General features: G+C 41.6%; 1 protein-coding gene across 1 annotated transcript; it reads left to right on the top strand.

Annotated features, from left to right (window-relative positions):
• Positions 1 to 74,003: 74,003 nt before the first annotated feature.
• Positions 74,004 to 119,226, top strand: KCTD1 (potassium channel tetramerization domain containing 1; the record flags this gene model as incomplete). Its single annotated transcript, XM_084252797.1, has 4 exons — positions 74,004 to 74,167; positions 100,770 to 100,914; positions 114,773 to 115,078; positions 119,068 to 119,226. 4 exons carry the CDS (start codon positions 74,004 to 74,006, stop codon positions 119,224 to 119,226), a joined length of 774 nt encoding a protein of 257 aa, XP_084108923.1.
• Between the last annotated feature and the right edge of the window lie 24,953 nt (positions 119,227 to 144,179).

Below are 144,179 nucleotides of genomic sequence, written 5' to 3'. Positions count from 1 at the left end.
AGAGGGAAATAGTATCTCATTTAGTTTAATTTGTTTTTCTTTTGTAAGTAGATTGATCATGTTTTTATAGCTTTTAGAGCCATTTTGCAGTTACCTTTTCTGGAAATTGTTTATTGATATTCTTTGCTCTCTTTGTTGTTGGCCTTTTTATTAGTTTGTAAGAGCTCATTAAGGTAAGGAACAGACACTTGGTGTTTCTTTGGAGTTTTGTCATTATTTGGTTGACTTTGCTCCTCGTACTTACCGTGCAAAAATATTCTTTCATTTTTTAAGTATTCATATAGCCAAATTTATAAATCTTTCTTTCATGTTCTCTAGATGTTGTGTTATATTCATTCACTTATTCATCTAACAAATATTTATTGAGAGTGTGCCTTGACTCCAAAGGTTCTAGATACAGTTATGTCATTTAACAATGGGGAAACCAGGCCTCCCTGGTGGTGTAAGGGTTAAAAGACAGCATTGTCAAGCTTTTCCCAGCCACTGTGGCAGGCAGGCATGAGTTCAGTCCCCAGCTGGGGGCCTCCCTGGTGGCGCAGCGGTTGAGCGCTGGGTTGCGAAGAAGCTGCCCACGGCCTCTGCGGCGCTGGTTCGATCCCCGGCTGCTCCCCGGCCACCTGAGGAGGGTCCCACATGGCACGCAGGCCTCTCCTGCCGCCCGCTGCTCCCCTCAGCAGTGTACTTCAGTCCTTCTGCCTGCTCTGCTCCCCGCTCTGGCGCTGGTGAATTCTTTCACCCTCCCGCGCTTCTGACTGTACCCAGTGCATGTATAAACAAAAACAATAAATAAATAAATAAAACATGCCTCTATTTAAAAAAAAAAAAACAATCTCCAGCTGGCCAGGGAGCTACCCACATGGAGCAGCAGACCTCTCCTGCTTCACCCGCTACTCCCCTCAGCAGTGTGTTTCAGTAGATCTGCCTGTTCTGCTCCCCACGCTCTCTAGTGTGTCCTCTCACCACCACCCCAACCCCTGCAACTCTGGCCTCTATCCCAGTTATTGTATGCAAAATAAATAAATTTTAAAGAAAACAATGGGGAAAGCTTCTGACAAATGACATATAAGGTAATTTTATTGGTGTGTGAATGTCAAGGAATGTACTTTACACAAGCCTACATGGTATATATAACCTACCACACACCTTGTCAATGTGATACTGTCTATTGGAAACACCATTCTCCAGGTGGTTCATTATTCACCAAGACACCATTAAGCAATGCATGACTGTACTGCGGATACAACATATCTATACTCATAGAGCATATTTCCTAGTGGAATATTTGGAGAAGTCAAATGTATTGTACTCAAGCTGTTTTTGTTGGTTTTACTTCACATATCATAGACATCTTCAATATAGAGAGAACTATCTAATTTTTTATCATGGTTGTAGTATTGTCTTTTCAGCACATAAAAATTGTAGTCGGTTCCTTGATGATTCCATGCCAAAGGTCAGCAGACTCTGATAGGCCCAAATTATAAATATTTTGGGCTTTGTGGGTCATACAGTCTTATCACTGTTATTCAATTCTGCTGTTGTAGCACAAAAATAGTTATAGAAAATATCTTAAAATAAGCATGGCTTTGTTCCAATAAAACATCATTTATGAACACTGAAATTTGAATTTCACATAAATTGCATATGTCTTAATTTTTTCCACAATGGCTTAAAAATGCACAAAAAGAACACAATCACTACCACCACTATTCTTAGCCCATGGGTGCATAAAATAAACAAGGGCTGGGTTTGGCATCTAGGCTATAGTTCTCTGATTTCTACTCTAACCCTGTCTGCTGCATTGCCTCCCAAATGTCCTCTGAGCTATGAGTTTCAGTGACTTCTTTTAGACTCAGATTAGGAAATAACAGGAATTTCATTGCCAAGACCAACAGCAGTACTAGTAATCCTTATAGTAATGACAATAGTAATGAATTACATTCTCAACTGCAGAAAACAAAGACCTGTTCCCAGGTGCTGTTTGTCCTGTGTGCTGGTTGTCACAGTGTGTCCTAATTTGTGGGTCTGGTTGAATAGTTAAGGCTCCAGGTACACAGGGAAACATACTAACTGAGCTCTACTCACAGGCCTTTTGGGCTCCTCCTTAAGAGCAGTAAACCCTGCCCACCCACCACTCCTACCTTTTTTTTCACTTATCCTGCATTCCTTTTTTCTTTTCTTTTTTTTAAGATTTATTTATTTATACAAGAACTGGGGTACAGTCAGAGGTGCGGGAGGGTAAGAGAATTCACCAGAGACAGAGCAGGGAGCAGAACAGGCAGATGGACCGAAGACACTGGTGAGGGGAGCAGCAGGTGAGGCAGGAGAGGTCTGCCGTGCCATGTGGGTTTCTCCCTGGCCAGCCGGGAATCAAAACCGTGCTGCAGAGGCTGCGCACAGCTTCATAGCACGGCACTCAACCCGCTGCGCCACCAGGGAGGCCCTCTTTTTTTCTTGATAGTGAAAAAAATTATATGTAGAATTAGCCAGCTGGACTCAGTTTAGATATTCCCCATTTTGTTGGCAACATCCAAAGCCTCATAGTCAGGAGCCTTCTTTCCATCAGGTCTGATCAAGGTGTTGACCATTGTCACGTCATTGTCGTAGATTCTTTACAGCCTGTGTGATCTGGTGCTTGTTGGCCTTGACGTACACAATGAACACAAATGTGTTGATGTTTTCTGTCTTCTTCATGGCAGACTCAGTGGTCAGAGGGAACTTGATGGTGTAGTGGTCAAGCTTGTTTCTCCAGGGGTGCTGTTCCAGGCATATTTGGGTTGTCTTCCAAGTCACAGTGTCTTGGGCCTCTGAAAGGTGGGTAACCTATGGATATACTTTTTCTTGTGGCTGTGGTTACCTTTCAGTACTACTTTTTTGGCCTTCAATGCTTTTGTTTTGGCTTATGCTTTGGGAGGGTCAGGGGCTTCCTTCTTTACTTTTGGTGCCATCTTAGTGAAAAGGTATCCTGTATTCCTAACTTAGTATACATATATTTTGTCTCTTCAGCTGGAATGAGGGCAGGAACTTTTCTGCCTTCCTGGCTGATTATCCCCAGAGTCTAGAACAGGGCTTGGCATATGGTGGGAGATCAATAGATATTTGTTGACTGATGAATCATCTCTCTTTGCACCTCACCCACTTGGTATTGGGCAGGTAGAGCCTGAACACTCATAAACATGGAAATTCTTACTACAAATGGAACTTATCTGCTTCAAAGAGATCAGTGAAGATCAAGTTATTATTGACCAACTTCTCCATATAACTGGATCAATAAAGAAGAGGCAGTATTGGGGCAAATCAACTTTTTGCCATTGATCTAGACTTCCTTCATGACTTAAAGGATAAACAAGGCCCCTTCGGACTACAGGAGACTAACACCAAGACAGGGCACTCAACCAGAGAAACTGCTTTGTTTCTCTCCTTCCAATTTAAAAATGGAAAACAAAGATGCCTACCTCTTGTTCTCAGACCCTGATTTGACTATTTCTGGACTGTGTCATTACTGAATGTTTCTGCGTGCTAGGAAAGAATGGGAATATAAAATTTTGATTGTGGAAAAAATAACTTCTGGATTTTGCATGTAATTTATGGAAAATTTGACATTTTTATAAAATGGTTCTATATAATATTTATATTTTAAGTAGAATACAACTAAATTTTTTGAAGAAAATTAAGCCTCCTGGAGAGAGTACAGAAAACCCTAAGTAAGTCAGGGATGAATACTCCAGCCCAGAATTACTAAAAATGTACACTTTTGCCTTCTCTATAGCACTAATAGTTGTTTAATTTAATTAGTTCCTAAAATCATACAAAATAAAACAATTACCACTCACTGGAGTGTGAAAGACAGCACTTTTGGACCTAACTGGGGGTGGGTAAAAATGGGTGAGGTACAAGGGGAGCGTTTGACAAGGTCTTTGCCTCCAGGGTCATTATGGCCAATGGAGGCACCCAGGATAGGGGCTTTTGAACTTCATAGTCACATTGTCACACTGAGCTTTAGTTATACCCACTGTGAAAGTGGTGGGAGTGTGGTGGAGGGGGGTTGTTAATCATTAAAGTAATTTCCAGTTCTAAAACTTTTTATAAATTTAAATGCCACCTTGGCAATTCAGGTCTTTGAATGCTTTTTCTGTGATGGTTAAGAAAAAAGCCCACACTGTAAAAAGTTAACTTCCTTTTTACTCTAGGTATTAAAAAGATCTAATAAGTATGTTTAGATCACCTAGGGTGCACACAGCTAGGTGCTGGAGATATAATGGAATAAGACAAATGAAGAGCTTGCGGTCTAGCGTGTTTCCTACTCTTAAGTGTCTTCCCCATGTATTCAGTATTTGGTGGAGTAAGAACGCAGGTAAGAACAGATGCTGTGGGAGCTATATGGGACACATAAAATAAAACCTGGCTTTGTTGAAAAGCATTCTTATTTCCTATGCAATTGGCATGTGGTAATTATATTTGCTTTCTAATTCCTAATGAGCACTTCTTAAGTAATTGGCACCCTACTCATATTCCCCAATACTAAGAATTATACTGGATAACCTCCACGGAAGTGGTGTGTTTGTAATTTGGTGAACTGAAAGGGTAAAGCATCCATTGTAATTGAAATCAGTTTCCCTATTGCATTTAATAATGACAAACAGAGAAGGGGACGAGAAGTCATGTATAATTATGATTGAAAGGGAGTTTCTCAGGCATTTCAAGGGTTTCTTCATACAGTGACCTAAAGAAGAAATGGTTAGTCATGCTACTACCACGATGTAGCACTCCCAGGTCTTGAGTGGAGAACAAACTGGAACCGGTCAGTTAATTTTACCAAACCTAATCAAACCCCAACTACACTCTTTACCAGAGGCAAATTGTAAGAAAAAAAGCAAAAAGTAGCCTGACAAGTTCAGTTTACTGTCTACTGGGAAAACAGTTTGTGGTACAATACATTTCATTTCCTTGATACAGTTTTCATCTTACTATACATATATTTTCATTACACTCAGCTCAGGACTTTGATAAACATCACCCTACCTAAGTTTGTAAACATGATTTATTAGAGAGCAAAAATGCACCATTTTTTATAGAAGAACTTTGTTATTAGTGCTTTTGGGAAGCAGAGATGGGTAAATGCAGAAAACTGTGGTGATGTATGTAGACATGGAAATAGTAATCATGATTTACATCTCTAAATCCTCAAATTCAGTTCAACTCAAGTCACAGACACAATTTTATTTATGGGTGACCAGAATTAAGAAATGCTAATGAACTTATCTGAAAGCCACAATCACTTTCCAAAGAAGCAGGAGAGACTAGTTCAGGACAGCAGGCTAAGTTTTGATCTCTACTACTTCCAAAACTCCTCGAGATAATAAAAAATATTATCTAAATAATTGATTTCTAACAACAAGGTGGTGTTATGAATAGACAAGAAATCTCATTGAATTTCTGATTGCCAAAAGCTGTCACTGCAGAGGAGAAAGGGAAACTTACAGCCCAAATGTACTGTCATAATCCTTGAGAGTGTTAGTGTAGCTGAGAGAAGCTTGACAGAGTGGAGGGAGGGGGGACTGGAGGACGCCTAACACCCCCTCCCTCCCAAAGCACACAGCAGCTGTCCAGTAGTTGCTGGCTAGGATGCAAGGGGCAAGATAGAATTTTAAGAACTTTTTAAGGTTATCAATGTAGCTCCTAGAGATAACTAAACATAACAATAGAGAGAAAAGCAGGCGGTAGAAGGAGAAAGAGGTGGAGGAAGAGCATTAAATTCTTCATTTTTCTTATCAAGGAGTTGATAGATATTATCTAATGTTGAAAAAAATTCATTGTTGGGATAAGCACCAAAAGTACTAATACTAGACTCCTTTACAAGGCTCTGCCTCTGGGGTTTGGAATGACCATGAGGAGCAAGGACATTTTTACATTTTACTTTCTGCGCTTGTTGATATTTTCAAACAAATATATCGAATATTTTTATAATGAATAAAGAAGATGAATACCTAAACAAATTAATACTCTCAACCTTATAAATAAGCAAACAAACAGGAATGAATTATTTTATGTATGAGGTCAGAAAAACAGAGAAGACACAGAATACCTAAACTATAAGCCTGTCATTTTTTTTAATTTGTTGACATATTTAAATTTATTTTTGTAAATACAAAGGTAAGGCTTTAATGGTGATTTCCTTTGAGGGAAGAGAGTGGGGATAATGAAGATAGATGAAAGGCAACTTATTTTTTCCTTTTTGTGTATATCTGAATGATTTGACATGGTTATCAAGAGCCACTATAGAATTCTTGAATGCTTAAAAACAATTATTTTATAATTATTAATTTTATAAGCTAATAAATCAAGAGAATGACAAAAATACATTGAAATCTTAATATAAGTCTACACTCACATGTATGCATTCATCCATACAACAAATAGCAAATTTCCTACTATCACAGCTCTGCATTATAGTAATCACAGGTGAGAGGGCATTGAAACAATACAGTTTCTACATTCCAGGAGGTCATAGTCAAATGGTCAAAAACACAATCCCAACTCTTGGTGATAAGTGAGTATTCTTCTGATAGCTGTAAGATACAGGCATAGAATGTGCTTACATCTAGACCCACAGAAGGGTCTAGAAGGGACACCTACTCCATCTTATCCCTTACAGAGGTATAGTGGGAGGTGCCTTCTGGAAGGAAGGAAAGAAGAAAGGGAGGGAGGGAAGGACAGATGTCCAAATGGAGGACAGTAATAGGAGTGTCAAAGTCCCCACCTGAGCATATACTTGGTAAGTATTTGTGTCAGTGTTTGTAGGATGTAAAAGCAAGTAAACCATGCTAATAACAAAGTGAAACCAAATGTGGCTGACATTAGAGCCTCAATAGAGTCTGTTTCAGGAGCCCAAACAAGCCAAAGAAAGGTTGTGTTCCAGGAGGCTTTAGAGAGGAGAAGAGAAGGAGCACATTCTCAAGTGTCTTGAGTGTTCCACACTCCCTGAGAAATTTAGGGAGCATAATGGAGTAGAACCAGAGCAGCCTAAAAGATGTACAAATATTTGAACAATGATTAGAGCCTTCCCTTTGAAGATCCTCAAGCACTTCTGCAAATAAAGACTCTCCTTTTACAGGTGGTGAGCCTGAGGCTAAGAAAGCCATTTCTCCAAGTCACACAGACTGGGACTTGCAGAAACAAAACAGACCGCATCGTTTCTGGCTTGTCTCTTTGTTCTGGTGTGGAGATCAGGCCCTTCCCTCCACCACTGAAAAGTCTGAAAGGAAAGTTGAAAACGGTTCTGTTCAGGGGGTCGCAGGATTTGGTGTTCATCAGCTTTGTTTCTCGTGGTCACACAAACACCAGGGTCTTCTGACAGGCTGCCTGTGGTTTCTGAGGAAGGCGGGCTATGGCGCGGCGCTCAGCACGGCAAGTCCACACGTGTATCGAAGTTGCCAGTGCTTTTCTGGCAGGTTAGCTATGCCCCGCAGTACTTTCAGTTGGTTTTTATGGTCTTTAAAGCCACCGTGAAAGTCAGTGGGCCTGGAATTCAAACTTCTGAAATATCCTACGCTGTTGCTGAGATTTTGGTGTTCAAACCTGTTTCTTTTTGCAACAGGAGTCTCAGCAGTTAAGACAAGATAAACGTGATAAGACAATGGCAGAGGAAATTGTGGGTTTATGTCTCCAGGTGGGCTAATTTCCAAATTACACTAGAGAAAATTGCTCAGGATAATTTCACAGGTTTCCTCCATGGTTCGTGGTGGCAGGATTGTTGCACCTGCAAGATTTAATTACACGTTTATTTTTTTTCCACAGCAAAGATATCACTGTAATTGGGGGTTGCTTGCCTTAGCCAAACTTGTTTCTCGTAGAGCCCAGGAGAAACAGTTTTACCCTGGGAATGAATAAATGATGACGTGAAGCTATCTGACATAATTACTCTGCAGATTTCAGGTTTACTTCATTTTATCTAAATGAAATCACTGGAAGAATAACCTATGTGAAGAGTTTTGATCTTCACTATGACTGACTCACTTTGTCTCCATTGATTGTGAGATGATGACATACTTGAAAGCAAAATATAATGTATTTAAATCCCATCTCTCTGAAGGGATTGAAGCTAGGGTGTTTTGATCAAGTAATATTGGCAGTTATGATAAATATCTTACATGGCAAATTTAAATCATTTCAACTGAAATTCATTGAATGCAAAGGCAACATGGTGAAAAGCTATTTTATTATTTATTAGTTATGATTGATAAAAGGCCATCAAACTATGAACTCTGAGGGGGAGAAAATCAGTGAAATGAGAAAGCTGAGACAATATCACTGAGACAGTGACAGGTCCTGGGACACAAATGTTAGCATTCATCAATGGCTCTCAAGAAAAGGGCATGATGAAATTCAGGGGGACTTTCAGTTTTCAGAATGGATCTAGTATTGGTGGACAGGGACCAATGACAGGAGATGTTCTGCAGTGCTAGGAACATTCTGGAACAACAAAGACTTATCCTGTATTGTTCACAGTTTTTAAATACAACCCAACCTGTAGGTCGAAATAACTGCTCAGAATTATCTAAGAATCCAACTTGTTTTATGTATAAACACAATATATCTTTTGTACCATTTTAAATACATGGAATTTTCCCAAAACCCTACTGCCATAAGCACTAAGACATAAGTCTGGCTTGGTTCGTGCAGAACTTCCCAGGAGTCGTCCATCATTTGGTAAATGCCACCCTCAACAGCATTGCTCTGGAAACAGACTTGTAGACCACATTTATAACACTCACATTCTCAGTAATTCCATAGATGGCCAATTTCTCATCAATTTATTATGCCTTCCAGCATACTTGTGACTGAGCAGTAACACTATGTTGTCCATATTACCTCAAATAAATCACTTTGCCCTTACTTCTTTTTTATATTACAAGTAGGTCAATACAATGATTTTTTTAATTGTAATAAAGTGCACAACATAATATTTACTATCATAACCATTTTTAAGTGCCCGGCTCAATGGTATTAGGTACAATCACATTGTTTTGCTACAATCATCACCATCCATCCACTGAAGTCTTCATCTTGCACAACTGAAACTCAGTACCCATTAAGCAATAGCTCCCCAGCCCCCAGCCTCCAGCCCCTCCAGCCCTCCTCCAGTCTCTGTATTTGACTACTTTAGTACCCACAATGTAATGACTTCTAAGATTGTGTGTGTTTGTGTATGTGGGTATATAGGTAGTTTATATATCTGTGGATTTTATTTTAGGAAGGGAAGGAGAAGTTGCAGATATTTAAGAAAAAAAAACTGAATCCGACAGAGTTAGAACTACTGGTATCTATGAATCAGCAAATAGTCTACTTGCATGATTTGTATCTTAGAAAATCAATCCTTAACTTAAGCAATATTTTTAAGATAAAATAAAATCAATGCCTTCACACTGACGCAGTTTTGAGGAGGACCTTTGTTTACTTGAGTTTTTCTAGTATTGTTTCTGCTCCTACACTAATTTGACCTGATCTAAGAAACATGACAACAGTGTTGAAATTGCATTTACTCTAGTCAACAAGGTATCTCCTCACCTTGACTGTGGTCTAATTTATTTATTGTCTCAGACTAAATATTCCTGAATAAGAAATGGTTGATTGAAAGACCTTCTAAAGGGAAGAAATTGAAATGTTTGGCAGTCCCACCATATTCCACTTCACAGTTCCTGCCTCCAGAAGCATCCAAGCACCTCACCCAGTGTCATGAGCTCATGCACTGGTCACTGGTAATAGGAGTAACAAACCATCACAGTCGTCCTGATGTGACATTCATTAGCACTTCTGATAACTCCAGCCCTAATAAAATACACCCAACCAGGATTCCCTTGTGGCCTAAGGGTTAGGTCTGAGTGCTCTCACTGCTGTGGCCTTCCACACCCAGCCAGGGAACTAACTCATATATGGCGCAGCAGACCTCTCCTGTCTCTTCTGCTGCTCCCCTTAGCAGTGTGTTTTAGTAAATCTGCCTGCTCTGCTCCACATTCTATCTCTGGGGAACCCTTTCACTCCCTGTACCTCTAGACTAGAACTGCACCCCAGTTCTACTAAATAAATAAACAAACAAACAAACAAACAAATAAATAAAATACACCCCATCAATAAGAACTTGGTGTGATCTAATTATGCACTGGTTTGTACCATGCCTGTGACATCACTTTCTTTGAATTACCTGAAGTAATTTCCTCACACCAAGAAGGATCTCATTTATCATTCTGTAACAGTTCCAGCTAAGAATAAAAAACATTATCACTAGTGTGAAGTTAAATTTTTTAAATGGTTATAGAATTAAGTACCATCTACTGTTTCTTATTCAAACACAGTAAACTCAGCTCACTCAGTGGGTTAATTTGTTCTTGGCTACCACTCCAAACACTTCATGTCCTTAATTAAAGAGGCAATATGGAACATTATATATGTAGATACAATTGCTTACACTTACTACTCTGTGATTTTTTTAAGGAATGTCTGTTTGAAATGGTTTGACATTAATATGTACCATCAGCATACATGATTGCAAAATAACTATATATAGCATTAACTTTTTAAAAATATTTTATTTTATATAATTCTTACATCATTTTTCATTTTTGCACAATGTATGCATTTTCATTATGGTTATATTCCCCATACAATTGACCCTAATCCTTCCTCTCCTCTCACCCCCACCCCCGTAATATAGCACTAACTTTTTATCCTTGAAGCAGTCACTCAGCTGTGGGCAGTGTTGAAACTGCAATGTGGAGCTTCTTACTATTTCTTCTCTTTGGTAAAGGTTATGGCAGTTTTCTCAAAGTTTGGAGGATTAGAACTCTCTCACTCATTTAATCACTCATTCATTCATTCATTCAGCATGTACTGTATTTACTGGCCTAGTATATGCAAGGGATAACACTGGTTTCTGTTAACATATAAATGAATGAGACTCAGTCCTCCACCTGCCCTCCAGCTAGTAAAAGAAGAATTTTTTCATAGTGATTATCTAGAAATTTACTGTTGAGTCTTTTCATGCTATAAAAAACAAAATTGAGGAATTTTAGATGTATTGGATATTTGCCAGTAAAAATATTTTGTAACTAGTAGCAATGAAAGCAAAGAACTTAAAAGTTTTATCTGGCAAAAATATCCTTAGGCTCATGCAAGTCCTAGGAGTATACTCAGAGAGCAATGAAGCTATATCCAGCATATGACTAGGCCTCTCAGTGTATTCCAGGGCATCCTCAGAAAGTACTATCATAACCAGGTGATCCCAGGGAAAGGGGAGGTTCCAGGTTCCCTGCTCCACCCAAAGAAGGGTGGAGCTGAGGGAGGAGAAGTTAGAAAGGAGACTAGAGAAAGAAGGGAGAAGGATGGAGAGCCAGAAGGAGACCTGGAGGAGGCACATAGAGCAGAGAGACATGGGAAGAAGCTGTGCTTGCTTTTGGTCTTGGATTGGTTGAAACAGATGTAGGTGAGAGACCCATGGGAAGGTTATCAATGGCAGCTTTTATCTTGATTTTAATTTTGCTCTTTTCCTTCCAGACTTGTCTGGACCCTTCTGTCCCTTTTCTATGGGTACCACCAGAAAGTGCCTTAGACATGTAGCAGGCTTTCAGGCCTCAGCAGTCCTGCTTTCAGCCAACCCTGTTTGGCTGGGCGTTTACCCATGAGGGGATGGGTAACTTTGGGTGTTAGACTTGGAAACTATATTCTTTGTCTTTTCTGTGTTGTACTCTAATTGTATTAGAGTTCTTTCCCATTAAAGGTCCTCTATGTTTTGTCTTGATGCGGCAGATGGCAGAACCTATTTAGAATAGGCAGGTTGGGGGTTCTGGTGTACCCCTCACCCTGTCCTCCAACACTATGAATTATAATTATGGTAAGACAGAGGCGTCCTCACACAGAATGGTATGCTACAATCTCCCTGATAAGTCTTTTCCCAACTTTCCTCTTTTAGTCAACTGAAGCACCATTTTCCCTTCCCCAAAGTACATATTAATGTTTCTCTTTTTTTTTTTTTTTTTAATTTTTTTTTTTTATAGAGGCATGTTTTATTTATTTGTTTGTTTGTTTTGTTTATACATGCACTGGGTACAGTCAGAAGCGCAGGAGGGTGAGAGAATTCACCAGAGCCAGAGCGGGGAGCAGAGCAGGCAGGAGGACCGAAGTACACTGCTGAGGGGAGCAGTGGGCGGCAGGAGAGGTCTGCACGCCATGTGGGACCCTCCTCCGGTGGCCGGGGAGCAGCCGGGGATCGAACCGGCGCCGCAGAGGCCGCGGGCAGCTTCGCAACCCAGCGCTCAACCGCTGCACCACCAGGGAGGCCCCCAAAGTACATATTAATGGAACCATAAGCTTCTTCCATGTTAGAGAAAGAATAAAATTTAGTCATTTTCAGCTGAATGAACTTAAGTCTAGAAATGATGATTTGCCTAAAGCCAGAGGTCTCGTAATAAATTAGAAGAAACACACAGCCTGATTCCCCTGGTGAGGATGGTCTCATTGGACTCTTCATCAGTCCTTCACTCTAGCAGTGCATTTCAGTCCTTCATTCTAGAAGTCACTCCTTGCTGCGTTGCTCAGATTCGGCCCTTTCTTATCTCTGGTCCTCCAAGCATCTTTCTCCTCCAAATTTCTCTGCTCACTCAAACAAAATTAATGATCCTAGAACACAGCTTTCTTTGTGTTTCTCCCCAGTATGAGATCTACAGTGGGCTAAGCAAACATTTCCCAAAGGGTAATGATGTTGTTGTTTCGATGAGATGTTGGGTTCAGTGAGTGGGGTTCACTGGGTTACCTCTGAGAAAAGTTTTGGCAGATTTTCCCATTCAGCAGCACATGGTGAATCTACCCAGGACATGAAAATCTTTGCACAGATATAGACAGGCAAAGGTGACATTTTTTTTTAAGCTTTATTTATGCATACAAGAGCTGTGTGCAGTCCAGAGGTGCAGGGGGTGAGAGGATTCACCAGAGACAGAGTGGGGAACAGAACAGGCAGACTAACTGCTGAGGCTCGCAGCAGGCGAGACAGGAGAGGTCTGAGGGATATTTTCTATAGCTGTCTGGGCCTAGAGAGTTTTCATTTCTATATCCGGTTTGACAACTGTGTTAATCATTTCTACACCCACCTTCAGTTCCTGACCTTGTGAAGCCTCCATTCCAAATTTTCCCCTCCTAATCCTCCATCCGTAACACAAAGGCTCCCCCTGCCTCCATGAAGCCCTCTTAAATTGCTTTAAAGTGTATTTAACTCTCCATATTGGTCTTAGTTGCTTTACCACCTAGCATGTAAATCAGAGGGGGCGGGGGGCTTTGCCATGATTCTCCTGGCAATGACAACTAACCTAGCGTGTAAGTTGATCCTGGTTAGCATTGTCAGGCAATTATTTTACTAGTATATCTCTTTTCTCAGTATTGTAATCAAGGACATTTGATTGCAGAGAAGTTAAGTTCTTACTGCATACAGATTGCCTGTACTTACTCAAGGGCCTTTGGCTTCCCCCATAACTTTGGCTTGCACTTGACTTTGACACCAAATCCACATGATCTTTTAGTTAATTGACTGTTGATATCTAATGAATTCAATTTCTCAAACTATATTACTCTTAATTATCTGGGATTGAAAAACTTTATAAGCTATGTGTCTTTCTGTCTAAAGCTAAGTCCCAATTGGTGATTTCAGGTCTGAGCCAGGAGCGGGTTAAGATCAAGTTAGAGGAGGTATTTCATAACCAGAGGTGAGTGGGGAATTATCTGTTCTTCATGAATAATCTGTGCCCCTACTTCCCCCTCAACAATTAATGTAACAGTTAGTTGTCATTGCCAGGAGAATCAAGGCAAAGGGCCCCCTCCCTGATTTGAGTCCCAAACGCTTTGCAGGAAGATCTGACAGCCTGAATAGAAGAGTGTTGTCGGGGGCGGGAGAAAGGCAAGAGAGGTAGGAAGTGTTTCTTTTCTATGACATTTGAGCTATGAGTTGTCAGGAAGGGAGAGAGATCTGAGTGGGTTTTTATCAGTCACTGAGTGAAACTCTCCTCAAAGCACTAAGCTTATTTCTCAGAGCCCCCTGTGGTTCTACAGTTTTTAGGTGTGAGCTGTAGTGTACAGCAAGAATACAAGATTTGGGATCAAAATATTGAGTTCAATTTTTGACCCTGCACCTTAATACTTGAGTTAAATAATTTAGGGACCAGTTACTTAAATGCTTTCTGCCTCAGTTTTCTTATCTGTCAAGTGGAGAATAAGAACAGTACTTCTTCATTCTTTGTAGTGAAATTTAGATAATTCATATGAAGCTACTTACAAAGGTCAATTACATTTTCTTACAGGTACCAGCAGCTCAGTCTATATGCTAAAATGCTGCTTAAGCAGTGGAGGGAGGATCAATTAACAGACTAATAGCCTTTTAAAAATGTTAAATAGCAATTTTTCTCCTTCCCCAAAACCAACCTCCCCACCTTTTTTTTTTTTTTTTTTGAGAAAAGAGGAGAGAGAGAGCTAAGGAAGGAAGGGAGGGAGGAAGAAATAATACTACTTTCTCAAAGAAGATATATTTGGAATGCACCTCTATATGTTTCAAACAACCTCAACAAAAGTCATTTTAGCACAAGAAGATATTTATGCTATTTGTTGGTCTTCCAAATTTCCTCTTCCATTCTCTAGTCTCAAAAGGTATCAATGGCAGCAAATTAATTACAAATTAATAGGGAGCAGAATGTTGGCCTTGATTAAGCTCTCAATGGATCAAGTTAATTACTCTATTTTTTTACTTGTATTATTCTATGGTGTAATGATTATATAAATGATGCAATGATTATATAAATGACTGCTTTTATACCCTACCCACCTCATTGTGTTTTTTTTTATGTTGAAGAAAAAAGTCATTTAAAAATGCATTTATATTTATTAACTACTCCACTCTTTCCCACCCCTTTATAATTCCACTTAACATTACTTTTGCTATATTTGGGGTTGCATTTAAAATCACCTTATGGAGTCACCTTATGCAGAGAGGAAACAGGTAAAGAATGAAGAAGATCTAAAATGTTTTAACTTAAAATGTTATGAATGTTTAAGAAAGTTGACTTTGATTATCTTGAATTTGACTTCACAAAATGTATTTTTCTGAAAATATTCCGATGGTTTTCTTCAAATGAGATCTCTCTCTCTCTCTTTTCTCACACACACACACACAAAGAGAGAGAGAACTATTTTTGTACATAGATTAGAAGAAATACCAATAGTTTCTTCAAAGTATGTATTTTATTCCTATTTGCTGTGGTGGATGCTTTAAGAAGAAAAATACTAGACCCCTGTCTCTGGAACAAAAGCAGCTCCCTCTCATTCCCACATGGCATCTATCTTCCTTTGGAGTTAAAACAATTACTATGCCCCTTACTCTCAAGAAAGCACGTGGGAATTGCAAATAGAGTCCAGGGTGGATGTTATATAATTTGTATGTCAATAATTTTCCAAATGCAACACTTCAGAATTAGTAACACATCTCTTAAAACAGTGAGAAATATCTGGAGGTTCTTATTCCTAACAGAGATTAGTAAAACCATCCAAGTCCCTGTCCTGGGAGATACTAAAAGATAGAGACATTGGGCCTCCCTTGGTGGCGCAGGCAGTTGAGCGCTGCGCTGTGAAGCTGTCTACAGCCTCTGCAGTGCTGGTTTGATCCCTGGCCAGCCGGGGAGGGTCCCACATGGCACACAGACCTCTCCTGTCTTGTCCGCTGCTCCCCTCAGCAGTGTACCTAGTCTGTCTGCCTGTTCTGTTCCCCGCTCTGTCCCCCGCTCTGTCTCTGGTGAATCTCTCACCCTCCCATTCATCTGGCCTGTGCCCCGATTCTTGTATATATAAATTAAAAAAATCTTTAAAAATAATAAAAATAAAAAAATAAAAGCTAGAGACATTGATGTTCCGGTATGTCTCTTTAAACACCAGTCTGTGGAATACTAGGCAACTGGCTGTATCAAGGGAAGCTGGTCAGCATTTGAATTCCACTCGGAGAGAGGGTGATCTTCAAAGTCACTTCCCTTATTTCCTAGCTCCTAGAGAGCCTCCTATAGCATAGAAATCCTTTCCCTTGTTCTTTTGTCTCAGGAAGCAGTCCTTTGTGACACCAACCTCAGAGCTGATGCCTGAACCAGCCAGAGGACATAGTGGCACAGATTCCTGGGTGGAAAGGAACAGATGGCTTCCTCACAACTCGCCCTCTCTCCTTCAAGATCTTGCCTCCAAAACCGAGCTTGGGGATTATTGTCTAGGGTTCTCCAAGCCACCAGGGAAAATGCCAGTTGTGTGGGCTGTGACTTTGGGATGAGACCCTAGAGCCTGTAGAGTCAAGTTGAACCTCCAAGTGCCAGCCTTCTGGATTTCAGCACACAGTCTGCTCCAAAGGAATGTTCGTGCAGACACTCCCCGAAGGAGCTCCCACCCCAAACTGCAAATTCAGACCTCCCAAACAGATTTGTCAAGTTGGAAATCTCTATATATACCCACCCTCACCCTCCGTGGGCAGACGCAATTTCAGAGCTGTGTTCTCAGTGAATTGTTAACCAGCTCAGAGGCTGGCAGCACACCTGGAGTGGCAAGCTTTTGTTGGTTTGTTTCAGGACAGCCAGAAGGAGCTCGGTGGAACTGGTCTGGTGCCTCTGCGGTGCAGGTGTGGACCTGGCAGGGTAGGAAGTGCAGCCAGGGAAAACATGGGCAGGAGTCTGGGCAGACTGGGCTGTCCTTAGAGAATATGACTTCCTCTTTCCCTACGCAGGCACTGGAACCGTGGACAGACCGTGTCACCTTGCAAAATGAGTTTCAGGAAGAAAATTGCTTAAAAATGCCCAAAAATCCTGCATTGACTTAATTAAAGAGGAGATGATATTTCCTTACAGATTTTTTTTAGTACATTTCAAAATGGCAAGTCATTAGATTCAATTCAGTTCAGTCAACAGGGATTCATACCTACTATGTGTCTGTGTTTGTGCTAGGCTGTTGGTATAAGGAACACTCTTTCCCATAGGGATCAGACTCTACTAATTTATCTTGGGTGATAAATGTAAAGAATATTGTGATACATTTCTCCTAAATAAAACTTAAGAATCCACAAATCCAGAGAGAAAATTATTCAGGAAGAAAATATTCTTCGAATGGCAAATTCCCACAATACTAACAAAAACAGCAACTGAGTTTGTATACCAAGTACAGATCTATTTTTGCCTTTCATCTAGTGATTTCAAAGAGTTTAGCAACCACTGCTGAGCTAATCCTTGGTACTAAACCTGACTCTTCCATCTCCTTCAGAAAAAAAAAAAAAAATTGGCACTAACACTTCAACATCCCACAGGGAAGAAGTTCTAGAAACAATGCATGTTCACCCCCACAGGAGAATCAAGCAGCAAATGAAAGACAGGCTAATTTATTCAAAAAAGTAAGTTGGGACTCAAAAAAAATCAAATCAATGCACAATAAAAATGAATGTCACTAAAAAAGTGCAAAGTTATTTCATGCAGATGGACCTGAAAAACTCTTTAATGTGCCTTCAGGTATCTTTGGTGAACCTTGTCTATCAGAGCCCTAAACTCCAAAGTACATTTCTGGGGATACTTGCTTCATTTTCCTCCAGAGAATTGCTTCCTCCTGTTTTAAAAACAGAAAGGAAGATAAACATTTCATTTCCATCACATAATCTATAAAGACAAACTGATTCAGCTGATGATCTCCAAGTGCTTTGATGGGTCCCCTCAGAGCCATACTCATTTGAAGGGAAAGGTTATGAATGAAAGAATTCAATTGTTGCAAAAATAAATTGAGAGTGTGCCAGAGATGAAGGTGATCTGGAACAGACCTGATCCCTAATTACATAGTAATCTGATACTTAGCACTCTCACCTGCCAGTCTTCATCTTCAAAGGACCTTACCAATACTAATGAATTCTTCACTTCCTTTTCTCTCCTCTCCTCCCATAATAGCTACTCTTGAAAGAAAAGTCGAGCTAACTCTTTAGAAAACTTGACTCACATGATCATATTCTAGAGGAGAGTCATGAGTATCTCTTTCCTTTTGATGTTTGGTGATGTTTCCTTTTGCTTTGTTTTGAATAGATATCACTGATTCTGTGGCCCTGCGAAATTGTTCTTGAAAATAGCACACACAAATAAAGGCACATTAGAGCCATTCTGTAGAGATGGTGTTGTAATAAAATGACCCAGAATATTAGCAGGGACAAGCAGTGGTGGCTTCATGAAAGCCTCCACGACATGTGAGCTAAATCCTAACAGATAAGGATTTAGTGTCAAGTGTATAAGAGGGGAAGGCAAACTCGGCAGAAGGGACCTGTGTGGACAAAGATCCAGGACTTGAATGGGCATTGATGGTGCAGACAAAAGGCACAGTGCAGAGTGAGCTGGAGCCCAGGCTGGAGGTGAGAAAGGTTGATTGGAAAGAGACTGACAAAGTGACTTTCTCAAGGTCCCACAGCTGGAAAGTGGCACTGCGGTGATTTAAGTCAGGCTGTCTGCTCTGAGTCCCTGCTCTGCCGAACTCCTCACCTCCCTACCCTTCCTATACAAAAAGCAACATAAAAGGAACTCACCACCCGATGGGTGAGAAAGGCAAGTAAGTTCACACTACAACATATGCCAAGGATAGTTATCCAGTACCTTCCCTGTGTCCGTAACTATGCTAGGCAAAGTGAATGCATATTTTTTAATCAGAAGCCAAAGGAGCTCTCTTTTAATGAATGTCAAGGAGTCTGGTTAAGGAGAATAACAACTATAACGTGTAACCTCTAACAGGTCTGTCCAAAATGCTGGGAATCTTCGGGAAGACTGACAGTAGAGAGTCATGAGAAATGGCATCTGAGGATTTGAGAAAAGACTGGAAGACTCACCAGGTCTACATTGTAGGTACTACACAGAATCATGATCATTGCCAGCAATTATTATGCACCTACAGTGTGCCAGGCACTGTTCTAACCACTCTCCTGTCATAACTCATTTAATCCTCCCAATAATCTATCGTGCTACAAAATACTAACATAGAGAGTGGAGGAATTTTGCCCAAAATCACACAACACATAAGTGGCAGAGCCCAAAATTTGAATCTAAGTTATTTGGCACCAGAACCCAAGCACTTAATCACTACACCATACTCTCTTACTACAGAGAAAGGAACACCAGCCTCTTGAAGTTAGGGAAGGCTTCCAAGTAGAGGCAACATGTGAGGTCATTCCAAAAAGATCTCTAGGAGTTCAGCCACTGAACAAGGTGATCAAGAGGATGTCGGGCCAAGGGACTACAAGCTTAGGTATGCAGGAGGGGAAGCAAGTATTTTCAAGGAAAAGTAATTGTTTCCTGGTAGCGGGAGGGAATAGGTGGATGTTATGGAATGGTGGGTATCACTGAATAAGTAAGAAGGGAGTAGCTTTTACTCTGGATTTGTTGCTTTTCAAAGATGAGATGCTCACACAAATAGGCCAAGTGAAAGAGAGCCTCAGAAACTCATTCAGCCTGGACACATGTGGTGGCAGCTCCCTCTTCTACTTCAGCGTATATTCAAAGTCACAGAGGGGCGGGATGCCTGAGTTAGGGTGATGCCACTGAAACTGCAGAGCATGAGCTGGAGAGCACTGATTTTAGGGGTTCTTATAGCATGGATGCATCACAGAGACAGGAAGAAAGAGGAGAGGTTTCGACTGAATTGTGTCCCCTCCAAAATTTCAATGTTGCAGCCCTAACTTCTAGTATGACTGTTTTGGGGCACAGGGTATTCAAGGAGATGATTAGGTTAAATGAGATGATGAGGGTGGGGCCCTAATCTTATAGGACTACAGTGCTTCTAAGAAGATGGAGACTTGTGCTTTCTCTTTCTCCAAACACATTCAGAGAAGTCCTGTGAGGACACAGAGAGAAGGCACCATTTACAAGCCAGGAAGAGAGGTCTCACTAGAGACCAGTCCTGATGGCACTTTTATCCCAAACTTCTAGCTTCCACAACTGTGAAAAGATAAATGTCAGTTTAATCCACCCAGTCTGTGGTATTTTGTTATGGCAGCTAAGGCTGACTAATACAGAAAGACAATCCATATTTGGATGAATACACAGCAGATGGCTTTAAAGCAAATGGTGAGTTGACTAGGCAGGGTTTGGCACTGCAGTGTAAGTTGACAGTGCAATGGGGCAGGCCTCTGCCCCATCCCACGACACTGGTTGGGGGGGCTCCACTTGAAGAGCAGAATCTGACTGCCCCCAAATTTCTACCCCCTTTCTTCTCACTCTTGGTTGCCTTCCATCCTAATTTCTAGAGAAAGAGACTGGCTTGGGAGTTCCATCCTGGTTTCTAGTGGGTTCCATCTAGGTTTCTAGTTAGTCTAGGGACTAGTCCAGCAACTCGTTCTTGTTCCAATCAGGTAGGGCTGGTGGTCATGTGATAGAATACTTGGCTTGACCAATCTGCCCGTTCAACAGTGACTGTGAGCAAGGTGGCATTCTCTAGAAAGGCCTGGAATGTGTCAGGCAGTATGACTGAAACATCTACAATGGAAGAGGGGGTGGTATGAAGATCATTATTATGGCTTTAGGTTTCTTAGGTACATCACTTATAAAATACACATATATCCTTTTAGTTCAGTTTTTTCAACAAATTACATCATATTTTACATCAATACTCTTTACTCATTTAATAAAATGCCTTGGAGATCATTCCATTCAGCACTTACAAATCTATGTTATTCTTTGTATCTACAGCTAGTACTCCATTAGGCAGATGAGGCATTATTTATTCACCACCCACCTCTAGTTAGATTGTATCTGATGATGCTTTATTACAAATAATGTTTCAAGAAAATTCTTGTACATTTTTCTTTGTGTACAGCCTAGATTCCTAGAAATGAATTGCTGGGTTGAAAGGAATGTGCATTTTGTGTGCTTATAGCTTACTGCCAGATTGTCCTCTAAAAACACTGTACCAATTTATACTTCTAGCAGTAATGCATGTGCTTATTACGCCACATCCATATGAATGTTTTCTAAACTATTTTGAGTCACAGCCCCTTTATATACTGCTGAAAGCTATGAATCCTTGTTCTAGGAAAATAAGTCAATGTACATACACTGAATACTTTCTGCATACAATATCTGCTGATCCACAGACACCTGAAGAGGACCCAGGAAACCCAAAACATTATAGTAAGCACCCTTGAGTAGATATATATGGTAGTCTCCCAGTCTAGGACAGCAGGTCTCAATCTTAGCTGCAAATCACCTAGAAAGCTGAAAATTCCCCATGTTCAGGCCACTTCCCAAACCAAACAGCTTCTCCGGGGAAAGGATCTAGGCGTCAGTAATTTTTGGCAAATTTTCTGAGCTATTCTAACAGGCAGTCAATGGCAAGAAACACTGCGGCCTAGGAGAGGCCTAATTTGAAGACAATCAGTGTACCAGGAGGCTTTCAGAGCCTCAGACCTGGCTGCGAGAGCTTTTATTTTAAGAGAGGCAGGTGGGGAGGACCTGGCATTGATTATGTGTGTTTCATTGGGAAAATGTTCAGCATACACAAAAGTAGACAGAATGAATGCCCATGTGACCTAGATTCAACACTTTTTAAATTTTGCCATCTTTGCTCTGTTTCTTTGGGGGTGGTGCGAGCTGACTGACATTTCTCCCTTAAGTTACTCAGCAGGGCTGGTATTTTTAAAAAGTTCCTCCTGATGATCTAGGTGCTACCAATGGTAAGTACGCATGTGCAATGTAAAGCCTCCCAAACAGGAAGAAACCCCACATAGTGACAGTAGAAGGAGGAAATACCAAATGCAACTCTGGAGAACTTGCAGCCAAAGGGCAGAGGGCGGTGCAAGCTCTGGTGGGCCTGGGTCTACCCACAAGGGTCGCCAGCCTTGCCAGTGTGCTGGAAGCTGCAATGGTTGGAGAAGGTTTCAGGGAGAGGTACGATGTGGAGTTACACCTTAGAGAATCAGGACAATCTAGATCAGCAGAGGGGAGGAGCGGAAGAATTTCCCGGTCAGAAGGAAGCTGGTATTTCCAGCAGGTACAGGCCCCTCCCTTCAGCCATGGGAGTCTTATGGAAGACACCTTCCCCTGTCCTGCTAAATTGACTCTGGAAGGCTCACTGAGCTTCGCAATCTCAACCCCGAGTGCCATCTTTCCTCATTTTCTGAGCTGAATTGGATATGTTTATCTGCCTGATCTCCTAGTCGGTGGTTCTCAAAATGGGATCCAGGAACCAGCAGCAGCAGCAGTGTTGGCCTGGTGCTTGCACATTCACAGCCCCACCTTGGACCTGCTACTTGCTGGGACACCCTAGGGGTGGGTCCTGAGCTCTGTGTCTTGACAGATGGATTCAGCAGATGGATTCAGATGCAATCCCAAATTTGAGGATCAGTAGCCAAGTCCTCCACTTTTTCAAGCACTGTTCTCTCTGGAGTGAGTCCTCTCTCTCTGAAGGCTGGACTCATCTTGGGGAGATACAATGAAGAATGTTGGGATATTAGACTTGGAAAGATTATGGGGAACTTGAACCTAAGGTAGGAAAGGAACATGAAGACTTCTTGAACATGGGAGAGATGTATTGAAATGGTGTTGGATACTGTGTTTTCAGAATGCAGTTTGAGCCCAACCCCCCCTGAAATGATAGGCAAAATTGGTTATGCATGTGTATCTTCTGAAGAAGAGGTTTCATAATTTTCTTTCAATTTTTAAATGAGTTCATGGCCCCAAAGTGATTTCGTAATCACTGCTAGAGAGGAAATAATTTGATTACTTGCTAAATTACATTAGCTTTTGAGACAGTGTTTCTCAAAGTGTGGTCAGATTCATATTAGAATTGTCTGAGCTGTGTGTTTAAAAAATGTACATTCTTGGGTTGTACCCTAGACCTGCAAAATCAGAACCTCCGGAGTTGGCACCTAAGAATCTACATTTGAAAAGAAGTTCCCTAGGTGATTCTGATGCTCTTCTAAGATTCACAAACTGTCTCAGGTTTTAAATCTACATAAGTCAATAGTTCTAGAAAAAAATTAATAATGAATTTAGAAAGCATATGAAGCACTAATCCTTGATCCAAGGGTAGAAAAAGCCTTACAATGCCTACAATGCCCCAGATCAGTAGCCAAAGAGCTTTCCTGGGCATTTCAGTGATCATCCATTTAAAGTTATATAGCAGTCCTCGCTTATGCATAGTTGCAGGTACCCCTGGCTCACTGTGGTCCTAAAATATTATGTACAATATGGCATTCTGAAAGAGAGAGAGAGAGAACGGCCACATTCACATAACTTTTATTACAGTATAGTCTTACTATACTTAATTTATGTTAAATTTTATCACAGTTGTGTACATATAGGGAAAAATATAGTGTGTGTGTATGTTTCAGTACTATCTGAAGTCACAGGCATCCACAAGGGTCTTGGATTGTATCCCACTCAGATAAGAGGGATCTCTATTACATACGTTATCATATAGACAGCAAAAAAGGACCTGAAGCGAAGTTGTTTCTCAAACTCTTAGCTAGATGGAAATAAGATAACTATGAGAAAGGCAGAAGGAAAACTATTGACCACATGTGCCTGCTGCAGGTTCACCCCTCCCTGGAGTCAGGCCAGGCATGTTCCTAGAGAGAATCTTCTGCATTCATGCCTCACAGCGCGCGCTTGGCAGAGTTTGCCAAAAATCCACTGATCACAAATATTGAATTATGGATTTTGAAATATGTAGTACTTAAATAGTACACCATGTGGGATTGAATGTATGGAAATACACTCAAATTTTTTTCCTGGGTAGTGGGAACAGAACTGAAGGGTGCAGTGTGGAAAAGTAGTAAAGAAAGTCTGTGTGCTGTAGAGTCATTAGCTATATGATGTTGGGCAAGTTATTAAGCTCTCTGGGTTTCTATGCACCTGGAAAATATGATCTCCCTATGTACTCAAGAAAACAACTTGAGAGGTTAGATACAAGATATCACATCCAGCACCCGCTAAGTGTTAACAAGAAATATAGCATCTGTATACTTTTCAGAATTTCTGTACTCTGAATCTTCCCCCATGAAGACCGACTGCTTTTATAATCAGAAAAAGGTGATAGACCATAGTCTTTTTAATTTAAGAAAATGAACCACAAAGAGAAAAAAGATAGTAAAATAAACAGATGCAATCACCACCATGGATGTTTTTATTTGCAGTAATGAAAATACATGACCCCTGGGGGTATCCTCATCAAATCACAGATTGTCGGAAGAGTAAACATGAAGAATTATGAGTCCTGTACTGGTGTTCACTGTGCTCTGCCTCTGCAAACTAATCCCGAAAACAGAGGGGTTATACCACAATGTTTCTCTGCCTCTCCAATATCAGGTACAAAGCCTGGATCTCCAGCATCAAATTATTAAAGAAATAGAACACACTCATCCGAGGGCTTCTTTAAATATTCAGATAAATCCATATGCCCCTATCAGTTAAATTAAGCTTTCCTAAGAAAAAGTAAGTCAATTAGTTCAAAATGTGGGTTAGTGCTTCTGGGTATTTAAAAGGGGATTCTTTTTCTTTTTTAGTTCATTTAGAAACATAGCCACAGGGCAGGTACATATCCACTCCACACACGTCCTGTGAATTGCCTCTATATACCTAGATACTAATTTCTGATATCTAGAGCTTTAAAATTTGGTCCTTAAACTTTCTCAAAGTCATGAACATATTGAAATGGGAGCTTTAAAAAATTATCTTGCTTTGACCTTCTACTTATATCAGTTATTTTCACCATCATTATCCATATTCAGCCAAGGGCTTGAAGCTGCTATAGAAAACAAGAAGACATGATTTCTAGCGTAACTGAGCTGCTTCTTTCAACACTCTCTAAACTTTTGAGAACAAAGTTAGGTCTCCAAGACATTATGACTTGTAGCTCTACGGCACACTTTGTGACATGTCCTGCAAAATTCATTTGTCCAAGTGATCTTGAGGCAATAAACTAAATTTTACCAAAATACAAATTAAAAACAAATATTTATTAAGATTAATTTGCAGGATCAACTTCTGGGTTATAGAATATGAACATTTTCATTACTTTTGAGAGGTTGAGGTTGCTAAATTGCTCTCTTAAAAGGTTAGCTTAATTGGCTCTGATAATGAAAATATGAGCACAACATTTTTATACCAACATTTGGGTTTACAGTGGTTTTTAACCTTTTGTTGTTTGTTTCATTTTGTTTTTACTAATAAGCTACTTTTTTGAAGTGTAGCAAATAGTTTCAGGAATATTTTATAAGCGATAATAGATAATAGCCCCTCTACTATTCAAAATATATGTATTTGTTATACAACATTAATATGTAACGTTATCTCCTTTCCTATCTTAATTAGTATTCCAATGGTATTGAAATAAATGTCACTTAATAATAGGACTAAAATCCACTTCAATCCCACATACCATTTAAAGATATATGACAGGAGATAAAGAAATGACTGTCATTATTAATTTAGTCTGATTTAACTTTGACAGTCTTTGCATTTGACTTTATTAACTAAATGAAGTTTCATTATCAGAATATTATAACAGATAGTTCATGTTTAGACTCCCCTCCCCCCAAAAAAATCCCTTACTTAGGGAAAACCACACTTCTTTCAAACATTATTGGTTCTTAACACAAACCTAGGAGACTGGTAGGTGATTATTAGGTGGAAAGATCAAGAATTGTAGTTGCCAGGTGGCAATTAGAAATTAAAATCTCTACTCCTGTCAATCATTGTGTTAAGTTCACTCTGACCTGTTTTTGGACAAAACAACAAAGAGGAAAAATAGGTCATACCCTCCTCCAGATAGATGTAGACTAGCCCAGGATTTCAACAGAAAACACCTCACTTTAGTCTGGCTGGGTTTGTTGGCTTTCCTTTTGCCTCAAACTTCTTCACTGTCATTTCTTTTAAAACACCAATGAGTCCCTACTTTCAATAGCCCAGGAATAGTTTAGATGCCAAGTAACAAAACTGCATTTTCAGGCCATTTCAACTGTACTCAGTCTAAGACCTTGGCTTAGTACTTACTATTCTGGCTTTCCAAGATTCCCAAATCAAATGATACACAGAAGTATTTTAATAGTAGGGAACTGTTAACTAGAAAATTTTTAGTTTTTCGGTTCCAAGAACCTAAATGTGGTGAAATGACTCAAGTGTGGATTAGGGAGCCAAACTTCCCTGCCATATGGAGGACTGGGAGACCTTGGGCAAGTGGCTTAACCTTTGTTAAGGTCTTAATTTTCTTCAAGCATGGGAAATATCAGAGACTTCATAAATAAGAATGAAAAGTGAATGTTTACTAATGTTCCAGGCACTGTATTAAGTGCTTTGTTCATATTAACTCATTTAATTCTCCCAACAATCCTATGAGGTAGCGGCGGCTATTATTATTATTTTCTTCCAGATAATAACATAATGGGAGGAAAAAGACAGCTGGTAAGGCCAAACAAAGATTTAAACCCGATGGTCTGGTTTCAAAGCTTTTAACCACTATGCTATCCAACCAGTTCTTATGGTTAGAGTTCTCTGTAGGCATCAATATTTGTATGTTTATTGACTGTCAACTCTGCCAGTCATTCTACTAAAATATGTTAAGATACTGCCTTGGAAATGAATCAGAGAAGCAGTAATAAATAAGACATAGTTTCTGCTCTTGTGGAGTCATTTTCATTTTGTTTTAGTTTGTAGAGTTAAATTACATGGGTTCTATTTTCATCTGAGTTCAAACAACACAATTCAAGATGACCTTCAATTAAATTCAACAGAATTTAATAACGAAATTATGAAACACATGTCCAAAGAGCTTCAATTTGAATTCATATTTAACCTACTAAGTACTTTGTACTTAGTAATCAAATCAAGAAAGAATGAATTAAATGATGAATTAAAAGGTGACTTAATTAAATGCCTTTTCTGGTCACTCCTCCCAAAAGGCCACAAAATTTCTTGAACTTACCAATTTAAATTCTCCCAACCTACCTCTCTTAATACATAGATACTTCCATTCCTCTACCCCTGATTCTACTACTGCAATAACTCTTAACATGTTCCACTAGAGAATTAATTAATTGCAGGGAAATATTAAACCAAAGCAGTTATTACATTCATCTTAATTTGCAAACAGTAATTTTGCCTGGTAGTTACCTTTTGTCATGAATTTTAATATAGAAATTCAGATTCATGATATTTCATATTTTCCAAGAAAAGTTTCTTGTTAAATATAGAATTTAACTAAACACAGATCCATCCATCTATCCAAAGTACAGGAGTGCTCACCATATCCCAGGCAACAGCTCAAACTACAAAGGTATATTGGGGTAGTAGAGGAAACAGGCAGATAAAAAAGCAATTACATCAATTACATAACAGATGATGATGAGAAGATTAGAAGCAAAGAGGAGGGATTTCTGAATGTTTTTATGTGGCAGAACCTTCATAAGATGTGAACCTGAAATGTAGAGTTATAAAATGAGAAGGCAACTTAGGGTTTGTTCTTTCAAAATAACCATGTCACTACTTTTTAATTAACCTAAGAAACGGAGAAGCACAAATATATATATGATACTTTACAGTGATGAACAACAAACTTCTTGTTGAAGTTGTAAACATTTTAATGTAACATATAGCAAAGAGTCTGACAAATAATGCAATAAATATTCCGTATAGAGCTGGAAGAGTTTTTTAGATGAAGAAGCCATGCATTCTGCACGGGGAGTCGAGATTTCTTTCAAAGGAGTGATTGCTGTCAGTGGTAAGCAGGGACACGAAGGGACCTCACCACAGGAGCGGTGGAAGGCTGGGCTGATAAGCAGAAGACAAGGGATACTGCCTCTCTATCAAAACAATAGGAAGCTTTTTTGATTCTCTCAATTTGGAATTGAGTTGCATAGAACCACAGGATGCTTATAAGGAATCATTTTTTTAATGGAATTGAACTCCTTTATGAACTGAACTATAATTTTGTGTTACTGGGTATAAAAAAATAAGCAATGTGGGTTTGGGGGGGGGGAAGGGGTTTTGGGAGGGCTAATAACTGCTTGATTTTTCTGGGTGTTCTTTCTAGTAAATACTAGCCTGAAAGGGTCTTTTCCAATATTTTATCTAGTGTCATCATGGGCCAAAATTTTTGGCAGTAATTCTGGAGCTGGTGCCAGGAAGCAGATTCACCGTCGGACAGTGAATAGGCCAAGGCATATTTCCCAAGGTGCATTGTTCATATCTAATGTAAGCGGGGGTCCTGCGCGCAGTTTGCAAACTGTTCAGGCAGCATCAGAAACTCTTGTTTTTCCAAGACCGTTAAAAAGTTTTTTGCTTTTGGGTTTTTGGGTTCTGCTATTCCCCACACCCGCCCCCATGGCTTGTGCCAGTTGAGACCTGCCCTGGGGGGTATTTTGTCCTGGGAGCACAAAACTATTTTCTTTTCTGGAAATAAGTTGACGTCAACTGGGAGCTGTTTTTGGTTGCTTTGTTTCCCGGAGCGTCCAACCCAGCTCACCGCCTCCGGCAAATTGCGAGCAATTCAAAGCAGCTCTCCCAGTGAGAGAGAGAGAGTGAGTGAGTGAGTGAGTGAGTGAGTGAGTGAGTGAGTGAGTGAGTGAGTGAGTGAGTGAGTGAGTGTTGGGGGCGGGGCTCGGGGGGGAGGGAGAGATGAGGGTACCCCAGGCCCGAAGAAGTAGAGACACCTAGTAAACACCTCAACTCCTGCAAGGAATTTAAGCTCGAGTCCCCAGGCCCGGACCCGGGCACCTCCCCAGGGTTAACTGCGCTTCTGGTAGGAAACGCCGCTCGCTCGCAGCCCCAGGTAGCTTTTGCCTGGTGTCCACCTGAGCTCCCAGCACCACTGAAATTCTCTTCCCGATGGAGCATTCCGGGCTGAAAACCTGGGAGCTTTACAGGACAAAGGGCCAACTCTCCGGACATAATTGCGTGACTGGTGTGTGTGTGCCAATTCGTGTGCACATATCCGCGCGTGCAACTAACCTTGCCTGGGCTCGGGAAACAAGCACGCCATTCTACATTATTAACGCCGGCAAGTGCATTTTGAACAAAGTCGGCCCCACCTCAGGGACAACTCCTGAGAAGTGCAATCTCCTGATTCCACACCTCCCGGGACGCTTTTCTGCAGAGCCGGGCAGGATGTGTGTGCGTGTGTGTGTGTGGTTTTCCCCGAGGAGCGGGAGGGGGCCTGTGAGGCAGGGACTTGCTCTAACTTGTTCACACCTGGCGCGGTTTCCCCAACGCTCCGCGGCGTCCAGGGCCGAGGACCGATCGCTGTTAGAAGACACCTTCGACTCCTACTTAGACTCCCACGCGGCGCCCAGAGCTAATCTTCCTTTTTCTTTTAGTTTTTTAAATAACAAATTGATGGATGGGTTTCTACTGATGTGTAAAATTACAAACCCCCCTGAAAGTAAGGCACAGGGTCGGACAGGGACCAACCGGCATTTGAAATACCTCGCGGCCGAACTCCGAGAATTCGGACTCGGAAAGCAAACGCGAGGATGCACACCGGGCGCTGACCAGGCTGCCTCGCCAGAGGGTCGGCTGGTCCCAGGGGCGTGCTGGTGGTACCTAACCTCGCTCCCGGGACTCGGACCCGGCCGGTGCGCCACGGGACACGCGGGCGGCCCCGGGAGGATAAAGTCAGGATGCAGCGCGAGCTCGGGAGGTGGTGGCCCGCGCAGCGCGGCCAAAGAAAACAGCCGCGGTCTCCCGCGCAGCCGCTGGACCCGAAGAGCGGGAGGCGGCGACGCGAGGACGCGCCCGGAGTCTGGGCGCGCCGGGGGCGGGCGTTTGGCTGGAATTGGGACAGTGTCTCCTATGGGAAAGCGGGACCCGGCGAGCTCTTTGGCCGCCTTTCCAGTTTCGGAGGTGCCCGCCCCCGCGCGCCGGAGGCAGCGCAGCCCCGAGGGCAAACGAATGGCGGTTGGCAAACTTGGAACAAGAACGCGCTCGCGATCCGAATTGCCGGAATTGTGGCGGGGGCGGCCAGGACCCAAGTTCACTTTTTCCGCCCGCCCGACGGACCTTGGGGCCCGGCACTGCTCCAGCTCCAACCTGACGGAGCGCCTAGCCAGAGGGAGTGGTGTCGTCGGGCGGCGGGGGCCCGGAGGGCGGCGGGCTGGACGGGTGGGGAAGGGTCCCCAGGGTCCCAGCACGTCTTCCCAGTCTCCCCTCCCTGCCGCCCCTCCCAGTCTCTCTCCCTCGCTCCTACCCTAGGCTGGCTGGACCGGCGCGGACTTGCCCCAGACCTACGGGGAGCGCCTCAGGTCTTTAATGACAGCTTAAAAGTGGCTGTTGGAAAAGTCGAAAGGGATGAGGCTGGCGTGGGGCGTGTTTCGCTCCTTTGCAAGAGTCGGAAAGGGAGCTGGGAGCCGTGCGGCTGGCCCCAGGCCCCCGCGCCTCGCCGCCAGCAAGTAGGTGGGGGAGCCGCCGCCGCCAGCCCCATCCCGCTCCCAAGCCTCGCCCGCTGCGCCCTGGCCGCGGGCGCAGAGAGGGTGCGGGGCCTCGCCGTGCCTCCTCCACCCTGCTCATTAACCTGCTTGCTCCACTCCGCTCCGGGCGGCCCCAGACCCGGGCTTCCAGCAGCAGCTCCCGCGGCCCGCCCGGCGCAGCCGCCGCCCCGAACCCCCGGCTCCGGGGGGCAATGAGGGGGCGGTGGAAGGGGCACCGCTCCTCGGGCATTACTTAGAGAACCGAGACCGCCCCGCCCTCCCGCCGGCCCTCCCTCTCTCCCGCCCGGGCCCGCGCGCCTCTCCGCCAGAGGGTAAGTTGGGAGTGTTTCGCCCCCACCCCCCGACAGCTCTCCCTCCCCTGCCTTGCCTCCTTCAAAGTTTCCCTGGGAGTGGGGAGTGGGACAGACGGGGAATAGGGCCCGCCGCTGCCCGCTCCCCGCTCCCAGCCTACCTTGCCCCCGCCTCTCCTCCCCTCCGAGCCCTGCGCGCCGCTGCCCCTCCGGAGCTGCGCTCCGAGCTGACAATTGGAGCGCGGCTCCTTTAAGAGCCCGGCTTTGCCTCCCGGTAGCTGAAGGTCATTAAACACAAAAGCTCTCAGCGCTGCGGTCCAATATAGCGCATGCGCCCTGCCCGAGGACTGGCAGAGAGACGGCAATATGGCGAGAATGCCTGGCAGCGGGGACTGTAACACCAGCGCGGGCGGCAGCGCCGGCGCCGCGGCCGCGGAGAACAATGGGGAGCGGGGCGAGGGCGAGCGAAGTGCGGGGGGCCGCGGCCGCCGCCTCCACGGCCGCCCGCACTACTGCAGCGCGGGCGAGGAGGAGGAGGAGGAGGACGAGGAGGAGGACGAGATCCAGGAGGTGCAGATAACGGGGGACGAGGAGGAGGAGGAGGAGGACGGCGGCGGGGGGCTGGGGGAGGACGAGGAGGAGGACGAGGAGGAGGAGGAGATGGGGCTGGACTGGGACGAGCCCCTGGAGCCCGAGGACTCGGCCGGGGAGGAGCTGGAGCCCGAGCCGGTCCATATGATCAATATGGACCAGAGCGCCGCGCTGGAGCCCGAGGCGCCGCCGCGACTGCTGGCGCCCCGGGCCCGCTGCGGGGCGCCGGGGGACAGCGCCGAGCTGGACCCCGACGTGCTGCAGCGCCCCGAGCGGGCCCGGCTGAGCGAGAACACCCGGCTGGCCACCCGCTACGCCGTGCGCATCTTCCGGGAGTACCTGAGCGAGAAGGCGCAGAGCCCCGACTTCGAGACCATGGACAAGGGGGCGCTGTGCCGCGTGCTGCGCTCCTTCTACGCCGAGGCCCGCTCCAAGAGCGGCCAGCTCTACAGCAAGTCGTCGCTCATCAGCATCCGCAGCTCCCTCAACCGCTACCTCAACGAGCCCCCGTACTGCCGCACGCTCGACCTCACCAAGGACCCCGAGCTGCGCAGCGCCAACCTGACGCTGGCCGCGGTCATCCGCAAGCTCGAGGAGCAGGGCGCGGGGCCGGTGGTGCAGAAACAAGCCATCACGCGCGCCGACCTGCGCAAGCTCTACACTTCCAGCGTCTTCAGCACCAACACGCCCTTCGGGCTGCTCAACAAGGTCTGGTTCGAGACGTGCATGTACTTCTGTACGCGCGGCCGAGAGAACCAGCGCGAGCTGGAGGAGGACTCCTTTGGGCTGGCGATGGACGAGGACGGCCGCAAGTTCGTCTACTTTAAGTCCCTCGGGCCCTACCACAAGTCGCGCTCGTCGTCGTGGAGCAAGAAGCGCGCCGAGAGCAGCGACGAGGAGAACTTGCCCCGCATGTACGAGACGGGCACCGAGTTCTGCCCCTATGCCAGCTTCGTCAAGTACCTGTCGAAGCGCAACCCCCTCTGCAAGGCGTTCTTCCAGCGGCCCCGGGACCACTGCAGCGAGGGCGATGTAACCTGGTACGAGAACAAAGCCATCGGCAAGAACTTGCTGGGCACCAGGATGCAGATGCTCTCCAAGGCGGCCAAGCTCTCCAAGACCTACACCAACCACTGCATCGGCGCCGTCTCCATCGCCACGCTCAACAGCATCGCGGGCATTGGCACCAAACTGGGCTCGCCTGCCCCTCAGGGCTGCTACTCCGAAGCTCTGAACGGGGCGGCCCGCCACCACTCCCACCACCCCCCAACCCATCCCTCCCACCACCACCGCCCCCAGCCACCCTCGTTGGGGAACACCTATATCCTTCCCAAAGACAGCCAGGTCGGGCCCGATGTGAAATCCGAGGCTGCGCCCAAGCGCGCCCTGTACGAGTCGGTGTTCGGGCCGGGGGAAATCTGCGGCCCTTCTTCCCCCAAACGACTTTGTATCCGCCCCTCGGAGCCTGTGGATGCGGTGGTGGTGGTTTCCGTGAAACACGACCCCCTGCCTCTTCTGCCAGAAGCCAATGGGCACAGAAGCACCAATTCTCCCACAGTAGTTTCACCTGCTATTGTTTCCCCCACCCAGGTAACCAAACCAAACTCTATGCATGAAATGTTTCTCTGGTGGCACTTGGGGACTAACTTGTGCTAATGCAGGTCTGGGCTGGGGGGAAGTTTTGAAAAGTAGCAAATATGCTGAAGCGGATTTGATTTCACCCTTAACTCTCTTGGTGCTTTTCAGGAAACTTTACACCTCACTTTAAATGGTTTGAGAGGGCCAGCTACCTGACCAATCACTGCTTCGCGGTCACACTAAAAACTTCAAAGCTCGCAGAACAAAAGTTCACCTCTCTGCAGCCTCTCTCCATTTGAATGCATGAATTTTATGAGACAAAGAGAGTAGGATTACTGTACTACGCATCATGGAAGCTGTTACTTAAAATATATTTGATTAAAGCAACCATTAAAATACTCTTATAGGTTCGCCCTAACTTATAAAGGTAGAAAAAGTTATACATTATTAAAAAGAAAACATGCCAATCCCACTTCCTGTAAGGGGGTGGGGAGTAGAGAGGCTGGCAGTTGAGTGCCAAGTTATACCGTAATGTATAGTTGAAACTTAAGTGAGTTTCCTTAAACTAAAATCACTTGTTAAAGTTGTTATGCACATGAAAATGCAGTATCTGCACTCCGGTCCGGGCACCCCGGCCTCTGGTATCCAGCATGTTACTGAGACACTCCTGTGTGTCTCTAGCCCATGGAACTCACCCTGTAGAGACCAGAGAAGACTTAGGAGGATAGATAATTAAGACAACAGAACAGCAGGGTGGAAAGAATTCTATGTAAGGGTGCTAGCCTAGGAGCGCACCCACCTTGGGCAAATCCGTGCCTCTCTCTGGGCTTCAGAGTTCTCATGAAAGATAAGGGAGCTGTGTCAACACTAAAATTGCTAAATTCTAAGTTGAATTCTGGGCCCTTATTGGCGACTCAGGTGGCTACGTCTTGTCTTACTTTTCCTAGAGGAGTGTGTGCATATTGTTAAAGTCATACTCATTTTTTGGATACTCTTCTGCAGGAACCAGTAACCAGATGTCTTTGGGGACTGAACTCTAATTCTGTAGGCAGGAATAGCCACTGGAGGTTTTACAGCTTTGACCTCCCTGACACGAAGCAGAAGTAGGAATTTCCACTTTAAGTCAGGAGGTGTAGTGCAGGCCCTTCAGGAACAGATGTCAGGTACCTCTGTGGAAGGTGGAAATTCCAAAGTGGAAATTCCAGTTCTAGACAAACTGACCCTTTCAAACGTTTGCCAACTAATCAGCAAGCCTCAAGGCCAACTGAGAAAGGGGCTCTGAATGGTAATATAAACACTAAGAGTTCTCTAAAATACACAGGACCTGTAGGCTCTGTGTCTCTCTGTACTTCCAGTGTGCGGTGTGCGTTTCTGACAGGCCAGGAGGTTGTTTTAAGGAATTTGAAGGATGGACAGGAGAATTCTTTCTCTCTGGAGAATTGGGGTTTGCTTTTTTTCTGTGAAAGCAGAAATCAGTGTTCACAGTCTTCTGGTAACGTCAAAACCCTCAAAATGTCCTGCTTGTGAGCTGCTTCTGATTTATTGAGAGTTAAAAGCCTGAGAGAGTTTATTAAAGTATGTATCTGCTTGGAATAATAATGAAACGATTTGACTGCTCTTATCTTGGTGCTGGTTTCATGACCCCAGAGTCCTAGAATCATGAGTCAAGATCTACAAAGCATTGGGGGGAGGGGGAGAAGGGTGTTTAGTTGGTTTTGTTTTGTTCTAAGGAATGCAATCTTTCAATGTCTTTTATTTTAACTAAGGGAGATAAATCTATAAACCTGAATATTGATTCTTTATTGTCTGATAACTCCCAAGTTCAATACAGATTTTTGTGGCCATGAGTTGGTTATTACTGTGGCTTTCAAACATTATTTTTGCTAAACAGTCTTGCAGTTAAAATGCTACAAAAGTTGTTCTTTTTGCACATATTAACTAATCAGCTCTTCACTTCTATTAGAGTTACACTTCTTTTTATCACCGTTCAGCAGTTTAATGGTACTCTTTAGTAACTCCTGGAGAGCTCACTTTTCTGAAATTGGAGCATTCTAAGTATGAAATGGATGTTTAGTTTAGGTAGAAAACTGATATTGAATTTATTTCCCCTGTATTGATTAAAATCACAGTAATGATTGAGGTCCAGCGCATTTCCTGGGGATTTATGGCCAACTGGGGTTACTGGCCCAGAGCATTGCTTTAGGTCATCAACTCCTCTGGCTGGTCATTTCCCCAGGAAATGCCCTGTGTACCTCGAGCCTCGGTCATTATTACTTAATTGTAAACATAGGCTCTCTAACTTTCACACTGACTTGACCTCATCAAGTGTTGTGGCACTGAACTCCACCGTTGGCGATATTATCCTAGACTTCCCGATGGCATGGTCACACCCGGATATTTGATTGACTTTTAGCGTTGTAAGTTTCTCAAAAAATGAAGAGTCTGTTTAAATGCATTTACTCTCTTTGCTTTTTGAGGGCATTAATAAGTGGGTCATTTATGGATCTGGTTAAAAAAAAAATGAATGTCCTCACACATTCACAAAGATTATGGAATTTTGATTTTTACTCATGTAAAAATGCTTTAATGTTTGGGGGAAGGAGAGGGTTGTAGTGGTTGACAGTTACTTTATCTGATTCACTCTTTAATTCTTTGAATTTCAAAGTGAAGGGTAGTTGGGGGCTTCCTTTTCCATCACATAGCTGCTGTGCTCTCAGATGATACAGTTCTTGGTACAGATGATCCCAGCTCCCAGGGAGAGATTATGGTATATTTTAAGATTCAGCACCTTATCTCATATCTTCATAGCTGTTCTCTTTGAATGAGAATACATTTTACCTGCCTCTGAGAAAATGCTTCAGTTTAAAAGGATGATAGAGATTGGTGACTATCATTTATAGAAAAAATTATACTAATAAGAGTTTACATTCTAAATCTCATGATATTGTGGCTAAAGGTTTTAGCAACTGTGGTGGTCTCTCTCCAACAACAAACAAAAATGTGAAAATTAGCTCCCCAAAATGCGCTTAGCTTGTGACAAAGGTATCTTTATTTGCACTTATTTGACCCTAACTTGGATATTTCTGGTTACACTTTCAAGGAATTCTGTAAGTGGGAGATCTGTGAGTGGGAAGATTCTGGGTCAGTGGTGCATATCAACTGTTTCTATTTCGTTGTCTTCACTAGGGGCCATCGTACCCCTTTGAAGTTTTGAAGCTGAAAATTGGAGCAGCCTTTTTATGGGGCTCGCACAGACATTCATGACCTTGCATCTGAGGAGAAGCCAAATGTTAACACAGCACCAGAGAGCCAATTTTCCATTCAGGTGCTGTAGTGTGGGAAGGGAAGACTATTCTATCTTCTTACTAGAAAAGGCATGCATGTTATATGTTGCTGAAATAATCGCCAAAGCTTTTGAATTTGAAGACTAAATGGAAGGATGCTCTTTTTTTTTTTTTTAACAACTTTTGAGACTTTTTTGCAATGGTTATCTGGAACTATTAGAAGTAACTTCCTTGTTTAAAATGGATATTTTCCTGATTTTTAATGTTAGTTTGTGGTTACATTCTTTTTTCTACTGCAGGAATGTTTACTCTCCTTTGTGGAAAGTTCACATTGGTGGAGAAACTAAATGTCATTAACATAAGTATGTAACTTTTTCATTCATTCAGGAAACAATTACTGCGGATTTACTATTTTAGCTTTTGTACCAAAAATCTTTAAAAATTAATCCATTTTCCACTTGGCCAGTAGTCTCATTGGCAAGATTTGTCCTCATTAACTATTAAAACTAGATCAAAATAATGTTAAAAGGTAATGTACTCTGTTTTGCAACAATTATTTTAGGAAAGAAATTTTTACTTTGCACGTTAATATTGCATTAGTACACCAGTACTCAGGTGGACTATTTTAAAATGATATAAGCCCACATGTATGTCAGCTCACTATTTAATCCGATCCAGGAAATAGAGAAAGAAGTTTTTGTTGCCAAACAGAGCAGTTGGTCCCCTACATCTAAAACTTAAATCTTTGTATCACTCTGATTTCAAATTATGGCTCCCCTGACAGATATCACCTACAGACCATTCTCTTGTCATTGCAAATAGATTTCAAGCTAGAGGAACCCATTTTTCTAATAGGATTGTTAGTGCAGGTTATCACCATGGCTTAAGCCAGTCAAATCCCTGTTTCAGTTATTTAATAAAATGTTCAGTTTTAAGCTACCTTTTGGCATTTTTTTTTTTTAAAGATGCATTACACATACAAGAGCTGGGGTGTAGGCCAGAGGTGCAGGGGGTGAGAGGATTCACCAGAGACAGAGTGGGGAGCAGAATAGGCAGATCTACTGAGATACACTGCTAAAGAGAGCAGCAGTTGAGACAGGAGAGGTCTGCTGTGCCATGTGGGTAGCTCCCTGGCCAGGGATTGAACTCATGCCACTGTGGCTGCTGATGACTTCATAGTGCTGAGACTCAACCCCTTGTACCCCCAGGCAGGGCATTTTGGCATCTTCACTGTCATTTCAGAAGCAAAATTCATATAGTAGTTACTGTGTAGTTTCCTATGTTGAAAACCTTAAGACCAAACATATAAACTAGTAATCTTCTGTTTGTCTTATCCTAGAACTTAGATTTTACTTCTGTTGCTTGAACATTCATTGTGTTATACCAGTTAGTCAAGATTCCTTTTTAAAAACTTCTTCATAGAATTTAGATAAGGGAGTAGGGGAATGGGAATTAATTGGTCCAAAAGAAATATTGATTGACATCAGTAAACTAAATGAAAGAAAACAGCTTTAGGATTTGGGAAATACCGCAGTGCCATACTTGCTCATTTAACACTGGTGGTGTTCCAAAGATGCTGAATTCAGTTCAGCCATTGTTACTTGAGTCTCTTCCTACCTAAGTGCTGCCCAGAAAAACAGCTCTGTTCTCACCCTCAGTAGGGGTTACAAAGGTTGGGTAGGTTAATAAAACTGAAACCGTTCTCTGCATTATCCCACGGACATCACAGTAGAAACAGATGAACGTTTAAAGTTGTACGTTCTGTAGAGTTTTGGACTGTTTGCAGGTCTTCAGATTTGTAAGTTTGTCTTTGCCTGCTGTTCTCCGGCAAGAGAGGGTTGACTCTGAATGCTGTAGAGTGTTACAACAGAGAATGAGCTTACGATCTAGACATAAAGGAGAATGTCAGCCATTTAGTATCTCTTCTTAAGCAAGGGCTCTGGAGTGAGATTAAACCTGCATGTCAGGTTGCATGACCTAATGGCCATGGTCATAATCTAGACACTAGCCTGTCCACTGGTACTGCAAGAGTCTGTTCTAATTAGATGTGATTTAGGTTTTCAGTAATTCTCAATGTCCTTCTGTTCAATGCTTTCATTAGTGGCTGATATCTTTAATATTATTCACCTAATAGCCTGAACTTTGTCCAATTCTTGGGCAACAGCATTTTCAAAATATGGAAGGAGGAAATATCTTACCAGATTCCAAATCTAGAGTATCTGAGCTTTAATTGGAGTTTCATCATAGCAGTGTATTTTGGGACTGCTTTGGGAACCCCAGTGGGAATTTCCTTTTTTTTTTTTTTCTGGAATCCCACTACATGCTGAGATTTGTCATTTGCATTTAGTGATTTCAAACACTCTTGCTGGCTCTCCAAGCAATGAGCTTGGATGAGTTTGGTTGTCTTTAGTATTTGGGGTGCAGGGATGTCCCAAAAGTGTGGAAGAGTGGTTTGGAAATGAGAAAGGCCTCCCATTTTGAATTCATTTATATAACCTTAGGAAATAAGAAACTAGTGGAGACCTTGAAGGAAAACTTAAGAAGCATCTCAGTTATTCTCACCGCACCAGCTTGCTCTCACCGCCCACTACATCTCCACCTGTATCACAATACAAGCCTTTCCTGGGAGTATCTGCACTTACCCGTACCTTGAATTACTGCTTTCTGCTGATCACCCTGCTGACCAGCCCTAGAAGATGGGCATTTGAGGAAGGAGGTAAAAAAAAAAAAAAAATGTGCTACCTGAAAGGGTTGACAGATTTAAGAGAGTGTTAGTTTGGAAGCTTTGGGGGGGAAGGAGAGGAATTCAGAAAGGAATGCTGAAAGATGACAGAGATAAATGTCACTTCCTTTAGAAGTAATTCAGTTACCAAATTAGAATGTCAAAATGAGTTTGGAAGTTTGTAATCATCCGTTTCTAGTTTTACGCCTTGTCCCCACTTCAGCCAGGTGTCTCCCCATTAAATCTCCGTTCTTCTGTTCTTCTCTTAACAGAAAAAGGGAACTATTATTTATAGCCCCAGTTTCCACTTGGGCACTTTGCATCACATACCAAGGACCAAGCTGCTAAGTATGCTATATATGGTCTGATTTAATGATTGTAGATTTATCTCCCTCTGTGTAGACAAAAATGTTCATAGATAATATGTTCATATAGGTATAAATACACACATTGTATAAAGTTGATACAGGAGAAAAACTACATGCTCCATTTTGTTATAGTTGTGCGAGAAATGAGTATTTAAGACAAGTTTCTTGAGCATGTGGATTGATTGGTTTGGATACCTAGACTTGCCGTGGTTTTTGCCATGTAGCTTTTAAGGAACGTCATTTAGAAATGTGAGTTATTTCACCATTCCTAGCTTTCTAGCAGTTCTGGGTCAGCTAGTAGACCACTGGACCAGATCCAGACAGGAATGAGTGAAGGGAGTGTGGGGCCCCGAGGCCCTTTTACTAGGCTGCAGTCCTCAGACACACAGAGGGTTCCCTGTTATTTGATGTCACAACCTCGGGTTCTGTAGTTGCGAAGCAGAGTAGAATCATTAGTAATAACTACCAAAAGGTTAAAGGTCCAGTCTCAGCATCACAGGGGAACTTGTTGGAAATAAAGAATCTCTCCACTTGTCCCCCTGATCTAGGACCTGCATTTTAACAAGATTGCCAGGCAATCTATATGTGTAGAACATCTTGAGGAGAATAGTCTATGTGGTGTTTTATTTAAACCTCAGATGAGCCCTTCAAGGAGTTATTATTTCCACTTTACAAAGGAGGAGCTAAGATTAAAATGTTGACTGACTTGCTTAAGGTCTAACAATTGATGAGTAACTATCCCACATTTGAATCTGGGCCTATCTGGTTCCAAAGTCTGTTTTTAAAATGCATGGTATGTTGACTCCAAAATTCTTATTAATTATTTAAATAAAAGAATCCAGTAGAGAGAAGGATGAAATAACATTAGATTCATATCACTACCATAGGTGCTTTCTTTTTTTTTTTAAAGATTTATTTATTTTTATATAAGAACTGGGGTACAGGCCAGATGTGCAGGAGGAATCTCCCTGGGCTTCCATTTTTTCCTGTCGCATGGGGGTGATGGTAATACCTACCTGCTAGGGTTATCAGAATTAAGTGAGTGACTACGAGAAAAGTGCTTAAAGCGTGGGTACTCTGTGGACATTTTCTGTCACTTTATTATTTTAGCATAGAATGTTTTAATTTGAAAAACTGCTGTTGTTGATAAAGTCCAAGGTTCTTCAGCCCTCAAGCTTGCCCAGGTGCTGTGTGAGAGCTCTCTGCTCCTGATGCTGCTTTGGCTCATCCCTAGACTTGGCAATAGCACTTGTCTGATCTGCTAGATGGGAAATCTCCAGATGCCTCTTGTGCTGTCACTCACCCTCCTCCCTCTTTCTGTTCTCCGAAAAGCCCATCCATATGGATGCTCTACCCCAAAGCCTGTTTTCTCCCCTCTGTTTTTAAGATTTGCATATGCCGTGGTACAGGTGGGATTTGTCTGCACTCCTCCTTAGGTGTGTTCTGCAGACCCTTTCCATTTCTCTTATAGAATCTTGGGAAAGTGTTAAAGGGAGTCGCAGGGAGATACAGGATGGACTTAATTATTACCCAAATGCCAGCAAATTCACAGTGGTTGGCTTAGAATGAGATCAGCAACTTTTCAAGCGATGAAATTTTATTTAGAATGGTTTGGGATTAGGGGAGCCATCATAGTATTGATCCCCTTCTTCAAACACTGTAAAAATATTACAAAGATCCTTAAAGCAGTAACTTTCCATTTCTACAAGCAGGATCTGTATATGGCTACATCCTGTGATACAGAGTATTTGCATTTCCCTAATACATAATTGAACTGTAATTTTTTAGAAGATGTAAATATCTTTATGATGATGCAGGGATTTATTACCTCTAATTCAGTCTGCCCTCCAGATATTTACAGCCACCATAGTCCTTATAGGATGTTTGTGGGCTTTTATAATTTCACTAATTCTATTAAGAATACCTGTAGTTAATAATTTCATTGATTTTATTAAGCCAACTTATCTGGAATGTTGGTTTCTATTTTGTGGCTTTTTTCTGACAAAACTGCAAGTAGATTTTAGTTACTAATTTTATACCATCTGAACAAATATCTCATTGATTTTTTAACTCCAGAAAAAAAAATGCTTGCAGAATGTTTATTTCTTGGTAGATTGAGGTAGCAATTCAAAAACATACTGCTATAGAAACATGTAGACCTAAATAAAATTGTAACAAGTATATTAGAAGACTAATTATGTTAATTTTATTTTCTCCCTCTTGATTTGGTGTTCATTCATATGTTCAGTGGGTGCCTTTCTCAAGCTACTTATTGTTTTAACTTAAGAGGAGCATAGCATCACAGACCCTGTATCGTCATATAACTAGACTCAAGTGATGTGTTTTAGAAACACCTCCAGATATAAGGGGTGATCTAAGAAAAGTCCAGGTGAAGGAACTTGCTGTACAGAAAAGTACTGAAAATAGGATTTATGAATAAAAGCATTTATTGAGCACATACTATGTGCAAGTCTTTGGAGATAATAAATAACTTAGAAATAGAAGATACGGAGAAATTACAATGGAATAGCTAGATGAACTCAAAAGGAAGGCTACTTGGAGAGGGTGGAAGAAGAGGGTCTGGTCTCATGTGGTGACTGTTCACATGTCAACCCTCAAGCGTAGATAGTGTGCGTTACTGTTTAAAAAATGAAACTGAAGGTGAAGGTGTCCTGACCAGACTGAAAAACTGAACATTTAAACCTTAAAAGTGTAAGGAGAATATGAAAAAATAAAAGACTGCCTTGTCAAAGATTTAAGCCTTTTCTTTGCTGTAACATTGAGACCTCTTGGGAAAGCCTTTATCTACTATTCAGTTGTCCCAACACAACGCAATACCAGTTTTGAATTTCCTGGAGTTATTGCACAACTATACAACCTCAAAATATGTGGATTAGCAGCTGGGTGAACCTTTAGAGGGTCTGATACATAGTGAGATGTGGTATTGGGTCACAGTTTACATTTTAATACCAACTCTTCTGATTGCTGGAAGCCCAGTATGATACCTAGCATTAGTTATTTCACATCTCAGGCTGTGGGACCTACTATGAGTGTTTGCTTACGAAGGCACATGTGAATAATGCTTTTCTGTATGTGATTTCATTGTAAGGGAGCAGTGTGAGGCTCTTCCCAATGTCAAGTACTGGGTTAGGTATGCACTAGGGACACAGATAAAATGCTAGTCCTTGGAGGAATCACAACCTCATGGAGGAGGCAGGCAAGTCTCTGGAAAAATAAACCCTAATTGGGATAAACCCTGTGAGACTGCATGCAGGCAAGCTGAAGGGGGAGGATAAGACCTGTGATTATCCCCATTCTACAGGTGAGGAAAACTGATCCTCAAAGAGGTTAAGCAATTTGTCAAGTTCACGTAGCAACTGAGGAGCACCGTTAAATTTCCAATTCTAGCCCTAGGTCCAGACCTCTTGGGCAAGGCATATTTTGTAGCTACAGCTTAAGTTATAAAAGTTGTGCCGCTAGGCATTTAAAAAAGGACACTGGTGCATAGTATATAGGTGGATGATTTTTTGCTTTTGGAGTTTCAGGAAAATAAGAACAATGTGAATCAGGGTGAAATTGAATGGCCCATTCTTCAAGTATCAGCACACACCCCAGCCATCAGTGGCTGGAAGGTACAGTACATTAATTGGGAGATATTCATACAACTTTGAACTCCGGTGGATCCCTCTGCAGAGGTCGAGTGCTGACTACTCCCATGGGCGCTGGGGCTCCGCGTGGTTCTTGTTCCCCAACTTGCTTCCCAAGGCCTTCAGTCTTTTCCTCTTTCTTCAGAGCACTTAATTAAAAGAAAAAGTGAACACAGTTCTGATGCAGAGTTATGACTAGTAAAAAGAACCAATAAAAATGGCTATTAAGTGCCTGACAAATAGAAAATGTTTAATGATACTGGGGCACTTTATGGGACAAGGGTTTACCTCTTGGCAGGGGATGACAAGCTTGCCCATGGAGGCTGTGCTCGCTGCTGCTCTTGGCAGGCACTGCTTGGCCAGCCAAGACGGCAGGTACAACAGAGTCTGCTTTCCTAGGGTCACCTGACTTCTTACTGCAAGAACATTCCTGGGAAGAGACAGCCACAAATATGTAGCCCTTTTGTTAATGACAACAGATAACACAAGGGAGAAAGAAAGGACATTCTGGTGATAGGGGGGTAGGGGGGAACGGAGAACAAAAAGAAAAGGGGAGGTAAGTAGCTCAGGCACCTCCAACCTTATAGGAAGTTGGGAATAAAAGTAACATTACCTATCATTCTAATTAGACTTACCAAAGTTCTAACTAGACCAAGTTAAATTTAAGTGACTAACAAACCTGAATGGTCTTAGGCAAGTTACTTAGTTTTTCATTTGCTACATAGTGATAATGGTGATATATATTTTAAGTAAACACTCATAATAAGTGCTCAATAAATAACTTTTTTTAAAAGATTTATTTATACAAGAACCGGGGTAAAGGCCAGATATATGGGAGGGTGAGAGGATTCACCAGAGACAGAACGGGGAACAGAACAGGCAGACTGACGAAATACACTGCTGAGTGAAGCAGCGGGCGTGACAGGTGAGGTCTGGCACCCCATGTGGGACCCTCACCGGCCGGCCGGCATCGAACTGGCACTGTAGAGGCTGTGGACAGCTTCACAGCATGGCGCTCATCCACCTGTGCCACCAGGGGAGGCCCAATAACAGTGTTTTATTAACAGTCTAGAGGAAAATAGAGGGGACTATAAAGGAGTTTTAGCTGATAAGACAAGGATTGAAAAAATCACATCAAATTTATAAACACAAAGCAATCTCTTCATGATTTTCATTAGAATGTAGTGATACCAGTACGCATATTCTAAATTTGTTGGAGTAAATTTCTTTTTTTTTTTTTAAAGATTTATTTATTCATGCATACAGGAACCAGGGTACAACAGGCCAGAGGTGCGGGAGGTTGAAAGGATTCACCAGAGACAGAGTGGGGAACCGAACAGGCAGACTGACTGAAATACACTGCTGAGGGGAGCAGCGGGCCAGACAGGAGAGGTCTGCCGCACCATGTGGGAGTCTTGCCGGCCAGCCAGGATTGAACCGGCCCTGCAGAGGCTGCGGACAGCTTCACAGTGCCACGCTCAACTGCCTGCGCCATCAGGGGAGGCCCCTGGAATAAATAATTGTATAGTGTCTTCTAAACTTTCATCTTTAAACAATACTATGACCAGAGGATAAATTGCAGGTTCTTTTTTTTTTAATAATAGTTTTTAAAACATTCTCATGACTACTTTACAATCAGAAAAGACCTCATCTAGGGCTTCCCCAGTGGCGCAGCGGTTGAGCGCTGGGTTGCGAAGCTGCCCGCGGCCTCTGCGACGCCGGTTCGATCCCCGGCTGCTCCCCGGCCACCGGAGGAGGGTCCCACATGGCGCGCAGACCTCTCCTGCCGCCCGCTGCTCCCCTCAGCAGTGTACTTCGGTCCTTCTGCCTGTTCTGCTCCCTGCTCTGGCTCTGGTGAATTCTCTCGCCCTCCTGCGCTTCTGACTGTACCCCGTGCTTGTATAAATAAATAAATAAATAAATAAATCTTTAAAAAAAAAAAAAAAAAGAAAAGACCTCATCTAGATACAATAAAGAATACGAAAAATTTTGGCAGAATATTGCATAGAACAGTGGCACTCTGTGTTAAAGTATTAATTTGAGAGGTTATGTCATTCTCAACTCTTTTCCTACTTGACAAATAATGTACTTGCTCAACTGACATAAATCATCAATTCACAGTTTAGTCTTCATTCAGTTTACACTAACTTGTTTAGAGATGAAGTCAGTAAACATTATCTGCACCATTAAGTATGAACTGCAACTAAATTAATAGCCTTCAAGGCTTTGCTTGGTATCAGAGCTACACATCTCATTCCTGAAGAATTTGCACCATGATCAATCCCGTAGCTAATGTAACTGTGCAATATGTTACTGTAAATACTCAGTGTACATTATGCTACCTAATCCTCATGACAATCTTGTAGACTACGAGAGATTAGGTAGCTTGCCCCAGGAAAGTACAATTGGGAAATGGCAAACATGGGACTATAGCCCAGGGCTCTCGTTCATTCATTCAGTGAGTATTTATTGAGCACCTACTATGTATTCGTCACTGACAACCCCATAAAGAAAAGCTGTCTATTGAAATAGCTGCGTGACTGCAGGCCCGTCCTCCTGATGTGCTTGTCCTCTCCTCTCTCATTCAGCTCTCACCCACACGAAGCAGACCACACACACCGACCACTTATGCTAACATAATCATGCCTGAGACTGTGAGCCCGCAGCAGATCATGCCTGAGACTAGCAGGATTCACTCTTCGAGATAAAAGTGGTCACTGCTCAATGAGTTTCCCTAATTTAATATTAGGGGAGGGATGGGTAAACCGTATGGAGTAGGTGTTCATTTACTTCCATTCTTAAGAACTCAGAGTGGATAACACATCTGATCTCCTTGACTTATTTGTTAAGGCAAGTAAACAGAGATCCAGAGAGACTGAGTAGCAGAATCTCGCCTGAGAGTTGGAAATTGATCGGATTCATAGACTCCTGGGATCTTTTTCCTGGCTGACAAAACCCCCTCCTTCACTTGTTAGGTTATCTGTAAGCATTACAGTGTGACTGCATCTGTTTAGACTTGTTTAGGTTGATTCTTATCACGGACGTGGTTCTGCCACCCTCTCAAATGCTGCTTGAGTTGCTGAAGTCTGTTTCCTCTCCCTACACATGGGTTCTCTGTCCAAAAATCTGTACTTTTCTCCCTGCTTCTGTAAAAGCCAGCCGCTTAAGTGTCACTGATGGAATCAAAGGAAAATATTAACATAGGTAGGCACTTGTTTGTGAAACACTTAGTCCAAGTTGTGATACTTAAGAGTTGTGAGATTAGTATTTCAAAATGAGAGATCAGCTTTGTAGCTGCTGGTTAAAGCTAAACTGTATTCTAACCTTACTGGATGTTAATCAGGCTCAGTCACCTAAACCAATTTATGAGAGGGAGAGAAGAGAGAGAGAGAGAGAGAGAGAGAGAGAGAGAGAGAGAGAGAGAGAGAGAGAGAGAGAGGAGTGTGTGTCCATCCCTCCCCCTTCTCTTACCTTTTAAAAGAAAAGGAGAAAAAAGACAGCCACCTGAGTACTCACAGGTGGGCAGGAGAGTTGCTAAGAAGCCCTTCTCAATGACACAGCTGTTAGGAATAACAGGCCAGGTGACCTTTACACATCCTTTGCAGTCTGAAAACCTGTGATTCTATTCTGGCAAAAATGTCTGCAAATCAAATTTTTTTTGCAAATTTTTACAAGTGCTTGTAAATTAGAGATTGCAGTCTGAAGACATGGAAGGAAATTCTGCTTTAGAGCACTCATTTGTCCTTGATGTGAATTCCAGTATCTGTTCAGGCTATTTAAAATGATACATACCTTGGTATCCATGTAGTATCTGTTGCCATTTCTGGTTGTGATTTATATGTTTTAAGAATGTATGTGTATCTATCTATATATAATGTGTGTGTATCTATGTATATGTATCTTTTTTACAATATTTGACTTAATGTAATGTAATATATAAACTAATTTATCCGATTTAATGTATTTTAGCATGTGGTTGAAATTTTCTGTTGATTTGGGATTATTTTATCCTTTATTTCTTGTATTCAGAGTAGCTCTTCCAAAAAAAGCTTGAATATTTTTAAGTGCAAAAAATTATTATTTTCATGAATTTTATTCATTCTATCCATTAAGGTCTATATCTAGAACTTGGCCTCTTTTGCTCACTGCTCTATTCCCAGTACTTTGTGCAGTGTTAGGCACGGTGCTCAAAAGTATTTGTAAAAATGAGTAAAAATACTTTACGTTCACACTTTCAGGTTAATTTATAGTCTTTGCCCTCCTAGCCTTGGGCAGAAATGATCTATTTTGTCCACATTAGAAAAAATGCAGGCTAATTCTTCATTTCTTTAGAAATAAAAAGCTCCCCCAATAGCACAGAAAGGAAAAAACAAACAAGCACCTTAAATATTTGTTGCACACCTACTGTGTGCCCAGCATTGTGCTGTCCACTGAAGGGTTCAGAGCCCCTGAAAAGTCAGTCAGATTTTCTACTGATGCTTTCCAAAATTAATTTGCTCTCTTCTATTGCAATCTTAGTGCACAATGGGAATCACTTCCACCCAGATAAATCAAGCAAGTTAAAAATGCGATGGCAGTGACAGCAGTGCTGTGGGAAGAGAGGTGTGGGTCTGGCTGGGCATGAGGGAGAGCAGGACCAAGATGGACCTTCAGCCTTTTCTGTGCTGTACCTCTCTGCCTGTGCCACTCATCTGCTTTCCTTTTCTCCCTTCCCCATAGACCTCATTTCCTCTCTGCCTTTTCTCTGGTTATCCTGCAACCTCATAACAACTACGAGAAACCCTTTTGCAAAGATACACATTTGATTTTAGTATTTGTTCAAATTGTAGATTGACTGTACACAACTGGGGATTCTCGGAGAGGAAGCTCCAACTTTAGGGAGTCGGTATTATAGTTTGGGTGTAGGAAAGAGTTCTTTTTTCTTGTCTGTCTAGTTCTGTCAGGCCAGGATTCTCTGTTGGGTTTTTATGGTTGTTATTTCGCCTCTTCTCACTTTCCTAGCATTAATTTTATTAATATTAAGACATTAAATCCTCTGTTAGAAAACAGTGACTATTGTTACTAATCCCATTTTCCTCTTTGAAATTTGATTATTCACTGCTATAGAAAATAAAATCAGTACTCAAAATTGTTTAATACTGTTTGGGAATTTATGTCTGTTCTGGTTTAGGAACAAACGCCTTAAGTTAATTTCTTTTTTAATTTAAAGAATATGGTCTGAGAGGGCAAGTGCCGTTGATTAAATGACATAAAGCTACCTGTTTGTTTTTCCTTCTTCCTGCAACTTTTTCTTTTCTTTTTTAATGTGAATATTAAATTGTAAAATGATATATTTATTTTCTTTTTATAAATTGTGGTAACATTGGTTTACAACACTGTATATGATTTAGAGATTTAGGATCACCCCTTTCAAGTGTTGCCACCACCCCACACTCACCACCAAGACAGCCATAGCCCCGACATAGTCCATCGAGCTTCTTCCCACTTTGTTCTCCCATGCCCCACTTCGGCCCTTTGGTAACCTCAAGTCTACAGTCATATTTTAAGATTTGTTATTGGTTTAGTTTTATTGTTTTGTTTCTCTCTATATTCCACATATAAATGACACCATCTGGTATTTGTCTTTCTCTTTCTGTGTTACTTCACTTAGAATAGGTGCTCGCTAGTTCCATACATGTCACAAATAGCAAGATTTTATCTTTTTTATGACTGAATAGTATTCCATCGTGTATATGTACCACATCTTCCTAATCTGCTCATCTGTCTTTTGGCACTTTGATGGTTTTCATAACTTGGCTGTTATGAGTAGAGTTGCAATGAACACAGTGTATAGATTTCTTCAAATTAGTGTTTTTTCATTCTTTGGGTAGATAACTAGGAGTGGAATTGCTGGATCATATAGTTGATCCATTTTTGATATTTTGAGAACCACCCCCAGGATGTTTTCCCTAGGGGCTGTACCAGTCTACATTCCTACCAACAGTGTATGAGAGCGCCTTCCTTTCCAAAGACTCACCAACACTTGTTGCTTCTGGTCTTTTTGATATGGGCTATTTTCATCTGTTTGAGATGGTATCTCATTATGGTTTTAATTTCTATTTCCCTGATAGTAAATTATGGTAAGCATTTTTTTTCGTATGCCTGTTGGCCATCTGTAAGTCTTTGGAAAAATGCCTGTTTAGCTCTTCTGCCCATTTTTTTATTGGGTTATTTTTTTCTTTGTTGTTGAGTTGTTGAGTTCTATATAGATCTTAGATATCAGCCCTTGTCATTTTTGTGGTATGCAAATATTTCCTCCCATTCAGTATGGCGTCTTTGTTTTAGTGATAGTTTCTTGCACTGCCAAGCACTTCTTTCTACTGATCTATTTCTCTTGGTCTTTACTCTCCCTTAGACTTTATTCTTTGGTTTAACTTCAAGGGGATGAAAAGAAAACAAAGCATGGAGGAAGGATTTTGATGTGAGAGACATAGTAGATAGCAGGAAGTACATGGGCAAAGACCCTGTGATAGGAAAGAACATAGAGCATTTCAGAACATTCGAAAACTGAGAGTCTTCACTATGGGCTTTGCACATAGTGAAGGAGAATTGGTGAGAGTGAAAACTGCAAATTTTGTGAGGACCTTATGTCTAGGCCATGTTAAAGGTTTCAAACTTCATCTGATGGTGTGGATAATTATGGGAGAGTTCTAAGCAGAAGAGGACAGGATCTAAGACCCAACTTGCTTTGTTTGTTTTTGAGTAATTTTCTTCAGTTGAGATATGTACCATGGATTGCAGAGGAACTGGAGGACAGGAAGAGGTGATTGTGTTTAAGAACTAAGACAGTTGTGGTAGAGGTAGAGAGAAATAGTAGATGCTTCTGAGATATTTGGGAGGTAGAACCCCCAGGGCATGGGGGTTAATATTGAGGAGGCAGGATGAGTTCAGGCAATGGACAGGGCAGCCTGTTGTGCTACATATTGAAATAGGGGGCAGAGGGCAAGGTGCCCTGGGGAAATATGGCGAGTTCTGCTTTGGAAACATTGAATTTGAGAGGCTTTGGGACAAACAAGTAGAAATATATGTTGAAGAGGTAGGTAAACAGGTTTGTAATAGTTTGGACTGGGGAATAAAAACTGAACGTTCACCAGTTTATAGATGATAGTTGAAGCTACTTGGAGTGACTTAGTGTGCTTAGAAAGAAATCATAGTGGGAAAAGAGAAGGGGGCCCCAACAAACTAGAATATTTGGAGGCAGGGCTTGGAACCACCATGGGGGAGGAGAACTTGTGGAGTATAATGTTTCAGGACCAAAGGGAGTGGTGAATTTTATTAACGCAGCTGAGATTTCAAGTAAGACGAGACATCTGTGTGTGTCCTCTGACTTCTCCAGAGACCACTAGTACATCATTTTCATAGGAGCAGTTTTGTGGGGTGATGGGCAGAAGCCACACTGGAGTGGGTGAGGGAGCTATGAGGTAAGAAAGGGGAGCAGGTGAGGCTTCTTTGGGGATTGTCTGTCCAGGAGAAAAGAGCAGTGGGTGAAACTAGAGAGGAGGTGGTGTTTTCTTTTTGTTTGTTTTTGTTTTTGGGGGGGATTGAGGGGCTCTGTATTCTGTAGATTTTTAAGATGTTCCATGCTGATGGAAGGAGTCAAAGAGAGCAAGACTGATGGAGGGGTGACAGGATCTTGGCAGTGGGTGGAATGACCAGCTGTAGATTGCTTTATTCATTTTTAATGTACTTTTCTAAAATCACGGAAAGGAAAGACTGACAGCTCAGAACAGGGATGCTGTGGCCTTGCCTCCAGCAGCCTGTCTTGCCTTCTGGCCCACTGTGCTCCTGGGAGAGTCTGGATTCCTGCTCAGAAAGGATCCCAGCTCCCCTCTTAAAGAATCTTCTTCACCAGAGTCCTCCTTATTTAGGAGAAAGAACAAGAACAGTGACTATCTTATGTAGTTTAATTATGTCATTGACAAGTGGAAGATCAAGTTCAAGGTAGGGGTCCACTTGATTGAAAGAAAAGCCAGATAAAATAGGAACACTCTTGGAAAGTCTTTTTCAGACCAGGGATTGAGCGGAGGAGTTGTATTCTCTGCTGAGTCTTGAGTTTCTTGGATTTCAGATAGGCTCTTAACTAATGTCACATTGACAGTATGTAAGTGTCATGCATGTATGCAGAGAGAATTCTGGATTTCAGTTTCAGTTGGGTCTGAGTAAAGTAGATACTCATAAAGGGATAAGTCTTTTATTTGATGGCATTTTCTGGGAAAAAAATTACAATCTTAAAAAATGATTTACAACCATTGCAATCAAGCAAGTTTTTTCTTAATACACTGTATTATTTTTAGAGGAGTTTTAGGTTCAAGGCAAAATTGACTAGAAAATAGAATGCCCCCCACAAGCAGGCACAGCCTCCCTCAAGATCAGCTTCCGGCACCAGAGTGTACATTGTTACAATACCCTACAGTGACAATTTCTTAGCACCCAGACTCCTTAATTAACATTAGAGTTCATGTTTGATGTTGTAAGTTTATGAGTTTTTGTACAATGACATGCATTCACCCTCCTAGGATCATAAAGTGTACCCTAAAAATCTGTGCTCTGCCAGTCATCCTTCCCTATTTGTTTGCAGTAATCTTCTTCCTTGTAAACATAAAAAACTGTTTTTAAGTTTCACCTCTCTGAAGATCTTGATAGGGCCTTAATAATAGCTTTGTTTTAGTTTGGGTGCTTTTGTACACAAAAGAAAAATTCAGTCACTGACCTGGAATTATGACTTCAAAGCAATAAGATATCTAATTCCAGCTTCCTTCTCTCTCTAAGCATTTCCAGCCACCTCCTCCCCCCTTTAAACTCTCTATAGTCAACATTTCAACAGAAGCTTTTTTTCCTTCCTCCTTTGGGGGAACTGTGGAGAGAGCAGACAGGACTGCCTTGACCTTAGCCTCACAGATTGCTGCAGGGCAGTCATCTGAGGGGGTGTTCCTTGCCGCCCCAATGTTACTGAACAGATCTAGTCCTAATGTGCAAAGAGGAGAAGCCGTGTATTTTTAAAGATACCGACAACAGTGTTCACAGTAGGTACCTTGAAAGACAGAGAAAGGTTGTTTGGGGATGAAAGGATTAAGGCATTGCCACTGGAGCTCTGCTGTTTACTCATCATAGAAAATATGCTGCTTTAAGCCTAGGGAAACTGGTAATTTTAAATCCTGTGATTTGAAAATTGTTGGTGAAAAAATATCCCCAAAAGTGTAGGGATATACCAATTCTTGAGGGCAGGGCCTCCCTTACTATTAAGTTTCTTTATCTACACAAAGTGATCTTCATTACCAAGTCTTTTTTTAAAAGATTTTATTTATTTATTTTTACATAGAAGAACTGTGGTGCAGGCCAGAGGTGGGGGGTTGGGAGGAGGCCTGGTGAGAGGATTCACCAGAGACAGAGTGTGGAGCAGAACAGGCAGATTGACTGAAACACACTGCTGAGGGGAGCAGCTGGTGAGACAGGAGAGGTCTGCTGTGCCATGTGGGTAGCTCCCTAGATGGGGAGCAAACTCAGGCTGTCATGGTGATAGTGCTGAACCTTAACTCCTAGGCCACCAGGAGTGGTGGCCTAAAAAAATCTAAAGGCACAAAACTACATATGCCTTTCCAGAGTTATCTGTCAGAGCCACAACTTTCAGCCCTGCTCCAACAAAATGTGTTGATTTCATTATTCTCTGTACTGCCTAGATACACTGAACCCAACAAGGTCCTATACCAAGTCTTGACCCAGCAGCTCCTTGGTTTCCAACCTCCATCTGGATACCTGAGGAGGGTTGGGGAGGGATCTGGAACCCCTTTTTGGATCCTTGTGATGGCTTTGCTCTTTTCTCATTTTCTCAGTGTTCATATTTATCTAGTACTTCTCTGCTGATTATCTATACTCAGCACAAGTGAGAGTAGCCACAAAATCACAGGTTCATTGTGCTTGGTGTATTTTCTAATACTTACTAAAACACATAACTATTTAGAAATAGTACCACCTAAAATGACCCTGCACATCTGTAGGAAACCTGTTCCACTGTTGGGGAGTATGGGTCTGGACCACTGTCTCATGGACCTGGAAGGGACCCCCCCACCCCAGATTTCCTGAGGTTCGTGAATTGAAACGCAGGAATGTGATGCAAGGCACTGACTCCCTCCTTCAGTGGCTCCCTGGTATCCAGAAATGTCCAGGAAGAGCCATTTCTTTGCTGATATCTTTTCACATGCAACTAACTCACAGATTTATTCATCCTTGGATTCTTTTGTTTGTTTTCCACCCAGAGAAAAGCTGGAGGGGATCCGACCTCCAGAATTTTATAAGCTGAGGGTCTCACCCCCAGTTGGGGATTAGAGATACCTAAATTATTTCCATATCTGCCAAGGACAGTGCCCACCGACTGCAGACTGACAAGGGCCCTGTTCTCTCTGAGCTTATTTTCTAGGACATGTGAGAGACAAACAAAAAGGGAAAGCAGATATCAGGAAATGATCACATTGTAGTAAGTGTTCTACATAAAATAAAAATCAGGGGCCAAGGAAGGTGATTATTGGGGTTTAGAGGCCTTCAGGGAAGCAATTTCACAGGTACAAAGGGGCGCCCTAGGAAGAAGTTCTGGCAGAGGAAATAACCTTTGCAAAAGTTTTGTGAAATAGCAAGTTAAGTTTATCTCTGGGTTGCAAAGAAGGGAAAGAGGACAGTCAATTGGACCTCACAGGAGGCCAAGGGGAGTTATGAACCCTGGTTTACAGAGTCATCACATGCCGGGATTCACCCCAGAAATGAAGCAGAGTGCAGTTGCCAGAGCATGTGTTTAAACAGGTTGCCTCATCTGCTGACTATCTTAGAGATGTTAACTAGCACCCTGCCTCCCTGGTGGGGGGAGTGGGAGGGGTGGAGTCTGGTGGGGTGGGAGGGGTGTCTATGTTATACCTAGTGCTTGATGCACCAAGCACCAGTTAGCTAGCCTTGCCCTCCCCCAGACCACTCAGTGCTCTAGAAAGTCCTCACTCAGAGAGAGCGAGAATTACATGTGAGAAGTAAACCATGATTTTAAAAGCTGGTATCTGAATGATAGTGCTCTTTGCGGGATTCACTCAAGGAAGGCTCTAGAGACTGGTGGCTGGTATTGGCTGGGTTTTCTAGGAGAGGGTTGTTTATTGGGGTTTTTCGTTTGTTTGTTTTTTAAGGGAAACGAACTCTTGATACTCAGCATTCTTTCCACAGGACCTTGTTGGGTTGAGTGTATCCAGGCAGTACATAAAATAATGAAATCAACACATTTTGTGGGAGCAGGGCTGAAAGTTGTGGCACTGACAGATAACTCTAGAAAGGCATATGTAGTTTTGTGCCTTTAGATTTTTTTTAATTAAAAAAAATGTTTTATTTTAACACATATACATGTTAAAAAATTTTAAATATACCATAAAAAAGGAGTTTGCCTCCTACTTGTGACTTCTAGTTCCCATTTTCCTCCCTAGAGACAGTCACTTAAATTTTCTTATGAATTCTTCTGGATTCAGACATTTCTTATGTATATTCAAATGCATTGCATGCATCCCATATGATTTTTGAGAGGTAGATCTTTCTTAAATGTTCTATATGGCAGCTGTTCAGAGGTTTAGAAAATATATAAGACAATATAGAAAGAAGATGGAATAATGTTATGGGGATATTGATTCCTGAACATGAGTGAATTTGGGGGCTCACATCAATAATAAGATCATTGCTAAAGGGAAAAATAAAAATCATGTGCAGTTAAATTGAGCTAATGCTATCTGTAGACACAGGATGTTTTAGAAATAGAATGGGGCCCTGAATATTCTTGTTTTGTATACTATAGGGGAATCTTCTGGAGTCTTTTGTTTTGCCACCCCCAGCAGGGAAGTGTGGCCCAGGATTCATGGTGGCTGTGGTCCTGGGAGCCTGTCCCCTTGAGGCTAGCATCTTTGTCCCAGCTGGGAAGCAGGCAGGGTATAACATCTGGATCCACATCCTTAGCGGCAGTGGCTACATTAGAAGTCACTGAGATAGGGGCCTCCCTGGTGGCGCAAGGGGTTAAGATGTAGCCTGTGAAGCTCTCCATAGCCACGGCAGCATGAGTTGATCCCCGGCCAGCCAGGGAGCTACCCACATGGCGCAGCAGACCTCTCCTGTCTCACCCGCCACTCCCCTCAGCAGTGTATTTCAGTTGATCTGCCTGTTCTGTTCCCCACCCTGTCTCTGGTAAATCCTCTCACCAATCCCCCACCTCTGGCCTGTACCCCAGTTCTTGTATGCATAAATAAATAAATCTTTTAAAAAAAAAAAAGAAGTCACTGAGATAGCAGTTGAGAAACTCCCAAGGTAACACCTTGCTACCCCACAGTGTCCAGGGCCACTCCTGAAGCCCTCCAGCCCTGGTCAGTTCCCGTCTGTCCTCTGCACGGCACCTCACTGGTATTGGCTGGGATTCCTAGTGCTCAGGGCCTGTGGCCAAGGATGGTTCTGAATGGTACCAGCCAGAGTTTGCACATCTAAGCCTGAATCTTTATTCTTATACGTTGCTTTTTTTCCAAGCTGCTAGAAACTTTTCTTAAATTAGTAAAAAAGAAGCAGCAGGAGGTCATGGGAGGCTCCTATCACTATTTTTCCAAACTCAAAAACTATGTTGAGTTTTCCAAACTCAGCAACTGGTAGGATTTTCATAAAGCTATCGAAGGCTTGCCTCGGGTTTTTCAGATTTCAACCTATAACGGCCCTTTGAGACAACAAAAAATTTAATTGTTAGCCACATTTTATAGGTGTAAAAATTGCATCCGGTAGTAGCCAAGTCCCATGAAAATTCATGCAGAAAATAAATTTTCCCAAAGTAAGTGAAAAGAAGCACTGGTCCTCTAATAGAGGGTTTGGGTCAAGAGAGTTTGAGGAACAATGCCATCATCCTGGAAACCCTGTATAAGGAAATCTGTTTAACTCAGTGCTTCCCAAATTTATCTGATCGTTAACTTGCCACCTTCCCCTGCCTGGTAATATCTAGCACTGCTATTTCTCATAATGCCTTGGAAAACAAGTCTACAATATCACTAGGGAAAAAAATATGTAACTTAAGCAACTTTTTAGAAGTGCATCTTTGTAAGTTTATTTGTACTATCTCAAACGCAAAAATTCCAAAAATGACAAACATGGGTCTCAGCCACCAATACTATCTTCAGATTCCTGCAGTAGTAGAATTGGCACTATGGGAGATGCTTGAAATCAACTTTAGGTCTCAACCACTTAACTTTCTTTGTGATTTGGTCAAACTACATCACATCCCTATACCTCAGCTTCTCTATCTGAAAATGGTGTTATTCTTACTTTGTGATGATTGCAGAGATTAATGAGCTGCTTCTCATAAAACACTTGGCACAGTGCCTGGCTTATAGTAATTGGCCAGAAAATACTTTCATTGTTAGTTCATGAGCTCCACGCAGATTTGCTGTTCAGCAGCTCGGTAGACTCCGTCTCACAGTTAGGTAATCAAGTTCAATCAAATCTCGATTTGATTGAACTTGAGGAAATTATAGTTGACTGAAGTGTCCAAACCTAATGTAACTGGGGGTTGGGGGGAGGTAGCCTATTTGTATTAGTTTCCTAGGGCAGCCACAACAAAGTACCCCCAACTAAATGGCTAAAATAAATTTATTGTCACATACTTCTGGAAGCAGAGGCAAAGGCCAAGGTGCCAGCGTTTTGGGTTCTCCTGCATCCTGTGAGGGACAGTCTGCTCCAGGCTTCTCGTCCAGCTTCTGGTTGGCTGTTTTGGCATTCCTGCAGCTGGTTTCTGCATTCATGTTCACACGGCGTTCTCCCTTGTGCTTGTCTCTGTCGAAGTTCCTCCTTTTTATAAGGACACAGTCATACTGGCTTCGGACCCACTTTACCTCCAGTAGGACCTCAGCTTAACTAGTTACATCTGCAGTGACCCTATTTCCAAATAAGGTCACATTCTGAGGTATTGGAGAAAGTTAGGTCTTCAACATATGCATATTTGGGAGACACAGTTGAACCCATAATAGCAATATATTAGTTTAATCCCAATAATAAAATGTTAGACAAAAGAGACTTGCTTACATCCATTTCTAGAATTTTGTGCTGGCATTTTTCCCCTGGGAGCTAAATCTTTGTTTAAAATTGCCTTTATTGAGGTTGATTTGCATCCCCCCAAAATGCATCCGTTTTAAGTGTATGTAGAGTTCAGTGAGATTTGACAAATGTAAACGCACCTATGTCACCACCACCCCTGTCAGGATACAGGTCATCTCTATCATCCACAAAAGTCCCCTCTTTTCTCTCCATAGTTGATAACCCCCACTGCCCAGCCCCTGGGCTGTCACCGGTCTGCCTCCTGCCCCTGAAGATCAGTTGGACCCTTTCTAGCATTTCGTATGAATTAAATTTTATAGTATAGATATTTTCCTGTGCTGGGTTTTTTTTTGCTTATGCTTGCTTTTCAAGTGAACCATTAAACCACAGGAATCTAGTGCAGAACTGTAAATCCTGCCCTTAGAAATCTACAGCTAGATGGAACACAATTTTGATAAAACTTTCTTAAAAAAAAAAAAAATGGTATTTCCTTAGTGTGCCTGTGGTCCTATTTTCAGTATGTTGTATACTCATTAAATCTTTACATCAGCCTTGTAAGGGAGCTATAATTTCCCCCATTTATAAAAAAGGCATTTTAGGGCATTTTTTACAGCTCTTGATTACTGCTACTTGGAAAATGGGTTTAGTTGAGGGAAACTGAACTTTTGCTTGCTAAGATTCCAGCTTCAGAATAGTGGAGTAGCCTGTCGTTTTTATGAAGTGTCGAAAGGTCACTGTAAAAATTAAATAAGATAGTGTCAAGTGTTAAGTTTGGTGCCCAGCACACCATAAGGGTCCCGCAAATCCTACCTGTCACTACTGTACTCAGAGGCTGTCACAGCTGCAGTCCCTGTGGGATAATATAAGATGGAGGTCTTCACCCTGCAAGGTCCCCAGGCCTCTAGGGAGGAGTAGGCCTGGCTAAGGGGTAACCCTCTCCTGTCCTTATGTCCCCTGCACCCCCAGCAGTGCTGTCTTCCTCTGCTTTTTGTCTGTGTCTGAAGTTTAAGTTCCCTCTTACTCCTTTCCACGTGAGTAAACATAGGCACTCCCCGGGGGAGTCCTGCCTCGTTTTATGAAGAAGGTTTATCGACTTCACCGGAATGTGCAGGAGCACTGGGACCCAACCTCCAAACGCCCAGCCTCCAGCAAGTGAGCAGGGAAGATGCCAGCCCAACACCGAGGTATTTCAAGGCTGTGCCAAATGCCAGTTACAGGCAGGGGCTGTTCTTACCCATCTTGGTATTTCTAGTGCCAGGCAGACCAGAGTAAATGTTTATAGGCATAAATTGAAAGTTAATCATCTTACTTGTTTGGGACCTATTAAACATTTTAGAGCTGAAATATGGAATTGGCTGACACCATCTTTTTAGCAGTTATTTTAGTTTTTGTTTTTTTAGTTCTAATTTGTCATGTTTTCCTCTTCATCCTTCATATCACTTTTGCAATACATGTGAATTAAGGTCAATTAGCGTGTGTGTTGACATCCACCTCAAACTAAATCTTCAGAATTATCTCCAGATAAATCTTGAAGAGGTAGTAATTTCAGCTTAAGTGGCAATTAAAAAGCAAGAATTATATTTAATAACCTCCACAGGGGTACTTGAGGTCTTCTGTTGTGGATTCTTAACAAATACTATTCGTCATCAATAATTTAGGTGGGATATCATCTGACTTCCATTTAGTTTACAAGGTTACACAGGACTCAGCCTCTCTGGGGAGATGGCAGAGAGCATATACCTGGGTGCATTCATAGGTTGAAGCTGTACTTACCAACTGGGACCCTGAGCAAATCTCTGATTCTCCCTGAGCCTCAGTTTCCCTTTTTGGGAAGCACTCACCAACCATTTCTTTTCCATCCCTGAGTTCATTTTCTATTCATTATCAAAATATTAATATGCAAATTCTGTTTTAAAGCTGCTAACTCAAATATGATCCCATGTTATGGGATTAACATTAATTTAGTTAAACGTATTGTCAGATTTGACATTGAGGACATATTCATGCTAATTAGAACAGGTACAGTGAATAGACTTCTGCTAGAGCTGTCTCATTAAGATGGAATTTAATTGATTTTGATGCCTTTCTTACAGGTTTTTAAGTGAAGAGTAACAAATGACAGCAAATGGCTCCTAATATATATGCTTGTAGGTAGATACACTACAGCCCCTCTCCACAATTATATTTTACATTTGAAATATGCTAATTTCTTACCTCTTCCTATCTCCTCTATTATCATCTAACTAAATTATATTAGTGCCACCGAAAATAGCTTTAGAGAGAGACGTGGTTGTCACTGCTTAATTTGCTTAACATTTTAATTTCCGTATACTAACTACATGAAACAGGATATCAAGTATGTTATTAGCAGATGAAATAATTCCAGTGATGGGATTTATTTTTGAGTCTTTAGTTTATATAAATGTTTGAATGAATATTAATACTCAAGCCATTATTTTCATTTGATTTCCTCCATTAGAAGCCCAGCACACTTTCAGATATGTAAAGATTTAGAATATTTTTGCATTTATTTAACAAGTTACTTCCATATAACACTCGACTGACTTACAAACAAGTAGTTAATATTTCAACATCACTCAGATACCAGAGTCTCATTTTTTGCTGTTTGTTGTGCATAAGAATTACAAGGAAGCATGTTCTCTATATTCAAGATCACGTCCATTCACGTGGGGGTTTTATAAGCAGTGGTATCTAAGGGCCATTGTTAAAATCAGGAGTTTCTGAAGATACGTGAAACACAATGAGATTTAAGTGTAATTGTAAGAGGCAAATATTTACTTACCACAATACCATCACTGAGATAGAAGTTGTATTTCGGCAGATCGAGAATACAGGAAAAAATGAATTTACTGGTTGTTCATTATATACATTATGTGTGTCAGATAGTATGCATTTTTTCTCAGCAAAAAGATAAGTGAAAGTTTCAGTTTCTGGGTTTTTTTATATCTCTGCATACTGTGAAGTATAAAATATGCTGGGATTTCACAAATTCAGAATCACTGGAAAACAGGGAATAAACAAGAATCTGAGTGACATAAGTGTAGATTGCTATTTTGTAAGTAACCCTTAAAAGTTGTCATTAAATTCTTTAAAAATAATGATCAACACTGGCAAAATTTTTTAAATCATTAAAAAAATTTGCTTACAATTTTTGAGCTACATTTCCAGCACAACATAAGAGTGCTTTTCATAATTTTCTTCTTTTTTATACATGAATTTTTGCCTTCTCACAATAATCATAAAAGTCATTGTTGTTCCTTTCTTAAAGATGGGGAAATTGAGGCACACAGCCGTCACACAGCAGGCACATGGTGGAGCCAGGACTACTATCCTGTCCTCTCACTCTTGAACTCCTGTTCTCAACCACGATTCCATCCTGCCTCTGTACACCATTGCCAATGTGTTACTTTTTCAAATAGAGTTTATAAAGAGTGGCTGTCAGTTCATACAATTACACCATAAAATATTTTACTTCATTTTAAAATGTTATTACTTTCATTATAGCATAAATGTCCACCTAAGTTATTCATAGCATTTCTCATAGTCTCTGTGCTTAAATAATGTGTGGCTATGTAGCTCTATTACATTACTTGAAGTATTTTGCCTATTCCAGCCCAGGTTAGTTTTTCGTTTCCCCCTCTGCTCCATTCTCCTCTATACTGAAGTGGTTTCAAATTCCTTACTATGGTCATCGGAGAGAAGAGGAAGAAGGTAATGAAGGCGAAAGGTGGGGACTGTGGGGCACTGACCTCTTAAATCCTCTTTTTAAATTTAGTATTACAAATATTAATTAAAATGTTAAATATTGAAAATATTTTTTAAAATATTTTAAAATTGAATTTTAAGTTGTTCAGCAAGTGTTTTTTTAAAAATATTTACTTATTTATACATACAAGAGCTGGGGTACAGGCCAGAGATGTGGGGGGTGAGAGGATTCACCAGAGACAGAGTGGGGAACAGAACAGGTGGATTGACCGAAATACACTGCTGAAGGAAGCAGCGGGTGAGTCAGGAGAGGTCTGCTGCGCCATGTGGGTTACTCCCTGGCCGGCCGGGGATCAGACTCGTGTTGCAGAGGCTGCAGATTGCTTCATAGTGTGGTGCTCAACCCCTTGTGCCACCAGGGAAGCCCCAGCAAGTGTTTATGTAGTGGCTACTAACCACCAGTCTCTGTGCTAGAGACTGAAGATACAGTGAACAAAGAGCAGGTCAGGTCGCCGTGGAGCCTGTAGCCTGGTTGATTACCAGGAGTGATCCTGAGTGCATTTCTTTTGTGAACAAGCCACATCCTGGCTTGGGACTGGGTGGATTTGACTCGCTTGTTGGGTACAGCCCTACCTCAGAGCTGCACGGATACAGCAACAGCCCCACAGAGCTGGTTGGCCTCTTGGTCATTTTTCAAAACCTCAACAGTACCAGCTGCCTCATGCCCCCTTCTCAGAATGTAGACTGCGAACCCTGCAGTTCCTCCATGAGCAGGACTGCTTAATACCTGTGGCACTGGTGGTTTTACTGTGCAATATGACAGCATCAGGCTCTGTCTTGGAAAGCATACTGAATATACTTTATCTTCCCCAAATCCCTATCACCTCATTAGAATTTCACTTGAGAGTTTCATTTAATTGACATTTGTGCCTGTTAACACTATGCGATTGTGGGTTTTATTTCTTTTTATTTGATGGGTAGGATGGGTAGGTGACAAATCAAAAGCATTTAAGGGCCATTGCCCTCAGGGAAAAATGACTGAGGTCATAAACTGGAAGAAGATCAGAGCACTCAATTATAGAGCCTTATAGACTTGCTTTATCATCATCAGTACTGTTTATTCATTTTCTACTGTGTGTAAAATAAAAAAGTATTTCACTGAGCACTGTGGGGAGTTATAGGAAAAATAACTGGGTGGTACTTACCCTTGACTTCATTCTGATTGTATCTGTAGCTTTTCAATTGATGCCTGTTATTTTCCATTCTTCCACTATAACCATTTAGTGTGAGCTCATTTCTTGGTGAACTTTCCAGCCAGGTCAGGAATCTAATTGATACTCTGAAAATTAGACTTCAGCCCCACGATCTTCACAATGAAACTGTATATAAAGGGATTATTCAGATTTGTTATCAAGAAGGCCACAGCAAATTGCAAGACATGGAGAACACTTTAAGCCTCCTTCCCAAACCTCTCACAGCTACCCATCCCGTTTGGGTAGAGAATCAATTTGGAGGGATCAAGTAAGTTCCCACTATGGGATAAACAAGAGGACTGACAGGAAATGGAAACTGACCTTCTGAGTAAAATGAGAAAAACTGCTGATTCCCCCACAACACCAACACACACACACTTCTTGCTGTCTCTTTTTTCTGATCTCTCCTATATTTTCCTTTTCATCATTGTCTCTTCCTGTCTCCCTTTTGAACTAATGACCTTTTTTCACTTCCTGCCCCTTCTCATCTCATTTCTTCTTATCCTCCCTTCTTGGCCTGTTCTTTGTCCTTGTCCTGTTTCTCTAACCCTGCTTTTGTCCTTAGACACCCTTGCATTTACTGCTTCAGTTACCACCACCACTGTATCGAGACTTTATATACTGTGCCGTCTGGTTAAACACCCAACTAGTATAGCTAAGATGAGACTTTTAAGAACACTGAAGAAATCCTGCTGCATACACAGCTTCTTTGAAGGGGAATGCTGCCATGCATTGCCACCTGCTGCCACTGGCAAGAGAAAGACCCATTTCAGAGTCTGATCCAAGTCCTGGTGGGTCAAGCACTGCCAGATTATCCCAGACCGAGACGGTGCATTTAAGGCTGGAGAATGAAGGCTTAGCTCCCAGAATATTTTGCTTCTAACTTGAAATCAACTTTTTTTTTTTCACCTTGGGCAACTAATCTAAATGTTCTTACCTTGGTTTTCCTTCTCTACAAAAGACAGTATTGACCTTGACCTTCTGGACCTTTTAAAAAGTTTATGGGTTATGATTGCTCATAAAGTCGATGGTGTTTTAGGATCTCATAGATAACTACTTTGTATGTATGCATAAGACATTTTGTAAATTCCAGGTATGATGTTTTTTTCTAATGCATTTTCATTTCTTGCCATACTTTTCTTGCCAATCATTTAAAAGTTGGTTTATTTTTTTTTTACTCTTGTTGGTATTTATTTTAAGATACTTATCCAAGAACACAGATGTCTCCTTTACAGTGTGAAAATTGTAAAGAATAGCTCATTGCAATAAAATACTGAGAAGGAGGATTACTTCACTGCTGTCTTTACTGCTTATTCATTCCATCTTCCTAGCCTGTGTTTTCAGTGCTACCTTCTCACCCCATGCTCCTAAGCAGGCAATTTCATCCATCAATGTCCTGAGTAAAATATCCTGAGAAACAAGTCTAAGACGACCAGTGCCAAGCTATTACTTCAGCTGTGGGCACCATTGGGCCATCATTGGCTGTAGCAACTCTGGCTTCCAACACATCTTCAGGAGCTGAGCCAGAGCAACTCATGGATTCACCTTTGCTTGTCTTCAATTCTACTTTCCACCAATTACTCAACTGGAAATAAAGTAACTGGAAACTGGAGTGCCCAAGCAGCCAGAAGAGCATCAGTCTTCATATGGCTCAGAAGAGCATCATATCCTTCATATTCTGAGGATAAAGATCCCACCCAGCACCAGATTTCACCCAGGAGAAGCCTTGCTGGCTCACTGATAGGCTCCTGTTTGTGACATGTCAGTATTTCCCTCTGCCACCACCGCCCCCCGCCCCTTTTTATTACTCAGTTCATCTTTTGGAAAAGATGACACTGACTCTGCTTACAAGAGATTCTTTATTAAAAAACATCCATTTTATATCACTAAAACAATTTTTTTTCTATTCTGTAAGGTAATCTCAAATAAGCTGCTTCCAGACCACCTCAGTCATTTAAAACATTGCGATATAAATAATAGTCCAATAACACAGTGCTAAGAATCTCTCAGAAATAGGCAGACATTCTGCTCATTAGCATCATATTTTATTGGCCATTTCCTCCCGTCAGTGATGGCAGATCAAAATCTGCAGTGATTAAAATTTAATCTTCCTCATCAGCTAGAGAAAATGCTATGGTTATTAAGGAATCTCTGTTGGCGTCTTTTTCTCCTTTTTTTTTTAAACATTCATACTTTTGGAATGCCTTTCATTTCATGACTAGTTCTGCTTTCTTTCAAAGAAATTTTGAATTTTAGTTCTGACCTCCTAAAATGCTAACTTGTTATGATACTTGTATCTCCATGGTTTATATTTTTTAAAAATATTATAGGCCGTCTGGTCCAATTGCTTATATTGTAAATGGGAAAACTGAAGTGAGAGATGAAATAATCTACCAAGGCCATATAACTCATCAGTGACATGGCTCAGACTGAAATTTGGGTCTCCTCCTAGGGAAATTTTAAGCTCAGAAACAATGTCAGCACTGTTAGAAGCACTGGAACTAGTTGAGTTCATAATTGAGTCAAAAGTTAGGAGTATGATCCTTGTAATGTGAATTTGCTAAGTATAAGTATGTCTTATTAAAAAGTAAATGCCCTGGATTCATAAAAACAGGAGTGGTGTTTTGTTGTTTTGGGGTTGTTGTTTTTTTTTTTTTGGTTTGTTTTTATTTTGTTTTGTTTTCTTACTGTTCCAAAGTATTGTTTACCCTCGGAGTAATTTGCTTAAGAATGTCAGTAAGTAGTTCTCCTAGCATTTAAAGTGTAACTTAATTTTTTTTATTTACATGGGTCTCTCTTATTAGGAATTCTCTGTGTATATGGATAGTTCCCAAATTAGATTTAACTCCCTAAAAATTTCACTTCGACAATGCCATAACTCAGCAGCAAATAGACAAGCGAGTCAGCATTTCCTAAATGAATGAACAAATGAGCAAATGAACTTTATGAGCACACCTGTTACATAAGTTAGATTATGTTGATTTACAGATCTTTGTATCTTCATTTTTTTATTTTTTTAAAGATTTATTTATTTGCATACAAGAGCTGGGGTACTGGCCCAGGTGTGGGGGGTGAGAGAATTCACCAGAGACAGAGTGGGGAACAGAAAAGGCAGATGTACTGAAATATACTGCTGAGAGGAGCAGCAGGCGAGACAGGAGAGGTCTGGATGGTGGGGATCGAACTCATACTGCAGAGGCTGCGGATAGCTTCACAGTGCTGTGCTTAACCCCTTGCGCCACCAGGGAGGCCCAATTTTATTTTTTAATGCAGAAGGATCAAGTAAATAACTATCTAAGAATTTATGAAGAGTTTCCCAGAGACTAAAGGAAGGTTAGCAGGAGGGGTTTTGACACACTATTGAACAAGGAATTTTTATGACCGCATCCAAGATGTCAGTAAGTCAAGTAGATTGTCTGTTAAGGGGCAGATGTATCCTGCAGTTAACATCTAGGACGACCAGTTAAAGGAGTTAAATAAAATGTAAGTTCTCCATGATGGGGAAATAAGAGTCCACTCCGGGGGTAGGTGTCCACTTCCTGGGCCTGCTGGCTCCTGCCTTCTGCCAGACCACTGGCCATCTTTGCTTCCCTCCAGTTGTGTTCAACCCAAAACAGAACAAGTGTAAGAATGTGGACGGAGCAAGGCAAATCCATCCCTTTTCTCTGAAAGTCCCAGAGCATGGCTACCCTAGTAATGGAGAATGGTAACCTTATGCTGGTACACAGTGCCCAGCGTGTAAGATATCACAGTAAATTCATTACTAGATAATTATAGGGCAAGCCACTTGACCTCAGAGTCAACTTCCTTCTCTGTGAAATGGTGATAATACCTAATATTGTGCAGAGGTTTCTGATTTCAGACTAGAAGGCCCTCTGTGAGTGTTAGATACTGTTTCATTGCCAACCTTTGCTGCCATTAGCATCTCCCTTCCAAGAACACACGTACCGAAGGCCAGTGCAAGAGGTTTGTGTGCACGACTTTTGTCAGTTTGCATTTGCTGTGTTTTCCATTTGGGTACCAAGGGGACTTGGGGGTGGGGCCAGACGACCAGATAGTTCCCAAGAGTGTGGAAATGATAGGCTCCTGCGGACCCTTTTTTTCAGAACCAGACTAAATAGACTTCTGTGTCAGCTAAATATGAGCTTACCATGACCTGAGGCCCATTTAATTTTCTGTTCCACACATTTCCTCCCTGGCAAGAAAATAAAGGGAAAGGAAGTATTATCCCTAAGTTCAGTTCCATTTATTTTTCTTCATTCAGCGCTTCAGTTTTAAATGTCAAAAAAAAATCCTGATTATGGAGGTAAACTATAGCAATGTGCTAGTATGTACTACTAGATTTCATTGGGCAATATATTGATGTTTTTTAATGTTTCAAAACAGCATTTTTTCATTTCTAAAGTAATATACATTCAGTGCCATAAAGTACAAGAGAATAAAAGCAAAGTGAAATTTGCCTGTAACATCATCAGCCAGTTCTAACCCCTACTAATAATATTTTGGTGCATTTAATTCCAAAATTTTTCATGGTACACATATTTTTGCAAAAATGGCCTTTTCCTATACAACTGTTACAGAACCTGCTTTTACTTTAATGCTGTTTTAATTTTGTTTTAATCAGTGACATCCATAGTTGAGCTGTAGTGTGTATTTAAAAATACTCTGCAGTGTTTTAAGTACATTTAAAAATAGCTAAGAAATCTAATTTAAAAATTAATTCAGCTATAATAAACACAGCAAAATTATATAAAAATGTTCTCTTTTTTCAAGTTCATGTTCTTTTTGGGAAAAAAGCAGATAAATTTTGGCAAATAGTCATTCTTTTCACGGTCCTAACTTGGTAATCTAATAAGGGAATTTCTCGGATACATATTTCATTCCGAAAAAGAGAAAAAAAGCACAAAGGCACGTTGAGGGCACTTACTCCATATCTTGTAGAGATTGTTCGTGGAAAGAGATAGTCAGTAGTAACCCCTCCTGTTGCACAGCAAGAAGAGTAGCATTTTGCTATTTCAAACTAGACAGTCATTGCAGATGAATTCAACACAATTGTTAATAATTTTGAAACAGCTTTGATGCATCCAATTTTATATTTATTTTTAATCTGTCAGCTAAGATTTTGATCTGAAAAGAAAAAGCAAATACAGCTCAAGTGTCTTTTCAATTTATAAACCTACTGTGATGATTTTTTTTCTCTACTTCCGGTCAAACCTCTAATCCAAGGCACAGAACTAACTAGCAACTTGGTCTGCTTGTCCTATTTTCTTTTTCTTTTTTTTTTTGTCTCTATCCCACAATGTAATGCTTTTATCAGTATAAAACACTCCTCACCCCCAGATCTTGCCTCCTCATCCACTTTAAAAAGAAGGCTCCTCTGTACATCTGGTGTGCTGGCTCATCAAATTTCATTTCTCATGTGCAAAAAGAAAGAAACTCCCTTTCTTCTTCTCTCTTTAGGCCAGGCACTGCCTGTACATCTTTACAAACTTGTCTCACCCACTGCAGACCTCACCTCTCTCTAGGAGGGGGCAGGCTCATCCACATCTTAGAAACCAAGAAACTGGACTCAGATTTGGTAACCTCTCCAAAATCATACAAAGGGTAAGGGTGAGCTTGAACCAGGTCTTCAGATTCCAATAACCAAGACTTTCTTATATACCTTTTGCATGTTCGGTTTAGGTGACTTTCCCAACTATATAAAGTTTTTAAATGCATCTTACCTTTAAATAATGGTTGTTTTTACTATGTTGGAGCAGAAGAGTTTACATAAAATTTGAATGCTCAGAATATATTTTGTCTAATTCTTTGTTGACTTCAGAGATTGACGGACTCTGTCTTCTGAATAAATTATATGCATATATGTGTATGTACACATATTATATACATATATTACTCATCAACCTCTGACAAGCATTTTTTTTAATTAATGTGATAAGATTTTTCTCCCCAGGGTCATTCTGCTTTTTAGTTAGTCAATAGAGACTGTAAAGGTTGTTATATGGTAGGAACCCCATAAATCTTACTTGAATGAATGAAGAAATGAGGCCTCTTAGAAAATATTTTGACATTATGGTTGTGAGTCTTTGTTACATGATTAAGTAGCTATGGTCAGTAAAGTGGCATTTTTCTAGAAAAATTATTATTGTGAGTCAGTAAAATTGTGACCATCTTAAAATAACACTCCCAAAGAAATAACAAATGTCCATCCTAGGAAACAATATCTTTTTCTAAGATACTTGCAGTGGCATGCCTTAAATGGTTGTCCAACTACCAGCAAAAAGAATTAATCAGCATACTTTAGGCTTTCATTGTGATGTAGATGCTACTCGTGTGTGTGGGGGGGGGCAGGGAGAAATGCAGTTTGAAATTTGTGGAAAAGTTATGGTTTATATTAAATTCCTTTACTGTTCTATTGAATGTTATGAATTACAACATCAAATAATACAGATATATATTTTACTATTGACATGTTTTTCCAGAAGTATCCCTGAGAAACCTGTTTCTTTTCCCAGTGAAAGAGGTAATGTACTCCAATTTGATAGCAGAACATGACATAAGACAGGGGCATACATTCTTAACAAATAAAGTCATTAAAACTTTCAGTTTAAACTTCAGCTCATTTGTTCAAGGCAGTGCCCCTGGGACTCCTGTTCAAACAGCACACAGCTAGGTTAGATTTAGGAGGCAAATTTTTCATTAGCTTCTTTTGAAAAATGCCTGAAGTCAAATCCCTTAAAGGATTCTCCTACCAAAAAATCATTGCTGCTCTGTTGGGTAGGTGAGATGGATGATTAAGCTACAAGAAGCCAAGGACTGAAAGCAATTGGAAATGGAATCGTAAAGATAAACTGATCAACATGCCTGGAAAATCCACATAGGATAGAAATAGGGCAAAGAAGAATTAAAAATAAAATCGCAGAGGACTGTTTCATGTCAAAGTAATTAACTCAAATTTGGTAATTCCTAAGAGAGGAAATTCTCTCTCTCTCTCTCCCCCCCTCAAAAAAGGGAGTAGTTCCCAGAAATTTAAATGTGTATTTGAACAATGAAGTGTTTACATAGTTATATTGGAGGAGTTCCCAACCCCCCCCCCATGATCATTCTTGGTTTATTGTCTTTTTAAGTAGAACTTAGAATAAAGCGAATAAATTTGCATTGTACATAGATGTAAACTGTGCACCTATCCAGAGCCAGATGTGGAACTTTTCTAGCTTTCTGAAAGACTGGTTCTTCCCCTTTCCCTGCCAGGACTGCCCCACCAGTGGCCAGTGTTCTGAGCTTTGTTGTCAGAGATTCCTTGTGCTGTCTCTATCTTCCTGTGAATGGAATCAGACAGGCTGTGCTCTCTGTCTGGTGCCCTCCCCACACTGTAGACACTGTGTCTATAAAAGGGGTTGTATTTTTTTTTGATCACTAAATGGTTGGTAATTTATTTTTATAAAATCAGTAGAGGGAGAAATCTGTTAGAAGGGGATAGGTAATGAATATGTTATGGGGTCATAATCGTTTGTATTCATTTCTAAAACACCCCCACTTCTCCATTTAAACATGAGTGATAAGTTCATTTTGTCATGAGTTGGATGTCCATATCTTAAGAAGCATGGTTTACTGTGCTGTCCAATACAATAGTCACAGTTAATTACCTAAATTAAAATTTAAATGAATTTCAGTAAACTAAAATTTGGTATTTCAGCCACACTGGCCACATTTAAAAAGCCTAAATGGCCACCTATAGCTAGTGGCTACCAATACTGAATGGTGCACACAGGTTTCCATTCTCATAGAAAATCCTGTTGCAGAGTGCTGTTAGGAAAGCCAGCAACTCGCTCCCTGCCTCTTCGTCTTTTCCAGACATAAGGATGTTATAGGAGGCTTTTTTATTTTCACTGTAAGTCAGTTCTGTTGTTTTCATACCATCATCTTATAAGTTTCTGTTTCCTGCAATATCCCTACACCTTGGGGAAAATAAGGGAAGGTTCTCCCATTTTTGGGACTTGGCAATGCTGCTTGGAGTTCCTCCTTACAGCAGCGCAACTTTTGTTGACTTCTCAGCCATCAGATCTCAATCTATACCACCTCAGGAACCTTCCTGTCCCTCCTCCCAGACCCCAAGCCTGGAAGAGGTATCCCCTCCATTAAGCTGCCAAAGTAGCCTGGCCCCTTCTGCTACGTGATGGTAGCTGCTTGTGTCCTGGTTTCCGCTCTCCCACTAGACAAGCCCAGCAAGGCCAGGCTCTAATCTGTTAAGTTTGCTGTTGTACATTCACCCCCTCGTATAGTTCCTGGCGCTTAGGGTATGTTAATAAACATCCCAGAAGGAGGAAACAGTAGGCCACATGCTGAAGGGGGCAACAACCAAGTAGATTAATGTTAGGATGGGTTTCCTTTCCTCTAAGGTAAGGTTCTGTTCTAGAAGGGGGCTTCTCAGAAATGGCTTTCTTTTCAGTGGACACCTCAGTACTCTGAACTGATCTTCAGTCGTGATGATGGCACATCGCAGACATTTGCAATCTTTCTGATAGTAGTTTATGGCTTTCAACTCATCAGAAGTAATACTAAAAGACATTGCAAACTGAGATGTAAAGGATGAATGATTAAATGGAAAAGCAAATAGAAACATGGGGTTGAAGAATGCTGATGATCTGATAGAAACTGTTGCGTCTCTCCACGGGCAGCTGTTGATGATTCTTACCAACCCAAATGATCTCATGGTGGGCAACTGGGTGAAAATAAGGATACTTTATCAAGATAGGTAACAGAAATCTCAAGTTAGCTTTAAAAATAAATTAATTTTCCCAAGTAACAGGAAATCTAGAGATCGGAGACCCAGAGTTGGTGGATTTAGTAATTCAGCAATACTAGTGAGGACACAGGTTCTGTCCAGCTCTCTTCTCAGCCATCCTGGGCATTGGCTTCATCCTTATGATGGTAGGCAGATAGTTGTCGCAGGCATAGGTGATGTCAATGTCCAGATAAAGAAGAGAAAGTAGCAGTCAGCTCCAGTCACTGGCAAGGGGACGGGTCACCACGATTGTTAGATGAAGCATTTACAGTAGATGAAATGGAGATTTAAATGCCTACTACAAGCACCAAGTCTCCCGGCCCCAGCCTGTAGATATTGAAAGTTCTTTCTCAACCTCTACCAGTACAGAAAATACTGAATGGAATCCCTTTACCCTGTTTGCTAATATCAGTTAATGCCTAAAATGGTGATAACTAAAAGGCTACATTCAGAACCAGGAATGCTTCCAGAAGGGGAACAGAGAGTCTAAAAGAGCCAGAAAGGCTCTCGGAAGGCAAAGTTATGCTTCACAGTCCTACCAGTCCACCCGAGCCCAGCTGTCTTGAAACTCCCTCCTTGCCTTTAAGGGTTAATGTGCACCTTGGGAGAGGAGTGTGTGTGTGTGTGCGCATGTGTGTGTGTGCTCGCTCAGGGGGACGCCCACCCTACATCACACATACCCCAACTGAAGAAACACTGCTTTAATTTTAAATTTAGCAATATCCATACATTTATGATTTACAATGTAAATGGTATATATTCTGAGAAATCTGGAATCCTTCAACCAATCAGTTATGCTTTCATTTTTTTCTCCTGTTATATAGACCTTGCAGTGTTAGAGCTGTGTTGAATGAGGTCACAGTCTAACTACAGTATTAACCCTGCAAATCTGTTCATTTTCGCCTGAGCACCCTCAGGCAAGATATAGAATGTGTCCAATTGAAAAACTATTACAGACCTTGCAAGTGCCCTGATGGGCTGAGACAAACAGGGAGGGGCTGTGGGGATGGGAGTGTGTCTTTAGCCAGGAAATCATTTCTAAAAGGAAGTCAGGTAGTATATATTTCTTAAGAGTAGAAATTGTCGCATTGAATTTTTTAAAGAGAAAGCGTGCTTTCTGTCACCCAACTTTTAAAATGCTGCTTTTCATCTTTCTGAACCTTTAACTGTTTTATATTTCCTGCCAACTGTCTTTGTTTCTTACCTGCCCACTTCCTCTTAATAACACTTTTCTCTGTGTGTTCCAAACATCCTTTTGTGTTTTTTAATATCTATTTTGTACTATTAAGAATATGCTGTAACATAGGAGGAATAATAGAATGAACACCCAGGAATCCATCACACAATTTAAGAAATAAAACATTAACTCTTTCCTGGGCTCTGTTTAGTTCAGTATGGAGAAGAGCAGAACACAGATGGTCAACATTTTGTGGAAAGGCTCCGTCACCCCCCATTCATAGTGGACATGAGTTTCAGAAAGCATGTGTGTTCCCTCTTGCCCGGACGTGTGGGTAATGCTAAGTAGTCTAACAGTTGTGTCCCAGGTGATCCCTAAAGCTGTTTCAAATCATAAAATCTGTGATGTTTTGCAAATTTATATTTTATCATGCTGGGTTTTATGCACAAAAACAAGATGGTTTTCTCTTTGTCATCTCCAACAAAGGCATTTTTCAAAATTCCCTTCCTGTGCCTTATCACTGGCTTTGCCACGCATGGCTTTTGTGTTTGAAAATAGTCTTTGGCTAAATTATAAACGTAAGCATATACTTATGATGTTAGTCTTGCAGAAGTCAGATGTACATGCTATTTTAGCTTATTCCTCAGTGGTAGACTCTAAATGTTTGACCCCTTAGTGGAGTGTCAGAGACCTGACTTGACTTGTCTGTGGCTGCGCTCTAATTTAAAAGCAATCAACCGGGCCTCCCCTGGTGGCGCTGCGGTTGAGTGCTGGGTTGCGAAGCTGCCCGCAGGCTCTGCAGCCCCGGGTTCGATCCCCGGCCGCCAGGCGAGGGTCCCACATGGCGCGCAGACCTCTCCTGCCGCCCACCGCTCCCCTCAGCAGTGTATTTCATCAGTCTGCCTGTTCTGCTCCCCACTCTGGCTCTGGTGAATCCTCTCACCCTCCTGCGCTTCTGACTGTACCCAGTGCTTGTATAAATAAATAAATCTTAAAAAAAAAAAAAAAGTAAAAGCAATCAACCATGCTTGGATAGTGCTTGAAATATTTCTATTATATTCATGGAAAGGATGTCATATTTTATATTTTCAAGAGTACAATTCCTTCAGCATGTTCTTGCCGCCTCCACACGACAGCCTCCTCCTGCTCCGTTTGCTCATGTTGTGCCTTTGCCTGTGGGAACTTGGTGCTCCATGGACATTGTCTTGATGCCACCTTGGGGAACTTAACTTCTGCATGAAACTTGCTTGTGGCCCACCAGCACCTCCTTATCACTGGAGGATGCACTTTTTTCAAAATATCCCCAAGCCCATGGTTTTAAGGATAGGGAGCAGGGAACGAATTGGATAAAGTGCAGGTTTAGTTGAGGTTTTATTTATTTATTTGTTTAGATCTGTTGCCTGGTGAACTTATACTATTTACGAGGTTACTTTGAGTGTGTGTGCTCATGGCTAGGCCAGTTGTGACCCCTTTCTTACTGATTTGAAAAGTAGAAATTGAAGAAAACATTTTGCAGAACATGTGCTGAAAGGCATGTATTTATTCCAAGTGCATAGCAATAAAGAAGTTTTCAAAGAGAAGGAGAAGGCAAACATTATATTTAGATGTGTATTGTTTTAAGTGTTGATTATCTTTTCATTTGGAATGAATGGTACTTCCCCACATGCCATTTACTAGTTGCTAAATGCAAGGAGGATTGATTGTAAAACAAGCTGCGGTAATGCTCAGGATGCCTTGAAGTGAACATGAGCTCAGCTCCTTGATTCTGAGCATGGGAAGTTTTTCTTTGTTGCAGAATTTGTTTTTCTAATAGTCTTATCACAAGCCAAGAGCCTGATGGCTGTCTAGATTTTATTGCTGAATGAGTATCACCACTCGTCACTGGCTTATTCTTTATGATGTTTGTGTTTCCTTTCTCTCCACTGAAAAAAGAAAACATGTCTAAACTTGCTTATCTCTCTGTAGGACAGTCGGCCCAATATGTCAAGACCTCTGATCACTAGATCTCCTGCATCTCCACTGAACAACCAAGGCATTCCTACTCCAGCACAACTCACAAAATCCAATGCGCCCGTCCACATTGACGTGGGCGGCCACATGTACACCAGCAGCCTGGCCACCCTCACCAAATACCCAGAATCCAGGTAATTGACAAAACGGAAAACTCCCACTTAGAACTGACTGCATGTGTTTGATGATCTAACTGTTTTTCCTTTGACCAGCACAGCGGCCGGGCCTTGTTAGGGAAGGGTTAGGACACCAAAGTGTCCAGGTCACCTGCCACTGAGGCTGCTCTTGGATGTGGCCGTAGGTCTTCTACCTGTTGGAGTTTGACCCACAGCTTAATAAGGTCCACATCCGACTGTCCCATGAGAATGGAGATCTAAGATATTTCACTCAAGATCTTCATCTTTCTCAGTGTAGTACAAAAAGGACAGTCATTTCTCCCACTGAGATTTCTATGTCCTCTTCTCCTAAAACATGGTTTCTTATCAAGTCATATAATTCTGTAAAAGATCGCTTGCCCCACCAATTTGTGGAAGAAAAAAAGAACGAGAGAGACTCTTATCAGTGAGATAGTATATTTAGAATAGTATGCAGAAGTCCAGGAAGCTAGGAAAGTCATGTGTAAAAAAAAAAAACGAAAATAGGGAAGGGTGATGGAGCTTGTGAGAGTTCATGCCAGGTAAGTAAATATAGAAGGAAATAGGAAGGGGAGAGTGGCCTACAAATAGATGCTGTACATTTATCATGAGGTGTCCCCTCCCACACGCACCTACCTTTTCTAAGGGAATTCCATGGAAGCCATTCACTTTGTAGCCCTGACGACCCCCAGCCTCTGCATAGATGGGGGGCCTGTGCTCCCTCCTGGGAGGACATTTGTCTTCTCTGGTTGTGTGTGGGTGGGGGAGGAGACATGAGCTCATGTGGGCTGTTGTCAGAAAATGAAAGTGCTTCCCCTCTTGTTTTTGCTCATATGAAATGGAAACACACTGCTTGGGCTTCAAAAGGGCCCGATTGTATCCTGTAAGAATGAGTTACAAAGTATAGACAGCGGGTAGCCTGCAGCCTAACTAGATAGCACTCCATAAACACCCCTGTCATCTGGATAGCTGCCCAAAGACTGGTTTTTTGTTTTTTCCAAATCTCAATCCACAGCCTAACAGTTTCTGAAAGGTGAAGGTTGAGGAGAAAGAGGAATTATTTTCCCTTGATCTTCAGATTTCATTTCTACAACCAAAATGAAGTAATTTCTAAGAAAAAAAAAAAGATGTAAGCCAATTATCAAAAAACTATATGTTCTAAAATGAAATCATCAGATCAATCAGTTATTAGTGTTATGGAGTCCCCGCCTTCGCTAAGTGCACTGTAGTGGCAGCCACAAAATGATGCTAGGTGTTGGCAGTATTTCTCAAGGATATCACTATATAAGGAGCATTTTTTGAAAAATGTCTATATCCATTCCCTCAAATAATCTGCTATAGCAACACCAACAGTGGAAAATTCCTCTTCAGATGAACACTTAATTCTAGATAAAAGTCACACAAAAAGGTTCCAAAAGCAAATCCTCCTCAGCTGAGGCAAAATTCACCAGTCTGATTTTTAAACTCAGATACAGGAGAAACATTAATGATAATACCATTCACGTATGATGTAAGCAGTAGTTTGTCTTCCAGTGTTCCTTGTAGCTGCGTGGGTCTCTTCCTAGTCATATCCCTCTGGGGTTTGGCCTTTGGGATGTTCCTTTGGCCTTTTGGTAAAAGTAGAAAATAGAAGATGAGAGGTTCTGCTTATTCATTTCCCCTGAAAATAATTGGCCAGTTTCACCCTTTTGGTGCTGCTTAGTAAAAGATCTCCAAAATAGTGTCTCATTGGTGGGTCTTCTTCTGGCCACTTTCCGTCGGTGTGGCTGAGGGTCTACTGTTTGTCCTTTGTCATCCACATCCTGAGAGTGCATCACATTCCACAGAGCTCAGCACTCGGTTGGTCCTGCACTGTCTCATGTGGCAGTCACTAGCCACATGCAGCCATGGAGCCTTTGAAATGTGGCCAAATCGGAATGCCCTTGACTTATAAAATATACTTAGCACAAAAAAATGTGAGCTATCTCAGTAATTTTCATATTGATTTCATGTCAGTATGATATGTTTAATAAAATATATTTAAAGTTAGTTTCACCCGTTCTTTTACTTTTTTAATATTGCTGCTAAAAAGCACTTTTTGTTTCCATGGGACAGCTCTGAACGAACCAGATTTTTTAAATCTAATTAAACCTACCCTTCCCCCAGCCTGATACTTGTGTGCAATATAAATTGAATTTCTCTTTCACCAACTTAATTAGAAGAGATGAAATTGTTCCTCTTCCCTTTCCAGTCTTTCTCTACACTTCCTTGTCATCAGGGCCACTCACAGTATCACAGGAGCAAACATCAGAAATAATCTGGTTCATTAGTCCCAGATTTGAATGCTGACACTCCCAGTTTGGCCATTTCTAAACGCCTGTCTTCTCTCGTGTAAAAGAGACACAAATATGTGTCTTCTTGCAAGGTTATTGGGAGGATTAAATGTGATTATGAAAAACATACCATGGCCTGCATCCAGTTTTCTGACACTTCAAGGGGAAACGTATAGTGTACAAACACTGATTTGTTTGCAACAAGTAATTTTAAAAGATACTGTCTTTCTGCAATTTCAAAGATCCTACAAAAAACTTTTATTCCATTATGAAATATTATTGATTTTTTTTCTCTCTTCCTTTCTTTTCCCCCTCTTTTAGGTATAATTGATATATAAGATTGTATTAATTTCAGGTATACAAAATAATGATTTGATAGTTACATGTTACAGAATGATCACCACTATAAGTCAAGTTAACCTTCATCACCAATGCATAGTTCTTTTCTTGGGATGAGATCTTTTAAGATATGCTCTTAGTGGGGCCTCCCTGGTGGCGCAGGGTATTAAGCATCACACTATGAAGCTATCCACAGCCTCTGCAGCACAAGTTCTATCTCCAGCCGGCCAGGGAGAAACCCACATGGTGTAGCAGACCTTTCCTGTCTCGCCTGCTGCTCCCCTCAGCAGTGTGTTTCAGTCAGTCTGCCTGTTCTGTTCCCCACTCTGTCTCTGGTGGATACTCTCACCTCCCTCATCTCTGGCCTGTGTCCCAGCTCTTGTATGTATAAATGGATAAATCTTTAAAAAAAAAAAATTTTTGCTCTTAGTGACTCTCAAATATGCAACACAGTGTTATTCACTAGAGTCACCATGCTTTACATTACATCCCCAGGACTTCTTTATTATATAACTGGAATTTGTATTTGTGACCAATTTACCCATTTCACCCACTGCCTTGGCAATCAATAACCTGTTCTTAGGCTCTATGGGTGTGTTTTTGTTTTTAAATTCCACATATAAGTGAGATTATATTTCATTTAACATAGTGCCCCCAGGGTCTATCCATGTTGTTGCAAATAGCAAGATTTCTTTCTTTTTTTAAGAATAATGTTTCATTGTAGATATATACACCACATTTTCTCTACTGTCCATGCTTAGATGGGCACTGAGGTTACTTCCATATCATGACTATTGTAAGTATTTGTCATGAGGATGAGTATATCTTTTAAGTTAATGTTTTCATTTCCTTCAGATAAAGACCCAGAAATGGAATTGCTGGGTCATCTGGTGGTTCTATTTTTAACATTTTGAGGAACTTTTATGCAGTTTGCCGTAGTGACTGAACAATTTATATTCTCACCAGCATTGTGTCCACATCCTCCCCAACACTTGTTATTTGTTTATTTTTGTTTCCTTTTTTTTATAATAGCCATAATCACAGCTGTGAAGTAATATCTCATTGTTGTGGCATTGATTTACATTTCCCTGATGTGAGTGATGCACTTTCTCCTATACCTGTTGATTAGATGCCTCTCAGAAAATGTCTATTCAGATATGCCCATTTTTTAATAGTTGTTTTATTTCTTGGGGTTTTTTTTTGGGGGGGGGGATTCTTCATATATTTTGGAATGATTTTTATTCTGTCTATTTAACCTGCCCTCTTGACTCAAGACCATCTTTAGAATATTGTTCCCAGAAGTGTTACCATGGCCCACCCAGCAGAACCTTGGAGGCACCTGGGAAGCATTAAAAGGCCATGCAATGCCCTGCCCCAGACCAATAAAATAGGAATTTCTGTAATTTCCCTAAGATCTTGACCATCTGGCTTCGAACAACACTGAGATGTAGGGCACACCCAGCGAATATAGGCCTCTTCCTCTATGAATATTTCATGCTACACCATGATGGTAATTCAACAAAAGAAAATACCTTCTTATCTTCATTTCTTTCGTTACCAGAGTTCCCAGGTACTTTCTTTTGGGTTGTAAACCCTGATCAGGAATTCAATAAGCAAGTTGACTTTTGTATCTTATAAGAAGGTTAATCATCTGCACGGTTTTTCACTTCTACCGTGAGACCTTTTTTAGCCAAAGGGCCTGAAGTTTTCAAATTAATTGAAGTATAGCATGTGTCAGCAGTGGGCACTGTCTCTACCAATGTTTTGTATAAGATGCAAAACGGCTCTTTGGACGTATTTATGAGACAAGAACTGATTTCACACCATCTCAGTGATAAACACTGCTCCCTTCCAGAGAAGTCTGCCTATTTCTAAAAAATTGTAAGTCCTAGACACCTGGAAGGGAAGTGGGGCTTGTACTCCTACCCTGAGAATCTTAGGACGGACATGATTATACCTGATTGAAAAATCCATAGTGCCTATTATTAACGTCATTAATAAAAAAAAAAAAAAACCTAAGTATCTAAATAATTTGTTAGAGTAATTTAGATTGGTATCAAATTACATGGCCTCTTTAAAATCTCCTTCTGTTGGCACTCTGAAATATCTTAATCATGTGTGTTTGATATTAAAGAAATACTCTGTGACTGAAGACACCAATCTGAGTTTAAAGTTAGGACTATTTCACTTGCTGTCAGGGCTAACAAAAACAATAGAAACTATAGTGATTATAGTTATTCAGACATGGACTTTTGAAAACCAGGATGTGGTCTAGTATTGCTAATTAACCAAACCTATCAGGTGGTATTAAGGCCAGGGTCTTAGCTGAAAGAGCTGACTGTCAGCCAGTGACCTAGAGGTGAAAGACAAGATCTCATGTTACAATCCCCTGAGCCATCTGATCTGACTGATCGACCTAGCTTTTGTGTATTTTAAATCCAGTACATGCGTTAACTCCCACATAAGTAGATTATGCTAAATTGGTCTCTCCTAAATAGTAGCAGAGTTACTAAGCACACTGGCAAATGTAGGTAATTGCAAAACTCAAGACACTCCGCTTTCAGCCTTGGAGTTGACACCCAGGGCCACCCAAGGGGTGTGTGTATTTGGAGCTTTAGAATGGAGATGCCAAGGATGCGTGCTTTGCCAGGAGAGATCCAGCTGCTGGCGTGCTTTCACTCTCCGATATGTTGGCCATTACTGAATGTTTTTTGTGGGGCTACACTAAAAGGAAATTTGGATGACTGCAATATTAAGGGATTTGTGCACACACTCTGAGGATGATTGAATTCTTAACGGTTGGATTTTCATGTAATTGTTGTGTCTGTTTGGGAAGTTTTCTGATGTCTTGCATGAAGGTTGGGATTCTTTGCTGTGACTATATGAATCCACAGTTCCCAAGGAAGCACCACAGACATGGGTCCAGTGTCACCATATGGGCCTGTGTTACAGGAGCTCAATAAAAAAGCAAAAAAATAACTATTGCAAACAATTCATGGACTTTCTTTTAGTATTGTTGCATGGCATGAAATAGAAAGCTTTTTAGTATATAACTTGTTCCTAAGATGAGCATGATTTGTAATTCAGTGTCTATCATGTAAAGTCACAGAATAGGTTATTGGGGGGTTTTAGGTGAGTCAGTGTCAACTTTAAATATGTAATCTCAGCACCAGTGGAAAGAAAGAGCATATTCCTGCAGTTGGGAAAAGGTCTGTGGAAATGGATGAAATGGTGAACAGTTTTAATTAGTTAATTTGTTGGTTTATTTAAAAAAAAAAAAGTAGTTTACTGAGATTTAAAAGGAAAGAAAAGCACCTGGCAAATGAAAAATCGAAAGTTTCTCCAGGGTAACAGGGAAAGCTTCTTCCTCTTTGTCTCTTCTTTTCATCTTACAATATTACTTTTCAAAAATCACTCCTCAGTTACATAGGCAAAGAGTAAAAGATACCAGCTTCAAAAGACTTTTTTTTAACCAGCAAAGCTGGAGTTTCTGTTTAGTGTTGAAAAGTCAGTCTTTTCTGTACATAATTTATGCTACACTCCTGGTGAATTCAGCACACTTCCTCTGCTATTCCTGAACAAATCAGGCCTACCTTTTAAAGTTTTCTGACTCATAAAGGCTTGTCATAGAGCATAATGCAAAGAAAATTGCAATCACGCTAAAGGGCCTGTGATTTTCCCTGTCATGACCTTTCATTCAACCAGCATTTACCCTGTGCCCCCCCCTCAGCTAGGGCACACACAGGCCAACAAGTTCTTGCATGCCTAGTTTACATGGGGGAGGGGACAATAAACAAGTAAATAATCAAGGAACAATATGGGAGTTAGTAACAAGTGACATAATAGGGCCTCCCCCCCCCCCCCCCCTGGTGGCGCAGCGGGTTGAACGCCCGTGCTGTGAAGCTGTCTGTAGCCTCAGCAGTGCGGGTTCCGTACCAGCCAGCCGGCGAGAATCCCACATGGTGCCTCAGACCTCTCCTGTCCTGCCCACTGCTCCCCTCAGCAGTGTATTTCTGTCGCCTGCCTGTTCTGCTCCCTGCTCTGTCTCTGATGAATCCTCTCACCCTCCCATGCCTCTGGCCTGTACCCCAACTCTTGTATAAAAATAAGTAAATCTTTAAAAAAAAAAAAAGTGATGTAATAGAATAAATAGGCCCACTCTGGGATGGAGTTTGCCCTCTGTGAAGTCTAAAGGTAATCTAGTTCTTATGTTTTGTGTTGCTTTGAATAATCACCTTTATTCATCTGCATTTTCGAGACAAAGTCCAGTTTGTTTTTAGTTTAGATTTATAAGTACATTTTGCCACTTAGGCATCACAAATCACCCTGATCTATGATCAGTTGCCTATTCCCAGATCTGTTACTCAGCTCCTGTTAGCTCATGTGTGGGGAATATACACGTTTGCCTTTCATTTTGGTGGCAGGGAATGACAGAGGAAGCCGACTCTGGGCCATAGATGTGAAACAGCCCAGTGCCAGAGCCTCTTTAGGCCATCTTGCTAGTTACATTGACTATGATGTTTTCTTTAATTTTGCATTTTGTTGGTCATTAAGGTTATATTTAGATATCATCAAAGTGAAGAATTAAAAGATGCTGAAGTAAATATGCAAAGCCCTTTGGAGGCAAATAATAAGGCTTATCCGGGGCCTCCCTGGTGGCACAAGGGGTTAAGACGCAGCCTATGAAGCATGAGTTTGATCCCCCGCCAGAGAGGAGACATACATGGTGCAGCAGACATCTCCTGACTCGCCCGCTGCTCCCCTCAGCAGTGTATTTCAGTCAGTCTGCCTATTCTGTTCTCTACTCTGTCTCTGATGAATCCTTTCACCCCTGCACCTCTGTCCTGCACCCCAGTTCTTGTATGCATAAATAAATCTTAAAAAATAATTAGGCTTGTCCCTTAGCCCCCCTCCTCACTGAGACCAGGGAGAGGGGCAGGCCACACCGCCACTGCAGGTCTCTGCTGGCACTTTCAGTGACTAAGCAGTGATGGAGGTGGGAGGCGTAACACTGAGTATCCAGCTTGAAGCAACTTCCGGTAAAGCTGTGGGTTATGGTCTTCCTTTTATTAGCTTGTAAGAACTCAACCTCAGCTTAAATAGAAACCCTCTCCCTGGAAAGCTATTTCTTACTGAGTTTTCATCTTTGTCAACTTGGTACACAGTATTGCACCTGCCATGGACACTCAAAATCTTGTTTAATAAGTGAATTAATAGTTGGTTAAAATATTGCAGAACACAGAGGTCAGAATCTCAGAACAATGAAGGGCAAGTTGAGTAAAGCTGTCAAACTTGAAGTTCAAAGGCTGAACTGGGTTCACTTACCTCACTTACCTCATTGAATGTGCCACCGTAACCTTCTAGGAAGAGGCTGTTTTTCGCCCAGTTTACAGATGACAGCACTGAAACTGAGAGGTTAAATGATGTGTTCAGTCTTATTTAACAAACAGAAGACCCAGGATTCCAACTCTCACTCTGACTCCAGGCCCCTTACTTTCTTCTTCTCTTTTATAGCTACAGTGGCAAGCCCATAGTCTGGAAGGCAGGTAGGCCAGCAAGCCTCCCAGCCCCCAACAAATCTTTATACATTTTCTCTCAGCTCTCTCTGGCATTCTCTTGCAGTCTCGCCTCCTTTTTTTTTTTTTTAAAGATTTAATTATTTATGCATACAAGAACTGGGGTACAGGCCAGAGGTACAGGGGGTGAAAGGATTTGCCAGAGACAGAGTGGGGAACAGAACAGGTAGATATACTGAAATACACTGCTGAGGGGAGCAACGGGCAAGACAGGAGAGGTCTGCTGCGCCATGTAGGTGTCTCCCTGGCCAGCCAGGGATAGAACTCATGCTGCAGAGGCTGTGGATAGCCTTCATAGTGCTGTGCTTAACCCCTTGCGCCACCAGGGAGGCCTGGTCTCACCTCTTCTGTAGTCACTTGTCCTCTCGTAGCTCTCGTCTGTTCTAAGTGACACTACCCTTATAGCCCTGGTTCTAGGCTCATGTGTGCACACTTACACATGCCCACACCCATACTCCAGGAGTCCACCATCAGGCACACATGCCCTGTGCCCACACTCCCAAGCTCCTCCTGCATTAGCACAATCAAGGCCATAGGAAGTAGTCACAGACGCCAATGATGTAAAAAGCCTGATCAACTTCACTTACCCTGCAATAACCATGCTTCTCAACCCTAGGGGTGGTGCAAGGGGTTAGGACACAGTCTATGAAGCTTTCCGCAGCCACTGCAGCATGAGTTCAATCCCTGGCTAGGGAACTATCCACATGGCGCAGCAGACCTCTCCTGTCTTGCCCACTGCTCCCCTCAGCAGTGTATTTCAGTCTGCCTGCCTTTTCTGTTCCCCACTCTGTCTTTGGTGAATTCTCTCACCCTCCCACACCTCTGGCTTGTACCCCAGTTCTTATCTGCATAAATAAATCTTTAAAAAAAAAAAAAGCCAGCCCCGATGGCCAAGATTTGAGTGTATTGTTCTGGGACAGGCACTGGGCATGGGATTATTTTTATGTTTCCTGTGTCCAACTGTGCAGTATGCCATCCATCTCACCACCTTTTGGGATTCTGTTTTAAAAGTGGTCTTGGGCCTCCCTGGTGGCGCAGTGGTTAAGCTCTAGGCTGCGAAGCTGCCCGCAGCCTCTGCAGTGCCAGTTTGATCCCCGGCCGCCGGCGAGGGTCCCACATGGAGTGAAAGACCTCTTCTGCCACGTCTGCTGCTCCCCTCAGCAGTGTATTTCGTCAGTCTGCCTGTTCTGCTCCCCGCTCTGGCTCTGGTGAATTCTCTCACCCTCCCGCACTTCTGACTGTACCTAGTGCTTGTATAAATAAATAAATAAATAAATAAATAAATAAATAAATAAATAAATAAATAAATCTTTTTTAAAAAAAATCCTCTGGGAACCAGCAGTGTTACAGACACACCTCCATGAAGGGGAGGTGCCAAAAAATAATAAATAAATAAACAAACAAACAAACAAATAAATAAATAAATGAAAGTGGTCTTTTTTTTTTAAGATTTATTTATACATACAAGATTTAAAGATTTAAAAATCTTTAAAAAAAAAAAAACAGGCAAAAAAAATCTCATTTAAAAAAAAAAAAAATCCAGAGACACCATGTTAGGCTGGGCAGTGAAACTTTTTCTTACTTCCAGGGAGTACTTTTGTTCAGGCCCCAGTGTCTTGTGTACAGTGTTGGCCTGCAGTAACAGACAGCGTTAGCCTTGGATCAAATACCGTGCCACTTGTTGTTGGCTGTTTATTTGTTCCTGTGAAGAGAAAATCATTAGTAAAGTAGTCAGTAACTGGCTTTGCCACTAACCCATGGAGCCAGAGGAATGCCACACTGGACGACACCTGGATACCAGGGCTCATCAAGTGGAGGGGTCTAGACCCATAGGTGCATTGTCACCCCCTTCTTGCTGGGCTGTGCCCTTCCTGACCCAAGAGTATCCCACCAATTCAGCAAATTTTCTCATGGTTCACACCTTCTACATAACACATATATGTGGGAATGTGTGTGCAGACACCCACACCTATCCAAACATTTTGAAAGCATTCATTTCTACGACATGCCTTCTAAACCTATGCCCTAGGTTTTTATTTTTTTTTTAAAGATTTATTTATTTATTTATTTATACAAGCACTGGGTACAATCAGAAGTGCAGGAGGGTGAGAGAATTCACCAGAGCCAGAGCAGGGAGCAGAACAGGCAGAAGGACCAAAGTACACTGCTGAGGGGAGCAGCAGGCGGCAGGAGAGGTCTGCGCACCATGTGGGACCCTCCTCCGGTGGCTGGGGAGCAGCCGGGGATCAAACCAGCCCTGCAGAGGCTGCAGGCAGATTCGCAACCCAGCGCTCAACCGCTGCACCACCGGGGAGGCCCTGCCCTAGGTTTTTAAACAAGTAATAGCTCCACCTGTAGTCTTCAGAGCCTTTTATCTTGTGCCTGCCACAGAGCAAATGCTTGATAAATATTTGTTGACTGTCAAATGAATTTTGCTTAATGTTTCTCTCTGTGACCTGGAGCAACTCAGCCACCACAGGGCTGCTGTACCATGAAGGTCAAACACTTTGAATCATCAGGTGCTAATGACAGGCTTAATCCTACCTCTGCACAGCACAGATTTACATCCTTTTTTCTTCTTGGCAGAGCCCAGAAAGGGATTTTTCTAGTCCGGTTACTCTGAAGCAAAGGAGTAAGGAGAAGACCCTAAATCAGCCCAGACACCAAGGAGGCAGATTAATAGAAGGATGACACCTGCCCTCAGAATGCTTACCTCCAATTGATACCTCCTCCCCCAACCCCCTTTGTCTTGAGATGCTTGGGAGAAATGCAGATTCCTGGGCTCAACCTGCCTATTACTAAATCTGTATCTTAGGATATGAGGGAAATACTCAGCTTCATCAGCACCCAGGTGCTTCACTTGCATCTCAGAGTTTGGACGCCTATCTGTAGAGCAGAAGGGCCAAGCAAATGTACCAGCATGCAAAGTGCAGTGGGAACTTCAAGGGTGTGGCTGGAGACAGGTTGTTAAAGTGGGATTTTTCTTAGAGATTCAGGCTTGATTCTAATCATTTGGGACAATGTACTGGCTGGATTCATTTTGATCTGTCATAATAAAAGTGTCATTGAGCAATTCCAAGATCATTCCTGCTGTATTTTTTGTCATATTTCATGTTTCCCCTCATCCTTCACGAAAGTACTTTTATAATAAACTGTTCCATATACTTGTTTGAAAAGTTAATTAGTAGATATTTTATGGAAGATTCCAGTCACTTCTTACAAGGTTAATATGTGAATAATAAGCTCCACTTTACTGGGTAATAGAGAACAATTCTATTAAAGGGGCTTCAAATGGACAATGCTGCTTCATGCAGTGCCGCTCAAAATGCTCATGTGACTTTGGCTCCTCAAACCCGTAATTTCTTCAGTTACTTACCTCTGACTTGGGTTGAGCGTTTCATTTGAAAGTGTGTTTTGGCCACATAGAGTTTTATGTGCAGGAATATGGCACCCACAGTGTTATTTCTGTATACACTGTTTTGCTCTGATATCACCTTCTCAGGTCACTGTGGTCTACTTCTCGTGGATATGAAGTCTCCATGTATCAGAAAGGAAATATCCCACTTTAAGACAGTGAGGTGTCCATGCTGTGTGTATTCTTGGCTAAAATGAAACTGTGCAAGTTACTCTCAAGTTCGGAGAGTCTTTTTCTGAAGCTCATCTGGAAAATGAACTTTCCTCCCTATTCACAGCTACACATATGATGTTATAGTTTTCGTTTAAATTTGGAGGACTTAAAAAAATAATACTCAAAATGCACACTGAAAGGTACCTTCTGGGTTCACTGAACACACAAATGCCCTTTGCTGAGACCTGAGGTGTGTTATTAGAAGGGTTCAGTTCACTTTGTCTGCCAAATAGTTCAGTCTATTATCATTACATAAATAATCCTCCAAATGCCAGTTATTTTCATAAGAAATGCAGAATTTATAGCCTCAAAGAGAGAACAGTCAATATTCTACCTCTGAACAATCATTATCGGGCTCCTGGAAATACAAAAACAGTTCATCCACAAAGCTGCGTGCTGAAATGGGTACAAAATGCTTTACATGGCGGACTTTTGAATATGCCCAGGGTGCTCCCAGTGGGAGGATGAGGGAGTGTGAGAAGTGGAGGGGGAGGAGAAGTCAGATGTACAAGGTGCATATTTCACAAGTGCATATTCCCAAGGCAGACACCCAGAAGATCCAATCTAGTGGCAATCATATTTGCAGAAGAAAACATAAAATTCCATGTTTCATTCCCACAATTAAATTAGCTCTTTACTGGACTGTCTGAATCTAATCAAGATACAGTGTCAGTGGAAATGTCTGTCCCTGGATGGTGGCTGCCTGCTGCTGCATAAACACCATGTGTTGCTTTGCTTAGTTACGCATCGCTGTTTATCATTTTTGGTGGTAATGATTATTTTTACTCTTGTGCAGCTTTTCTGATAGTGTTTTCCATATTCAGAAAATAAGTTACAACTATGCCTAATAGCTAACCACCACTTTCAAACAGTAGCAAACCTTGCCAGGCTGAGAGGGCTTCATAACTGAAAGGTGAATTTGAGCTCGCCCAGACTTGTTCCTGTGATTTGAGCTGAACGTATTCCAGAACTCCCACCCAACCTCATTAGGCTTGGCGAGGCCCTTGCCATCCCTCTGAAAAATTGAGCTGAGAAAAAAAATAATAAAACCTAGAAGGCCCTGGAGGCTTTAAAGCTTACCTAAAAAATGAAAAGTCTTCTGTCTCAAAGTGTGCAGTCAACATAAAAGAAAAAAAGACAGGTCTTTTAAATGTAACCTACTGATCCATAATCTTAGGATCCCAAGGGAAGCACTTCATCAGAACATCATCATCTTGATGATACAGGGTAGAGGAAACAGGATGGCACGAAGGATGGAATTTAAAGAAAATTGTTGGACACATTTAAATGGACTGAAACAAAGGTTCTAACAACTAAGCAAACCAAAGAATCATGTTAAATGTAAATAACGCCATTCTTCACCACGGTCATTATCTATGATGGTTAGAGAAACCCAGCAGTAACGGTGAGGTTTGTATTTCCAAGTACATGTCCTGTCAGGCCCTTGTGGTCCCATCTGTGATCCTTCATGCAAATTTTAAAACCGGGCAAAAGTATTTATTTGAAAAATGGGTTTTGGCTTTTCTGCATTTGTCACCTAGGACTTCCAAATGGAAATTCTAGAAACAAGCACGGGACACACAGGTATCACATGGCTACTAAAACTTGTCAGCTTCTGTGTAGGCTCATCTGAAAGAAAGAGAAAAAATGAGAACTTCTCATTCCAGGAAATGTTTCTTTCTTTGTGTTTTGCAGGTTGGGACTTGGTTCTGTTTGGTTGGAAGGGATAGGGAGAACTAGCGATAAAAACTCCTACAGCCCAGTGTGTCTATGGACCGGCCTGGTGCCGCTGGGGAAATTCCTGAACTATGATAAGCCCAGCCTGAGCCCCAGAAGATGGTTACACAATTCACACACTACAACAGCGCGTTGTCGGCCCCGGCGCAGCCAAGGGCAGAACGCTGTCAGCGGCCTGGTTCATTACTTCCCAACCACACACACCCGAGAATGTTGTCTTTGAATCATGAGCTGATACAAACTTAATATTTTTCACATGTCATTTTGATTTGGTGATTGTTTAAATAACCTTGCAACATAAATTAGAAATTGTAAGCTTCTCAGGGAAGAAATCTAAGGAGGCACATCGTCCATTGTGATTTGAAGAAGCAGTTAGGCATTTCTTTAAACAAAAAGACTGGTGTGGGCGGTTTCTATATACTCTGAAATATTTGTACTTTTGAATTTCCGTAAATATGTCACCCAACTTTTAGCCTTTCTCTCGTCTAAGGAGGGGTCGTTCACAGTCCTCAGGCTAAATCTCCTCCCTTTGGCGTTGTCATCTTAAAGCCTAGTTTCTGAATTTGTTTTTAAGTTTCCGAGTCACTGTTAAGTCATACCATGAGAGAATAATTCATTCCTTTTCATTCATCCAGCCGCCTTGCTATATAAACACCTTTCAATTATTTGAATGATGCCTGTTGCTGTTGTAAGACCCTTGAATGTCAGAAGTTGTGTATGTGTGTGGAGGAGCAGAAAAGGGGTACAAAGGAGGCAGAATAGATTATGTCTTTCATACATCTGTTAGGCTTTCAAAAAGCATATAGCTAGTCTCTAGGTAAATCGTGTTTTCCTTGCTCCTCCTTTTTTTTTTTTTATTAAGCACTATGTTAAGTCCGATTTTTTTTACTTACAGGTACTAAGCAAAAGATTTAAATACATCATTGTAAGCTGCTGTTTTGCTGGCCCCATTAGAAGTGGGAAAATGTTAATTGAAAATAGAAACAGCTGGCTCTGAATAGTGCTCCCCTAGTGTCATTTAATTAATAAGATGCTTCTATTTGAAGTGACTACAATGACGTATTATAAGCTGATTCCAACAGTCTGGAGTAGTAAGACACCAAAGGAAATGGGACAGGTTCCATCCCCTGTCCTTGTCACGGATAATCATAACAAGTACAGTAGACAGAGTAGGGCTGCTGGGAGAGCACAGTCACAGGGGTGAGGGCTGAGAGTTCCTTCCACTTAAGAGACGGGGAACATACCTGGAAGGATCAGGAGTGGCTGTCATTTGGGAAGTACTAGATCGATAGGCTGTTAACACTCAGGAGTCCAGGAATAAAAGTAGTCCTTCAAAAACAGATCCGATTCAGTGAGAACACATGCAGATGAGTTTTCTGTGTAGTTAGAAACAAGGCAACTAGAGCAGAACTGCAAGAAGAATGGCTGTGCGAGGTGCCAAATCGGGAAAGAGCTGGGAGTGCTGAGACAGACGGACACTGGGTCGGGCTGCACTGACAATGGGGTGTCCTGCACCCTTCAGGGAAAAGGCTGCCTAGAGCAGCAACCCTCAGCAAGTTACTCCAGGCTCTCTCACTCGGTTTCTTCATCAGTAATTGCAAAATATAATTTGTATTTACAGAGTTGTTGTGAGGTTTAAATCAGATGATCCATAAAGTTTTAGTAGTGTGCCTAACACAAATTCTAAAAAAACATCAACTATTATATTTTTTCTCAGAATAGTGATCATTGTAAAATGGAAAACATTCTAGATTTGTAAATCAAGAGAAAAAAGGAGTGTGCAAAATACCTCCAAATATAGAACAGACTGTTGGGGACGCAGGGGGGTGGGCAGCTCGTGTGCACATGTGCATGCTTGTTGGCTTGAGAAGACCTAAACAGAAACTGCTTGGTCTGAAAATAACCAGCGTCAACGTGGGCTCCCAAAAGGTTACGATGATCTGATCCTAGATTCATCTTAGGCAAATTGTCATTTGTCTTAGAAATCATTTTTTTAACGATTTTATTTATTTTTGAGTAGAACTGGGGTGCCGGCCAGAGGTACAGGGGGTGAGAGGATTCACCAGATACGGAGTGGGGAACAGAACAGGCAGATTGACAGAAATACACTGCTAAGGGGAGCAGCAGGCGAGACAGGAAAAGTCTGCTGCGCCATGTGGGTAGCTCCCTGGCTGGGATCGAACTCAGGCCATCGTGGTGGGCCTTTAAGGTGGTAGTGCTGAGACTTAACCCCTTGGCCCCAGAGAGGCCCCTAGAAATTTTTAACACACACCTGCTCAAGCCTAAGAGTAGAGCCAGCTGATCTTAAAAGTTTTCTTTCAATTCAGGTTACACAACAGGATTTTATATTCAGTCAGAATCCTGTCTCAGGGTAGCACACATTCTCCGAAGAATGAAAATCTGTCAGCATTTACCGAGCACATGCCTGGCAGACACAGCCCTGTACCAGGGGGCAGAGCGACCCCGGACATGAAGGGCATGACTCCGAGCCTGCACTGTGGTCCAACAGCCGCTTGTGAAGTTTGGCCTCATGGTCACCTAGCCAGCTGCAGTGTCCTGGCCTGGAAGAGGGATGTGATAATATCTCCCTAGTACTTATAAAGGCCCAGTACCATTCCCTGCATGTAGTGAACACAGTAAATGTAGTTCTTACCTAATATCAATTTAGTCATCTTAATTCTTTGTACTGGGTATTAACCCATTTCTCAGATGAGGCCATCAAAATTCAAACTGATTTTGTGTTAACGATACTAAAGCTAGAATTCAAACCCATGTCTGAGAGTTTTAGAGCTCAGTGTGTCAGGAGCTCCTGAGACAATACTAAAAACACCAGGTCCGAGGTCTTGTAAAGGTCAGTGCTTTGAGAGACATGTTCTCATGTCTCCACCTCACCGTCATGTCCTTTTTTTTTTTTTTAATGCCTCTGTAACTTTGTCTGAAATCCCTTCTCCAAGCCTCAGTGCCCTTTTCCTTATGCCTAGTAATCCTTAAAATACTGCACAGGCATTGCCTCCTCCAGGAAGCTTTCCCAGCCTGCCCTTACTTGCCCTGTCGTGGTAGCCCTGGGACAGTACCATCCACATTTTAAGCAGCCCAACAAAACACCAAGAACTTGGTAGGCTTTCAATAAATACAAAGAAATAAAAAAAATAAATAAACTAATTTGTTTATGTATTTTCTGCTGTTTTTCTGAATCAGTTTAATTATAATAATACATTTTCATATGTAATCCTCCCAAGTAAAGTTTTTCTAGCCGAAGAGCTGTGGGGAGGACTCCTAAGATTCCTGGAGGATTAGCAGTGCCCTGGGAGGCCTTGAGCTAGGCCTGGGCCATCATTTTGTCGCCAGTGACAATTCTTTTTTTTTTTTAAGTGTTTTTTTGTTGTTTTTATTTATTTATTTATTTATACAAGCACTGGTTACAGTCAGAAGCGCGGGAGGGTGAGAGGATTCACCAGAGCCAGAGTGGGGAGCAGAGCAGGCAGACTGACGAAACACACTGCTGAGGGGCGCAGCGGGCGCGGCAGGAGAGATCTGCGCATCATGTGGGACCCTCACCAGCAGCTGGGGATTGAACCGGCGCTGCAGAGGCTGTGGGCAGCTTCGCAGCCTAGCGCTCAACCGCTGCGCCACCGCAGAGGCCCACCAGTGACAATTCTTTAAGATGAGTCCTTGGTTGTTGTTGATCTTATATTTTAAATTTGCCTTCCATTCCCTGCTTTCCTCAGTTCTGTGTATCATTTAAGAAAATGATGCTGCCTCAGGGAACAGGTACTGGAAACATTACTTCCCCATAAGTAGATATAATTTGTTTTGTTTGTACTAAGAAGGTATTTTCTCTCCTAAATTACTTCTGTCCATTTCTATAACAAGCTTTGAATTAAGTTTTATCTGTGTTCATGAAAAAGAGACAACATTTCTCAAGTGTGGAAACCATATAGAACCAGAGTTTTTCCTAGGATTTTTAAAAAGTTACAAAATTTGAAGCAAATTAAATGCTATTTATAATAATTTAGATTTCTAAAACATTAAGTTGATGGGTGATTTTTTCAATTATAATGATGTACAGCATAGAATTCCCTTTTTCAAAAAGGAAAGAAAAGCTTTTTGATATGAACATTTTAAAATAGATGCAAAAATAAGGAGAATACAGTTGAACTCCTATGTTTCAGAAAGTTCCAGATATCGACCTAGCATCTTTCTTCCCCTCACCCACTCTGTTGCCATCCTCTCTCATCTCATCAGAGTGCTGTCTGCTCCGTCCATGTCTCCTTTCTTCCCACATGCCACCTGCAATGACAATTCTCCACACACCTCTTCATTTGTGCAGCTTCACACACACACGCAGCTGCACATACACAAACACGCATACTATCACCCACCCTCTCCCCCTTTTGCTGCCTTTTTTAGTTTCAAATATTAGGAAAGAAACTTGGACTCTACTCATTTGAGTTAGTAGACACTGAAAAGTATGAAGCTACAAGTGCTTCTGAAGACAAAAGAATTCAATAGAAGAATACTCTTTAAATCTGATTTTTTTTGCAAAGTTATGTCCTAGAAGACATTACTAACTTGATACCTAATGAGTTTGTGGTAGATTGTTTTTCTGTTTTACTGTGTTTTCATCCTCTATACTTTTCCAATTTTCAACAATGAATAGGTATCACTTATATCATTACAAATATCCCCAGAAAGTAATGCCAAAGAAGTAATTTAGAAGTTGCCTCAGAATCTCTTAGCAAAATAAATCTGGACTACAAACTAAATTAAATCTTTTCCTCAAGTGCCAACTGTATTTTCCATAGCGAAGAAATAGGCATTTCTTGGGAAAGGAGGGTTAAGTGGATGAAGAGGGTCAACAACCTGATTTAAGTCCTTTTATCACCATCTTTGTCCTCTGATCTATCCCTGACACTTCATCTCAACCTCAACTCTGGCCAAGGTCCTCCCCGCCGCCTCTGGGCTAGTGCTGTGGAAACTACAGATGAGCCCATCTCTCAGACCTCCCTGCCTTTGTTATTACCTTGTGCACTGGATCTGTAGTGCGAAAGGATTAACACAGCGCTGCTAAAACAGGACCTAGTGTCCAGTTATATGCCATAGAGTTGAGGTGACTTGCTCGCCCTATAGCATGAGTAGATAGAGCACGTGGAGCCAACCCTTCCCAGTTAAATTTCCTTAGCTGGAAAGTGACAAATCCCATAGAGTTCTTCAGGATTTAGGGGTAGGGCACAGCATGAAAAGTCAGCACAAGAGCTGCAAGGTAAACCAAATTGGAGCCTCATGCACAGCGCACTCGCAGATGTTTTCATTGTCCTAAGAATTCTCACTTTCCCATTTCTTACTGTGCCCCCTTCATGGTTGTACCAACCATTTGAAAATAACCTCCAAAGTCTTGGGATGTATTGCTTCACATCAGTGTGTCTTCTTAGTGCGCCCACACCTCAACTACACCAAACTCCTATGCCTCAACTTTTTACATCCCAGCTATTAAATAAATGTGTTTCCTTAAAAAAAAATTGATAACAACTAAATTTTCTTGGGATAACATGCAAAGTTAACAAACCCTAGTGAACTATAAAAATCATTCATTTTTTCAAGGGAAGTTGTTTAGTTGTTGTATTCTTTTGTTTTGTAGGTTTGTTTGGTTTTTTATTTATATTAGTTTTTTTAAAAGATTTATTTATTAATGCATACAAGAGCTGGGGTTCAAGCCAGAGATGTGGGGGTGGGGGTGAGAGGATTCGCCAGAGACAGAGTGGGGAACAGAACAGGCAGACTGACTGAAATACACTGCTGAGGGGAGCAGCGGGCGAGACAGGGGAGGTCTCCTTCACCATGTGGGCAGCTCCCTGGCCGGCCAGGAATTGAACTCGTGCTGCAGAGGCTGCGGATTGCTTCATAGTGCGGTGCCTAACCCCTTGCGCCACCAGGGAAGCCCTATTATCAGTTTTTTAAAAAGATTTATTTATTTATGCATACAAGAGTTGGGGTGTAGGCAGGGGGTGAGAGGATTCATCAGAGACAGAGTCGGGAGCAGAAAAGGCAGACTGAAATACACTGCAGAGGAGAGCCGTGGGCGAAACAGAGAGGTCTGCTGCGCCATGTGGGTCACCTTCCAGACTGGGGATTGAACTCATGCTGCGGTGGCTGTGGATTGCTTTATAGTGCTGAGACTTAACCCCTCACACCACCAGGGAGGTCCTTTTTTTTTTTACTTATAAATGAAAGGTTTGCAGTTTAATGGCTGAGAACACAGGCTTTAGAATCAGATCTCAGTTGGAACCTAAACCATGTGACAACCATCTGAGCTTCAGTTTCCTCACCTGAGGAGTGGAAATAACATGGGTACCTCATTGTAAGAATGAAATGAAATAAAGCCTTTGTGATGGTGACCCCAGCTGGCTCACTCTCTGGCACATAATCTGTTTAGTAAAGCATAATGAGCATTAGCGTTATCCCTTGCATGAGCTGACATGGTTCCTTCCTCTGTCCGTCCCCATTGGAACAGCCTGGTGGGTTTATCGCCAGAGTCTAGCCAGCTGTGCATCCTTGAGTATTACATATTTGGGACTCTGTGTCTTCGTTTATGAAACAGGAGGTTGATTTAGGTCACCCTGGAGATCCTTCACTTCTAAAAGTGTGGTTAGAAACTTAAGAAAAAGTGCTGTGACAATTCAAAGTGACAGAATGTCAGAAAGCATCTCAAGTCGATGATGTTGACTTGTTCCTTTTTTGTCTCCATGCCTATCTTTGCACTAATTCTCAACTCAGCTATTCATCAGACTGTCTTGGGGCCTTTTTAAGAAATGCAGGCGCCTGGACACCACCTCTGACCAGTAATTACAGAAGAATATCTGGTGGCAAGAATCTGTATTTTTTTTAAAGCTCCAAGGTGACTCCACTGTAGTCAGGGTTAAAAACCCTTGCTGTGCTCTATGCAAATGACATAGTCAAAAGCATGGCAGAGGAGACAGGATTTGGATAAGCCTCAAGCTGCATCTGTGAGGTGATGGGATTTCAGATTTGTTGTTTTGATTCTGTCTCACTTCTAAATTTGCTTTTTTCCCTTAACATCAATGAGAGCATAAACCTGACATCAGTCCCCATTATACACCAAACCAAATGACAAATCCGTGGCCTGGATGATCCCACTCTTCGGGAAATGGTTTCTGCTTCTCTAGCCTTGTTTTTCAGTTGGGCCCGACTCTGTGATCCAGTGAAGAATAATCACTTGTCAGTCCTTTCCCGCCTTCAAGCCTTTGTATTTTCCCTAGCCTTTTTTTTTTTTTTTTTTTTGCCCTGGCCTTATCTCCCACCCCTGTACTTGGTAGTTCTGCTTATCCTTCAGCTCTTTAATGAATTTTCTTTTGAATTTGAGTGGGGTGTGCCTTCTGTGTGCCCCTGTAGCCCTCTTAATACACTCACACACTCTGTCTCACTGCACTTGTTCTGTATTCCCAGCCCCATAGCATCCCCCGCATCTCATAGTTAGGCTCAGTGAATACTGATGGAAAGAATGAGTGAATAACTGAGTGACTACAGAATAAAGATCCTAAGGATCCTTAAGGATCTGAATCGCACTAACTTAGAGAAACCAAGTTCCAAAAAGAAAGGAATACACAGGACGATTCTTAGTGAGTAATTCACATTAAGCCAGGTAAATGAGTTTCTATATAGTCGTTCTTTTAAACTATTCTTTAATGACCAGTGTGTACAATTCATTATGTGAGGGATCGGGTGAGCCACGGTAGGGAAGCAGACTTGCTATCCACCAAAAAGAGCTTAATTTCCTCAGAGATTTGGCTCTGCATTATTTGCTCCATAAACAAGAATAATAGTAGAGTGCTAATATTAAAAAGCATGAAAGATGGATGTATTTCAATATCTGTTAATACGTAGTTTAGTAAGTCTTTATAATCCTATTAATAAAATATTTATAGATGAAATAACATGATGATAAACTTTATTCCCTTGCATATTATATATAGACTAGAAGTCTAGAAAAATCTATATGTAAAATACCATATAATTACGTGAAATACAAAAGAAAAAAGCAAACAAAAGAAAAAAATTATGTGAAATTGACAACTGAACATAATCTTTGGATAATTCCATTAAAAATAAATATTATTGGATACAGACTATATGTTGTATCCTAGAGAAGACACAGAAATGAAAAACCAATTGTTGCTGCCAAACAGGAACAATGAGGATGGAAACCTTATGTTGGGAGGCTTGGAAACCTAAAAGCTACACACTTTCCATGTCTTTCCATTTCATTCTCACCTGGGTTATTTGTCATGGTGCCTTCACTCGCTTTCCTTGTGTCTTCTCTTCCCTTCTGTGGCGTTTCCCCCTCCAATTATCTGTTTCCCTGCCCTTCCCCTAAAATATCCAAATTTCCACCCATATATTCTTTGAAAAGGAAAAAAAAAAGAACACTGTTTGGTTGGGATTTACTTCCAAAATCCCACTAGGGAGAATAAGGCATAGGTATAAGTCTAGGTGAAACAAGACTGGCCAAGAGTTCATGCCTTCTAAAACTGGATGAATACTGGGGGATTTATTGTATCATTTTCTACCTTTTGGTAAATTTGAAATTGTCCACAATAAAATTTTTTTTTAAAGATTTATTTTTATTTATTTATACATATAAGAACTTGGGTCTAGGCCAGAGGTGCACGGGGGTGAGAGGATACACCAGAGACAGAGTGGGGAACAGAACAGGCAGACTGACTGAAATACACTGCTGAGGGGAGCATTGGGCGAGTCAGGAGAGGTCTGCTGCTCCATGTGGTTTAGCTCCCTAGCCTGGGATTGAACTCAGGCTGCAGTGACTGTTGATAGCGCTGAGACTTAAACCCTGCGCCACCAGGAGGCCCATAAAATGTTTTTTTGTTTTTTGGGTTTTTTTTTTTTTTGGTTTGAAAAAACGTCATTTGTTGGAGGAAGTTTTCTCAGCATTGCACTTAGTTCAGCAAGTGTGTAAAGAAAACAAAACCAGCTATACATCATCCAGAGCCAGCTTGGTCTTGGTCAGTTGAAAAACAGGAATGCTCTCTGAGGTTAGTAAACTGTAATCAGTTCCACATAGTTTTCAGGCACCAGAGTTTACAATCAGTGCAGTTTGATTTGTAACTCCATTCATATGTCCACAAGAAATACAGCCTGTGTCAATTTTCCCCTTTATTTGCTGAGCCAAACAATGTGCTTCACCGCTGCACCTTCAGCTCTATCTCAACACCCACCCACGGACGCCATTTTACAATCATTGGCACTGCCCATTCCTTCTGAATTGTTTACACAATGCAAAACATTCCTTCTTTTAAAATTAGCAAAAATCAACAGCACCATTTCCTTTTATTACTCCTAATATAAATTGCCTCAAATTCGGTGCCTGTTTTTTTCACAAAGAGACCCTCACCTCAGTCAGAAATGTGCAAGAACGAGGCCCACCGGCTCTTCATTTCTAAGCCGTTCCCTCTTCTCAGAACAGTCCTTTCTTTCCCTCAGCTCCGCATAGACCACAGAGCCTTATTCTGCCCTAAATAAGCCAACAAACATTTCGCCACTGTCTTCAAGCCTCTCTCCTCCCCCATGATACTCCAAGCAAAGCTCTCAGTGAAGTTTCCTGGGCCTCCCTGCTGAGCACCCTGCTGGGATTTCTGAAATGATGGGTGGGGTCCAGTTCCTTCTCAACTTCTCATCCACTTTCTTCTAGAAGGAGTTGGCCCAGAGACTCCACTTCTCCCATGCCTGGCCCAGAGGCACAGCCTCTTCTGTGCCCAGGCTGGGGCTGCTTTCCTTTGTATCTTTCTGTATTTCCCCTAAGTCAGATGTTAAGGTGCTTCTAATTGCAGCTAATTGCAGCTATACACAATTTCCTGTATCTGCTAGAGGTGGTTTTTGTTTGTTTTGCATCCTAAAAACACTTAAATTAAGTTTCCTCTTTCTGATCTTGGAAAGGTCTGTAACAATACGCTTCTGCCAAGATTATTCCATTTACTCCTTAAATCCTGTTCCTTAGTGCCTGCGGTCATCTAAGAGCTGCCTTCCTAGAAATGTTTGTGTGAAAGTTAGGGATGCCTTCTGTTGCTCTTCTCCTCTTGAGCCATGACATCATTTGATTTTCTTATCAACCCTGAGAGAAAGTTAGGGTGGTTTTATAAAAGCAATAATTTTATCAAAGCAAGGGAGGTACAGAGAAATGGACTCATCCAGATAATAGCTAGTAACTGGTGGAGCCTCATTCCTTTCCCCACTCAGTTACTCCTTTACTTATTCACTAAGTGAAGAGTTATTAATCACTCATTCTGCTAGTGTACGTCCAAGTCTAGATTTTGAAATGAGCATTGAAAATGAGCATAGGATTTTTTTTTGTTTTGTTTTTTTGTTTTTATTTTTTTGTTTTTATTTTTTTTAAATAATAAATTTTATTTTTATATTCCCCATACAATTGCAACCCCCCCATTCTGACCCCAATCCCTCCCCTCCCGCCCCCGCCCCCCTAAAAGTGTCTCTGGTTCATAGTTTTTTGTTGATTTTGATTTTCACTTTCTTATAGTTATTCATTTTCCTGGTCCCTTATTTAAGTTTTCTAGATTCCTGCTATGAGTGAGACCATCCGGTATTTTTCTTTTTCTTTCTGGCTTATTTCGCTGAGCATGATCCCTTCCAGCGCCATCCATGTTGCTGCAAATTGCATGTGTTTATCTTTTTTGAATGCTGAGTAATATTCCATGGTATATATGTACCACATCTTCTTGATCCAGTCATCTATTTTTGGGCATTTGGGTTGTTTCCAAAGCTTAGCTATTGTAAACAGTGCTGCTATAAACATAGGGGTGCAGGTGTTCTTTGGAATGGATGTTTCTGTGTCCTTTGGGTAAATACCTAGGAGTGGAATTGCTGGATCATATGGAAGCTCTATGTTTAGTAGGTCCAGAAATCTCCACACAGCTTTCCACAGTGGTTGGACCAATTTGCACTCCCACCAACAGTGCAGAAGAGTTCCTGAAAATGAGCATAGGATTTAAGAATGAAATGCTTTTTATTTTTTACTCAGGTATTTGCAATTATTGATATTATTTCAGGCCACAAAATCATCAATGCTTGGATTTCATTGTGAAGCTCTTGCTGAGCAATTATAAGATAGAAATAAAACTCTACATGAAAAGCTTTCATTCCATAGAGGTCATTCTTTTCATTCCTATCATTGTAGGGAGGGCCCTTTGAGATCAACGCTACTTAACTAGTTGGACCAGTTACTCATCATTTTGAACCTATTTCTTCATCTTTAAAAGGAGGATAATGGGTTTGTTACATACATAAAGTCTTAGGAGAGTGAAAGCTATCTGCAAAAAGCTTAATAAATATAGCTCCCCTTTCTTCCCCTGTCAGCTGTAAATTTATCATGTTATTAACCGTGAAGAGTAAAATGCTTTAATAATAAGCAAACAAGTCTCATTCTTTCCTAGGCTGCATCAAACTGTCTTGGAAACACTATAAATAAGTGACTAAATGTGTTTTAGTTTTACTGCCTCTTCTTTATGTAGCATACTATTTGATTGATGTGTTAATGAGAAATGAATGGCAAGGTAGCATCTAGAGAAGAACACTAGGATGGCTGGAAACCACCCCCTGGATAATCACCCAGAAAATATGGGAAGTTGGACAAAGCTGAGAAAAGTATACTGAGTTTAAGAAATAGCACCTGACCATAAGGAGTTGCTTGCTTCTTTTTTTTCCCCCCCATAATAAGTTGCTTTCTTTGTGCTTTCTACCTTCTGGTAAGACATGAGTTAGAAATACATGACTTTTCTTTTTGGGTAGGGTGGAGAGCCGCTTTCTTATTTGTTAGCTTGCTGTATTTTAAGAGTGGTGGAATTATTGTCTACCATTACATCTGTCCAATTTCAACATAAGATTAATAATATATGATTTCAAAATTATTGAAAGCAATTCAATGATGTTCCAAATCAGACATAGATTTGTTAGGAGTGCTGCAGAAGCTTTGCATTTAAAAGCAGAGCCATTTGCCTGCTTATGAAATGTAAAACACATTCTTTTGGTAAAAGAAATGATTTTGAGTATAACTAACAAGTTCCATTTTCTAACATAGGATATTTGTTGCTAGTTAACCCTCTACTCTTTCATATATACATATGGCCATCTTCTGTTAACTGAATATAAACCAGGGTATGTAGGTTCAATCTTCCTTACATGAATAAATGATAATAGATGCAAAATGCTTCAACTGTGACCTCTGTTCAAATGTTAGCTCTATAAATGGAAAAAACATTATGGATTCCTGTTTTTAAAAATTATCCATAATTACTTAATGTTCCAGAACTAGGACATATTTTTTGGGTGGTCAAATATATAATTTTTATGATGATGCCAGGCTGTTAGAAATTATTTTTGCTAAGACCTTAAGAAACTAAACTGTGTATTGTTAATGGAAAACACATTCTTCTAGACCAGTGATATTTTTAATTATTCTTTTTCATAATTAAATGTAGATGTTAGCATATAGGCATTGCTTTATTTTTAGCCAGTTTGGGATTCATGGAGAAAGCTCAGAAAACAGATTTCTTAAAAACAAAATTGCTTTTTTGTGGAATCTGTTTAAAAGACACTTTGGAGCAATAACAATTTTTAAGCCTCAGAGAAGGTTGCTTTAAGTAACAGGAAGAAAAAGACTTGATCTTCCATTATAGTGACAGAACTTAACCATAATCACCATGTAAGGAACATTTCCTTTACAGGTAAAAGAGAGTGAGTAAAAACCTACTTGAGAAAACCTGAGACTATTTTGAATTGTCTGGCCTTGAGATATTTATCAAGCAGGGACCAGCACTTCTCAGAGAACCATTACTATTTAAGGGGTGATTTTTCCTGACTGCCAATTTTGAAACTGCTACCTTTGACACAAAATGGTAGCTCTTAAACTTAGTGACAAACAATTGATTCTAATTGTCTTCACTGTTCCCTCTTTTCTATCACAGAATCGGAAGACTTTTTGATGGTACAGAACCCATTGTTTTGGACAGTCTCAAACAGCACTATTTCATTGACAGAGATGGACAGATGTTCAGATATATCTTGAATTTTCTACGAACATCAAAACTCCTCATTCCCGATGATTTCAAGGTGAGGGATTCACGTTAATTAATTACCAGCAGCATAATAAATATGTGATTTGTTTTGCTATGCTCCAAAAATATTTCTAGTTCTACATTTTTAACATATAACAACTCTAATAGCTCCAGAGGTCTCTCTGGTTGTACTGTCTCCATGAAGTACAGTATTATGCTCATTCAAGCTTTACATAACCAGACGAGGATGACTTTTTTTTAATTGATTGAACTTTATTTATTTTCTTACATTGTTGTTCGTTTTTGTTCGATATTTGATTTCTCCCCTCAGGTGTAGTCCCCATAAATCTCCCACCACCACATCACTGGTGAACTGTCACCATAGTCCCCTATGCACTTTCCCCCCACCCCCTGTTTTAATTCATCTCCATCCCTCTCCTCTGCTGTATGCCTTAGATTAATAGGTGACCTGCAAGTTCTGTCTTTTCTTTTTTTTTTGACCCTATGTTTGGTTCCCCTATATTCCTCCTATAAGTGAAAGCATCCAATTTTTCTTTCCTTCTGACTTATTTCACTGAGCATAATCCCTTCTAGCTCCATGCATGTTGCTGCGAATGGCACAAGTTTATCTTTCTTGATCTCTGAGTAGTATTCCATTGTGTATGTATCCCACATCTTCTTGATCGCTCATCTGTTTTGGACAGTTAGATTGTTTCCATATATTAGCTGTTGTAAACAATGCTACAATAAACACAGGAGTGCTGATTTCCTTTTGAATTAATGTTTTTGTGATGAGGAGGATCACTTTATATTTAAAGAATTGAATGACAATTCATTTTAGCACATTGAAAATTAGTTGGCCAAATTCAATGTTTATTTTTAAATCTTAGCTAAAAAAAAAAAAAAAGGAGATCTTCTTAGTTTAATAAAGACTTTTTCTCCCAGGAACTTAAAGCAAGTATGATTCTTAATAACATTCTAGAATTGTTCCCTTTAAAGTTTGTGGCAAGTGTTACAGTTAGTCCTACCTTGTGCAGGCAGCTCTCAGAGTTGGAGTTAGACAAGGAGAGCAAATAGAAAGTATTAATATTAGAAGGGAATATACAAAAATGTAGTCTTTGCAGCTATTAATACTTCTAAATAGCAGATTCTAAAGAATCAACTGAAAATACCACTGTAACTAATAGAGAACTCATTAAAGAGTCACGTGTCGAGGGTGATTAGCCAAATGAGAAAGAGAATATAGAAGGGGCATGTCATGTACACGTTTATCTTACATGACAACAACTTTCTACATTTGGCAAGAAAATAAGAGAAAGAGTAATAACTGCAACTAGCATGTGCAGTTTCCTGCAGCCCTGGAGTGAGCCTCTGGGACCCTGCTGCTCCCCTCAACAGAGGTCGTTCCAGAGGTCTCTCAGAGGGTGCACAGCATGGTGCTGAGCGTGATTTTAGGGATCAAAGAAGTTGGTTTGTGGAACATGTCTCCTAAATGAAAATCAGCGACTTCATCTCTGATCTCTTCCAACTCAAGAAGGAAAGTATTGAGAGTCTGGTTCTAATGTGGCCCTTTCAAGTTCTCCATGCAGATTTTTTCTTTGTGTGCAAATTTTTGAACCTCTTTCCTGCCTTCCCCTTATGCCACTTTTTTCACTGGCAACCATCTTATACAAAACTTTCATGTAATAGCTGGATTCTAAAATGCCTTGCAGCTCTGAGGCCAAAGGGAAGTCTCCCACCTCCAACCCTCAGTCTAAAGGGGGGGAGGGGGCTAAGTAGGGAGAGAGATGGAACACACATCTCTCAAATAGGACCATAGAGAGGACTGCCCCCCAGGATGCTGGCATGACCACTTGGGTAGTTGAAGACCGCAGTCCTGCTTCCCATCCTAGCTGTAGGCAGAACAGAGAACTAGGAAGAAAGTCAGGGCAGCTTTTAGAAAGCAGGTGCTGGTTCTGTGTGGAGAAGGACAGCAAATGTGATACAGTGGAGGCGCAGGGAGGCGTTTTGTTACTCTCTCACATTTTCCTAGAAGGAAGGCAGTGAACTTGAAAGGAGGAAAGAAGGGAACTTTCACTTTTAGTTCTATTTTAAGGTGTTTACATTTCCACTCTAGCTGGATAGTTCACAGGCTTCTTAAAGCTAAGCTGCCAGAACATGAGCTGGCCACACCCACCTGCCCCAGCCCACCTCCACCATGAAAGATGCCCCCTTTTGTCTGTGTTCTCTCTCAGCAAAATATCCAGAATCATCTGCCGGCTCCAGGCTGGAACCGGGGAGTCACTCTGAACTTTCTCTACTTTTCCTTCCACATATGATCCGGTGGTGAATCTATCTATCCACCTTCTAGGTATTTCTTGAATCGCTCCACTCCTCTCCTGTCAACTCCTTAGTCCAAGTCCAAGCGAATCTCCGGACGTCTTGGAGTGACCTTAAAATTGGTCTCCCCTCACCACTCTCCATGTTCAAATTCGGAGACTATTGTTTTCATTAAACTCTTTATTTTGAGGTCATTATAGATGCACATGAAGTTGTACAAAAGTAAATAAACAACAGATCCTGTGTTACCCAGTTCCCTCCAAAAGGATATCTTGCAAAATTATAATATAGGTGCCTGGCCTTATATTGATAGGGTCAGGCAGAGAATGTGTTTTCATTATCCCAAGGATCCTTCCTGCTGCCCTTTTCTAACCCCACCATCTCTTTCCCCTTCTCCCACTCCATCCTTCCAAGGGACATTTTTCAAAAATGTTAGTGTAGTGTGACTTGTTCCATCTTAAAACTCGGCAGGGGCTTCCCATTGTTTGTGGAACAAAGCAGCAGATCCTTCTCAGAGCCTGCCAAGCCAGGTGGTCCCTGCCCGTCTCACCCAACTCTTACCTTACACATGTTCCCTTACAGGACTTCTCTTCAGTCCTCAGACACATACCACTTCTTGCCCCCTTCAGAACTGTCTGCCTGATGACCTTTCCCTGATTTTTCTTCTGTCATTCACGCTCATTTTATTCATCACTGTCCTGTGCCTGGTCTAGCTTAGGTTTGCCTGTGCCTCCTGATTCTCCATACTCCACCGTCACACTCAGTACATTTGTAATTATCTGTCTCTATTCTCTGTATCTACCCAGCTGTAAGTTGCAAGTGTTTTCAGCTACAGGTGTTGGAATAGCCAATCAACAGTGTCTTCAACTAATGAAGATTTGTTTTCCTCACACAAGAACTCAGAGTTCCATGTTTGTTGGTAGTGGTGTCTGTTCTGTGATGTTATCAAGGTCAGGACCCTCTCTTTTCATTTTTTGCCGTCGACGTTGACCTTTTGGCCTCATGCTTGTCACTTCATGGTCATAAGGAAGCTGCCACAGCGCCAGACATCACCTCCTCCTTCCAGGCAGGAAAAGAGGGCAAAAGGGCATTTAACTCACAAGACCATCCTTGTCAGAAGATCCCCAATAGACGCCTCTTTATAGCTCATTGACCAGAACTGTGCCTCCGCTAGCTGCAAAGGAAGTTAAAAAAGTGTTTTTCTTCTTTTCTAGCCTCCATAGTGAGAGAATGGGCAAGGGGTAGTGTGTGGGAATAGCTGTTGGGAAAGCTAGCCAGCAGTGTTTCTCACACTAGCTCGGTACTGCCACGTATTAAGCATGTAAATATTTGTGGCATGAGTGAATATGAACAGAGGGATAAATAAATGCAGTGAGTTTTGGATTCACAGATTCTGGTTCCTATCAACTAATCTAAAACCTGTTTATGTATTTTCTTCTATTCAAACTCTCGGTGTTTTATATATACATATATGAGATGTTTATATATTTACATATACACAAATATATGACTCTACTTTGTAAAGGTCTAACAACAGGGACATTTTAATGTTTTTTTAGAGGGTTCTATGTGCTGGGCACACAGTAATTGCTTAGTATCAATTAATTTAAATATAGTCCAAAAGACTAAAATGTTCCTAGGGACAAGAAGCCAAATATAAATAGGTGCTGTATTTCTGTTTAAAATGAGAGGAATAGGCGCGCAGACCTCTCCTGCTGCCCGCTGCTCCCCTCAGCAGTGTACTTCGGTCCTTCTGCCTGCTCTGCTCCCCGCTCTGGCTCTGGTGAATTCTCTCACCCTCCCGCGCTTCTGACTGTGCCCAGTGCTTGTATAAATAAATAAATAAATCTTAAAAAAAAAAAAGGAGATAACATAAATGTTGGTTCTATAGTCTACAAAAACATTTAAAAAATAAATAAAATGAGAGGAATAAATGTAAAATGTAAAGTGTGTGTAAATATGCTTAGAATGATTATACATATATAATCCTCATCCTAAGCAAGTATTAGAGCAATATATTAGTTTGCAATTCCCATGATTAAAAGAGATGCAGATTCCAGGGGATATAAAACAATTTGTGGGGCATCAGTATTAGAATGACAATAATCATTTGTTTTTAGATACAGTTTGTTCCAGTAATGGTGTTAGGTATTTTAAACACATTTAAACATGGCAGAAATTCTTTTTCCCCCAACAGCATCCAGGTTAGTTGCTGGGGAGAGAGAACTTCTCATGGGATTTAAGTTGTGGCCAGTTCCAGAGGACAGTCCCTTGAGGATTCTCCCAGCCCCCCCCCCACCTGCCTAGGATTGGGGTAGTTGCTTTTCTGCACCTTTCATCTCCCTAAGGACTCCAGAGCCCTGAAAACCTCCTATTCATCTATTCTCAGCACAGAACACACCCTTTAATTGGCTAAGGATTTAGCTGTAGCCCACGCTTGGGGAAAAAGGAAAAAGCATGTCAAATTATCTCAAAGCCTGAAATGTTTCCCACAGAACCTCTGTATGACAGGCTGTAAATTACAGGGTCTTCTGGAACCTGGAGGAAAAGCAGAAGGAGGATGGAAGCTGAGGTGGCCATTCAGTTCTCGTGGCTGATGATGGAATTGCCCCAGCAGCTTCAGATGAGCCCTCTGTCTGCCCATCCTTGAACAGTAACTTGCCAGGCACTTTGTTCCTCATTAGAATTGATTTCCTGACCCTGGCAAAGGACACAGCATCTTGCATATGGAAACAATTCCTTCTTACTGGTTTTGCTAGGGTGAACCTAGCAAAATTGATTACCTGCTTCCCTCTCTCACACTCTAATGCTGGGTTGAAAAAAATGCATGAAATCTTGACGTCACAGCCTCCTGTGCCCCTTAAAATCTTGTTCTGACAATGTGCTGCCTGAGCTACCCATTTAACAAGTTAGATAATCTCATATTTCAAAACACCGTATAAGTGGCAGATGCATGTGCTCTGCTTCCATTGAAAGCTGATGGAATCTGTTCTCTAGATAAGTGATTGCAGAACTTCTCTGCAGTGATTTATTATGGATATTACATTCCTTCTTCCCTTAGTCCTCCCCCTCCCACAATGATACTGATTTCTTCCTTGTCTTATTTTCTCTTGCACACATTCATGAAAGCACACGGGCTAATTTCTGGTGCACCAGGAGTCCCCCAAGCTTTGGATTCCTTCTGATGGGGAACCACAATATTTCCCCTTTCTAACCCTTTGGCTTGGACACCTTTGGTAAGTGTCCCCCATGTTGTAACATCTTTTATGGTCCAGTATCCACCCTTCCTAGATAAAGAAAAATGTGCTGGCAAGCAACCCCCAAATAACATATTCCTGGCTTAATTCAAAAGTCAACTTGCTCATAACTTTTAATGTTATAGGAGAAGCATGTATACAATTTGAATATATAGCTAAGCAAAAAAAAAAAAAAAGTTTAAGCAGCATATTCCCATCACTCAGATTGCCAGTGTTAAAACTGAGTGATAACCTTCTGGATCTTTTGTACACTTATCTCAGACAATAATCTCTACTTTCTATTTAATAGTTTTATTTCCTCTAATTCTGCAACCATATCCAAATTTCCCTGCTTGAGGACAAAAGTGTCCTTTGCAGGTGGTTTTTCCAGGACCACGTGTGGAGTCCAGTTATGTCCCTTTCTTTTATTATCTACCATGGTCTTTTTTCAGGTAATGACTTGCTGCAGGTACTGGGCCTGGTGGCAATTCAGATTTTTCTTATTCTTTTGTCATATCTAGTTTAACTTGTTACTCTGTCCTTTAATTTCCTGAAAACTTGAAATAATATCTAAAGCCTTGATGGGTTTAGGTAAAACATTTTGGCAAGAGTACATCTCCAATGATGTTGTGTACTTCATATTATGTCACATTTGCACACTTGTGTGATTAAACCACCATTAATGATGCTGAGACTGACTGTTCTGTCAGAGTGAGTTATGTGAATGATGTGTTTATTAGGTGGCAACAGAAATGATCTATGAAGCTCATTGTTTCTCAACCTCATACTATTAACATTCTGAGTCAGATTACTCTTTGGGGGGGTGGAGTTGAGGAGGGCTGGCCTGTGCATTGTAAGATGTTGGTCTCTACTCACTGGAGGCCAGTAGCACTCCACCACCCTCCCCCTCTCAGTTATAGCACCCCGGAATTTTATCAGACTAGCTAAATATCCTATAGGGTCAAAATCATCCCCAGCTGAAAACTAGTAGACTAGCTGAAGGAAGAGCAGGGAAGTAATTACAGGAAGGGAACTAGTCTATCTCATATAACTAGTGGAAGCATTCTCTTGGGGTGGAAACCCCAGGGCTGCTCTGAGAACCTCAGGTGTGGGAGCTTGTGTGCTTCTATGTGCTTCCACTAAAATGGCGCCTCCCCAGTTATGCCCTAGGTCTCTGTCCCCTTCTGTTTTGCAGAAATGCCTTCTGATTGGCTTACTTTCAGCCAATCGGCTGCGACAACACTGACATGTCTTCTAGGTACTCACTCCTGAAATTCGAACTTTGTCACAGGAGGCAGAGTGGTGAGATGGGAAGAACCCCAAGAACTTTCTTTCCTCTCTAGAAGAGAGAGAGTCCCACTTGAGAGATCTCCAGCTCACGGTCAGCTGCTGCCTCCTAGAATGTGTGTCTCTGAAGTGGGCACTGTCCTGCTTAGAACTCCTGTTGAGAACCACTTCTCTCCCGCTCCCGGGGATGCTCTCTTCGAGGCAGAAGTAGCTGCAGTAACCACGAGGGGGACTGGGAGGCTCCAGCCAGCCAGCCCCAGCCCCTCCTCATGGCATCTCTAGCCCCTGCCCTCACCATGCCCTATTCAGACCCAACTCCTACAGGTGGTGTACACGTGACTTTCTAAGCCAGGGGGTGGCTTCAAAGTGCACGTGAGCCTGCCTCCATCTCTGCTGTCAGCGCCCACTTGAGTCTTTCAGAGATTTGAGGGTAAGGAGTGGAGACAGTGGCGAAATGAGACGGGACACTGGCCTGTTACTTCTGTTTCCTTTGATAACGATCAACTTATATCTTGGGCTGGATATCCTCGCCCCAGAAAATAGGAGTAGTTGAGAGAAGCTGGAAGTCAGGGGCTGGGAGTATCAAGAGGTAGCAGGGGAAAGGGGCAAATGTGCTCGTCCTTTGGGGCTCTGGAAGAAAGAGGGCTGTGGTGGAGGGAGGGATGAATAGGCAAAGCACAGAGGATTTTCAGGCCAGCAAAACTACACTGTTGATATTGTAACAATGCGTACACCTCAATGCATACACCTCATTTGCAAACAAATGTACAACACCAAGCGTAAACCCGAACGTCAGCTGTGGACTCTGGGTGATGATGCTGTGCGTCAGTATAGGCTCATCTGTTGTAATAAATCCACCCTCTGGTGGGGGATGTTGACAATGGCGGAGGCTACCCATATGTGAATTTAGGGAGGTATATGGGAACTATACTCTCAATTTTGCTGTGAACATAAAACTGCTGTAAAAAAAAATAAGACTTTTTATTAGCTATATTCTCCTGAAATGAAAGCTAGTATTGTTTTACTAATTTTTATTGAGGTAATATTGGTTTATAACTTACATATAATTTAAAAGTATAGGATCACACTCTTGGGTGTATGTTACCACACCTTAGCTACCACCAAGGCACTAAGATTTTTTTTTTTTGAAGATTTATTTTATTTATTCATATAAGCACTGGGTACAGTCAGAAGCACGGGAGGGTGAGAGAATTCACCGGAGCCAGAGCGGAGAGCAGAACAGGCAGAAGGACTGACGTACACTGCTGAGGGGAGTAGCAGGCGGCAGGAGAGGTCTGCGCGCCATGTGGGACCCTCACCTGGCAGCCAGGGATCGAACCAGTGCTGTAGAGGCTGCGGGCAGCTTCGCAACCCAGCTCTCAACCGCTGCGCCACCAGGGAGGCCCAAGACACTAAGATATTTTAAAGAAAAGAAAGAACACCAAACTATAGAATATTTTTTTCTTTCTTTTCAAGATTTATTTTTATTCATGCATATAAGAACAGGTCTAGGCCAGAGGTGTGAGGGAGGCAAGAGGATTTACCAGAGACAAAAGGGGAAGCAGAATGGGCAAATCTACTGAAAAACAGTGCTGAGGGGAGCAGTGGGAGAGACAGGAGAGTTCTGCTGTGCCATGTGGGTCACCAGGTCACCTCCCTGGCCAGCCGGGGAACAAACTCATGCTGCAGTGGCTGGTAATAGCTTAATAGTGCTGTCTTCAACCCCTCCACCACCAGGGAGGCCCCGAAAAACCATTGTTAATCTCAAAAAAAAATTTTAAGAATATGTATTCTAGAATTTTTAAATACTTTAAATGTGATGTTAGGTTTGTGAATAACCTGTTTCCCTTCAACTGGATATGAGGCTAAGCAAGAAATATGAATGGGCCTCCCCGGTGGCTCAGCGGGTTGAGCACCGCACTGTGAAGCTGTCCACAGCCTCAGCAGCGCGGGTTCGATCCCAGCCACCCTGGCTGGCGAGAATCCCACATGGCTCACAGACCTCTCCTGCCATGCCCGCTGCTCCCCTCAGCAGTGTATTTCGGTCATTTGCCTGTTCTGCTCCCCGCTCTGGCTCTGGTGAATCGTCTCATCCTACCCCACCTCTGACTGTACCCTGGTTCTTGTATAAATAAATAAATCTTAAAAAAAAAAAGAAATATGAATGATGCTTCTTAATAAGAGATCAAGTTAACGTGGCAGCAGAGGAGGGTAATAGCATCTCGTACATTCTGGAGTCTCTTTGCTGAATGTGAACATGGATGCATTGGATTCATTTCCTCCCAAGGAATAACAGGCCCAAACCTGCAGCTGCTCCCTGAGCTCCTGCCATTTCCACCTTGTACTTTGGAAATAAGAGATAGAGACGTGCAGAGTTTGTAAAAGCCAAAGAAAGGAATGGTGGTCATGATCAGGGAAGACGAGGCTCTCTTAAGAAAAAAATATTTCCAGAGTTCCAGAGACCAAAAGGAAATGAGCACAAGGCCACAGAGGTGAAAAGGAATCATGAGAAACTCCGAAAGACCTGGGAATTAGACAAGAAAATTAAATGATCCTGACTGAGGAGGAAAAGGAGGACAAGGCTTCTAAAGAAAGCAGCCATCAGGACTGTCTGTTCTGCAAGAGTTCCTGAGCCGAGACCAGAAGTGTGCGTTAGCAAATAGAGAAAGACAAATATAAAAGAGCCTGCCAAGGAAACGAATGGCCAGCGGAAGCTTAACTGTGCAGAAATGGTAACAACAGCAACAAGAGGGACCTTGTCAGTTCTCAAACCTCCCGGGGCTGGAGGCAAGGCAGCATGGCAAGCTGGTGGCCTAGGAAGCCTTGTGCTCAGCTGTTCTCTAGTGGGGGCACCCCCAGCACAGATGGCAACTGCTCTGGAGATCAGCTTGAATAGCGTGGTGAAGGAAGGGATGGAGCCAGAGTAGTCAAGAGAGAGGAAAAGAACATCCAGCATCTCCAAAAGGTTCAAGGCTAGGCCCATGTGCTTACTTATACTCCAGGGTCCAGGATGACCTTGTGGGAGCCCTTTCAGCCTTTCACTTTAATAACCACTAGCAGGGTCCTTGAGAAATCTGTGATCGGGGCCAGAGTCTAACAAGGACTAGTGTTGCCCAGGTTTTCCAAGAGCAGATAACAAGGAATGCGATCAGCATTGTTCAGGGAGGTGCTCTGTCAATACAGAGCCAGACAGACAGGAGGGAAGATGCAGAATCAGCAGAGGGGGATTTTCACCCTCAGTTCCTGTTACCCTGATTTCCTCTGACTTTTTTTTTTTAAAGATTTATTTATTTATGCATACAAGAACTAGGATCTAGGTCAGAGTTGTGGGCAGTGAGAGGATTCACCAGAGTCAGAGTGGGGAGCAGGACAGGCAGATCTACTGAAATAAACTGGTGAGGGGAACAAGAGATGAGTCAGGAGAGGTCTGCTGCACCATGTGGGTAGCTCCCTGGCTGGGGATCGAACTCATGCTGCAGTGACTGCGGACAGCCTCATAGTGCTGAGACTTAACCCCTTGCGCCACAAGGGAGGCCCCTTTGGCATTTGACAGACAAACCAGCAGGTTAGGGCATTGTCATGGATAGAGACTCATAAAATATCAGCACTGGGTGCAACTTTAACTTATCTCCCCCATTTTATAGGAGACTGTTAAGGAGACTCCCTGGGCAGTATGCAGACTTGAGTCCCTCCTACACCTCAGCCTTCCTCTTGGAGTTCCACCCAAAAAATATTTCAATAAGACATCTAGCAAAGGCCACAGTTACCAGCTGGATCCTCTTAGAATGACATGTTTTATAATTGCTGGAACAGCCAAAATCCAAAGCCTTAATTTATTACCTGAACATCAAAGGCCGTGTCATAATCTGTCCACCAATGCCTTATGATTCACAGAGAGAAACAGAACACCCAGTTCCAAATGACACAAAAGTGAAAGGGAGACCTAGTACTCAGGTTGAGAGAATCCAAATTTTCTCGATATGGAGGATTAAAAAATGTTAACAAAGATGGAATGAGGAAGACCTTACTCGATGGCAGCCCCTGTGACAAAAGCATTGGCATTTCACTGTAAGCAAAATGTGAACTAATAGCATAGTGGGAGGACCAAGAAAGCTAACACAGCTTCATATGTGTAGTAGGCAGAAAATGCCCCCCAAAGATGTCCATGTCATGTGTGGCCATCTTGTGTCTTCTTGTGTCATATGTCCTATTTACCATCTGAGGCATAGCAAAAGGGACTTTGTAGATGTGATTAAATTAAGGGTCTTAAAGTGGGAGAGATAAACCTGGATAATCCCGGTGCCCCAGTAGAATCACAAGGGTCCCATAAGTGACAGAGGTGAGCAGGAGGGTCAGAAGAAGAGGAGATGAGCCAACAGAAGCAGGGGTAAGAGTGATGCAGGGGAAAAGCCAAGGACAGCCTCGGGAAGCTGGAAAAAGCAGGGAAATGGATTCTCCCATAAAGCATCTGGAAGAAACACAGCTTTAACGGCCCTTTATAGATTTCTGACTTCCACAACTGTAGGAAAATAAATTTGTGTAGTTTTAAGGCACAGCATATGTGGCAATTGTCACAGAGGCAACAGGAAACTAACACAGGCTGCATCAGTGTAGGTTAGAGTGTCAAGCTAAGTGTGTGTTGTGCAGTACACACCTTAGAGCATATCTTAAATGTTAAGGTCAGCTCTGGTTTGGGTTTTAGAAAGGATGTTAACAAAGTCAAGTGCACATCTGACTTGAAAGACCTTGAAGTTGTAATAAATGAAAGGAGCTGAAAAGATTGGGTATCTCCTGAAAAAATATTAAAACATAACAGTCATCTTCCAACGTCTGAGGGATTAACATGTCAAAGAAAGAACAGGGTCATGATAACCCCAGAGGACAGAATTAGGACAAAAAAAATGGGAAATTCAGGACTTTTACAAAACTCAGAGCTGCGGGCAAAGTAAATATAGCATTCTGTGGCTTGTTAGGTAGTAAACTTCCTGTCACTGCAAGTATTTGGTCAGAGGCTAGACGGTCACTAATCTTGGAAAAGACATCCAAAGAGCTGAGGTTGGGCGAGAAGACTGCTGCTAAGCATCTTTATGCTAAGATTTGATGACTTGAGAAAGTCATCGGATAACTTAAGAAAGACAAGTCATATTTTCGCTGAAATCCAGATCCTTCCTTATGCTAAAATTTATACTTAAATCTCACAGGAAAATAAAAAGCAGTAGCAGAAGTTCTCGCTTCTGTTCCTTGTGTAACTCTCAGTGCTGTTTTTAGATTTCCTTAGAGCTGTCATCTTGATGAGTAAGCAGAGTACTGAGGTCAGTGTCTCATACTTGGCATACCTTAAAGATGGCAAGGCCTCCGTAGCAGGGTCTCAGGTAGACTGAAAGGTACCCGCAGTCTAGTCTCCCCTCTCCTAACCTCAGACTGGGGGCACAGGGGGATCCCTTCTGCCCTGTTTTAAGTTGACTATACCTGAGCTTAGTTCTCAACTCCCCTCAACCAAGCAGTGTCCCCTTATAAGTCAGGAAGCTAAGTAGGTGGTGATATATGAAATAATGACCGGAGCAAGACTCTGCAGTAATGGGTTTTCCAGGAGAGGACAGAATAAGGCAGAATGCTCTGCTGATAAGTGTGGACCATCGCTTCTTCCACCGACCCAAGTTTCTCAGTACGGAAAGTGGGTGACCCAGCTAGAAGCCCACTGGTATTCTCTCACCTCGCCACACCATTTTCTCTGGATACCTTGAATAATGTTGTTGTTGTTGTTGCTGCTGCTGCTGCTGCTGCTGTCGCTACTTAATTTGCAAGAGAAAGAGCAAATAAGCACATCTCCTGTGGTCATTCACTGTGGTCATGCTCTGTCCCTCCCAGATGGCCCATCACAGTAATCGGGCCAGAGCTTAAGGCTGTGACTTTCCTGCAAGCACCAAGCCACCAGGCACTGCCTCCAGCTCCAGCCCATGCATAAAAGGCAAAAATGCCTGTGTCAGTTGATTAAAAATGTTCTCGGTCAACGTGTCTGGACAAGTACCCACTTACCTCACACTCAGAGATGATTGTGGCCATAGCTACGTTTAGACATAATATTGACCTTTGTGATAACATTGTTCCTAAATTGCTGACTCCTTCTCATCCTTCTTTGTCCTCCCGTTCAGTGGTTTGTGTGTGCATGTGTTTTAATAGGTATTTGCTAGATTTCTGCTTTAATTCAATAGATTTTTTTAAGGCAAGAACAAAAGAAACCATGCCTAAACATAGGGTGATTGCACTTTGAGAAAAAGACTAGTTTCCTTCCATATTACCAGGCTTGCAGGAGGTAAGACCTAAGGTTTGGTGTGAACCTATTCCCCCAAATTATATACAGTGTTGTAAACCAATGTTGCCTCATTAGAGAGAAAAAAAAAAGTAAAAAGCAAACAGGGCAAAATAAATAAAGACCTAATAATGACAGCACCGTCAGCTGGTTGAGGGCAGTGCGTGAGCCTCCCCCCAAATCTCAGATCACCAAGGTTCTTAAAATCGGTGTGTATACCCTCCAGGTGTCCACCACTATCCCTAGCCCCACTTCGACCAGAGCACTACCCTACACCCTCCTGTGAGAAGGAATGTAGGCTTCTGGGAAGTAATGCACAGCCGTGCCTCCCTCACCCCAGTGAGGATATATGTTCCATGCAAGAGGACAGAAAGTGGTTCTCACCATGCAACCAAACTGTAAATACCCAGAGGCACTTATCTATGAGAGCAGAAAGGTCTTTGGTTCATCTTTCACATCTCAATTTTTTATCTACAAAATGGAATAATGATTCCTTATTTACTGGGTAACTATGGGAGTTATAATTCATATAAAGCAATTAGAAAAGGACCTACCTGGTGCTTAATACCTTTAGCTCCTTTTCTCATCAATGAATGAATGAATGAAAATTGTGTCTGTACAAACATGTTGTGAGGAAAACATTTACACCCAGGTTTGATTATTGAAATAGTAATGGTGAAAAGATTGTGTGTTCTATGTGGACATTTACAGTCCTTTTTTTTTTTTTTTTTTTGCACTATAAAATCTTTTTCTTTTTTCAGGACTACACTTTGTTATATGAAGAAGCAAAATATTTTCAGCTTCAGCCTATGTTGTTGGAGATGGAAAGATGGAAGCAGGACAGAGAAACTGGTCGCTTTTCGAGGCCCTGTGAGTGCCTAGTGGTGCGGGTTGCGCCAGACCTTGGAGAAAGGATCACACTCAGCGGTGACAAATCCTTGATAGAAGAAGTGTTTCCAGAGATCGGGGATGTGATGTGTAACTCTGTCAATGCAGGCTGGAATCACGACTCAACGCACGTCATCAGGTTTCCACTGAATGGCTACTGTCACCTCAATTCAGTCCAGGTATGGTGTTGTCATACACTGTGTGGCATTAAATGTCACTAAATGCTGTTACTTAACCTTGCTTCACCTAATACGTTTCCTCCAGAGAGCTGAGAAACTCTCATATGGCAACACTTTTGTTGGGTATGCCATGTGTTCACCCCTCTACAGCAGTCATTCAGTCACTCCACAGATATCTATTGAACACCTACAAGGGACCAGCTGCAGGTATGAACACTGACGATACAGAAGAGAAAAAAAAAATAAACAACAGCTGTGTTTTCATGGCACTTACATCACAGGAATGGAGTGGGGTGGAGGGGCTGCCCAGTAACCAGCATAAATACTGGTCAGGTACAGAGAAGAATAATCCAGGATAGAGTATTCCAGGCATAAGGACCTGCAAGTTCTGAAGACCCCAAGGTAGAATTGGGTAGCTTGGCATATTGAGAAATATTAGGAAAGCCAGCATGACTTGAGGAAAGTGGATGAGGTGTAGGGAGTGCCAAGACTCCCTGACCAGACACAGCTCATGGATTGCCTTGTAGAGGGTGTGGAGTATTTTTTGGTTCTTTTTTTTTTTTTAATTATATTAAAGTTTATTGAGGTAACATTGGTTCACAACACTGCATATGGTTTAGGGGTACAGATTCATACCTCTTCTTGCTTTGTTTTCTTTTGGATTTGCCTATCCATTTCTTTACCTTGTGTGAGTGAACTGGAAAGGCACTGGAGGATTTTGAATGGAGTGACATGATGCAACTCATATTTGAAAATGAATCCTCCAGCAACAGGTAGAAAACCCTGGAAGTAAGGAGGCAGTTAGAAAACTATGGTCCAGACAGTAGCTGAAAAGTGTTCAATTCTGAATATCTTGAATGTAGAGCTAAGAAAGCTTTGTGATGATGGCTCTGGGTTGTAAGATGGTAGCCAAGTATGTCAAAGATTTTTCATAAAGAACTGGTGAATGGAATTCCCATTTTCTGAGATGAAGAAGTCTGGGGCAAGGAAATTTGAGAGAGGAATTCAGAAGTTTGATTTACACTATATGAGGTGCCATAGATGCCTAGCCCTTGATCTGCTTTTATTATCGATGGATGAATGGATGAATGAAAGTTGAGTCTGTGCCTTAGACGCTGTGGGTGTGATCATCATGTCAGCTAACCTGTGCCTGCGCCCGGCAGAGGCTTTACATACATTGTCTTCCAACATCCCTAGCAGGTAAGCACTGTTAATCCCCCTGGCTTGCAGATGAGATAATGGAGGAACACTTGAGTCTTGAATCCAGGTCTGTGAATTTAAAACATTGTAAAGTCAATAGAGTGGAGATTTGGGAAATTACTCCCCTGCCCCCCATTTTCTTTGGAAAGGGCCCATGACTTTCCAATGAGCCAACCCAACTTCTCCCAAAACTCAAAGACAAAGCTCTCGTTTTACTCATTTTGCCTCTGAGGATTTTTCCACAACCATTTATAATTTTTTTTTTATATTATAAACACAAGTCTGAGAACAGAATAGCAGGAAACTCTCATAGAAACTGAGCCCTGGGCTTACTAGATGAAGGCGCACACTCGGGCAGCAGGGGGGCTGCCTGTCTGTACAGGTGCAGAGGGGCACCCCAGCCCTGTGCAGTGTTCCCCAGCAGGACTTCAGTTATTTATAAAACCCTCCAGAGTTCTGAAAACCTTTCCCCTCCCACGCACCCTGCCCCTAGCTGCTCTCTAGAGAGGAGGGAAAGAGCCATTCAGAACCAAGCACACATTTCCTCACTTCTCTAGGGCTCTATCTCACACACAAAACCTCAGGTCACCCTTTATGCCACTGAATAACTCAAAAATTCACATCCCAGATCATCTGAGTCTAATGAGGAAATTTTCATCTGGATTGATGTCATCATTTATGACACAGTCATAATCCCCTCTTGCTTCCTGCCCCACCAACCAAGAGACCGGCACCATCCTCTGGCATTGAGAGACTTTGGACTAAGGTACATGAGACCTGGTACCCCACTGAGTGGTGTTAATATTCTCAAATGATCACTAACTTTTCTATTAACAATTTGATGTTTAAAAAGTAGTGACCAAGAAGCATTACATTGGAATAAGCTTTGATCATATCCAAGGTAACATTGGATCATACTGAGTAATTATTTGCAATTCAGCACTCAGTGAGGAAACTTAGGGATTTCCTTATGTTAGCAATTCAGCCACCTTAACAAGACTTAAAGGCAAATGATATCAGAGTTCTTTATTATTCATTTATTACATTCCTTATTGCTCAGTTTCTTCTACCTTGGTAGTTCCTCTCCTAATCACGGTAAGAATGCTTTCCAGTGCGGTGACTTGCTCAAGGAAATTGGTTTTTTTCCTTGCTGACAGGCTACATTCCTGCCTTTGCTGGAGAGTTCTTAGAATGAACTTTTCATCCTTTTAATCACTTGCCACCACAGTGCATCTTGATTTTGACATTAGGGTTTGTTTTATTCATTCTGTCTTTCACTGCCCAGCGTGCATATGCATTGCGAATTTATATCCAGAAATAGAGCACTCCACGGCACAATGTTTGTTCATTTTTTATCACATAAAGACTTGCTTTTTTTTCAAATTTGCCAATATTTGAAGTGTTCATTTTTAGAAAGCATACTTTTGGCCTCCCAGTCTCATCTAGTAAGCCCTTTTGCAAGATAGCAGATTCTATTGCATATAAAAGTAGGTGGCAAAAAGTAATTGTTTTTTTTTTTAACAGTAAGAATTCACTTTATGTTGACTACATTTTGAAAGTTATTTAGTAACATTTACTTCATTCCAAAAATAAATTCGAGCCAGGATTTTTTTTTTAAGTTGTGATTAAGTCATCTTGTCTTTAGAGTGGCATCAAAATAATATAATTATATTCAGAATTCTGGCAGAGAACATTTGCAAGTCTAATATTTGTGGGATCCCTAAAGAAACAGAACACTCTAGATCAGTTCCTGTATTTTTGCCTATGCTAGGGTTGTAAAAACTGTTTCCTAGTAAGGCATCTAGTGACAAACTCAGGGATCTTTCTGGCATTAGGTATTTGATTTCAAAGTTAAAGAATAAATAATATGACCTATGAGAAGTCTAGAATATCTTTATTTGGGATATGTTTTGTAATATATAACCATTGCATTTCTTCCTGCCTCCCTGAATGCACATAAAGCAATAAGCCTACTTCAAATGCCACAAACTGAAAAATCTGTAGATAAACCTCAAATGTCTTCAGTAGTCTATTTGTTCTACTATTGAAATATCAGTCTTTCAAGCTGACATATATTAATCCTTTTTGGAGACCTTAAACATTGGCAGAGCTGAGAGTGAGTTGAGAGTGAATCACTGGAGGAATAAATTCAGATAATGTCACTCTATTTCCATTTCCTTTATCATCTCACAGAACATATTTTAATGGTAAATGAACTTTGAAATGTGAACCCTCTCATTGCACATTGCATGAAATGGGATTTGAGGCAAACAGATCTGAATTGAAAACCCAGCTTCATCACTTACCAGCAACAATTGCTCATCTATAAAATGGGCTACCACCGCCCCTTATGGTATGTGATTGTGATGGTAGATGAACTGGCAGGTGGAAAGTAAGCAAATAAAGGTACATTTTAGGTACCAGAAATGTTGGCTTCCTCCCTCATGCCGGTTAACACAGCGTCTTCTTTTGGAAACAGGATCAAGTATTCTCAGGGATTAGGTAAGACTGACCAAAGCTTCGTGTCATCTCAAATTTACACTCGCTAAGCTATGGAAACAACTCAAATGCCCCAAAATAGATGACTGGATCAAGAAGATGTGGTACATATACACAATGGAATATTACTCAGCAATCAAAAAAAAGATAAACTCATGCAATTTGCAGCAACATGGATGGAGCTGGAAGGATTCATGCTCAGCGAAATTTTGGGATATTTCTTTGAGCTGTCTACATAGCCAAAGGACCCAGCTAGCTACTAACCAAATGTTTATCTTGGCCCCTGGCAGGTCCTCGAGAGGTTGCAGCAAAGAGGATTTGAAATCGTGGGCTCCTGTGGGGGAGGAGTGGATTCGTCTCAGTTCAGTGAATACGTCCTGCGGCGGGAACTGAGACGGACGCCCCGTGTACCCTCCGTCATCCGGATAAAGCAAGAGCCTCTGGACTAAATGGACATGTTTCTTATGCAAAAAGGGAAAAAAAATATAAACAAAAAAGGGACATTTATGTGCAGTTGGGACAGCAAACCAAGTCCTGGACCTAAAATTGAATAAAAGACACATTTATATCCAATAGAGACCACACCTGTATTCATATGGGAACAATTGGAATAGTGATATCCTCAAGGTGTAAAAAATATATAAATATATATATATGTCAAAAGGTAGGAAATGCAAAAAAAGAAAAAAAAAAAGTGGTAGCTACAGTTGGTGCTGTGATGGCCGTGAAGTGTCCTGGGCCTCTCAAGGCCTCTGACCAATAAGCCATGAGCAGTGAGGACGCATCTCCTTACAGTTTCCATTGCCAACAGCCATCCATTGTTTCTTTTCCTTTGTCTTTCTTTTTACTTTTTTTTTTTAACCATATTGGAGTTTCTTTGCATTTGGAGGTTTCTTGTCTCTTTAGGCGGGACCTGGCAGAACTTCAGAAAAACTCTCGTGAGCACATTGCATTCAAAAGACATTAGACATGAAATTTTAAATGTAGTTTGTACAAAAGTCACCGTTTTTGTCCGCCTCACAGATGTGAACATGACTTTGTTTTTAAAACTGATCAGTTTTGCAAAGGGGCCAGAATTATTACTTGTTAGAATCGCTCCAGTTTGAGTCTGCTGCTTTCCTACAATTTTTCAAATTTTATAATGTATTAAATACAATAAACTCTGTTTAAAAAATAAGTTCTGTGTGAAACACACGTGTTGGAACAAGGTTGGATTAAAATGAAATTTTTCTTTTTTTTTTTTAATTTTGTGTTGTGTGTCTAAAAAAGGTCTAAAAGATGGAGCCAGTTTTATGGTCCAAACCCTCTAAAAGATATATCACCTGTTCTAAATCATTTTCTCATTCATCAGGTTTCTTGTGTGTATGTTTTATTTATAAATTCCAGTTATCTGTTGCTATAGAGCAAGCCACCCCCAAAAAACAGTGGTTTAAAAGAAACCTTTGTTCTCTCCAGTGTGGTGGGATTCTCCCGTGAAGAGCAGCATGGCTGGGTTCCTTCCACCACTGGTCTTAGGTAACATCATCTGGGGCCAATTGGGCTGGTACATCCAAGATGGCTCCCTACCTGGCTGCCAGTTTATACAGGCTTTTGGCCTCCCGAGGTGCCTCAGTCCACACCCAGCATGGCAACTGTGTTCTAAAGGGAGCTTGCTAAATGCGAGGATTCTGAGAAGTAGGAAGCAGAAGCACAGTCCTTTCAAAGGCCAACCTTGGAACTGCCTGGTGTACCTCTGCAGTCTCTTGGCCCAACACTCACATCGCCATCCCAGATTGAAGCGGAGGGGAAATAAAATCCACTTCCTGGTAGGGAATGACAAAGAATTTGTGATCAACTTCAATAATCATTAAGAACTGTCCTCCCTCCACCACCAACACCCCCCCCAAAAAAAAAAAAAAACTCCTAGGTGAGACATTATGATTTTGGAAGAAGTAGATAAAATATCACGGCCAGAATGATCACTTTCTTATTATCTGGAAAGATAAGAACCCTGAGATTTCAATACCACTTTGAAATTAGACCCTCAGCTTTTCTAGGGAATTAGTGATTCTGGAGGCTCCTCTGTCAGCCCTGTCACCCCCTTTCTTCCCTAGTTCCTCATTGCAAACACTCAAAATAAACCTGGCATGATGATAAGATTGACAGGTAAACTATAATGTGTTTCTGCAGCAGAGATGTACCTGTGGTGATGGGCTATTTCCATTCTGAACTTTCTCTTTTTTTTTTTTTTGGAAATTAAAAAGTCTATGCCTGAGGACACTAGTAATGAAAATATCTCTGACTTCAGAAACTAAAAGTAAGTTGTTAATGGCTCCTATCACCCCTTGAAACACAGAGGCAGCCCCAATGTCAAATTACTCTAATGACTGCCAGCCAGAATTCCACGTGGTTGCTTAGTTTCCTCATATTTGAGACTTTACACCACTGCGTCAGAGGGAGACAACCAGGGCCATTCCCATGTGGCTTCACCAGCCACATCTTGCTCAAAGAGTACAGTTGCTAGATGGATTTTATCCATTCTCATTATGTATAATTTCCCAAAATCAATACAGCAAGGGCCCCTACTTTGGGACATTTTGTTGGTTATTTGCATCAGTTAACATTTACGTAGCACTCCCTATATGCGGTTAGTATTGTCTGACCCAACACTCCATGAAATCATGTGCATTAGCTATTAGTAGTTACTTTATACTTTCCTAAATTCTTAGGATCATTTATACAACTACAACCCAACGACACAGCCTTTCTATAAAAACTTATGCAACTCAATTACACAAATACATTACTTGTAATTTTCACATTTTTAGGCCTTACAGCCTAGAGATTCCCAGATACCAAAGTACTTCAGGAAAAAGCTGGTCAATCAAAATATAACTGAGTCACAATCTTAATTTTTCTACTTTTTTGTTATCAAGCTATAGCTCATATTCAAACTTCACCTGTTGTCCCAATAAGGATTTTTTATAGCTGAGTTTATTTTCCCCTGCAAGATCTGATCAAGGCTGATTCATTGCATTTATTAATTAACCACCTTTTTTTTTGTTCTTCCATGACAGTGACTTACTTGAAGAATCTAGGTCAATTGTTTTGTCGTTTATTGCACAATCTGGATTTGTCATGTTCACCACCATTAGTAGAATCAGGTTAATGTTTTTGGCAAGAATTCCACATAGATGATGTTATGTTCCTCTCATTGCATCACATCACAGGGACCTGTTTGGCTCATATGAGAGAGTAATTTTGACCACTTGGTTGGGGTGACAGCCACCAAATTTCTAAAAGGTAAAAGCAACTTTTTCCCTTTCTAATTACTAAATAATCTATGGGGTTGGAATTGCAACACTGTAGATATCCTGTTCTTCAACACATTTGTCCAGTTTTTAACATTCATCAGTATACTTTTTCTAAATCAGTCATTATCATGGTGGTTATAAAAGTGTACTTTTGCCTGAGCAAAAAAAAAATTACACACTAAAAAATTGTACAATGGCCTGAACCAGTGGTATTTGAAATAAGCTTTTTTCTTTCTTTTTTTTTTAAATACATTTCTTTTGTCAAAGACCCACAAACTATAATCTTTGACCTGTTTCCTAAGAAGTATTTTAGCAAAAGAGAATGAAGCAAGACAGTTACAAACTGGTTTCTAAATATCAGGTTGAGTTTCTACATAGTAATAATAGCCATGCACTAAATGTTTGCTCTGCTCCAGGCATTTTACCTTCATCTAACTTAAATCTTTATGACCATCTTAAAAGTTCTATTAGCCCAATTTCACAGTTAAAGAAACAGATTTTAATACATCAAGTAAGTAATATGGTAAGGCTAATGTTCGATCAAGTTTTTTAAAGAGTCCCAAAACAAACTAAATGAGAAAAAGTAAGTTTTCATGATGTAGTAGAATGAAAAAGAAAGTCGACAATTAATGACATTTTCTCCTTAGAATGGAAATGTATTCTTGAATTTAAATTTATTTCCAGCACCACTTACAATATGTTGGGCATGCTTTCTGCTGTGGAGTGCTGACCTGCATAACAACAGACAAAATTAGGGCCTGGGCATCACTAACTCCAAGACAAGGCACAATGGATATACATAATTTCATATTTATAAACCAATACTTATAAAAATGCCAAAAATAAGGGATCACATCTAGTTGGGAAATTAGAAAGGGGTCATGGGGGAAGTGGCACTTGAAATGTGGGTAAGCTTTGCAAAGTGGTATAGAGGGAGGGGGCAAAGGCTCCAAGCTGGAGAAGCATAAGGGTCAGAGAATAGTGTAGGCTGCAGCTGGGTTAATTAGAATAGAATGAAACATGGCTGAAAAAGGAAGGTGGAATTGAACTGGAGTGGGACTTGAGCTTTAAGTTCCAGGCTGGGGGTTGGACTTCATTTAGAAGCTTTTGGAGAATCAAGGAAGGTGGGCTTTGTGGATAGTCACATAGAGTCTGTAGACTTGATTGGCTAGGAATAGTCTATTTGTGAGAAGGGGTAGTATTTCTAGTTCACATATTCATGGCTTACTAGCTAAGTGCTGACAGCCCAAAAATGTATGAGAAATTGAAGAATCACCTCGAGTGTAAGGGTAACAAACTCAGATGCCAACAAGTTTTGGGTGAGTTGCATAAATTAGGAGCCGGACAAGCGCAACCATGTGTAACCAGGGGCAGCCCCTGTTCAACTCCTATAAGAGAACAAGGGTGTTGTGCACCTTCTCATTTTCCAGAAAATCTTGAAATCTAGATTTTTGTGTGAAATTTCCAGATATGTATTAGAATTAGTTCACTTTTTCAAATGCATAGACCAAATAAGACATCTGCAGAGTTTGTTACTCTGAGAGTTATGACATAATAGATGGTTTAGACATCTATCTAGAAAAATTTCATTTGGGTGGAATTACATGTGATAACACATGTAAATTCTTTGTATACATAACTCTTAAAAAATGAAAATTTGAGGCAAGTTTTCAGACACAATCTCATTTGAATGTAAAGATTTAAATCCTGGTATGTTACTGACAATAACCACAATAAGCTACCTTCATTAAATGGTTACTGTGTGCCAGGTGCTCTGCTAAGGGCGTTACAGATATTTTTTCCCTCAGTGTTCTTAGAAACCCTATGAAGTTGGTATTCATTATTATCCCAGTTTTACAGATGAAAACATTGGTATGTCAAAAATGTTCCTGAAGTCCAAAAGAACTTTGGAACAACGCACACTACACACACACACCCCATGTTTGATTGACACCTTGGACTCACTTCTCCTTGGTCTCCTACTCTGTGCAGACTTGTTTGACTCTGTCATTGGCTACTTTGGTGTGCTTCATTATATAACACTAGACAAAATTGTCACTTAGTCACTTAGTGGGTATAGAGTAGGAATTATTAAGCCGGAAGAAATCATGTGGTCTCTAACTTTCTGTTATGTCAGGTTTCCCCAAATTTGCCTGTTCTTAGGACACACAAAAGGTATTTGTTAAAGTTACAAATTCTGATCCACCTCCACCCTCTCCATCCCAACTCCCCTGAATCTCAATTTCTAAATGAAGAGCCTGAGAATCTATTTTAACAATGCTCACCACAGATAACTCTTCCATCAGGCAAATTTGGAAAATACTGGATTACATCATTGTGTCCTTCAATCTTGGGTGAAGAGAATAGTCTGGGATACTTTCGTGAAATACCTTTTATTTTTTAAACTCATTGGTATTTATTATGCACTAGGTGGCTTCTTTCCTTTTGGAAACAAACTGAATCCTTAAAGAGGAGTTAGTGGGATAGGGAAATACTTAACTGAAATTTAGCCTAAGGACATTCATCCTTTCCTAATTTGGTAGAGAACTCCCCTATCCTGTAGAAAAAGCTCACTAGCCACAGAATTCTTGCACCTTCTCTTAAAAAGTTGTCAGAGATTTGAATGAATAGAAATCTTACAGCACAGGAAATAATTATAGCAGCATCTACCACCTCTAAAAACTATAACTTAGTACAGGTGTGCAGGAATTCCCCTCTTCCCATGTATTTTAATTTGTATGAATTTCTTTGAAGTTTAAACGATAATTTCACATATTCAGTATTTGAAGAGATAAATATATAACCCTAACCATTTACCATAAACTCCTTTTTCATGTCATTTGCTACATTTTAGTGTGCACTTGCACTTGCTTGCTCACTCTCTCTCTCTGTGTCTCTCTCTCCATCATTCTATGTGAAACACAGTCTTTCATCACCTTCTCAGTCTATCAGATTGTGCTTGTCAGAATAAGAAGCTGACAGAACAGGCAATAAATTATACTGTTGACTAACAACTGTAAACACAAAAGAAACACTGGCTGTGCATTCCACCCAAACTCTGGAACTTGACTCAGAAAGTTTATCCTGGAAGCCAAAGACCAAATTCTTGTCACAGAAACATCATATTAGTTGTAAAGAAACAGCATCAGTAGGGACTGATTATATCCAGCCTGAGGAGGCCTTAAAGAATCATCTAAAAGTTGCAGCAGACCTCTCCAGGCTCGCCCGCTGCTCTCCTCAGCATTATGTTTCAGTACATCTGCCTGTTCTGCTCCCCACCCTCTCCAATGAATCTTCTCACCCCCCGTGACTCTGGCCTGTACCCCACTTCTTAAAAACAAATTAAAAAAAAAAGAATCATCTAAAAGCCTACAATTTGAGCAGTCTCTTTGATGCAGCCTCTTTTCCTGCTCATTAGTAGTTAAGGAGCAACTGGATTAGGAATGGGAAATATAGTAGGAGGTAGAGTGCACATGAAATTTAAATTTTTTCAACTATTATTGTTCTTTATTTAAAATATTATTTTATTATTCAAAAAATTAGTGTTTTGTCTTCATATTCTCAAATATTTGATCTATTAATACATACCATAAATTTTGGAATTTTGTAAAGTAGGTGCACAGTCATGAAAATATTCAATAATTCAGTTATAGTTCTTACTTTGACCAGAGTAGATATTGACCTGTGTAAGCTTTCCCTGACTGTAATTCTAATTTCAAAATCAGAGTTATTTTCCCAAAGTTTGAGGTGGGTACTACATGCACACCCCCAATTCCCTTCTGCCAATAGTTTCTGCATCAAGCCAGTCACTTAGTGTCCTCCACCTCCAACTTAATCCTCATCCACTTCTTGGAACTTCATCCCAACAAAGTTAGTCAAATGATAGGTCATGATGATTTGTACACAATCACAAAAAACCTTTGTGTTAATGTGAAAAATATACAAAGGGAATGACCTGTCTCAACTGAAACCCTGACAAAACAACAGGACTAAACCTCAATGACATTTCACGGAACCCATGGAAGAGTCACATGACATTGTGAAGCCACCAGGTTATTCATTTCTCAAATTCTTACCCTCGATTTTGGCCAAAATGTGATCCTTTTTTTCTTGTGTGACATTGCTCTTCTTGGCCTACTCTCTCTCTGATGATCTCATCCACTGATGGCTTCTCTGTCACGTGTGCTTCAGCCCCAGCCTCTCCCAGAGCTTCAGGCAAGGCAGCCAGCACCAAGGGTACAGTGACAACACAGCACTGCCATCTGACTTTTTGTTAGGCAGGCGTGTAAGAGATGGAATCAGATTATTTCAATATATTCTGTCAAAAGCAATGTTTCATCAGTAGGAACTGCAAAACATTCCTATTTAACAATCTAGAACTGAACTTATTTGGATTATAGACCTTTCCTTTAGCCTTTTAGATCTTAGTTCAAGATGCTCCCTTCCATCCAAATCAGGAATTCATTTTCTATACTTCCCACTTTAATTGGTCACCAAGTGCTCCAGACAGTTTCTCCTAAACATTTCTGAAATTAGCCTCTTCCTCTTCATCCCTGCTAAAACTTCCCAATCATAAAATTATCATATCATTAAAATTATCATATTATTAATGCCTTATGTATGGATGATTCTGTAAGATGTTAATTAGTTTATTGCTAGAAATTGAGAATGGTATTCCTAAAATGTACCCTCCACATTGCAGATCACTCAGTCACATATGGTACAGCAGACCTCTCCTGTCTCGCCCACTGCTCCCCTCAATAGTGTATTTTGGTAGATCCACCTGTTCTGCTCCCCACTCAGTCTCTGGTGAATCCTCTCATTCCCCCCACCCCCACACCTCTGGCCTGCACCCCAGTTCTTCTCTGCAAAAATAAATTAATTTTAAAAAAGAAAATAATGTCCAACTAATATGCTGCCTATAAGAAATAAATGTAAAATTATGGGGAAAGATACTATAGTATCAACAGAAAGCTGAATTGCTACATTAGTAACAAAGTAGTTTTAAGAATATTACCAAGAATACAAAGGTCGTTTTGTAATTTTATAAAATGGTCAAGCATACATACTCCTAGACATTTTCTTTTTGCACATGACAAGGGAACATTGCAATAGAATACAGGAATTAAAACTTATAGAAGTGCAAGGAGATAACAGGCAAATGGAAATTATTGCCATCAGTACAACTTCAAGAATTCACAGAAAAAGTAGACAGAAATCAGTCAAGGTATAGGAAAGTTGAGCAACCCTATGAAAAGAACAAAGGATGTTCTCATAATGGAATTAAATTAGAAATCAATAGCAGAAAGAACTTTAGAAAGTCCCCAAATATTTGCAAATTAAATAATACATTTCTAAATAAACTTTAGGTCAAAAAAGAAATTAAAAGACAATGGAAAATATTTTTGAACTGAATAAAAATGAAAATATAATATATCAAAATGCATGGGATTTTGCTAACACAGTATTTGGGAGGGAATTCATAGCATTAAACATGTGTGAGGAAAAAAAAGAAAAATATCCAAACAATAACTCTAGCTTCCACCTTAAGATGCTAGAAAAAGAAGAGCAAATGAAATCTAAAGTAAGTAAGAAGAGCAAAGTAAGAACCATCAAAATGGAAACCAATAAAATAGAGAAAAGCAATGGAATCAAAAACTCTTTCAGAAAATCAATGGTATTGATAAAGTTAATCTAAACGAAGGCAAATCAAGGAAAAAAGTAAGAGAACACAAATAATCAGGGTCACGGATGATCCAGTCAGTGAATGAGCCCAGATTCTAACCTACACTCAGCCAAGAGTTGTGTCCATGCTCAAAGGATTACACAGGGTTCAGATTGTCAAATAGATTGAATACAGCTTGCATAAAGTTTTCTTGTGTCCTTTAAAGTGTTTCTAGGACCTCCCTGGTGGCGCAGGCGGTTGACCACCACACTGTGAAGCTGTCAGCAGCCTCTGCAGCACGGGTTGCAGCCTCTGTTCTCCCGGCCTGCCGGCGAGAATCCCACATGGCCCAGCAGACCTCTCCTGTCTCGCCCGCTGCTCCCCTCAGCAGTGTATTTCATCACTCTGCCTGTTCTGTTCCCCTCTCTATCTCTGGTGAATCTTCTCACCCTCCCACACATCTGTCCTGAACCTCGGTTCTTGTATAAAATATAAATAAATCTTTAATAACCTGCCAAATTTCACATTGATAACCCAAACACTTCCAGCAATACTTATTTTTTAAAAATTATGTTTTGCTATTCTCTAGATGTATTTGCCACAATTTTTTTTAAAATATTACTTTTTGGGGGCCTCCCTGATGGCATAGGGGTTAAGTCTCAGTGCTCTCACATCACCACTGCAGACTGAATTCAATCCCTGGCCAGGGAGCTAACCCACATCGCAGAGCAGACCTCTCCTGTCTCCCGCTTCTCACCTTAACAGTGTATGTCAGTAGATCTGCCTGATCTACTCCCGACCCTGTCTCTAGTGAATTTTCTCACTCCCAGCACTTCTGGCCTATCCCCCAGTTCTTGTATACATTACTTTTTTATTTGGTACATTATGATTTTCAGCATTAAAATTACTTTTGAAAATAGAGTCTTATACTCTTCTATCAAACTGAGAGTACTTGCCAGGAAAACAAAAGTAATTATGGCTTGGATTTCAGCATGCTAAGTCATGACTATAAGCTTTTGTAAAGCTTCCTCTTCTTTTAAACACCAGGAAGTAACTATAGAGTTAATGAGAGCAATGCAATAGGGGTGGAGAAAAGAAAACTAAACAGTCTGATCTTTCCCTCTGCCTCTCCAGTCTGAATGTGGCTGATAAATGAGTTCATCTACCACACAAAATAGCCTTTGTTTTGTTCTGTAGCTTACTGGCTTTCCACTGCTAAGAAAAGAAGAGGTAATATGGTTTGCCTCAACTTGTCTGTGTACCACTGGAATTTTTCACTTTTTGAAGCACAACACAGTAAAATTTCTTGAAATCTGCCTACATTCAGTGTTAACCACTTATCCCAGTTTTCACTTGAAAATATTCAAACTTACCGAAAAAGTTAAGCAATATTACAAATAACACCATAGATCCTTTATTTAAGATTCCTCAGTTGTGGGGCCTCCCTGGTCACTCAAGGAGTTAAGTCTGAGCACTATTAAGCTATTGGCAGCCACTGCAGAAAGAGTTCAATTCCCAGCCAGGGAGCCAACTCACATGGCACAGAAACTTTCCTGTCCTGCCCGCTTCTCCCCTCAGCAGTGTATTTCAGCAGATGTGCCCGTTTTGCTCCCCACTCTGTCTCTGGTGAATCCTTTTACACCGCCCCCCCAACTCTGGCCTACACCAGTTCTTATATGCATAAATAAATAAAAATAAATGTTCATAAGAAAAGTGTAACATTGGTATAAAAATACCACATTCATACATACACGAGTGACTATTTAAATTTCCCCAATTGTCCCAATAATCTTTTTGGAAGTTCTTAGTATCAAAGTACCGCGCCGAAATCAAAGGAGAACATCCTGATCTATCCATTGGTGTTGCTTGCGCAGAACCTGGGAGAAATGTGGACTAACACAGCTCAGTTGATCAGCAGCCTTATAAAAAGAAGGAAAAATACAAAAAGGGTATTGCCACATAGGGAGCTAAAGGAAAGCCTGATGTGGTCAAAAAGGAAGGCATCAAGGCAGAAAAAGGCAAAGAAGAGAAAGAAAAGGGGCAGGGTATGGGGGGGAGAAGGAATGGGGAGTGTAGGGAGTGTGAAAGTTGATTGGCACTGTTTTTCATCTTGTCTATAAAACACTTACCTCCAGGGCTTCCCTGGTGGCACAAGGGGTTAAGACACAACCTGTGAAGATGTCCAAAGCCACTGCAGCAAGCATTCGATTCCCGGCCAGGGAGCTACCCACATGGTATAGCAGACCTCTCCTGACTTGCCTGCTTCTCCCCTCAGCAATGTATTTCAGTAGGTCCACCTGTTCTGCTTCCCCACTCTGTTTCTGATGAATCCTCTCAGCCCCCCACACCCCTGGCCTGTACCACAGTTCTTGTATGCATAAATAAATAAATCTTTAAAATAAAAAAAAACTTACCTCCCCTGTACACAACTCATCCTTTTTAAAGAAAAAATTGATATGTCAGACTCTGCAAGATTTGCTTTTAAACTTTTTTTTTTGCATAATTAACATACTAGTGAATATGTTTTTAGACAACCTTGTCCTGGTGGTATTTTCAATAGCCACTAACCTTGCCTGATACAGGGTGGGGGTGTAAATTGGCATGGACATTTAAAGCAGGTTCTTGTTGGTGCACAGCATTAATTAGTTATATGTGGGGATGGTAGTCTTTCATCTTCAGTTGTCTCTGATGCAGCTTATACGGACTCATTGTTCTCTTAAGTGAATACCACTCAGTGATTGCAAAAAAGAAAAAAGTTGCAGCTTTTTTGTAGACACTCTGAATGCTTTTATGTAAATACAATTTTTTTTTAATTAAGAAAAAAAGACAAGAAAACCAAAGCCAACTACTAACTTAAAGCCCTAGTCCAGGACCTCCCCTGGTGGCGCAGCGGTTGAGCACTGGGCTGCAAATCTGCCCACAGCCTCTGCAGTGCCGGTTGAATCCCCTGCCACCGGCGAGGGTCCCACATGTCGAGCAGACCTCTCCTGTCACGCCCGCTGCTCCCCTCAGCAGTGTATTTCATCAGTCTGCCTGTTCTGTTCCCCGCTCTGACTCTGGTGAATCTTCTCACCCTCCCACACTTCTGACTGTACCCAGTGCTGTATAAATAAATGAGTGAATCTTTAAAAAAAAAAAAAAGAAAAGAAAAGGCCTAGTCCACCAATAAGAATTCACTCCTGAACTGTCCCATGGCTCTCTCTACATGGGCCTTTGACCCTGTGTTTGTCTTTCTAGATGTCACCCTCAGCCAGTGAAGACCTTGCTGCCGCTGTCTTCCCTGTGTTGAGAAGCACCGCGTGCTACAAAAAGTTGGGCTTGAAGGCAGCATCCTGTTAGCTGAAGAAATGATTGTTGGGCCTCCCCGGTGGCGCAGCGGTTGAGCGCTGGGTTGCGAAGCTGCCCTCGGCCTCTGCGGCGCCGGTTCGATCCCCGGCTGCTCCCCGGCCACCTGAGGAGGGTCCCACATGGCGCGCAGACCTCTCCTGCCGCCCGCTGCTCCCCTCAGCAGAGTACTTCGGTCCTTCTGCCTGCTCTGCTCCCTGCTCTGGCTCTGGTGAATTCTCTCACCCTTCCACGCTTCTGACTGTACCCAGTGCTTGTATAAATAAAACAAACAAGCAAACAAATAAATAAATAAAACATGCCTCTATTAAAAAAAAAAAAGAAAGAAAGAAATGATTGTTACCTCCCAGAAGCCATGAAAACTACTCAGTGGGAATTTTCAGCTTGTCAGTTCTTTACAGTAAAATAGAGGAGTTTTGCATTTTACCCAAATAAAGCAGCTTGGTGGGCGACAGAGTTGAGAAGGCTCACATGGGAAGCTCTCTATCTGGTTGCTGCTTCTCAAGGCAGCCTTAATTTTCTTCTACTGAAATAAAAGAAGTGAAATAAAACTGACTTAAAGAAACTGGCAGTCCTAACTAAAGCAATATTTACAAAAGCACACTTGGTTTTTGTTAACTATTAGCACTGCCACGGCACCACCTGACAAACAGTGCTTGAAATATAAGAAGAAGGCTGTTTGGTTTCTCTCTGGCTGAGCACGGAGTGGGGCTGGCACTGTGATAGACACTAACGCAGGAGACGGCTCCTGTATTTGAGGGAGTATAGGGTAAGGTAAAAGTATCAGGCTTTTCTGCCCTCCCGCCATGAGGATAGATGAGGGAATCCTGTGGTCCTGAATGCACGCCTGATGGCGGGCACCTGGAGTGGGTACACCTGGCTGAGAGACTGAGTTTATAAGGGCGGCGTCATGGGGACGCTGAAGCCAAGAACGAACAGAAGCCGAGAGAAGAAGAAGAGAAGCAGAGAGAACGCCAGAGAGAGCCCAGACAGAGTGAGGATTTGCTGGGGGCTGGGAGGCCTGCCAGCCTCCCGGCCCCCCAGCTCCCCTGCCTGCCATATGCCTGGTAAATCTAAATAAAAGACCTGCAAAAGCCACTGAGGACTCTGACTCCTCCTTTACCTGGTCTGCTGGATCAGAAAACCTGCTCTGTGTCCTTCCTGCCCTGCTCCTACAGGGGGCCACTCCCAGCAAGTGGAGGTTGGTGGCCTTGTCATGTATCAGGAGAACTGATAGATGCCTTGATGGGGATGTGTTCAAGTTGGGAACATGGAGGAAGGAGCAACCATTTCATCCTGGGGAATCCAGAGAAGGCTCACAGAGATGGGGCAAAGCAGAATCTTAACAGATGACCCCCACCAGGACAAGGGAAGGGGAGTGGGAAGCATAGCATGTTCCAAGCAGAGACAACAGCATGGAGACTTGAACAAACTTGGTGCCAGTATAGTAAGAACAGTGGGTTCCCTGAGGGCCAGGGGCAGGGAAGACCACCAGACACCCCCTTTGGGAAGTTAGGAAGAGAGCTCTTCTGGGTCTGAGTCCCACAGACTAATTCAGAATCCCTGGGGTGTGGCCCTAGGTACCTACTTGCAGGTGATCCTAAGGCCAGGAGGGCCCATATGGGAACCAGCCTTAGGCAATAAGGAATCATTGACATTTTTAAGCAGAAGAGTGACGTAACCAGACTTGTTTTTAAGAAATTTTATTCTTGTGGCAGAATAGAGAAGGAAGTAGCACAGACAGAGACTAAAGAGATAAATCAAGAGATTATTCCAGCTGTCTCATGGAGCTATGATGAATGAAAGCAATTGGGAGGTAAAAGAGGGGGTGAATTCACAAGCCATTTCCAAGGTAGAAACAATAGAACTTGATAAGAAATTAGATGTGGATAGTGAATGAGAGAAAAGAATTGAAAATAATTCCAAAGTTTCTACCTCAGGCTTCCAGGGGGTTCAGAGCCCTTAAGAGAAAGAAGGAATGGAATGGAATGCAAGGACCTTCCATTTTAGGGCAGATAAAAAGGACTTTTTAAAAATATATTTATTTATTTATGCACACAAGAACTAGGGCACAGGCCAGAGGTGCAGGGGGGTGAGAGGAATCACCAGAGACAGAATGGGGAGCAGAACAGACAGATCGACTGAAATACACTGCCGAGGGGAGCAGCTGGACAAGACAGGAGAGGTCTGCTGTGCCCTGTGGGTTAGCTCCCTGGCCTGCTGGGAATCTAAGCCATGCTGCGGAGGCTGCTGAGACTGTGGATAGCTTCATAGTGCTGTGTTTAACCCCTTGCGCCACCAGGGAGACCTAAAAAGCACTCTTAACAGAGTTTGCTTTGGGGCATGTGGCAGTGGAGGGACTTGTGGGCACCAGAAATGGTGGGCACAGTCAGATATAGGCTCTGGGGGAAGCAGCTGAGTTTAAACATGTGATACCAGAGTGGTGACTGACAAGAATTGCCCACGAAGTTCAGGGAAAGTGTGTAGTGAGGCTATGATCCCAACCGAGTAAGGCCACTGACACTTGAAGGTTGGTAAAGACCCATGAAGGGTGAAGAACGAAAACCAATAAAACAGGATGGGAAAGTGGGATGAAAGAGTTTCAAGAGTGGGGGGGGGGCCTCCGTGGTGGCGCCTCCCTGGTGGTGCAAGGGTTAAAGACAGCGCTATCAAGCTATCACTAGCCACTGCAGCATGAGTTCGAGTCCTAGCTGGCCAGGAAACTAACCCAAATGGAATGGTGCAGCAGGCCTCTCCTATCTTGCCCACTGCTCCCCTCAGCAGTACATCTGCCTGTTCTGCTTCTCACTCTCTCTGGTGAATCTTCTCACTGCCCCTTGCACCTCTGGCTTACACCCCAGTTCTTTTATGTGTAAATAAATAAATCTTTCACAAAAAAAAAAAAAAGTTTCAAGAGTGAGTCAAAGTGTCCAGTGCCTAAAAGAGACTGATCAGGGATAGGACTGTCTTCGGGCATGGCCTTTGCAACGCCTTTGCTGACCTTCGAGAATGAAGTGTTACGATCTGAAGTCAAATTGCAGCAGACTAAGAAGTGAATCAGAGGTAAGAAGTTGTGAGAGTAACTGTAGACTAGTCTTTTAAGAATTTGTGATGGAAAAGAGAGCCAGGGCAACAACCAGAAGGAAATGACAAAGTGAAATAAGCGGATTCTTTTTTTAAAAAAAAAAACCAAAGCTTTTTACTTATTTAATTGGCACACCTTAACATAAACCATTTGATCGAGTCTCTACTGTTTACATTCTCTAGACCAAGAATCATTACAAATATGTTCTACCCCAGCAATTCCTAATAATGTTTTTGCCAAGGGTATAGGCTCAGCATGGCAGGCTGCTATTTTTTCAATTTGAATATTTCAGAACAATTATATCTGTCTAAACCATCTCAAATTCTTGCAGTACAAAAACATTAATGCCAGGTTGCAAGTGAGCTTACATGATGTTTATAAGAAGGGATGAAAGTGATAAGAATGAGTTTTAAAATCCACACCCCTTGCATAACCTTGCATCACAGTGGGTTGCTAAGAACAAGGTGTGACCCATTTAATTCTCACAACTCAATAACAATATAAATAAGAGCATAAATGTTTATAGTGTTGACTATATTCCAGGCAATATCCTGAGTGCCTCAATATATGAATGGATCTACTACTCAAAGTAATCTAATGAAAAAGAGCCTACACCCCATTTTACAGAAAAGGAAAGTATAGTTCAGAGAGCCTAAGTAACCCACTGAAGGTCCACATTGCTAGTAAGTGGGAGTGAATTTCTTTTAATAATTTTATTGTACTTGGAAATTAAGGACAAATAGCCAAATGAAAAAAGTTAAAAATACAAAAAGGCCAAATCCATAAACAACCCAGATGTCTTTCTTCAAAATAATAGGTAAATAAATTGTGGTTTATTCAAACAACTCAACAAAAACAACAAAAGGACAACATGAATAATCTCAAAGAAGATTCGCTGAATAAAACCTCAAGCAACTGAAGGAATATGTACTGCATGATTCCACTTTTATGAAATTTCAGAACTGGCAAAACTAGTTTCCAGAGATAGAAGTCAAAATAGTGGCTACCTCTAGGGTGAAGGTGAGGGGGTGGAGAACTAGAAAGGAGTTCAAGGGAACTTTCTGGAGGTAATTTTCCTAAATGCAGTCATTTTAGAAATGTTGTCCTAAATGTAGTCATTTTATTTTTTTTTTATTTTTTTTTTAGATAATAAATTTTATTGTTATATTCCCCATACAATTGCAGCCCCCCCATTCTGACCCCAATCCCTCCCCTCCCGCCCCCGCCCCCCTAAAAGTGTCATTTTAGAAAACAGGAATTCAGAGATGATTGGGCCCCTGGTTTAGAGCAAGGCCGAGGAGTAGGCCGATGTTAATAAGAGGTGCGGGCTTAGCTCCTGACAAGCCTCTAAAGCACTGAGAATGAGGGAGAGTCAGCCCAGGGGCCTGGGCAGGGCCAGCTGAGGAAGTTAGCATCAGAAAGCTCTTGAGGAGGAGTCTTTGGAGGAGTGAGCTCCTGGGAGAATTCTTTCCCAAGGGTAGAGGTTCCTGGGGTTAAGGATGTTAGGGCCAGGGGAATTCCCCTCTTAGAGATGCAGACCCAGTGACTTACTCATTGTTACACTTTAATTAGCCAGAGATCTGGGATAAGCACATAGCCCATTTATTCAAAAGGATAAGTCAACTGGGGCAGTGTCAGGCCCTCCCCAAATGCAGGACTCTGCCTCATTTCACTATCCACTGCTAATGAAGGTGCTTAGCTTTACTGCCGCAAAGCAAGGGGTGACTTTCTATAGTTTTTCCATTTAATAAAGATGTACTGGGCCTCCCTGGTGGTGCAAGGGAATAAGTGTCAGCACTATGAAGCTATCCTCAGCCGCTGTAGCACTAGTTCAATCCCCGGCTAGGGAGGTAACCCATGGGGCGTAGCAGACCTCTCCTGGCTCACCCACTGCTCCCTTCAGCAGTGTATTTCAGTCAATCTGCCTGTTCTGCTCCCCACTCTATGTTTGGTGAATCCTCGCACCTCCCTGCACTTCTGGCCTGTATCCCAATTCTAGTATGCATAAATAAATAAATCTTTAAAAAAATAAACATGTATTAATCATTTATCATCAGCTAGGTGTTAATAGGTGCTGAAAATGCAAAAAATAAAAAGCCCGTGCTTTTGTTATCAGATAATACAAGTTTGACTATGGGAGACCCCGTGTGAATACACAGCAACACTAGCATGAGGTGAATTGACTGGGGGGTCAGGGGGAATACATGATTTTCTGGTAATGGTTCTGCTAAGGGACAGAGTTGTGAAGTTTTCCTAAATATGTTTATTTTATTATTTTTCAAAGATTTATTTTTATTTATGTATACAAAAACTGGGGTGTAGGCTAGAGATGTGGGGAGTGAGAGGATTCACCAGAGACAGAGTGGGGAGCAGAACAGGCAGATCCACTGAAATGCCCTGCTGAGAGGGGCAGTGGGGGAGACAGGAGAGGTCTGCTGTGCCACGTGGGTTAGCTCCCTGGTTGGGCATCATACTCAGGCCACAGCAGTGACAGTGCTGAGACTTAACCCTTATGCCAGTAGCGAGGACCTAGAAGATGTTTAAGCTTCTGAGAAGATAGTGAAGTTTAAGGAACTAAGGAGAAGAGATTAAGGATAAAATAATTGCACTGAAAGCACAGGGAAGTACATGTGCAGACACAAGAAACTGCCTTCTTCTCCTCTCCATTCAAGAACCCAGTTCCCAAAGTCATGTAACTGGCAACCCATGAGCCCTGCACCAGCCAAGTGGACCCATCACATCAATCATATATCAAGCAATGGCCAACGTGTCTACATAGAGAGTGACTCACCTAAAACCCCAAAATAAATACATTGGAAACTCAATGTGCTTATTCTACAAACAGAATTTCCATAAGAGAATTAAGAAACAGGACATACTTAAAGAATAGTTTAACCAACATGATGATCTTAAAGCAGTCACCTAAACCGGTTCCACAGGCAAGAGTCCTAGTCTGAAACCTGCTGGCTTTATCCACCAATATCTTCTGAATCTAAGAAACGCGAACACTCACTGAAAGGCTGGCTACAGCTCCGCCAGTGATGGATAGCAAAGCAAAGGGAGCACTAATGAAACATTAATGAAAACAGTTACTTCCATAAGAAAAATGATCTGTTCTCTCCCACCTTTGTATTGATTTTTGACTAGCCCTGTAATTGGAAATGTATAATTTTATCCTAGGGTGATGGCAGGCAGAGGGGCAGAGCACAGAATCCAGTCAGATGTGGGCAAGCTTCCAGTCATACAGCCAGTCTTTACCCAGGGAGGAGTAGCCCCTGTTCCTCTCAGCTGAAACCTGATCCTCCCAAAGCAGTAAACTCCCAAGGTTAGGGATGACAGTGACACTTCTGCTGTCCCCTTCTCCAACAGCCTTTGAGGATCACCCTTTCCTGTATTGATCAATTAAAATCAGCACAGCCTTAACCAACACAATGCAGGAAGTCACACCTCTCCCTCAGTTTTTAGGAAGTCCTTGGGAAAGTATTTCTCTTTTATGTAATAGCCACCTGTGTCATCTCACTCAGTTCCAGGCTCAGCTCTACTGTCCCTTGTCATTTCACCTGCTGTCACTACTGCCTTATGTAGCACAAAATATTCTAGCTTAAATTCAGCTCACCTCCTTGCCTCTCCAAAGATGCTAACCTGAAGTCTTGCTAGATTAGCGAGGTTAGTTAAGCTACTAAAAGCATATTTTGCTGGAGGATGTAGGGCGGACACTTCATTTGCCTTGCTCACTACTCAATCCCATGTGCCAAACCATCACCTGAGTCATCATAGGAGCTTAAAAATAATTACTGATGTAGAGTAGTCAAACTCATCGAGGCAGAAAGTAGAATGGTGGTTACCAGGGCCTGCAGGGCTGGGGAATTGTTGCTCAATGGGTGTGGAGTATCAGTTTGGGAAGATGAAAAACTTCTAGAGATGGAGACTGGTGATGGTTGCACAATATGAATGTATTTAGTGTCACTGAACTGTACACTTAAAAACAGCTGAAATGACCTCACATCTATGGGAATGGTTTACATCAAAAAAGACTAATGACAAGTGTTGGCAAGGGTGTGGAGAAAAAGGAACTCTTGTACACTGTTGGTGGGAATATAAATCGGTATAACCATCCTGGAAAATAGTATGGGTCTTCCTCATAAAGCTAAAATGAGAACTACCATATTGTTCATCAATCCCATTTTTGGATACCTACTTAAAGACACCTACCTCAATCATTAACTCACAGAGTTGTATACCCCATAGAGTTCATTGCAGCACTATTTACAATAGCCAATATATGAACATAACATAAGAGCCCATTGATAGAAGATTGATAAAGATGTGGTTAATACATGTAATGAAATATTGCTCAGCTATAAAAAAAAAAGTTGATATTTGCAGCAAAATGAAATGAACTTAAGGGGATTAAGGGAAATAAGTCAAAAGGACAAAGACAATTATTGGATGATTTCACCTATCCATGCGATATAAGGAAACAAAAACAAAATGGTGGATATAAAAAAGTATTAAGGCTGTCAGAGGGAAAGAGAATGGGAGGGAGCAATTGTGGAGAGGGCCTAATGGATGGTAGTGGAGTTTTGTTTAAAAAGTAAATTGAGGGCCTCCCCTGGTGGCGCAGGTGGTTGAGCACCGTGCTGTGAAGCTGTCTGCAGCCTCTGCAACACCAGTTCAATCCTGGCCTGCCAGCGAGGGTCCCACATGGCGCAGCAGACCTCTCCTGTCACACCCGCTGCTCCCCTCAGCAGTGTTTTTCATCATTCTGTCTGTTCTGCTCCCTGCTCTGTCTCTAGTGAATCCTCTTACCCTCCTGCGCATCTGGCCTGTACCCGGGTTCTTATAAAAAATAAATAAACAAGCCTTTAAAAAAAAAAAGTAAATTGAAAAACAACCTTGCCAACACTTTGAAAATAGAACTCTTGTAGTTTAAAAGAAAAAATAAAAAATATACCCCAACACTGTATCATATTAATGTTATTGCTACAAAATACACATTTGGCTTGAGATTTTTCTGAATACATTCTATTTTTCTTTTTTACTATATCTTTTAATCCAGTGCTTCCCAGTCCTGGCTGCACATCAAATTTCCTGAGGAACTTTCAAAAATGCCAATTAGAAAAAAAAAGAAATGAAAACAAAATGGATGAGATGATAAATACTGTGTTATGTAAATCTCCCCATAGTAAAAAAAATTGAAGTGTTAACATTATGAGATCTACTGTTCAGAATAAAAACTAACCTAAAGGGCCTCCCTGGTGGGACAAGGGGTTAGGACACAGCCAATGAAGATGTCCGCAGCCACTGCAGCACGAGTTCGATCCCTGGCCAGGGAGCTGCTCACATGGTGCAGCAGACCTCTCCTGGCTCGCCCGCTGCTCCCCTCAGCAGTGTGTTTCAGTCGATTTGCCTGCTCTGTTCCCCACTCTGTCTCTGGTGAATCCTCTCACCCCCCCACACCTCTCTCCTGTACCCCAGTTCTTGTGTACATAAATAAATAAATATTTATAAATAAATAAATAAAAATAAAAAATAACATAAAACAGAACATTTGGCCTCTCACAATCCCACTGGGGAGAGGGAAAAAATCAGAGCTCTGATGGATATATTTTAAGTCATTATTTTTTCTATTTGGGAACAGATTTCAATATATGTAGTATAAAATAGTATAGCAGTATATGTATAGAATTTATAAACAAATAGACTTACATTGCAAAAACATTACCAAAAACTTTGTAGTCCCTGGCTCCATGGTCAACAGACTTTGAAGACCACCACCAGGATGACTTTGTATTGTGTGGCTCCTCCATACCAGGCTGTGAGCCCTGTAAGGTCAGGGCCCTTGTGTTTTGTTCATCTGTGTATCCCACAACCCAGAACAGTGCCTGGCACACGATCAGTTCTCACCCAGTAGTTGCTGGATGAATGAGCCGTGGTTGCTGTTACTTGATGCTTCTCCCAGATGCAGCCAACTCAGCCCAAGAGGGCCATGCTGTGGGGGGGATTGGTGTCCCTGGAACATGTTTTCTCCTCATTTTTTGGCTACTCCATCCCCCAGTATTTTCATTTGCAAAAATGAAGAAGTTGGGCCAGATGCTTCCAAAGCCCCTGAACTTCTATAATGCCAAGTTCCCTGCCCAAATGCCAATTGCCAGGTAGAAGTCATTCTAAGCTACAACTTGACTCTGTGTCAGGGATGGAAGACCCTATCCTTTTTATACAGATTCAGAATGCTTTGGGGGACTTGACCTGGCTGTTTTCTTAAGTCACAAACTAAAACACCTCCTTTAGAACAGCAAAAGTCACGCACCTAAGATCACCAATCAGGGCTTTCCATTGTTCAAATTAGTTATCATGAAAGATGGCTGTTTTAGGAGTAAAAAACCCAAATCTACACTAAGTCTCCAATAAGGTCTTGTTCTGACACAGTCTGGGTAGCGGGAAATCTGTGTTTTTGAGAACTGGCAACTGACAGTACTGGATGTAAGTTACCCCACGCACTTTCTGGATGGCTTGGAGCAAGCCCCTTAACCTTGCATCTCAAGTGCCTCTTTTGATAATTATAGAAAGTAACACCTGTCTTGTGGAGCTGTTAGGAAAATAAAAATCCATAATAAAATATCACCCTAATTGTTACTATGAGAGATTAAGTCAGCAGTTTTCAAAAGAATTTTAGAACTGTCAAGAGCTGCCAGAACTATGAGGGGATGGGGGTCCCTATGAGGTTAGTTCATCCTCCAAGTCACCTTTTTTTTTATCTTGCTCTGCTTTTCTTAGATCTGTAAATTTTTATTTCTTCTGAACAAAAGAGTCTGTGGATTTTTTAAAAGATTTATTTATTTATGCATACAAGAACTGGGGTATAGGCCAGAGGTGCAGGGGGTGAGAGGATTCACCAGAGACAGAGTGGGGAACAGAGCAGGCAGACTGACAGAAATACACTGTTGAGGGGAACAGCGGGCGAGACAGGAGAGGTCTGCTGCGACATGTGGGTTAGCTCCCTGGCCTGCCAGGGATGGAACTCGTGCTGCAGAGGCTGCAGATAGCTTCACGGTGCTGTCCTGAACCCCTTGCGCCACCAGGGAGGCCCAGTGTGGATTTTTTTTAAGTTTTAAAAATACTGGACTAGATAAGGATATGCTTTTTATATTGTGAATATAATTTTAAAAAACAGTGAGTAGTAAGTTATCTTAACGCCAATCAGTGGGGTGGGGGTTACCTCCTGACAGAGAAAATGTGATGGTCTTGCCCCAGAATTCCAGACCCCAGATTTCCTCCACCAAGCTCTGAAAGGACTAGCTCCTGTTAGAGTAATGTACAGGACCAGTTGTTCATCTCTAAACAAGAGGTGGGTAAATACCTCCTTGGTGAAATATCTCACAGTCCCATCTCTGCTTGTTCCCTAATCTGGCACATTCTAGAGGCAGAAAGGGGGAGAGAGGGTCCATTATTAGGAAATACTTATTAATACACTTAGGACTACTGCCTCTCACATTGTTTTAATCCAGGGTTGGCCTGGGGCATGGATTGAAAACAATGCTCTGCCGGAGGTGGTCTTCAAATGCTACAGATAATGATTTATGCTCTTATCATCCTTTGCAGCCCTGGGCAACCTTTTGGACTATAGATAGGCCCTAGCTTGCAATGATTTGACTTAAGATTTTTTAGTTTCATGATGGTACAAAAGCAATATGCACTCAGTCGAAGTAGCACTTTGAATTTTGTTTGCGGCTGGTGATGAGAGGTAGGGAACTCTCTCCTGATGTGGGTATTGGCAGTCTGTCCCCTGGAGTCATCACCTTCCCTTGCCCAGCTCTCACAGTCCTAGGCAACCACTAAGCCACTTTCTGTCTCTATAGATTTGCCTATTCTGGACTTTTCATATAAAGGAGTCATATAATATGTGGTCTTGGGAGGATGATTTTTATATTAAAACAAACAGCTATGTTATGAAAAGCATGAAAAAATTATATTAATTTTTAAGTCACAACAGATAAGTTAGTTTCTCCATCACGAGGGTAAACAGACTTCTTCTAGCTATTCTAGATTGTCATTGGTAAAGAGAGAAATTAATGATCCTGTCGCTGTAACATCCCATCTTCCAGCAATTAATTATCGTTCAATGCTTCAAGCATCTTCAGGCCCAGCGTGCTTTGCAGCCTGGCACCTTCATAGTGTGAACCCACACCACCATTCTGGTTTTCTCCTTCAGTAGAGTATTCAAAATCTTAATTGAATATTTACCTTTTATAATTAAATAAGTTTTGTGTCAGATGATCTGCACAATTGTAAGGCTAGGTTTAAAAGGTCTATTTGCACTGAGCTCAGCTAAGGTAGGATGTTATATTATATATACTATATAAGGTAGGCTAGGCATATTACATGCATTTTTAGCTTAAGATATTTTCTTTTTTTAGATTTACTTATTTAGCATACATGAACTGCGGTGTAGACCAGAGGTGCAGGAGGTGACCAGAGGTGCGGGAGATGAGAGGATTCACCAGAGACAGAGTGGGGAGCAGAGCAGGTGGATTGACTGAAATACACTGCTGAGGGGAGGAGTGGGCGAGACAGGAGAGGTCTGCTGTGCCATGGTAGGGTAGCTCCCTGGCCGGGGATTGAACTTGTGCTGCAGTGGCTTCCAATAGCTTCATAGTGGCTTCATAGTGATGACACTTAACCTCTTGTGCCATCAGGCAGGCCCTAGATATTTTCAATCTACAATGGCTTTATTGGGATTGATGAAGAGCTGCTCTCTATGACTGCTGCTAATCTGAGATCAGGATCTAGTGAAATAGCCTAGTTTAGAGGCACACGGCATCCTGCTCCTTCATTTGTGGAGTAAAGATCTTGGACAAATAGTTGACACTTTCTATGAATAACTATGAGAAAGTGAAAATCAAAATCAACAAACAACTATGAACCAGAGACACTCTATGGGGGGTGAGGGGCGGGGAGGGGAGGGATTGGGGTCAAAATAAGGGAATTGCAATTGTATGGGGAATATAAAAATAAAATTTATTAAAAAAAAAATTGACACTTTCTCAGCTTCAGTTACCATGTCTGAAAAATGAAGGTATATAGTGTCCACCTTGCCCACATCACAGGACCTTTGTAAAGGTCTCATGATGGAATGGACCCAAGAAGGTAGATCCCAAGGTGACTGGAGGTCACATGAACATGCCCTTTGGGAGGGAGGGGTCCTGCTCTGGAGACACCCATGGGTCCGGGGTGTGAGGTCATCCGGAGAAGGCCAGGCCATGGGAACAGAGCTTCCTCCAGATCTCTCCTCACATCTGCTCCCTGCAGTCACTTTCCTGCTTGCCCAGTGCGGGGCAGGTTAAGATGAAAGAATCCTGGCTAAGATTCCATCTAGATACCACTTCCGTGATTAAACAGATTGTGGATCTTATGCCCACAGCTTCTTGAAGTTGGACTTTGGTTCAGTGGGGCCTCCTCCCCCTGCACCCCCACCTCTGTCTGCAGAAGTTGGAGGTGAAGGGTCCCTGGTGTAGTCACTTGTGTTGGGGACACCGAGAATATAAAAAGCTAGAGAAAGCTGAGATAAGAAGGCTAATGACACAGAGCAGGGAACATGTGTGGCTGAACCAATGTGGAAAGTAAATAATTTAGGAAAACGACGCATCGTGAATACAAGTCCAGTACATTCGGGGGCTTCCCGGGTTGTCCTGGATATGGACAAAGGCCACCTGGTTCTCTTTAAATCTGTAGATTAAAGGGGTTAAACCAGAGCCTCCCTTCTCAAACAGGTACCGGTAAACCCAGCTTACTCCACAGTAAAATGCTTCAAGTTACTCATCTTCCCAGAATGGTTATTTTACTTGAAGTTTAGGAGGAACAATTCTTTATTGCTTCCTTCCAACAGCTTTATGAAATATAACTCACATCCCATATAATCCACCCATGGAAAGTGTATAACTCAATGGCTTTTAATGTATTCACAGATTTTGCAACCATTTGAAATCATTTCAGTCACCCCCAAAAAGAAAGACT

This window comes from Talpa europaea (genome assembly GCF_964194135.1).
Source record: "Talpa europaea genome assembly, chromosome: 13".
Lineage (NCBI taxonomy): Eukaryota > Metazoa > Chordata > Mammalia > Eulipotyphla > Talpidae > Talpa > Talpa europaea.
The sequence above is the reverse complement of the archived record's forward strand: the minus strand, read 5'-3'. Positions and strand labels throughout refer to the sequence as shown.